Source organism: Dermacentor albipictus, unplaced genomic scaffold (assembly GCF_038994185.2).
Source record: "Dermacentor albipictus isolate Rhodes 1998 colony unplaced genomic scaffold, USDA_Dalb.pri_finalv2 scaffold_74, whole genome shotgun sequence".
NCBI lineage: Eukaryota > Metazoa > Arthropoda > Arachnida > Ixodida > Ixodidae > Dermacentor > Dermacentor albipictus.
The window spans coordinates 46,790-190,968 of NW_027225628.1; the positions used below are offsets into that span (position 1 = coordinate 46,790).

Consider the following 144,179-nt stretch of genomic DNA (forward strand, 5'->3'; position numbering starts at 1 on the left):
TACTGAGCGAGCCGTCGCTGAAAGTTTGTGATGTAAACGTCATACCATTGCTTCACACCGCTATTAGAAGAGTGCTCACAAGTGCACTTATGCATGACTTCAGGCAGATTTGCCACACATTATTGCGATACTTGGGAGCTTTCAGAATGCTTAGACCATCCAGGTTTAATTTGAGATATTATAGCCAGTCTCATGCTTGGCAGCTCTTTTGCCAGAATGGGGCACCGCTTCAAACCTAAAGCATTTAGTAGCTCAAACGGCAATTTGAACGGATACCTCGATCTCTAACCTCACGCACAACGTTGTGCAGTTTAGGGGGAGCATCTTACTGATATAGTGCCTCACTGTTGCCTGCATTAGTGTAGCTGGCATTTGTGTTTGCTTGATCACATTAGTGGCTTCGATGGCAATTTTAATCCAGGCCTTAAGCTCCAACCAGTTTTAGAGTGGGTTCCCCAACATAGCAGCACTGCCAAATCCAATACCTGGACTAGAATGAACTTTTAGTCAACAGCAAATTTCCTTTTCAAGGCGTCTTTTCAGCTTTCTGCAACTACCCGAGTGGACCTCAGCTTTTCCTTTCATATTGTAGGTACACCAGAATTGCAGCGAAAGGTGCACATGCTTTAATTGAACTCGCAAAAAAACATGTGAAATCTTGGTTCAGAACATTGTTACGTAACAAAAATTCTTGAACTCTCCAAAAGTTTCAAAGGTAGTGGCTGACTGGCACTCAGTATTGCCCAGTCACAGTTTGGGAAAGAAGCAGCAAGACTTATCCTAATGCGAGGGTTGTGGGGCTAGTTGGTGCATAGCTTTCAAAGGATGAAGCGCCAACAGTGACGGCACACTAGGAAGGAACAAAGACCAGGACAAGGCGCTACTTGCAACTTATTGAAGTCAAAGGTGGCCGATTATATAGCCATGGGGAGAGGGGGACGAAAAAAGAGGAACACTGATTATGTGAATGCACACATGCGAGAACACTGGAGATATACATGTATGAAGGAAATCACAATTATTCAAAATTTAAAACTTGTCTAAAAACATGCTTTCGTTCAGAGACATGGTGCTGACACAGGCGTCCACTCTTTTCTTAATCTCGTTGACCTCCAACAACTCGCGCACCACAGATATTTACTTTTAAATATGATTGTTGTATCATGAAGGCTTGCTTCACATACTTGTTTATTCTCATTCCCACAGGCCTTGCAATAAAGTGGCAAGTTTGAACCACAACCATTTTTCAATGAAAGCTTATGCTCGTGCAGGCGTTCATTAATACGTCGGCCAGTTTGGCCGATGTACTCTTTCCCACACTTCAGCGGTATGCAGTACACAACACCTTTTTCACACTTAACAAAAGGGTTCATATGTTTAATAGAACGGCCTACTTTCTTAGTCATCAGAACCAATCAGGCGGAACAAAGTAGCAAGTTTTCGGGGCGCAGAAAAAAACCACAGAAATTTTATATTTCACGGCGACCTGTTTAAGATTATGCGCCACTTTATGAGAATACGATATTACCACTCGCTTAGCTTTCTTTTCAAATGCTTGACCTTCACTGCTTATTTTTCTTTTTTCACCTTTTGCAATAACCCTTCCGAAACTGCTCTTAAAACTAAACAAGGAAAGCCAGCCTTCCTTAACTTCAATATCTGTTCATCAAAGCTTGCTTGTGCCTTACGACAGCACGATTTTTCAAGGGCAGATTCAAAGCACATAGTGGTAATCTCACGTTTTACAGTCTTGGAGTGTGTAGACTCTCACGACAACAATTCCTTGTGGGCATGAGGTTGGTACATCCAGGAGGAACCTTTGTCAGTAAGGGCTATGTCAAGATCTTAAAACTGCAAGCTGTTATCCTTGGCTAGTTCAAAAGTAAAATCTAAGCCTTTGCCTTGCTGTTTAAAACCGGACAAAATGCCCTGCACAGTATGCGAGTAAGTCATGGGAGATTGTTCCGTCAATAAAAAAAAATCAACATACCCAAAAACCTTGAGCGCCTTGCCTCCGTCAAACACCTTGGATAGCACTGTATGTCCACAAGGAAAATATTGCAAAGTACGGGAGCCACGCACGAGCCAATACGAATTCTTTTATTTTGCACACAAAACTGGCCTCAGGTTTAGTGTCAGGTTTAAATGTGTCCGGTTTAAAAAAATAAGCGATTCTTGCAAAAGTTGCCCTCTATGTTGTTCTTCATAGAAGCATGTTTCTCAGAACAACAATCCACAGGCATGCATTTTCTTGCAATTACAGTCATTGAGGAGGTCGACATATCTGTGGCTACTAACTGCATGCAACGAGCAATGAAGGAACACATGGCTAAAAAACTGCATTGAAATGTTAAATAAAAATATGGCATGTTAAAGCAATTACATGGACTATATACAATGAACACAATGCAAGAACATAATATGGCAAACAGCGAAAAAATTAGAAAAGATTTAAGGGGCAGCACCCGTGTCATCTGTCCCCTTAATAGTGTCCACTTTTCACGCTGTTTGCTACATGTTAAACCAACAAGCCCGGCTAACATTTTACATTGCAAGGGCTGACCCAACTGGTTGGTGCCCCCAGGTTCAGCTCAGACTCTGCCCTGCTGGTGTGGGATGACTCTGCCCTGCTGGTGCATGCATTATACTGTGTGAACTATATTAACATGCATGCCAATCACTAAAATTTATTTAAAATGCTTTTAGAAGCAGCTGTTTCTTCTTTTGAGTCATTGCTTGGCCTGCCTCCGTGCATTTGTCCTCCGTGTAGCGGATGGCTGCTGTTCATCACACTCCACAAAGTCGGCATCCGTGGAGAGTAGCTGGCGTCGATTGCGTGTGCTTGTGGTCACACTGCACATACCAAGCAAGCAGTTTCTTGTTGCTTATTCACAAAAAGAGTAACAATGAAGAGTCGTAACGCTATCCAAAGCATTAGGGTCTCCAAATACACAATTTTGCTTCATACAACAAATGGCGAGTTGGTAAATAAATTGTCTGCATAGTGCTCAGTCAAGCACTGCCCAAATTAACAGTGCAGACCGAGTGCATATACAGTAGCTATTAAAAGCTGGCAAGTGGTCTAGCTGATGTGCACTCACCAAATGCACTATGCAAAATATAGCGGAAAAAATAGAAAGAACTGACAAGGATAACCAGCGACTTACATATGGCTACTCCAAAATTCAGTACACATCTGGCATAACAAAAGTACAAGTTCTTGGATTTTCACTTTCAGCCCACACATGCGTTAGTGTAGATGGCTCATTTCTGTTTTGGTTTCGCACAGTCACCGAGATCATCACAGGTAGCCCACCAATAAATTTATTGCCGTTTACTTCTATTCCTTTTTTACCATGTTCACTCTGGCAGCAAATTTTTGGAGTCTCAATTCCCTTGCGTGATGACTCACTAAAGGGTCACTTGTTATATCTCTGGTGCGTTGTGACCCACTGGCGAGAAACCAGGAAAATAACCTTTTAATAAAATTTCCACTTTTGAAACAAGGGTGGACAAGCAACAGTGGCAATGCTCAATGAAGTGCCCACTCCATGCCAACATTTGCACTGAAGAAGTAGCAATAAATATACATCTAAGCAGTCAGTGTCGATTTGCATGAATGGCGCAACTACCATAATTACCCCATTTTCCCCCCAACTAGATTCTCTAACCTATCATGCCGTCATGAGTCACAGGCAAAGCACGCGCGAACATGTGAAGAAGACAACGATGCACGTAAAGGCAGATGTGCTCTGGAGACTGCTTTGAGGACCACAGACCAGAGAGGGGATGTTCGAGTTGGCTGGCGATAGCTCCAGCTCCTGAGCCCCGACTACATCGCCGTGACTGTGCTCCATGGCCCCAGTCCAACCCCATGCAGCCGTAACTGGCCCCTACCCAGTGCCACAGAGGCAATCACGTGGCCATATCAGCAGCCCAACGCCTGACTGGCCCGCACTACGTCCTGTGCCACGCTGGTCTTGGCAGAGGACAACAACCCCGTCACCCGTAACAAAGGTCGACACCTACACCGCGTCGGAACCACGCAGGCCGACGAATTACGCAATGCCACACCAACATCTGCCACTATTGATGATGTTCAGAACAGGCAATTCTTATGGACGAGGTGTCACTTCGCCAGTCAAAGTAGAAACAATATACAGCTATCGTTTTTTTATGTACGTACATACAGTCAAATCTCGATATAATGACTCACGTGGGAGTGCCGAAAATTATTCGTTATTTTGAAATATCATTGTAATGAAAAACTTGCAGTTATAAGCAAGTGGACAAACCTAGCAATAAAAATGATGTGCCCGACTGTCCCAACGTGGGAGCGACCCGCAGCGCGCCGAGTCGCGTACCTCAGTACCTTTATTAAAGTTTTGCATCCATCCATCCATCCAACCTTGAGAGTAGATGCGAGACAAGCATATTCTCAAAATAAGAATGTCCCGGACCCAGACGAATTCTCCCTCAACTGTGAAGCTTTTCTTTCGAGGAACCCGCATAGGTTTCTTTTGTAGCACTTAGCTACGTTTGGGTGGATGTCTCACTTTCCCTTTATTAATTACTTCTCTCTACCTTGGGGGTTTCCACAGAAATAATACATACAAAATGTTTCACTCCCTTCAAAGCTGCTTTATTTGAAGAAATCAGTGATTCTCTTCTGGTGTGTGCAGCATGCATGACCAATTAGGAATGCGTCTACATCTTCCACTTTACACAATACCTCATCGGGTACATTATTGCACTTTGCGATGAAAGTGCAGACTTTGTTCATGTGCACTAAAACATCAATGTTCGATGCGATCTCACCTTCTGTGTTTAGTGACCCACAGTCGTCTTCCTTCGGGTCGTCATCATCACTGGAGACGTCGTGAATGCAGTTAACTATCCCTTGGGTTGTCAGGTTTGCCGCTGTTAGTGCTGCACTGTCCCTCTCCACGTAGTCATCGAAGGAAGAGAAGGCAGGTAGCAGTTCTACAACCTCAGACTACAGGTCTCCTGTGTTGTTGTCGGTCACCTCCAGGTCACTTTCAAGCTGCACAGGCACTTTGACAAGCCTTGCTTTTCGCCAGCAGTTGCTAATGATGGATGCCTTCAAGTTCCACCAAGCTACTGTGAGCATTTTCGCAGCCTGACGAATACTGATTGCAGTTGGCTGCTTTAGGTGGAGGTTGATAATCACCGCTGCACAAGGCACTTACGAAATTCGGCTTTCACACTCTTTATAATACCCTGGTCTAGGGGTTGCAGCAAGAACGTGTTGTTTGGTAGCAGAAACTCCAAGCGAACGTGTGTCAAGCGAACATTCACAATGTGAGCAGAGCAGTTGTCGACCAGTAGAATTCTTCGGTCATCCCTCCTCATTTGGTCGTCGCATTTGATGAGCCACTCGGAAAAGAATTCTCTGGTCATCCAGGCTCGTTTATTGGCATGATAGTCATATGGTAAGAACACATTTTTCGGGCAGCGAGGCTTTGCGTACTTGCCGATGACGAGTGGTTTAATTTTCTTCATGCCAGTTGCATTACAGCAGAGCAGGACTGTTACGCAAAGATGTGAATTTTTTCCCTCATTTGCACTGCTTCCCTTTGAAGTGCATCCCGTCTGGCAGGAGCTGATAAAAACATGTGGTCTCATCCGTGTTGAAAACATTGTTTTCAGAGTACGATCCAGCTACCTCTAGGAAACGATTATTGCGCCAGGAATCTGCACCTTCTTTGTCAGCAGCCTTTTCCTCCCCTGAGACTAGCTACTAAGTTATTCTGTTCCTCTGGTGGAAACGAAAAAGCCAACCAGCACTGGCGTCGAACCCGGTTATTTCAAGTGCATCGGCAAATTCACAGGCTTTTTTTTTGACGCATTGGGCCAGATACGGGAACGTTTTGCAGTCTGGCATCTTTGAACCATGTGAGAACAGCTTGGTTCACATTTTGAAAGTTTCCCAGTTGCAGCCGTTTCCTTGTAGGAGCGAGTTGCGATTCCCGGTGAAGCTTGACAATCTTGTCTCGGGCTTTCAAAACGGTCCAAAAGTCAATGGAGCAATGCCACGCTTTCTGCACACAATGCTTTGTTTTTTCCCTGCGTCGATTTCCTGCAATATGTCCAATTTGTCCTGCAGCGAAAACTGCGTTTGCTTGTTCTTGGCACCGTCGCTAGCTGCATTCATCGTTGTATCTCGCCATACATCGCCAAACCTTTGTCGTGAAGTTCTCGGTGAAGTTTGTGGTGAAGCAGTTGGCACTCGACATGGCGATGGTAGCTACTGCACTCTCGGTTTCTGTTTCACGCAAGAGTTGCGGCGCTGTTATTTTTAGCCGAATTCATAATACTGATGTTCCTCGGTTAAAAGGGGAAAATAAACTATATGCGTTATTCTGAAATATGCGCTGTATTGAAATTCGTAGTTCTGAAATATTTATACATTGAAAATACAGGCAATCTGGTAGAGATTCTTAAAATAATCGTAAATTTGAGAAATTCGTTAATGTGGGGTTCGTAGTAACGAGATTTGACCGTAGATAGTTTTCTGAATGCCTCAGATTCGGGTTTATTGATTAAAAAAAATAAAAGTGCTTAAACTTTTCGGGGTTTATTTTGCGCGAGCCTAATTTGCTGGTCATCTGTGTTTTGGGCTTAAATTGTTCCTTGAGATAAATGTTCTTTAGTGCATTTGCACTGTGTCTCTATCAATTTTTAGAATGCTGAAATTCGTGACACATGCAAGTGCTGCTAAGTGGGCAAAGTGTTTTAAGTTAGTTGACCACCACAGTGGCTATGGAATTTTGCAGCTGAGCACAACGTAGTAAGTGCTATTTACAGTTGTGAACATGCAAGCTAAATATTACTGCACTGCATGCCGCAGGGAATTTGCAATCTCATGTCAAACACAGCGAAAAATCACTTGCTCTGGCTTCCAAAATATCGCTATGCCGCGTCATTGCAAGCAGCTGGATACGCCAACCCAATTCGCCGATTTCATAATTGTGAGGCCATTCTCAGTAATATATAACTGTTAATATTTAGTTAAATAAATTGAACATATATACGTACCTGCCAGCCTTGGGACTTCAAAATTTGGGGGGGTGGGAGTAAACTGACTTGACTAAAGCCGTCATTATGCAATGCATATTAGACCTCTCTGGCTCTTCCACACTCCTCAATGCATGTCTCAATCTGCAGCGAACTGAGTTAGGCCAACACTGGCTACTCACAAATGGCTGGGATATTATAATGACTTCAGGTAGCTACCTGGTTCAATGGCAATTATGATGAGCATGAAAAAAAATTGGTCAAGCAAAGACTGGCCTGCATTGTGGCTTAATTAGCAACAAGTGAAATAAGCCACTGCACACCGTCAATTTATTAGGAGTCGTGTTGCATGATGCATTCTTTTCCTTGGTTGCGGCGGGGCTGGAGTTCATTGGAAGATTTATGGCCTTGGCAGTGCCCAAACAACTGGGAGTCTCCCAGGCTAACTGGGAGAGTTGGCAGGTATGTATATATGTATGCGATCTCAAAATGACAAAAAAAAATCGCTTGATCTTTGTACTTCCGGTCCACACATGGCAACTGCACCTGCTGCGTTTAGCCTACGATATATCAGCTGCATGCTGCATAGCTTTGTCTAGCGCGGCTGCCATGGGGTGCCACGACAAGCGCTTTTGTTGTTAAGACAATTTTATGGCGGGGCTTTATCGCCTCTGCTTCTCCCCTGTGTAGCTTCCAGAGTGCTAGTGGACACAAAAAAATGTTTGCGAAAAAATTTTTAAAAACCCACGGGAGCTCATACTTCAATGTGTTGTTATCACTGGCTTTACTCAACAATAAAATATAACAAAAACAGACGTTTCGCCACCTATGTAGGTGGCATCGTCAGTACGCAAATGGCTACAAATGAGAAAATACATCCTATGATACTGATACTGCCATAAACATCCGGCAAGGGGCCACAGTTAAAATTGCATGCAGATTGAATAGTGGCCCCCTGCTGGATGTTTACGGCAGTATCATACATAAATAGGATGTATTTTCTAATTTGTTGCCATTTGTGTACTGACGATGCCACTTGCATAGGTGGCGGTACATCTATGTTTTTGTTCTATTTTATTGTTGAGTAAAGCCAGTGATAACATGTTGAAAAAAAGCTGCTTGCGGCACGAGATTTGCGAGACGATGGCCTTGAATAGCGAGGCCATTCTACGATTAGAAAAGTGTCTCGGGGCCTCTTTAATGGACAGGACAGCCTATAACAAGGCTAAGATGATAATGGATGCGAACACCTCAGGCTGCTTTATCTGTAATGTATTCAGACCATGTTTACAATTTATGGTAAAGAAAAAAAAATATATGTGAAACACCCTTAAAAAAAAGGGGGGGGGGGGTCTTTAGCAAAATAAAAAGTCAAGTGAAGTGCACCATTCCTCACCTGCTAGTCGGGCCACGGGAAAGCATGCCAGCTACAAAGTTGCCAAGACGTTTCAGTGGCGATGATTCTGCATTGTCATCAGCCAGGACAGCACGATCCTTTGAGTCCTCCTCCTCCTGAGTCAGCAAGAAGCGAATGCACATGCGCATAGTCACTAAACATGTGGTCACCAAAAAGTTCGAAGATAGGCATCCCAGTGTGCTATGATGTGCGTTTGGGATGTGCGTAGCACATCCCAAACACTGGGATGTGTCCCAGTGTTTGCTATGTATGTAGTAGTCACATAATGGTTTTTGTTTTTGAGGGCAATGACTTAAATGAAGCCAATTTCTGAAGTAGCTCTGTGCTTTCCATGTATTCTGCATGTGAAATGCAACCGACTCGGCAGCAACAAAGCAATGCAACCGTCTAAAAGTTGTTCTCGCCGTTCGGCAGGAATTGCTCCCGGCTTATATTGGTGTAAGGAACGAGTCGTCGCTATCACAAATTCCCAAAGGCCGACTGCCTGCTGAAATCAACTTGACGGCCATGTTACACTATGTTATCTTGTTTGTAGTGTGGTAGCTACGTATGTATTCTGCCTTGTATCGTCCTCCAAGCGGCAGTAGCATTACAGCATTTTTTTCCATTTGTTTATACCTTCTTATTTTATATAATTTTACATAACAGAAAACAAGCTTTCGTTAGTCTTAGGTGGCAATATAAACATAGATTTTTTTTTTCATCATCATCTGAACAATGTGAAATGCAGAGCGTACTGAAATGCAATAGTTTTCATAACTTCATATGAGAGCCTACACGACCACTTACATAGATGTCGCACTTCATGTTTTTATTACTAACGTATGTTAAAAATTTTTATCATATGCATGCCAATATCATGTTGAGATCAATGGCACAGAGAAAAGCTTGTGATAATTTCATTGCCACTATTAAACCAATATACGAGGAATCCTTCCGATACACATACTTTAAAAGCCCAAAAAGGCATGCAAACTATCAATAAACAAAGTGTTTGCAACTCGTACAGAGAAAGGACTTCATAAGTGTTTCCTTCAAAGCAAAAATTTACACGATCTTGTTCTATTTAAGGCATACTTCAGTAAGCTTATGTTGCATCTGAGATGAGTAAAGAACAATTACATGCACGGGTTGTTTACAGCAATATCTTAAAAAGAAGCAATTTAACATGGAATACATAAAGATGAAAGGCTGACATGAGTACATAAAGATGAAAGGCTTTCTGGTATAAGACTTGCAAATTGTTTCAATAATCACTTTGCATCCTTGGTACACAGTACACACGATCCTGCTTGTCTGAACCAACTAAGTCCTCAAAACACTCAAACTGCATTTTCTGTTCCCTACAAATTCCAATGAAATTCAAATACTTTTTCTTGCTATATGAAACAGCAGGTCACGAGAAGTACGCGATTGTACGCGATAGATTGTATATTTAGCTCTTGTTTCAAGGACGGTATTTTCCCCAAGCGCATCCAAAATGCTACAGTGACAGTAATTCACAAAAGTGGAGATAGAAATGATTTATTGAATCATTGCACATATTGATACTTCTGATATTCTCAATGTGATTGGAAAAGGTAATACATCTGTGAATGTCCATCTTTTGTGAGAAGCATAAGCAGCCAGCATGGTTTTTGAAAATGACACTTCACCAAAACAGTGCTTATCCTAAATTTATTTGAACAAAAAGAATTTGCATTTTGTATTTATGTGGACTTTTCTAAAGCATTCAACAGGATTAACCACTATATATTACTTGCCAAGCTTTGTGTACATGGTTTCCGGGGTGCATTTATTAGCCTCATAAGGTCCTATTCAAGATTTCGTCATCGACAGGTAGTAGTCGAACAATTATTGGTTACTAAAGCTATTCCTGCAGGTGTTCCTCAGGGTAGCAAATTAGGACCACTGCTTTTTCATTTATACATTAACAAGAATGTCAACATTAGTGGTAAACCCACCTTTGTTGGTATATGCAGATGACACTAGCCTATTTTTAGAGGAACATGCGTGTTGGAGATTCGAACCCAAATTGATCCTTGCCTACAGTTCTTACACCATTGGTCCCTCTAATTCCCTCCAAATTAACACTGACAAAACGAAAGCTTAGTTTTTTTTTTTTAGATCCGGAATCTCGTGCTACTGTTCTTAAAGTAGGATCTGCCTTTATAGAAACTGTACCTCGTGTTAAGCACTTGGATGTTCTCTTTGAGGGACACCTACAGTGGAATGATCATGTTGGTTCTGTTGCAGTAAAAATTTCAAGAATAGGGATTCTTTTCAAAGTGCAGAAATTTATTTCCTTAGTGTATCAAAAAACTATTATTCATTGTTTAAATCTTATGAACTATTGTTTCTAGGGTGGGGCACAACTTTTTTTCCAACCCCAGAAAGCTATGTACTATCCAAGAACATGCTGCACACAATATTGTCCTCCGAACCTATTTTTGAGGCGTTTAACATAATACCCATAAACAGAATAGTGTGATAATGTGTTACTTAAGAGATACAAATTTAGCATTAAAAAGAATTCCTTTCTTGTTGCGCTAGCCAAGATAAAACATAAAACTATGTGACATGATATGATAGATATACACAAAACTATATGTATATATATATATATGTATGTGTGTGTGTGTGTATGTGTGTGTGTGCGATTCCTGAGCAGCTGGAGATTGGTTTATACAAAAATATGTACAAATCATGGTCGATAAATGCTTTTTATCGATTACCCTTTCTATTGAATTCATACAATTATTCTGTCTGTTAGGAGACCGATTTCTGTTTCTTTTGTCTGTATTCAACCTTAGAAAGCAAGTTGTAGAATGCTTTAATTTTAAAAGCCTGTAGGAGGCTTTTTGTCTACGTCCCCTTCATTATCTGAATGATGTAAGTAAATATTCCTGTCTGTGGTTTTTCTTCCTGTACCTGAAATACCAGTACTGTCAAGCATCCCGGGTAAAGGGTCCATATTAAACAGCAAAATTCAATGAATAATTTGCAATTTGTAGTATGCTCTGCTGGTGTATGCTCTTATGATGCCTGAACGCCAAACTATTAAAAAATTTTGGATGGCGTAAGACGTTGCATTTCAGATATGTAAATATAAAGCAGGCTTCATGCAAAATTTCATTTTGAATAGAAGTGGATGCACTACACAAAGTTAAAAAAAAATAGATGTTTTGGTTCTGAAACTAGGAAAGAAAGAAAAGCACACGCTACCACTACTGCTTACCAGAAAAAATTTAGAACCCAGAATGTTGACAACAAGTGCTACTCCTTCCCATGACCTAAAAGCTTTGGCGACACCCGCAGAGTACTGAAAATCTCAGAAGCCATGGTCCGAGATTTGCACTATATCCGCTAGTCACAATGTGTACACTTTGTCTGCTTAGGTTTCACTGGAGGAAGGCATTCCAGGGCAGTATTCTCACTAATTTTGGGGGATGTGATCGCTTTTGCATGACTCGGCACCAAACATGCTGGCGTCTGTAAGCGACAGTGTTCTTGGCACAGTGCCAAGATAGCATGATTGCCACTGTGCAAGAAGCATATTGCCTAGAGATGCCAACGCTTCCAATACAGAGTCACGCAAAGTCTCACGAAAGTGGTAGTATTGCTGACTGACGTGCACTGCATCTATAGCATTTGTTGCATGAAGTGGTACTTAAAGTGGCAGTGTTGCCATCGCATACTTCTTCAAAAGGAATAGAAAGGATTATTTGCACTACTCTAAAAAAGTTTTACACACAAGCGCAATTTGTCTAATGCCCAATTCGGCTTTTGCACAGGAAAGTCAACAGAAACAGCTCTGGTAATGCTAACGGAATGCATACATATAAAAAAAATTCTAAAAAAAAAACGCTAGGCCTCCTGTAAACTTGAACAAAGCATTTGACTGCCCTAGTCACAATATCCTTGCAATGAAACTTCATGTATAGCATTCGCGGAAAATCTCGTGCTGATAATGTCCCATGTTCAAGCTCACTGCCAATGTTTAGGTGGCTATAAAGTTCTGTCACAAGAGGTGTGCCCCAAGGGAGCAGTCTTGGCCCTCTCTTAGTCAATGCTTATGTTAACAGCCTTGAACGTGTTGACAGGGCAGTAAGGTTTATTATGTATGCTGGCAGAAGTACTATTCTTTTTGGTCATGACGTGAAAGCATTAACACAATTTAATGATGTTCTATCACAGCTTTTGCCTAGATCCCAATTTAACGAAAAAGATTAGCTCAGCAAAAACAAAACAATTTTTCATGCAAATAATAAGCCATGTAATATGAAAACTACCTATTATAGCTTTAGCAAAGTCACTGGCCTTGTTGGTGGTTTGCATCGCTGACAGTCTCGGCAAGTCTTGTAGCGAGCGATGTCAGTGGTTAGGTGCAACAAGTAATACTTCTGTACTTCTATGTGCACTAGTTGAGGTGTTTGTAATCGTGACTGAAGTTCGTCAGCAGCACCTTCGCTTTCCCTCCATGCAATCGAGTTATTCCCCTAGTGATGGAAGTTTTACGGTCAAGCAGCAGATGTTCATTGCCCTTGACAACGCCTATGTCTGGAAGCTATGTAGGGCAGAAGCCCCGCTGAAAAGTTCAGCATCTCGGCGGCCACAGTAGACTATGCTATGCAGTGCGCTACTGTTATCTTGGAGGCCACACACAGCAGATGCAGCTACATGCAATTGTCGCTGAGAAGCCTATTCGGTGTTATTGCTTGGTCCATGAACAGCATTGTCGACATTGATTTTTAAAGGGACCTTGAACCACCCTTCCGGCTTGGTGAAGTAACATAGTCCACGGGTAGCATACATTGTTGTGAACATCTCGGCCAAAGTTCTGCTGTCGTACGCGGTCCGTGGAGCTCGCAAGCGGAGCGCAAAGTTACCTTTCTCTCAAACACTTTCGTTTCAGAAACCCCATGATCCTCGCTCCCTTCCATGTGCTTTATTTCGTCATAAAGCACACTCCAATACGCGGCTGCTATTGGCTGCTGCGCTCGGCTACACCACGCCCGCCGCTAGGTGCGTCCACGAGTCCAGTGGCTAAGCACACTGCGGCTCTCTGAGGACAGCCGCGTTTGGCTTACGTTTAGTGCGGCATAGGCACCAAATTGGAAATTTGAATTGCGCACCACGGTGACGTCTCCGTCGTAGCCTTCACAGTGCAAGGCATTGGAGAAGAAAGGGGAGCACAGCTGAGGCAGTGTTTGATTGCCGATAACTTCGCTTCTGCTGAACGCATTGAAATACTTTTTGCGGCAAAGTGGTTCTAAAATAGCCTATCTTTACTTCAGATGTCTTTCTCCACTTCGATAAAAAGTGGTTCAGGGCCCCTTTAAGTTTATGACTACGCCATATTGGCCCAAGAAGTCCATGCCGAGGATTACATTCTGTGAACAACACTGCAGGATTACGAAGCTCGGACGGTAAGTATGGTTATCAACAGCGACTCTTGCTGTACAGATTCCACCCAGTCAGCATCAAATTTCAGGGACTTCCCAAGCAGTCATTACTTTCCTCAACTTGGTAGCGAATGGTCCACTGACGACAGTAGCATGTTCCTATGTCGATTAGAGTGGTGTCGTGGCCATCGATAAGCTTGTCGAGGTTGGTGGTTTTCGGTTTAACTTGCAGTCAGGCTGTGGCATTGGATTACAGCTACATTGCATTCTTCAATTACCATTGAATTGTACCAACAGGTCTTTAGGTAGCGTATTCTTGAATTCAAGGCCTAGTCTTGGAGTTGGCATGTCGTTGCTACATCGTTGGGATGTTTCTTGCATAGTCTGACTTTTCAATGAAACAACAGCACCTCCATTGGTTACTGCTTTCAGTTTTCCGGTTAAGGGTTGATAGATGGGCATGGGTTAGGCCAGTTTATGGTCAGCGCTGCGTCAAGAGATAGCGACCTTGTGATGGCAAATCTAAAGGTCACCAAGGTTTCCACTGAGTCACTGCCACATAGAGCTGTAACGTGATCTTGTGGCCTGCAGTGGATGCGGCACACCGACGGCAAAGCCTTGTAGTCCCATCTTGTGTTATGGGCATTGGTGCATGGTTTATACAGAACATTTGACTCAGTATTCAAGGACAATTCAAGGATGCCAAAGGTCAGAATTCAAGCAGGGCAAACAAACCTTATTTGTACACATACACTGAAAAGTAGTGAAATCGTCTTGGCTGCAATTTCTTGCAGCTGCTAAGTTGGACACGCACTTCAAGCTCTACAGGCCACTTTTCCAAGTAGACTTTCCTACTGTAATGATTGCAACTGCCTTCTGGCATGATTTTAGTAGTGTCTGACTCCAGCCAAAGATACTATGCCAAATGGCAGGCTTACTTTCCTTACTTCCTTATGCCAAATGGCAGGCTTACTACCTTACTTTCTGCCAGGCATTTATAGAGCCCATGGCTCTAAAATAGAGCCATGATGTCTGCGGTGTGATCAAACTAGCTAAACAACAAAACGGTGGCACAGCTTGGTCACTTTAGGTGTCTTTGTTTAGCTCCACGATGGCAACAGTGATTTAAACAAGCCCATCATTGGTGACTGCGGACACATCACATGGCATTCATTTAGCCACACTCTATAAAAATATAAACTGTATCTACTTGATTCTAACGAGCACCGATTTTCCATGACAAAAAATTTAAAAAATGAGAACCTCGATTGTAATGCACACCCATTTTCCATGACCAAAAAAAGAAAAAAAAAAGAGTACAATAGTGCGCACCTCGTGTTTTTACACAGAAATACTATTTTCTCTCATTTGGAAAAAACAGATTTAGTCCCAATACACTAAAGTTGCGATGAATAAAGCCGCAAATGGAAGCAGCGTACCTTGCCGCCAAGGTCAGACGTCGCTATCAGGCAACTCCTTATTGCTATCAACAGACCAAAACATTTTATTCTCGGTGCCATCCATGGCATTTGAAATCCCGCACTATTTAAAGGCCTTGTTGACCATGGGAGACGGGATCATGCACCATGGATCTTTCACCCATCCAGCAAAGTCCTGCAGTGAGGCACGCTTCATTTTATTGGCGAGCATGAATTTATGGCAGCCACTGACAAGCCATTCGGTGTAGAGTGCCCGAATTCTATCATTCACTGGCTTGTTCAAACAAACATCGAGCGGCTGGAGCTGCGATGTCATGCTGCCGGGTATCATGACAAGGTCGGTGTTGCATGCAGCCAGCTTTTCCTTGATGCGCTGGTCAAGGTGGCGCCTGAACACTCGAGCACAAGCATCCCACACAGACCCAAACTGCCGCCGGGTCACTGCCGCCGGGTCTCTTCCACCAAACGTTATCAATCCAGTCAGCGACCAAGTCTGCAGTCATCCAACCTTTTTCATTTGCGCACAATCATGCCACTCAGAAACACGATTCCTTTTGGGAGGGTCTTCCGCCTGAAGATAAGATACGGGGCAGCTTGTGCCCATCCTCAGTGCAACAAAGCATTGCGGTGACTAGTTTTTTCGTGGCTGGAAGACAAAACGTGCACTTGCTTCACCCCCTTCATTTCAACGGTTGTGATGGCAGGCATGTCAAAGTAGAGTGACATCTGATCGGCATTTCCAATCTGTCCGAAGTGGTAGCTGTTTCTATGGCGCAACTTCAAAACGTACCGCTGAAAATTGCAATTTCTCTTCATATTCTTCAGGCAATTTTTGGCATACCCCTGTCTGCCTTCGAAGAGAAAAGCCTTTTCTTTTCATAAAATTTGATAGCCAGCACCTGCTCTCTCTGAAGTCACTCCGCATCAGCCCTTTCCGTAGGGCTAAACATCGTCCGTACTTTGAGCAGATCGGTCGTCACAGGCCGCTGTGCCGCTTGCTGCTTTTGCACGTATTCTGCGAGCAGCTCTTCTATTTCAGCGAAGTGGCCCTGCTTTGGTCTACTAAAACTCTTCCTTGTTGCTTTGCTGGCAAAATATATTCTACTTCTCTTTGCGCCAGTCCCACACGCAAGTTTCGGGAACTTCGAACGCCCGTGATGCGGCCCGATTTCCGTCCGTCTCCGCGCACATGATAACTTTCCTTTGAACCCTTTGAGGGTCTATGATGTAAATGTACGGCACCGCGAACAAGTCCAATGTGGTCGATGCCATATATTTACAGCGCTGTCTGTACGTATAAAAAGTACTCAAATTTCCTGACTTATTCTATTCTGTCATGTGCTGCCACTATGAGGGAATACAAGGAATTTTTTTCGCCCGCCTCCCTCTCTCAATTTTCATTGCATGGTTTATTTTAGCACTAGTTTGCTCCCGCACATCTTGATTGAGGGCGAGGACCAACGGAGTCGCCATTTGTCAGAAGTGCCTCCCTTGCGTAGGATGAGGGATCACGCGGCGCACTCCTTGTAGATTTCACTTACGGCGCTCAATAAAAACATAACGCGGCAGCCCTCCTGGACATTTATGTAAGTACTCTCAAAACGACGGAAGTTGTTGACTGTCGATATAATAATCTTGGGCAAACTGAAAGCAGAGTCATTTACAGACACTATCGCTTTTCCGAACGCGTACAGTGAACGCCACTGCGCGCGGTCGCCACGATGGAGTCTCCCGAATCGGCTTCTTGCATGAAAGGTAGGCAAATGCTAAGAGTAAACTAAGTGAAATATGTTCTTATAGTGGGCTGTCTGTATAACCAAATGGAGCACAACAGAATGAAGCCTCAATGCAGCGATCGCACGAGTTCGCAGTGACCGAATGCGCGTCTGCACGCATGTCTGCACACAATGTTTTGCTTTCGCTGTGAGTGCGTTTACGTACTGTGCCGTGAGCTTTAGGCCACAGCATATGAGCATTTGACAATACACTAGCGAACCATTGTTGTGTGGACGCTATCAGAACTGTTCAAAAACAATTTCATTATAGAGACTTCAATATCTACAGCGACTGATGTGCCGTCGTGACGATTCAATCTTTTTTTTTTTCTAAATTCTTGGACATTTCAATATTTCTGAAGTTACGTCGCACTGTATGTTTATTGGTCTTCTCAGTGTACGATTTCCCTCTGCTTCTTTTTCATATTCCAGTGCATTAATTCATAACATAAACATGACCATATGCCATGCCTTTTCTTTAATGTGCGTCTTACCATTCCCGTTCCGTTCCAGTGAACTTGCCAGTGTCTAATAACAAGTTCATAGACTAAACCGTCATGACAGCCAGGCAGCGGGTGCGGGCGGGCGTCTCAGTGCACATTTTCTGCTATTCACCGAACATCGTAGTCCTGGCACCGTGGCAGAAATTTCGCGTTTGTGCTTGCTGCACACCCAAGTTGTAGCCGATAGCTGTCTGCGGGTTCTAAGTTTCGCGCGCCAAGCTTCATGCAGCTCCTTGCCCTGCGGCTATGTGTGAATAAGGCTGACAGCGGGCTCCGTTGCGTACGTCCGGCACTGCAGCACTGAGCAGTAGCCTACCATGCTGCATGCCTCCAAAGGCAGCCACTACCTATTATAGTACTTTCAAATGTTGTCAAGGAGACACCGACGGCGGTAAAGCCTCACTACTTAATCAGAACCGCAGTGCAAATGGGACTTTAAAGTTTCATTTTCAGCTTGCTTCGAAGCTTCTGAAGCAGCCGAAGCAGCCAACGTGACCACTGTGTCCATGTGATCCCTCCAGCCAAGTCACGTCGACAGTGGTGCAGCTTTTCCAGTGGTGGAGCTCGCCCCCAATAGTACCACTTGTGCATTGGCGTGTGGGCGGCCGCGCTGTTTTGGCTTCTTGCGCTTGCAAAACTGATGGCTATCTGGTTACTAATTGCTCAAAGGGTGACCGCTTGTTTCTTGCTTGTTTAGTGCTCACTGGGGCGCACGTAGGAAGGATGCCATCAAGCATGCGTTTCCTATGGTTTTCTTTTTTTTTGAGACTCATGAAAACTAATTGCCTTTGGTTGGCGATAAGATGAAGATTAGCGGAAGTTTGTCACACGTTTTGCTTTTTTGACGGACACACAACCACACAGTTTTCTTGAGTGCGTGCACCTACGCAGTTCTATTACGCTATGGATTAAGATTACGCTATTAGTGTAAGAGCAGGAACATTTGAGCCTTGCGAAAGATCCTAGTGTGTGCATTTTCAAAGCCTTAAACTATAACAATGCATCAAATTTTTAATTCTTATGAATTTATTTCCTTTTTTATTGTTATTCATGAATGAAGAGTACATATATACCAACGCAAAATATTTTTGTCACACTTTACGGTCACCCTAGAAAAATGAAGGTAAATTTTCTCAAAATAAGTCCCTAAGAAGAATTGGAATCCAATGAAGAAATCAACCCTCAAAGGGTTAAATGCGGCATCACGATGGACTCTGTCTTCCCAGTCGGCGCTTCCATGCTGATTGAATAAACGCAGAAAACAGGAAGACAGGTGGTACACTAGATTACACCAGCGCCTCGTTACACGTGCAACATGGAGGTATGCACATGGAGGAAGCTACGGCAGCTAGGCTAGAAGAGCGTATGAGGTTACCATTTTTCTAATGCCGATGGCGATATGGTAACGTGGATTTAGAGTTGTACTCGATTCTAATGCACATTGAATTTTTGGACCTGTTTATCGAAAAAAATTGCATGTTCGATTCGAGTAAATACGGTATATACTTATAACTAAGGTTGTTTCCTGTTGGGCAGTGTCCATGCTATAGCCTCTATACAGAGTTTGTTACTTATCCAGGTGGTGCAAATGAACAGGTTGCCTATATAAAGGCTTTCTGTTGTTTCAAAAAATAAAGTTGTTCTGTGTTGTCCTGTCCTTTCTTTTCTTGTGCATCTTGCGCAGCGCAGTTATAGTTCAAGTGCAAATCAACCAGTCCAAGAAAATATTAGTGCCAAATAATCTGAACCCCTAAAATCTGGATCACCAGAAATGTGCCGTTGCTGCCACCATATCAAAACAGTAGCTGAATCTGTCAGCCTCACATCTGGCATGGGCCCTTTGTTTCAGATATAAGGTCGGAGAAGGTGACTTCAAGACCAAGCATTCTGTAAGGAAACCTCGCCTCATAGTATTTGAATAAATATGTGAACAGATTTGGCCAAAGCAAAATGTCATTATAGATAGCCTTTAAAGGTACACAGCACATGATGAAATTAAACACAGATTTCACTAGCACATATGAGCAGGAGTCATGCAAGCCTGTTTCCCTTGCCCTGAAGCGATGGAAAGCCAGTAATGAATAGAAAGAGAACAGCTGCTCACCAGTAGGTCCTCCGGAGGCACCGCAGACTTCTTTGTGCGACATGCACGTGGGGTGGGGACTGGAGTCTTGAAGTCCGCTTCACTGTCCGATGGCTCTGATGGTGCAACTGACCGAGCCTTTGCCCGAGTGGCTCGAGTTGTACGCCGGGTGTTTCGCGTTGTGCGACGAGTGCGACGCGGGCAGTTTTCATTGGCCTCCTCTTCCTCTACATTCTTCTCAGTGGCAGTGGCCGACTTGAGAGCCTGGCGCAAGCTAGAGAGCTCTTCCTCCTTTGCTTCCATGGATGCCATGGCAGCTTGGTGCGACTGCTCACTGTCAAGGAATCATGCAGAGCAAGCAGAGTCATGAAAGAGTGTCACAGTTTAGACAAATAATTGGGGTATTTCTCTACCATTGACAGATATAGCTATGACGAAGCAGTGTGAACCGACAACTGTATCGGTCAGCTTGCTTCTAGTAGTTGCAGAAGCAAGCAGCTTTAACACTAGAAGGTGGTGCTTCTCAATATTAATGACATTGTGTATAGTCCATTATGAGCTTTTCTAACACTTGCACTGAAAACACGGATGTCTACATGCTGCATTTCTGGGAAATGCGGTACCACTTGTGTCATTTCCTGCGGTACAGGAACAATTAATGCCCAAGCAACACATGCGTTATGCAAGGTACTGTGAAAAGATGCTTCGAGTCAACTTCAACCCCGTAGGCTTCTTTAATGTGCACCGAAAGTGTGGTACACGAGAGCTTTTCATTCTTTCCCAGTTAAAATGCGGCTGATGTGACACCGAGTCTCCTGGTGGGACCATAGTGTCCCACCATGGGACACTATTCATGAATCTTGTGTAGTGCAAACAGACAGACAGTCAGACAAATCAGGTGCTGCGCATTAGAGACCCCTGGAGACAAGAAAAACATACTAAATAATGTGCATGTGTACTGCAACAAATTAGTTGCAGGTGTAGCACACAGGGAGTCTGATGCCATTGTAGTGCAAAGAAAACAGACAACCTGCTTGCAAATCCAGCTTCACAAAGGATGTCAACCAACTTGCCATAGAACAAGTTATTTTGAGTTACCTCACAAATACACAGCAGACATGACCTAGGTGTGTGTGCTTGTCACTTTTACATATGAAGCGCAGCTGTTAAAAGAACCTTCTCCAAACTCCGTTGCAATAATATAGATACACACTAAAAGTAGTTTAGACTGCTGTCCAGGAAGCTATCTACCCCAATAAATTTTTTTTAAAAAAGAAGGATTTAGCAATTAGTAGAGACAGGAGCCAATGAAATGCTGAAAGATGATAGTGCCAGAAGGTGGGTTACTCGCAGCAACACAAACTAACATTTTTTTTAAAACATCCTGCAAATGACATTCCTCCCTTGCCTCCTTTCATACCCAAGCTAAGGGCCACGATGATTTTTTTTTTTTTTTTCAGAGGAGATAGCTGTTAAGGTTCACATCCCTAGTTGCTTTGATATCTGCCAGTGTCTTTTGCTGGAATCTCTGAAGGCATGGGTAAAATATTAAAGAAACAAGAAAAATTCACAGTGCACAGCTGGGATCACCCACAGATTGCAAGTAAAATATTCTAACTCCAGGCCACTCCACCTATGCTATAGCCAAGAATGCTGTGCTTGGACAATACTGTCCCTGACCTCTCAAGTGCTTGATGAAACCATTGGCTGATACCATGCTCTGCTGCTTATCCAAGAATGAGCGCCGAGGCTCAAATGATGCCAGTGGCAAGGACCAATAGGCTGGATGTGAAAAACAAAGCCACCCACACAAACGAATAAAGCAACACTGAAAAATTATTTTTATTCCCAAAAGGAGACTGCTCACGCACATCTGCAAATGCACTCAGTTTATTCTGCCTGATTTATTTATTTTTTTTAACGCTTTCGGAGTCCACCTAGGGGCTCCGACAATATACACTACTTCAGTCAACCATCAGATTTTACGAAGGATACACGTATAAATAACTGACAATCTTGGCCCGGAGATCAGATTTAACAATCGATCATTGTGCTTGCCACTTCGTTGTGCTTCGAGTGCTGTTTTCCTAGGCATAGGCGAGCCAAATAAAGGATTGAGTTTAAGTCATGGCTTTGGCAGTGTCCCATTCTTCACTGTTATGACAATGTGACACTATGTTGGAGACTCAATCATCCCCACAGGATCTGCACACCATGCTTGCTTGTTTGCAATGCTCAAACCTGGTGAAGGGTGCTTTATATTGGCTTTTCCATGTGGGCAGGCTACTACAGCTTAACGAAAACAATTTTCTCCTCCCACTAGGGACTTTGTTGTTTGCCAATTCCTGCGTATACAGTGTTGCATTTGCACATAATGTAACCACGAATACGGTCAAACCTCAATATAACAAACACAGATACAACAAATTATTGGATATAACAACGAAAACAAATTTTGAAGCCAATATCAGCATGTCGCAAATGCATATGCTTATAATGAATATAGAATATAATGAAGGTATTTTCGTGTCAGATCCGACTATTAAAACAAGGTTCAACTGTACTAATGTGAAGGGAAACTTTCAGTCTCTCGAAAAACTTAATAACGTAACACGAGGTGATGCTCCAAAGAAATAGAAAATGTCGCATAAAAACGGATGCCCATAGGACATTATTCATTGTTGCTGTGAACTGCCATCACAAAATGAAGTGAAGGGACAAGTATGGATGTCGTCTTGTCACCGAGAACGGCGTTGTCTCCATGACACCACCAATGTTATGGGCAAACAGCATTTCTGAAACGCCCGCGACATAAACGAACACGGCAAAGCCTTTCATGGATTGTGCAATGATGCACTGTGAGACTTCGAAGATTACTCGTGTGACGCACCTGCACAACAGTGCTGATCATCTTGCTCAAGGTGGCAATTTACGTGCCATAACTACGGGGACACGGGTCTTAACCCTTTAACCACCAATTTAACTTCCAAGAAAAGTACCAAAATTTCAAATTTTTTAAAAGTAGTCATAATTTTTTTCATGCAATTCTGATTCTGAAAATATATTACATCATTGATTTCTGCTTAGAATTATCACAGAAATTAAAAAAGAAATAAAACTGCTGTTTAGGGCTGCTTTCCCTCAATGCATGCCGTGGTAATGGTTCAGAACGTACTGAAAGTCTAAGTATTCATTTGATGCAATACACGGTAACACATTGAAAATTGCACAGATATTGCTTCATCGTAACAAAAGCTTTCATAATTAATAGTCGCTCTTTGTGTGGTAGATTTGGTTCGAATGGTTTGTGTGGATTTGGTAGAATGGTTCCTCTCCGTGACGATTATGTCAATGATGCCCCAGTCAACAAATGAAAGCAGCCAAGAATGTCATTCTCATTAGTAGGCTGCCGCAAGATTCGGGGCACTGAAGAGAAGGGAAACCGCGGAGGCGCAAGTGGCGGGTTATCGGTATTCACGCACTGCTTTACATGTGCACTGCTCAGTGCATCACCGTCGTCGTCATCGCTGTCCTCATCGCCGTCGCTCTCATCGTCATATGAAGCAATATCCAGGGTAAAGACAACGTCTGAATCGCTGTCGGACACAAATTCCATGTCGTCACTAACGCTGCTTTCTGTACTGCTCCAAGAAGCACTTCTTTTTCTTGGAGCATCGCCGCCACTGGCATTCCTGGGAAGCGCCATTATGAAATGACTGTTGCCAGGCTTAAAACACATGCGAAAGGACACGAAATGCGTTTTTTTCTTAGACAACTAACACAAGAGTCCAACACAAGAGTGGTGAGATGATGTTGAACATTACCTCGCGTGCACCACTGCTGTTTGTCTGCGTAGTAGACAAAACACAAAGGGAGAGGTGTTTGCTTGGTGCGTTGTGCGCCACATTTCATAACCTCTGGGAGGGTTCAGCATTGTCACTGCCTCACATGGCACATCGCATTGTGGAAGAAAAATTAAACTTTTATCGGATTATGAGGCAGGCCGTAGTTGGCACCATGGTGTTTTTTAATGCGTCTCTAAACCAAGGTGTACGGGCGTTTTTTATTTCACCCCTGTCGAAATGCGGCTGTCTCGGTTTCATGCTTTTCGTGTAGCTACTGCACCCCTGCTGCACATTATACAATGAACATACGAGTTCATGATGTAAATTTCACCTAAAAGCCAATCAGGCTCATAGCTCCTAAAGCCCCTGCATCTACGCGCCACCGCCGGCCAAGCTAAGTACCGCCAACCTACCCTCCTCCTCCACGCTCCTCTCCTCTCACCCCCTTAGCGTCCGGCGTGAAGCGGAACTTACGTAGCTTCAACTTCCTGTTCCCAGCGGAAGTGACGCTATGTTTTTTAGCGTTGTTTACTTTCGCGTCGATAGAGAGGCTTTAATTGCACCAGCTGCGGTTGAAACTGTGAATGCGATTTCATCCAAGAACCACCGCCTATTGCAATCGGCGATCTGGTCGTATTCGCTGCTTCGCGTCAACCTGCGACGGGTTGTGCCACGAGAGACAACGTACAGTGGAATGTAGGGCCTGGGCGCTTGGAGACCGCTCCCGTTTTTCGTGCATTTGGAAAACAGCGGCCGCAAACTACTACTTCAGCGGAATACAACAGCTTGTCCCCTTTGAATTCTTGTTTTGAAGCATACATCCCCTCCAGCCAGCACGTATGGAGGGACTTTAGTGAAGGAGTTCGCGACGCCAATTTGTATGGCAGACGCATAGAGTTTATGCTGTTGATTCTGAGGTTGAACTTGTCTCGTGCGATCGAAGGTAGCGAATGTCCCAAGTGCGTGCACTACGTGAAGGACTGCAATGACGTGAAGCTATGAAATATAACAAGTTCAAATTTGCGTGGAGGGCATTCAGTGACATGGTGAAAACAAGTGTGCTTTTCTTGTGCGATATGAGCGGAGGTGTGCAGTGAATTCCTGCGTGTGCGCGTGTTGTAACGCGTGCAAAGGTGGACGGCGAATTGTGTGGATGACGCGAGCAGATGCGCACTGCGAATTGTGTTAGTGTTGTGACGTGAGCATCTGCTCGCGTGTACGGCGAATTATGTTCGTGTGTTGTGGCGTGAGCAAAGGTGTACGGCGAATTGTGTGTTGGAACGTGAAATTACGATGACTATTTTTTTATTGCGAGAGTTCAGGAGGCGAACACGGCAGTATTTCGGGCGGTAGGTGTGTCATACTTCTGTTGTCGCGCTTGTATCCGTCCCTGGCCTAAGCGCTAAAGCACTTCCATCTACGCGCCACCGAAGTTTTATGCCGGCAGAAGCGAGGATGGAGGGGCTGATTTCCAACATGCCGGGCACATGCAGCAGCCGATGATGCAGCCACAGTCCATGGCACTCCGCACTTTGTCAGCGAAAGAGGACGACAGGCAAAGCGTGTGGGCGCAGCGTACGCAAACAAGCGCGTAGATGCACGCGAATGACGCTTGGTGGAATGGCTAGTGCGAGCAACTCAGATTTGCACCGGTTGCTTAGCACGGGCGCCTCACCATCGTCTGCAATGGGAGCGAAAATTCTCGCAGCGCAACTCCAGGAAGCGGAAACGCCGGAACCGGAAATACCGGAAGCGGAAATGCCGGAACCGGATTTGGTGTGAGGGAAAAAGGCGGCGCACACAAAGGTTGGCGCTACTTAAGAGAGCGGCCGTGGCGCGTAGATGCAGGGGCTTTAATAGCTCCTTGCAAAGTAAGCTTTGGTGGCAAAACTTGCTAACAGTGAATAATGTGCTATATTGTTGTGCCCATTACTTCATTATACAGTTTTACATCAGTATAATGAAGTCGCATCAGACACAAAAATACATTAACTGTATCCAATATTTATTACAGTTAAAACTCGGCCTAACGAAACCCAATTTTAAGAAGTTCCCGCTTGAACAAAGAAATTTCAATTCCCCGGCAAGTACCCATAAAGTTCAATGTTATCATCCACCCGAATTAACATAACTAGCTTGCATTACACCTGATTTAACAAAGACTTTTTAGAAATAAATCAGTTAAATAAAGCTGCGATTTATTTCTACTTTTGACACACAGGTTTTTCTTTGAGCGCGCGCTCTAACGGTAATGCGTTAAAACATCTAGGAACCCTGCTCACAGCCCTAGTTTTATTTTGACGAGGCTGCACGCCACGCCCATGCACGGGACAACGGACTCTGCAGTTGCTAGATTTTTTACGTACCAAATGATGCTAGGGGTGGCAGTAGTTGGGCTGCCCTTGCAGGCCTTTTACACGCGCAAGCATGGGTAAGCGGCAAATACAATGCTGTGGTACGCATTGGGTGTTGCTACGTTACAATTTTAGATTTCGAAGGACCGAAAAATCCTTACTCGATTTTCCAAACTTCCCGATTTAACTAAATGATTCGAGGGTGGTAATCACTTTAAATCGAGCTTCAACTGTATATCAATGTTTAACTGCATCCTAGGTTGAACTGTACACACTATTCTGTAAGAAAAATAAAGGTGTTGGTATGAATGGCTAGTGCCCACTCACCTGGCCAGCAGCTCCTTGCGACAGCTTTGGAGGTCATCTTGCACTGCCTTTAAGCACAACTCAGCCTCTTGCCGAGATTCTGCCATGCTCTGAGCCAACCTGCGGGCCTTCTCAAGTTCCTTGGCAATGGCACTGCTTTGCTTTTCTGCAGATGCTCTCAGCGCAGCCTCCTTTTTGGCTTCATCTTCGCTGGCACGTGCTCTCTGCTCAGCAACACTCAAGGCCTCGGTCCTGTCGTCAAGCTGCTCTCTCAGCACATCCAAGGCAAGTTCACGCTCTTGGATGTCGCGAAGCATCTGCTCAATCTTGCAGTTAGACTCTGCAGCCATCTGCTGCATGTGGTCATTGGCATGTTGTAGCTCTTCCAGATGCCGTGCTAAGCCCTCCTGCTCAGCCTCCTGCATTGCGAGCTGAGCGTCGTTCAGCTGTTCGAGAGCTCGTTCGGCCGAAACCTCAGCATCCTTGCAGGCATGCATCTCATCGACCAAGCGAGACTGTGTCTCTTCGAGGTGGCTGCGAAGGTCACGCAGCTCGCTTTCTACTTCAGAGAGTCGAGCCTGTGCTTTCAGTGTGGCAGCTGCTGGAGGTACATCGCCAAATTCCTCAGTCTGTGTTTCCACCTCAACTGTTGTGGGTGCAGGAGGGCTGTAAGCAAGAAAGGCACAGCACATGTTAGAATATCCAAGAAATCGTGCGTTGCTGGTTACAGCCCGAGCCACATCCTGTGATTTGCATCAACACTAGGAGCGTAAACTCCACTGGCTGCTCTGCGAACAAGGTGGCAGCTAATGCCATAATTGTGAAGGGACCTGTATGATCAAGGGTTTCGGAAGTCCGAAGAGCTTTATAAAGTCATTTTTATCAGTAACACTTTAGCAACAGTCAAGCACTGAATTTTGTTCCGTCATGCCCATTCTGCCAATTTCAAATGCTCCGTGTCATTTGCCCAAATGGCAATCAATGGCAGCTGCACAGATTAGAAGGAACACCTGTACTTTGCAAACACAAAGTGCTCAGAAGTTCTTGAGATATTTTTACTGAATAGTTCTGCCAAGTTACTAAAACTTTATTTGAACAATGCCAGCATGGTGCTATCTTCCCTCAAAATACTTGGCATGGCAGCCGAATTCCACTGCAATATCAGTTGTCACCTGCAGGCGATGTCAGAAGTGCCATCGATTTCGGAGCACTACAGCATGCTGTCTAGAACCATGCTAAAGTAACATAACCACAGATGCAATGAACAGGTTAGAACAGGTGGTCATTCAGTGGCAGAAAAAAAATGGTAACTGACGCTGAATGCTCATGCTTTCTTATCAGTCAGGGAAAAAACTTTTGCTGTGAAGGTCAGCTTAATGAACCAGCAGTGAGTCCTTTCCACTGAACAATCAGCAAAGGATCACATGCATAAATTAGCAAGAAGTGCACACTCACTGGCGCTCTTCAGCCACTGAGACATCGTGCACAGCCTGTGCGTTCAGCTCCTTCTCAAGTTTAGCAATTCGGCACTGCGCTTCTTCGAGCTTCCCCAGTAGGTCCATGGTTGAGCCTCGCGCAGCCTAGGAAAGGATGAAAGGAGCACGGGAGAATGAGACTCAGTAAACATGTTAGTGGTTCAGTTAAAAAAACCTGTGCGGAATACGACTGAATTATGCCCTTTAGGGCAGTGAGGGGCTGAAAGGTCACATATCAAATCGACATGCCAAGTCCAGTAAAATTTGGCAGGATGCTTTGTATTGTTATCAGCACATGTAAATTTCATTACCTTATTACAAAAGAGAAAAAAATTACGCATGTCCCACTGAGTGAATGAGTGCGCCACCTTAGGAAAACCATCTTTCTAAAACCTTTTCCGAATAAGTATCTTCTGGATGCCCTATAGTACAGGATAGTAACAGCCAGTAGTAATTTTATTCCTTTCTCTGCAGTAACTGCATCACTTGAAAACTAAGTTTTGTTTTTGTTAATGTGATCCAGAAATGTAATTTCAAAGTTGCTCCATCAAGAAAATGTTAGACATCTATGGTCTTGTCCCTCACAAATCTTTAGCCTAAAAATAATTTTGAAAACAGTTTTTATAACTTTCGTTCCAAAACGATAGTTCGAAAGTGCAAATTGGAAGAAAAGTGCAAGATGAGAAAGAATGATTAAAACATGTCAAAACGTGCCATCTTATTCAGGAAATAGTGCTATTTCACCTGCTGCATAGGTTTCACCTGCTGCATTTAGCATGAAACTTCAGGATGGCCAACCACACATGGCAACTGGGTCGTTCATTGTGCCAGTTACGAGGGACACTCAAAGTTTGTTGAAAATTTATGGTACTAATACAGACAAACCTGGCAGGTATTAAATGAGTGCATGTTTCTAGTTTCAAACTGAATATAAAGATTGTGATTTACTACATAGTACAGCGAAACAACCCTAGGACATCATACTGACAAAAATGGCTGCATGCACCGGTAAAGTTGATTGAAGCATTAGCACTGGGTTATGCAAACAAACGAAATCACTTAATCGAATTGAATAGCGAGCATTCAAATAATTTCATTCATAAGAGACCTACGCAGTGCCACATGTGTATGCTGTCAAGCCCACTGTGATCGACACTGTCCAAGCAAGCATTTCACTTCATTTTCAGCGCAAAATAAGTGCCAAGCACGCTACGGATAGGTCGCCCTGACTGATGCCACAGCAGATTTCATCACTGCGAGTGCTTCCCTACTTCAACCCGATGCAGGGATTGCCCACACGGCGCCCAAACGCCACTATTTCCAGAATGGCACCATGTCAGCTGGGCCCGCCTCTGTCGGTACAAGGTTCGTCCGGGTCGACAGAACTGACAGAAATGATAATGCAACGCTGACAGAGGTCACGACAACAACAACAACAACAACAACAATAATAATCAGCCTGGTTACGCCCACTGCAGGGCGTAACCATACTCCCACTTCGTAACCACTCCCATACTTCTCCAACTACCCCGGTCATGTACTAATTGTGGCCATGTCGTCCCTGCAAACTTCTTAATCTCATCCGCCCACCTAACTTTCTGCTGCCCCCTGTTACACTTTCCTTCCCTTGGAATCCAGTTCGTAACCCTTAAAGACCATCGGTTATCTTCCCTCCTCATTACATGTCCTGCCCATGCCCATTTCTTTTCCTTGATTTCAACTAAGATGTCATTAACTCACGTTTGTTCCCTCACCCAATCTGTTCTTTTCTTATCCCTTAATATTACACCCATCATTCTTCATTCCATAGCTCGTCGCGTCATCCTCAATTTAAGTAGAACCCTTTTCGTAAGCCTCCAGGTTTCTGCCCTGTACGTGGGTACTGGTAATACACAGCTGTTATGCACTTTTCTCTTGAGGGATAATGGTAAGCTGCTGTTCATGATCTGAGAATGCCTGCCAAACACACCCCAGCCCATTCTTATTCTTCTGATTATTTCAGTCTCATGATCCGGATCTGCAGTCACTACCTGCCCTAAGCAGATGTATTCCCTTACCACTTCTAGTGCTTCGCTACTTATTGTAAACTGCTGTTCTCTTCCGAGACTGTTATACATTACTTTAGTTTTCCGCAGATTAATTTTTAGACCCACCCTTCTGCTTTGCCTCTCCAGGTCAGTGAGCATGCCTTGCAATTCATCCCCTGAGTTACTTAGCAACGCAATATCATCAGCGAATCTCAAGTTACTCAAGTTACTCCATTAACTCTTATTCCCAATTCTTCCCAATCCAGGTCTCTGAATACCTCCTGTAAACATGCTGTGAATAGCATTGGAGAGATTATATCTCCCTGCCTCACGCCCTTTATTGGAATTTTGTTGCTTTCTTTATGGACTACGGTGGCTGCAGAGCCGCTATAGATATTTTTCAGTGTTTTATGCGAAGCATATTACGAGAGCTCAACCCAGCTCCTCGGGCGCGGCAGTGTCGCCTTCAATACCACGTGACACTGTGACGTCACGACAGAGGAGAAACGGGGCTCCAACTCGCGCCGTCGCTCGCGGCGTCGCAGCGGTATATAAGCAGCTGCGCTTGCCTCTGCTAGACACTCACGAGGCGAGATGCCTCCTGGAGACGGAGCTGCTCGTTGGAGTGAAAAGCAAAGGTTGCGGCGTGCTACAGAGACTGATTTTCTAGGTGGCTTTGGCTCAACTCTTGCAAGATGGGCTGGGTGGGAATCGAACAAGGGTCTCCGGAGTGTGAGACGGAGACGCTACCACTGAGCCACCAGTACGATGCTTCAAAGCGGTACAAAAGCGCCTCTAGCGAATGCGGTGTTGCCTTAGAAACGAGCCGTTTCTAAGGCTCAGGCGTGCGTCGCTTGCTCAGGCGCACATTTCGTTGCCGCGCCGAACGCTGCGTTGCTCGACGCTCACCGCGTCCAATGCCGGGCGCGTAGTCGCTGCGCCGTAGCCCATTGTCTTACACCCCTAGGCGGGTCGACGGGAACGCTGTCGCGTTCCACTCTTGAAGGTGAAGCAGAGTAACGCACGAGTTGTTTCTTCGTCTAGCCGAACCAAATATAGCCAAGAAACAGCAGTTCACCAGGCTAAACTGTGGTTCAACAACTAAAATAAAGGCTAGTATGCTTCGCATCCTGGGCTTAACCTTAGCTAAGCCACAGCCATTTTTTTTACGTACGGCTCGTCTACACCCTGATTGCGTAATGCGTCCATGACTGCCGAGGTTTCGACTGAATCAAATGCTGTCTCGTGATCAATGAGAGCTATATATAACGGTTGGTTAAATTCCGCGCATTTCTCTATCACCTGAGTGATAGTCTGGATATGGTCTATTGTTGAGTAGCCCTTACAGAATCCTGCCTGGTCCTTTGGTTGACAGAAGTCTAAGGTGTTCCCGATTCTATTTGCGATTACCTTAGTAAATACCTTATAGGCAACGTTCAGTAAGCTGATCGGTCTATAATTCTTTCAAGTCTTTGGCGTCCCCTTTTTCATGGATTAGGATTATGTTAGCGTTCTTCCAAGATTCCGGTATGCTCGAGGTCATGAGGCACTGCATATACAGGGCGGCCAGTTTTTTCTAGAACAATCTGCCCGCCATACTTCAACAAATCTGCTGTTACCTGATCCTCCCCAGCTGCCTTCCCCATTTGCATAGCTCCCAAGGCTTTCTTTACTTCTTCAGGCATTACTTGTGGGATTTCCAATTCGTCTAGACTATTCTCACTTTCATTATCGTCATGGGTGCCACTGGTACTGTATAAATCGCTATAGAACTCCTCTGCCACTTGAACCATCTCATCCATATTAGTAATGATATTGCCGGATTTGTCTCTTAATGCATATATCTGATTCTTGCCAATTCCTAGTTTCTTAATCACTGCTTTTTAGGCTTCCTCCGTTCCTGAGAGCATGTTCAATTCTATCCATATTATACTTCCTTATGTCAGCTGTCTTACGCTTGTAGATTAACTTGGAAAGTTCTGCCAGTTCTATCCTAGCTGTAGGGTTAGAGGCTTGCTCACATTGGCGTTTCTTGACGAGATCTTTCGTCTCCTGCGATAGCTTACTGGTATCCTGTCTAACGGAGTTACCACCGACTTCTATTGCACACTCCTTAATGATGCCCGTAAGATTGGCGTTCATTGTTTCAACACTAAGGTTCTCTTCCCGAGTTAAAGCTGAATACCTGTTCTGAAGCTTGATCCGAAATTCATCTATTTTCCCTCTTACCGCTAACTCATTGATCGGCTTCTTATGTACCAGTTTCTTCCGTTCCCTCCTTAAGTCTAGGCTAATTTGAGTTCTTACCATCCTATGGTCACTGCAGCGCATGACAATAATAGCAGTGCGTATTTCGTAAAGTTTGAAAGCAAGCGCGAAGATCAGGCCGATGAGCCACTGATAGGTATGTGGATTGCGTTGAATACCCTGAGACGAACTTCAAACCTCTTCAATAGCCGTCTAACTGGACACATGGTCTCGAGACCGAGTACTGACGAGCCACCTGACCGAACATATTAGCAGCAAGCATTCCATGGCTGCTTGCAGCCCGTTACCACATTGACCAGTGGCATCGCATGAACGTGCTGACCCTTTAGATTTCAGAATCTTTGACAGGTGGCAAATCACACATGCACTGACGGCACCTGCTCTTTACCGTCAGCATTGGCTACACGTAGAGCAGTGATCAAGTTACGTAACATGCAGTCACTTTGCCTCTTGCACAGACTGACCTTATAACCCACGGTGTAAAGTTGGACAGCCCCTCTGCATTGTGCAGAAGGGCTTGAGAGCAAAACTTCTTATGGAGCAAGTAGACTGCTGAAAAACAGGTCCACTATATAGCTGAGAACCTTATTGGTATTCAGTTGAACAGAACAATACTAATTCATTAGGTTGTGAGAAAAAAAGAACTTGATTCTGTTCAACAGAAATTCCAATCATAATATAAAATTTAGAGACCTCCATATAAGCAGAACCTTGTTGACATGTTCCCGCTACATACGTTTTCCTGCTGCCAATGTTCGCAATTGAGAACACAAAAAATGACCCAATAGAGTTACGGTTATTTTTACCAGTTCATATGTTCCCAGAAAAGACGATTTTTCGGCACCAACGTTCACTACGTCGCCAAACTGCCATCGTGTGATACATTTTCTGGCCGCTATATTCCACATAAACAAGAAAATGCACAAGGCCCGGGCGACTAAGAACAATATGCAGCTGCTTGCCGTGGCAGCATCACCGCAATACTTGCCTTTGGTACCAGCAAATCTCCGCTCGGGTCGTCGCACACCGCATTCACAGCTATCACCGCCAATTCAACTGTGATAAGCATCTTCATCTCTGTTCTACAGTGCATGGCGCATAGTGCCATTGGTAGTATACTGCAGGCTTTTAGTATGTGATAATCCAAACGCGCTGCCGTTCCCTTCTGCAGGAGGTGCAATGTGGGCATCACGTTTTGCTTCAGTAGCATCTAGTGTTGCCCACCAGGTCGATTTCATTTCGGTGTCCTGTCGCCCTCCTAAAACACACAATAGGAAAACAACAAAGCGCATCTTGGGCCACTAGAGCACCACCAGGTCGATGCACGTCGGCGTCTCGTGATGCAATGATCCGCGCAACGCTTCGCTTTTTTAGTTACTTCAGATCGTACATTTTCTTAGTACCTTTCTCTCGCAGGTTTTTTTTCACAACGTATGAACAAGGTTCTACTGTATTAGAACTGAGCTGTAACCAGTGCTGGCACACTAATTTGATGTTGCCTTTAATAAGAGTAGACTGTACTGAATATATTGATTGCGATGTCCCTAAGTTACTGATAGCTTGCTACATTCTTGTTATGCAATGCTAGGAGACTACCAAGCATGTGCAGGAGTGTTTTCTTGCCTTAAATTTGTAAGCATTAAATCTTGTGAAAAAATTATATTCAATACAAAATTTACTATTTGGCGTTTGCATACCCCTAATTAGCAGTGATCCACTTCCACGTTTGAAGAGACAATGCCAAGATTATGCTGAGATGGTGGCGGTCTATGGTGACAATGCCCCGAATTGCAATACTGTTGGGCGATGGCACAGATGATTTCATTGCAGTTGAACAAGCCTCGACGACAAAGAATGGGGTGGCCGGACATCGCTCAATCACGAACCTAAAATTGAGGCACAAGTGGAGGCTCCAGTGCTTGCAGCTGAGCGGACAATGATAAGTACAGGCTCAAGTTTACGCATTTACTCGCATAATAATCACCGATTTTTTCCCGAACCCTATAAAGATCACTGAAATGATTTGGACAAATTTTGTAGACGCATAGGGTACAGCTACAGTAAAACCTTCGCGAAAAATATAAGTAAGGCGCCTAATATTAAGAAATCTACGAACGATTACAAGTTACTCTCCTCTACAGCCATGCTTTTTCTCAAGTCAATCGTCGAGTGATTGGGGATAAGCTCCGCCTCCAGCATCATGATAAGACGTGTCACCTACTTCCAGTTTCTTCGGAGCCAGTGCGCAAAGCCTCTCCAACCTCTTCGCTAGCCGCCTGGCCGCAGGTCCCCATCGAGAACTATCCAAGCAGCACCGAGAGTGTTCGTATTCCAGTAACCACAGACGAGCAGGGCATTTTGATGGATGGACGGAGGCTTAAACTAGAGTCCCTCCACATCATTACTGTGACGGAAGAGCCTTAATGTAGACGTACGGGATCGGCCTGATCAGCCCGCATGGTCCAGCCATGTGGCGGCACAGAGCTTCACCAGCCAAACAGAGCTAATATTGCCTTAAATAAGTGTAAAACATTTTAAACAATTAACATATTCATGATAATGCTACTACCCAAAATTTACGCAAGCAGCAAAGTAGAATCCACTTGGTTATTGCTCTATCAGCTCTAGCTGTGTTTGGCTGAGCTCTGTGCTGCCAAGTGGCTACACCGTGCAGGCTTTTCATGTCTGCACCACCGCTCATTCCATAAAATGCCCTGTCCACTTGCACTTGCATTTACTCAAATACTAGACACGCGATATTATTGTAGTAGCAATCGTACGGCATGAAGTGACCACCGCAAATTCGCAGATGCTGGTGCCAATCGGAAACTAACAGCCCGATGCGTTGCAGGCACTTCACTCACATGTTGCGTTGCAGAGGGATATGACGTCTCAGCTTGACATGTCACTGATTGCTAGATTTGCAGCCCACAATGTAACAAGGGTGTTCCATGATGCTCACGAAAAGAAAGCTCGAGTCTAACAATGTTTGCGCAGCTCACATCAACACTGAGCACGTTGTAACACACGCACACAACACTCGCTGTGTGCGGGAAGTGCTTTAGTGTAGTGATAAATTGTGTATTCTCTCTCTGCTACTTTTTGTTTTATAGAAACAAATTAACCAACATTCCAATTATTATGAACAACATTTATCCACCATAAAGTTGGAGAAATTATTGATGCCACGACCTCAGTAGCCAACTGGACAGGTCGTCTAACTTAAAGACCCTCCATGCACGCTTTTTCAGACCAGTTTAAGTACCGCCAACCTACCCTCTGCCTTTGCACATCACCCTTGCTCACCCCTTCGGTTTCCGGCGTCAAGCAGAACTTGCATAGTTCCAGTTTCTGACTTTAGGCAGAAGCAACGCGACTGCTGCATACAGGTTCGAGCATGCAACAAACGAAAATTCAGGAACTGAAAATCACGAAAGCGGAACTTGTATGACCAATGGATCGGGGCACAGTGGTGTACATCAAAGGTTGGTACTACTTAGCAAAAGAAGCGCTAGCACGTGGATGGAAGGCTTTAGTCCGGCTGACATCAGATGGGCAACACGTGTCAAATGGGGTGGGGCAGCACCATTGCACTCTGTAGCAACGCACATTTTTGAAACCTTATAATAAATTACATGCTTTATACAGAGTGCTTAAATGCGCCACTTAATGATCAGGAGGCCATACCCTAACGACTCAGTACATTTGTACAAAATTGTCATAACCGTTTCAGTCCTTTTAACTGTAATGGAGAAGAGAAAAATAATTGATTAGAGCACACAACCATGAGGAGAAATGAAAAACAGTTTGTAGGAGGCGAAGGAAAAACATCACAGTGCCAACACTTGAATGACAGCAAATTCGTCAGTGCGCTAGAGCTGCCTTGGACATTTGGACAATGCAAAGAGCTGTGCAGTGTACAAGGTATGATTACCCGGCAGTAGAGATCAAGCCGTGTGATCTCGCAGGCATTGCGGACGCGAATTGCCATCTCCCGGTCAGCACTATCGCGCTGCTTTCGCAGCTCCTGCTCCAACTGTTTCACCAGGTCCTTGTAGTCATTGACTTGGGCTTCGTTTGCAGCAGCCATCTTCTGTGCCCACCTGGAAGGCATTGGTGTACTGCTCACACGAGACGTTGCATATTGATGTGCTAAAGCTACAGGTCATGTGAATGCAAAATGTCTTCTGACATGGTGTCTCATTCTTGCTTAAGGGGCTCACAAGTGAATTGGCAGGGTTAAAATGCCACCACATGAACTTGCAATATGCAGACACTGGGCTTGGGTTAAAGTCTCGCTGCAAACGGTATAAGGTATACGTTTACATGCATAGGAGCTCCAAATACATAAAAATCTCGTGCAGTTGAAATGCACATGCACAGGACGTAAAGAATACTTGCATCTCAGCTACACATGCTAAAACTATACGCTTGCATTGCATGCTACCTACCGAGAAGGACTCCGACTAATTTTGTCACAGGAGCTGCGCTAACTCTTCAGTCCAGATAGCATCAAGCTTATCCCATAAGAGCACCAATAGAAAACCATGAAAACACATGGTGCAAGGGAATTTGTAGATTGAAATAATGCCTCAACCACACCATGAGGTAGTACATATCTTATGTTCGTGCACTTGGCAAAAGCAGAGCTTTGATTCTGGATCATGAACAAACTTGGTTGAGGCAGTGCCATATACTGCTAACAGAGGGTGTGAATGGGCATGGATTATGGTGATTGCTTCCGTATGTCTTGTGGAGGCACTTCCCCATGTTGACAAGTTGTTAATGCATAAAATTTTGCACACATGGAAGCATTGTGCACACAAACACGAACTTTTAAGCACATGGAACTAACTACCTTACTCTGTTGATTACTGAACAGATAACCACCATGGCCTTCACACAACTTCCCACGACTATTGTACGACGGGGTGCTGATAAGTTCCAGGCTTTGCCGTCTTCCATATGAAAGAGTAAAATGTGTGGGGGCATGTAACAGCCTAATATTTGATGTTTGCACAGTTACTTATGTTTATGATTCTTGAAACAAGTTTCCAGTGAGAAAGTGTGATGGTGACCTTTATGAATTTGTTTTGCCAAGAAAAATCGGCAAAGGACATTCCCACTGAGATGTCATGAACACTGGAGTGAAGCGTCCTTCCTACCAGCACTGTCAAAACCTGGTTATCTCATTTCAAGATTGGGCATTTCACCATTGAAGACGAGCCCTGCATTGGCTGGCCCCCCAACTTCAACTGACCTGGCAATCTGCAATGCTGTCCGCAAGCTGATTAATAAAGACTGGCAAATATCTGCAAAAAGGATAGCCCAGATACTGAAGATCTTATGGGATCGTGTTGGATTTGTTATCTCCAGCATTAAAAACCATTTTCACCCATTTTCAAGCCACACAACATTTTAGCTAGTTTGGTGACCGAGGATGAATCGTGCCTCTACACCTACCTACGATTCTGAAGCCAAGGAACAGGCGAAGGAATAGCGCCAGAGTTGGTCCCTGCACCCAAACACTTTCCACACCCAGAAATTGGCCCCAAAAGTCATGGCATTCATTTTCTGGGGCAAGGTATATACAGTCGACTCCCGTTAATACGAAGTTCACGGGGACCGCAAAAAACTTCGAATTAAACAAACTTCCAATTAAGCACAAAACACAAAAAACAGCACTTTATTTGTGGCAAAATCGAGTATTTTCTCTAAGAAAAATAGTCGGTCATCTTGCTTTGCTTCTTGCCGAATCGCGCTGCTGAAAGCAAGTTCTGCAGGCTGTAGATGTGGCGGAACGCTTCGTCCGCGTTACCTTCAGCGGCAAAGAAGCGCTCCGCGAGAGCAAGGCCCACAGCTACATCGGCAGCCTTAGGTTGCGGCTCGCCTTCAACGTCATCGTCGCTTTCCTGGGTCGCTTCCTGGGCCTAATAATCTACAATTTCGCTATCCGTCAGCGCACCGCACGTTTCGACCGCCTTGTCTACGGCGACGTAATCGTCAAAATTGACGTCCCCGAGAGCATCACCAAATTGACGCTTCCTCCACTGAAATTTCAGAGGCATCCTCCGAAGAAGCTGCCACAAAACCGCATGCCCTGAAGCAGTTTGCGATTGTTTCTTGCTTCACACCATCCCATGCTCACGCCAACATGTGGATGGCACTAAGCAGGCTCACCTTGTACTTTGTGGAGCTATCCATACACAAAATCATGCGCTCGAGGAGGTGTCGCCTGTACAGGACTTTAACATTCTTGATGATGCCTTGGTCCATTGGCTGCAAAACAGCCGTTGTATTTGCAGGCAAAAATGCGAGGCGTAGTGCACTCAAGGCTGGCACATTCACGTGAGCACTGCAGTAATCGACAAGGAACAACACCTTGCGGTTCGAAGCAGCAAACTTGCGGTCCAATTTGCTTATCCAGCTCTTGAAGATTTCGGCCGTCATCCACGCTTTTTTGTTCGCCTCATAGTCCACAGGCAGCGTCTTCACGCCTTTAAAACATCTCGGCTTCGCGGCTTTCCCGATCACAAGTAACCGACATCGTTCCGTGCCAGTCATGTTGCCGCGATCAGCACCGACACTCTCTCCTTGCTGCGTTTGCCCCCATCACAGTCGTCATCCTTGAATGTCAGGGTCTTCTCTGGTAGAAGCCGATAGAAGAGTGCAGTCTCATCTGCATTGAAGATGTCTTCCGGTCTGTATTCGGCGATATTCACGCAGCTTTCCGTCCTTCCACGTGGCGCATGTTTCCTGGTTAAAGGACGCCTTTTCACCACACACACTCTTGAAAACCAGGTCATGGCGATCTTTAAAGCGCGTCAGCCATCCATCTGACGAAACGAAGTCATCGATCCCCAACATTGCTGCAAGCGTTCGGGCTTTCATCGCAACGATGTCTCCGCTGAGAGGAAGTTTGTTGCTCCTGGCCTCCCTAATCCAAACCAGCAGAGCCTTCTCCAACTCTGGGTAAGCGCCGGTGCGCATTTGCTTCCGAGAAGTCTTGAACTTGTCGTTCTCAAATGCATCCATTATTGTGCGCTTGTTCTTGATGTAGTTTGAGAGCGTGTTCGGCTTGATCCCGTACTTCCGCGCTATGTCTTGTTTGGCAGCACCTCCCTTCTCAACTTCCTTGAAAACCTCGACTTTCGTTGCCAGGTCGAGCGTGCGATAAGAGCCACGGTTTGCCATGGCTATAAACTGCGTGACTAGGTACAGTCAATTCCGAATCACCCGTGAAACAACCTAGCCTACAAGCTTCCCGCACAAAGGCGCTCGACCAACACACGCCTCGACATACGCTGCGCACGCTGCAAGACTGATCTCGCACAATCTCGCCACTGCCAGTATGCAGCGCTGCGTGCACCTATGGCACCCGCGTGGCCTCTGCGATCGGCTCCGGCCACGCGCGGCAGCCGCGCGTGGCCTCCGTCGCCTCCTGCCGGAGTTGATCGTGGAGGCCACGGCAGCCGTAGCAATGAATAATCGCGCCGCTCCAAGAAGGATGGCGTTGCGGGCGGCTGCGGTGGCGATGACACCAACGCGGAGCACGGAACTGTTGCAACACTTGAAAAATTGCACATTCTACCAAAGAATGACGGTCACCTCGAGGATCCCGGCTGAAAATTAACTTCCAATTAAACAATATTACTGGATGAGGACTTCGAATTATCGAGCGATTTCTTCTATAGGAAGACATGTAAAACTGATGGGACCAGCACTTCACTTCTAATTAACCGAAAATTCCAATTGGGCGGCTTCGAATTATCGGGAGTCAACTGTAGTCTGTTGGTTGACCTCAGGGCACTACTATTACTGGATAGTATCATGCTAACCTCCTGGAGCAGCTGAAGGAGACAATACAGATGAAATGTCGTAGAGTTGTTGATCAAAGAAACTCTTCCCTTTTTCTTTGCATGAAAATGCACCTGTGCAAACTTCCAACAATGCCGCTTTCAGACTGAACACCCTTGTTTTCCAATTGGTCTGCCATCACCCTTACTCACCTGATCGGGCCCCTTCAGACTATTATCTGTTCTCGAACTTGAAGAAACACCTAAAGGGGCAACGTGTTGCGGACATTTCCAATGTCAAACATGCCGCGGAGAAGTGGTTTGAAACCCAACCAAAGGACTTTATTGGGAAGGTTTAAAAAAGCTGCTACTGCACTTTACCAAGCGCATCAGTCTCACGGGAGATTATGCCAAATAAATATGTTGTTTCATAACTCTGGCTCTCTCCATTCTGGTCAGTCAGGAACTTATCAGCACCCCCTCCTATTTGTGGATGTGCCACTAAAACCACAAGGGTGAAGAGACATGTCGTTCTCTTAACCCTTGAGGGTCAAACTTTTCTTATAAAAAAAACATGCACCTGTCGTCAATTTTTTAAATTGCTGTTCCAGTAGTAAAAGACTACTGAAAACTCACGAATACAGTAAAAAATTTTTGCAAACAATTTGGCAACGTTTACCTGGCAACGTTAAACGCTAGAACGTTATCTAGTGAGGCGAGTCTAGCAGTGCTATTGGAGGAATTAGAGGGCAGTAAATGGGATATAATAGGGCTCAGTGAGGTTAGGAGGACAAAAGAAGCATATACAGTGCTAAAAAGCGGGCACGTACTGTGCTACCGAGGCTTAGCAGAGAGACGAGAACAAGGAGTCGGATTCCTGATTAATAAGAATATAGCTGGTAACATACAGGAATTTTATAGCATTAACGAGAGGGTGGCAGGTCTTGTGAAACTTAATAAAAGGTACAAAATGAAGGTTGTACGAACTACGCCTGTACATCCAGTCATGATGACCAGGAAGTCGAAAGCTTCTATGAAGAAGTGGAATCGGCGATGGGTAGAGTGACAACAAAATACACCATACTGATGGGCGACTTCAACGCCAAGGTAGGCAAGAAGCAGGGTGGAGACAAGGCAGTGGGGGAATATGGCATAGGCTCTAGGAATAGCAGGGGAGAGTTATTAGTAGACTTTGCGGAACAGAATAATATGCGAATAATGAATACCTTCTTCCGCAAGCGGGATAGATGAAAGTGGACGTGAAGGAGCCCGAACGGCGAGACTAGAAATGAAATAGACTTCATACTCTGAGCTAACCCTGGCATCATACAAGATGTGGACGTGCTCAGCAAGGTGCGCTGCAGTGACCATAGGATGGTAAGAACTCGAATTAGACTAGACCTGAGGAGTGAACGGAAGAAACTGGTACATAAGAAGCCGATAAATGAGTTAGCGTTAAGAGGGAAAATAGAGGAATTCCAGATCAAGCTACAGAACAGGTATTCGGCTTTAAATCAGCAAGAGGACCTTAGTGTTGAAGGAATGAACGACAATTTTGTGGGCATCATCAAGGAGTGTGCAATAGAGGTCAGTGGTAACTCCGTTAAACAGGATACCAGTAAGCTATCGCAGGAGACGAAAGATCTGATCAAGAAATGCCAATGTATGGAAGCCTCTAACCCTACAGCTAGAATAGTACTGACAGAACTTTTGAAGTTACTCAACAAGCGCAAGACAGCTGATATAAGGAAGTATAATATGGATAGGACTGAACATGCTCTCAGGAACGGAGGAAGCCTAAAAGCAGTGATTAAGAAACTAGGAATTGGCAAGAAACAGATGTATGCGTTAAGAGACAAAGCCGGCAATATCATTACTAATATGAATGAGATAGTTCAAGTGGCTGAGGAGTTCTATAGAGATTTATACAGTACCAGTGGCACCCACGACGATAATGGATGAGAGAATAGTCTAGAGAAATTCGAAATCCCACAGGTAACGCCGGAAGAAGTAAAGAAAGCCTTGGGAGCTACGCAAAGGGGGAAGGCAGCTGGGGAGGATCAGGTAACAACAGATTTGTTGAAGTATGGCGGGCAGATTGTTCTAGAAAAATCTGGCCGCCCTGTATACGCAATGCCTCATGACCTCGAGCATACCGGAATCTTGGAAGAACGCTAACATAATCCTAATCCATAAAAAAGGGGACGCCAACGACTTGAAAAAATTATAGACCGATCAGCTTACTGAATGTTGCCTACAAAGTATTTACTAAGGTAATCGCAAATAGAATCAGGAACACCTTAGACTTCTGTCAACCAAAGGACCAGGCAGGATTCTGTAAGGGCTACTCAACAATACACCATTATCCGGACTATCAATCAGGTGATGGAAAAATGTGCGGAATTTAACCAACCGTTATATATAGCTTTCATTGATTACGAGAAAGCGTTTGATTCAGTCGAAACCTCAGCAGTCATGGAGGCATTGCGGAATCAGGGTGTAGACAAGCCGTATGTAAAAATACTGAAAGATATCTATAGCGGCTCCACAGCCACCGTAGTCCTCCACAAAGAAAGCAACAAAATCCCAATAAAGAAAGGCGTCAGGCAGGGAGATATGATCTCTCCAATGCTATTCACAGCGTGCTTACAGGAGGTATTCAGAGACCTGGATTGGGAAGAATTGGGGATAAAAGTTAATGGAGAATACCTTAATAACTTGCGATTTGCTGATGATATTGCCTTGTTTAGTAACTCAGGGGACCAATTGCAATGCATGCTCACTGACCTTGAGAGGCAAAGCAGAAGAATGGGGAAAATTAAAGTAATGTTTAACAGTCTCGGAAGAGAACAGCAGTTTACGATAGGTAGTGAGGCACTGGAAATGATAAGGGAATACATCTACTTAGGACAGGTAGTGACTGCTTCCCTTCCCTTGGAATCCATTCCGTAAGTCTTAATGACCATCGGTTATCTTCCCTCCTCATTACGTGTCCTGCACATGCCCATGTTTTTTTCTTGATTTCAACTAAGATATCATTAACTTGTGTTTGTCAGTAGGCTCAAGACCTACTACACTGCTTCAGACTCTGGCCTTTAGTCGCTCCGGGACGGCGCTTTTGCCGCCGGGGGTAGTGCTACGGGATAGTATTTCCAATAACGAAGAGCCGAGCAGTAAGAAGACGAAAGACGACGATTAGAAGCTAGCGCGGGCTGTTGCCTCTTGGCCAAGCGCAGCGTATTTTCTTGCAAATATACTTGTACATAGCTTTTCGTCTGCGTCTTCCTACGTAACAATATTTTGGTGTTTGGTCACAATCGAGAAGAGTATGACGGAAGACTTTGCAAGGTGTTGGACCAGTTACACCAGGCAGGGTTTACCCTAAATAAGGTAAAGTGCAAGTTCGGTGTGTCAAGCGTCAAATTCCTGGGTGTTGTGGTCTCTGCAGATGGCATCCCACCAGACAGCTAAAATTGAAGCTGTTCAGAAGATAGAACCACCCGTGGATGTTGGAGGCGTTCTAAGATTCATGGAAATGGTAAATCATGTCGCAAGATTCCTGCCACATCTGTCGGACATGTCGGCCCCGATTCGAGAACTGATCAAGAGGACAGCCTGAATGTAGGGACCACCTAAGCAAGCAGCCTTCGAAAAAGTAAAAGGTATGCTTTCTTCGAAAACCTGCATGGCCTACTATCACCCAACTGACCCAACAGTGGTCTCTGCCGATGCATGATCAACCAAGGGGCGAAAGACGAGCTGTGGCCTTTACTTCATGCTAGCTCACTAAGCCTGAGCAGAGATACAGCCGGACTGAAAAGGAGGCCTTAGCTGTCACGTGGGCCGTACAGCATTTTGACAAATTTCTTTGGGGCCTCCTATTCATTGTTGAAACCGACCATCAGACGCTAACTACTTCTGGGCGAGATGGAGGTAGATTTGCTGCCACCCAGGATACAACACCTGCAGATTCAAGTTGAAGCGCTATCAGTTCAAGGTACTGTACGTTTTGGGCAAGCTGCTAGCTACTGCCAACACATTGTCAAGAGCTCCGTTCCCCTCTTCAGACGCTGCAATTGATGAAATTGCTTCTCTTGAAAGCTACATGCAAGTGGTCGTGGAAACCGTTGGCGAGAGCGTGCCCGTTAACTTGGAAACCATGTGAAGGCATCAAGTATCTGATGGCGTCTGCTCTGCCTTGGTCAAGTTCTGCAACTACTGTTTGCCATCTAAGACAAGACCAACAGTAAGCTTGTCAGTGCACTAGAAATACCGCAGTGAACTGTCGGTTGCCGACTCACTTTTGTTGAAAGGAGGTAGACTGGTTGTTCCTGGAGCTCTTAAGGCGGAGGTCTTAGGAATGGTACACGAAAGTCATCTCGGAATGGCTCAGTCTAAGGAGAGAGCCCGCAAGTCGGTATGGTGGCCTGGAATAAGCCACAGGATTAAGGAAGTGGTCGAAAAGTGTGAGCAATGGGCAACTGTGGGACAGAAGAGGGCAGAACCCATGATACGGACAGATACCCCAGAGCTCCCATGGCAACAAGTGGGGGCAGACATCTTCCATATTGAAGGTCAGTACTTCCTGTTAGTAGTCGACGACTATTCAAGGTTTCCAGAAGTACTACTGACTGTGCGGAATGTCAAGTAGATCAGTGATTATGGCCCGATTTGGCATGCCTGAAAGTCTTCGATGCAACAACGGACCACAGTTTTCGTCACGCGTTGACATACAGCTTTACTCATTGCACGAGTAGCCCAGATTTTCCACAGTCAAATGGGGAAGTGGAATGTGCAGTGCAAATGGTGAAGGAACTGTGGAGGAAGAATGTCGACGATCCCATGGCTCTGCTGGTGTATCGAACACTCCCGGTTCAACAGGCTTCAGTCTTGCTCAGCTTTTGATGGGTCGGCACCTGCGCACCCTTTTACCAAAACTTTGTGATCATCTAACTCCAAAACAACCCGACCATAGAACCTTCACAGAGCACGACAAAGCTGCTAGGCACAGGCAGACCACAGACTGCAACCTTCACCATGGTGCTCAACCACTACTAGGTCTACAACCTGGCCACAGCGTCTGGGTGACAGATGCCAGGTGCACTGCTCGAGTGCTTAGTCATAGTCAGCGTCAGTGATGCTACGTGGTGGAAAATAAAACGGTGTGATTCAGCAGAACTGTTGTCCGCTTGCTCCCTTTGCTGGTCATAGCGAGTCACCTGGCTCGAGGGTACTGTCACCAGTGCCGGAGACAGCGGAGGTGCAAGAAAACTGTCACCAGTGCCGGAGACAGCGAAGACAACTGACAGTGCAAGAAAACTGTCGCCAGTGCCAGACACAGTGGAGACAACTGACAGTGTGGGAGAACTGCTGCTGAGCCTGGCGGTGTGGTTTCTCCAGAGGCTCAGCTGGAAAATGTGCCTTCCTTACCAGATGCAGACTGCCCGGGGACGGTGCACACCCGGACTCGAAGTCGCTGTTTGCGGTACACTCGATTGGGTCAACATGCTTTTACACCAAAAAGATTGAACCTGTAATTAGTCCACCTTTGTAACAAGGCGGGATGTAGTGTAGAGGGCACTTCCAAACATAACGCCACTAACGACTGATGTTACTGATCATCTGGCCATTCTGTTCTGTTGGCCAGTATAAAATATGCAGAAAAATTGCCTGTGGTTTAGCTCTGGTTAACCCTAGTTGAATTGCGAAAGCAAGAGCTGCAAAAGCAGTCTCTTCCACAGTTGAGCCACTCCGGGACGTGGCACGACTTCTAGCCGCAAGTTCGTTACGACGCTTCTCGAGTCGTGCGGTGCGTTCTTCTAGCGTCTGTTGAGCGCGTTGTCTCTTCCTCGCTTCATTCTGCAGTTGTGAGTCTCTTTCGTGCTCTCCATAATGACTAAATACAGTGAGGCGAAGCGCATATATACCCCGCGCAAGGCGGCACCTCCTTTCCCTCTACCCCAGCGGCACATCTGGTGGAGCAAGCGGCGACGGCGTCGCCATCTGTTGGAGCGCGGCTGCGGCGTTGCCAGGCAACGGCAGCTCAAGGTCGTTGGTCGGCCACAGCATATGGCATACGACTGCCTGCATACGGCATACGGCGCGACGAGCCGAAATGGTTCGCTGGTTGGCGTAGTACAGCTTTCCCTTTAATATAGCGAGCAGACATTCCTGTCTGCAGGCATGTGACATGTGATGCTGCTTTGTTTACTACAGGTGCGAAAGTGTAACGACCCTGTTAAGTGCATTTGCGCGGACGGTGGATGAATGAGGGCAGAGATGGGGGGAGTGAGAGCCAAGAACTTGTCGTGACCGTCCTGATTTCAGAACTTGATGGGTGACAAATCGCGCCAAATCTGGCAAGGAAATGGCGTGGACGGCGCCTGCCATTTGCTGTCGGCACCGACTACACACCGAGCAGTGATCGTGTCACGTGGTGCATGCTCTTTTCTGTCGTGCAGATTGGCCCTACAATACTCCACCTACCGTAAAGTTGGGTAACCCTCATGTATTTTGGAGAAAAACTAAAAACAAGACATTCCTTGCAATAAATGAGATTGCCGCAAAACATAGGTCCACCACTGTGTGGCGCCAGTACTGTCAATTGTGTCCTTCAGTGCTGGTCTTTTGTGCCTTGCCTTTACTCATTCAAGCATAAACCAACTAGCCCAAACAAGAGTTTTACTTTACTACCATTAAAACAGGAACCTCATTGGTATTCAGTACAACGGAATATCACTAATTCATTAGTTTTAGAGAAAAAGAAAAGTGCTTGATTCTCTTCCACAAATCTTCCTACTGATAAAAAAAATATTTTCCAGACTTTCATATTGTAGAAGTGATTCATAATCGCAGCTGGCATACTAATTTAATGCTACCTTTAAATAGCAACTGAACCATCCTTCGGGCTTGGTGAAAAAAACAGTCCACGGATAGCATACACTGCTGTGAACATCTCAGCCAGATTTTGCAGTCGTGCATGGCCCGTGGAGTGCTAAGTCTTTTTTTCTCAAACTCTCCCTTTTCAACAGAACTATGTTCCTCACTCTTTTCTGGATGCTTTATTTTGCAATATAACAGATTCCCATATGCGGCTACTATTGGCCAATAGCTGTCACCAAACAAGAAGGATGTTATGATCATTGCGCTTCTTACTGTTACTATGTATATTTATTGAGTTTAGTAAAGTTTAATAAGCAGGCTGAAGTAAGTGAAAATCTGTTTTTTGATTTCAATAATAATTACGTACTTCTGGAAGAAGCCAATCATCGTCTGTTTACACTCGGCCGCCTATGTAGGAAATAAACTTTGGCCACCCTGCTTATTGGTGTTGTAGCTGATTCAGATTCCGAGTACTTTTGAACACTCAATTAGCCTCAAACCATGTTAAACTTGAGGTCAGAGCACACACACGCATGCCAGTGCGCGCTCACTCCTGGCCGCTCCTGGTTAGATGCCTTGGCAGACTTCACTTCATATTGAGCTATTGATAGTGCTTCAAAATGCGCAAAGTGGATGTGGCTAATATCTGTCGGTCAAGCTGGTGCAGGACAAAGCTAGTCTGCAGCATGCAGCACGGTCGGGCTGGAGCATACGAGTGCAAGTAGGCACTCAAGCTCCGTCGTGCACAAAGCAAGTGCTGTGCATACGCACCACACTTGCACGTGGATGTGGTCTGCTAAATAGCATAGACACCATGACCCCTGCAAAGTGCTGCGATGAGAACATGGCGATGAGCACATTGCTGCTTGCTGAAGACAAGCGTGTGTCTCGTCATAGGTACCAAAATCAGAAATGATAGCATCTATGTCAACATCCAAAACGTGCAGTTCAAATGTGTTGAGCTACGCGCCACGGTCAGTAGGTGGAGAATTGTGGGCACCCCTGCTCTGCCTTAACCTACACAGTGCAAGTCACTGAAGGAGCGGAAACACCGTGTAAGGGACATTGACTAGGCTTCAGCTGAATGCATTGAAGTAATTTTTGTGGCAAAGTATTTCTGAAATAGTCCAATTTAACTTCAAACACATTTCTCGGCTTCAATAAAATGTCGTACAGGGCCCCTTTAGTAAGAGTAGACTGTACTGTATATTGACATGTGCACTTATCTTTCTCAAGTGATCGTTTTTCATCAGCTAATAAATGTTAAACATTATCGCTCAGCACAGGAACGCCTGCATGTATTGGAAGTTTCTTGAATGTCATCGATGGTTCTATGCGTTGTATGTTATCACCGAAGCTTGTGTAATCTGATTATATGCACGACTCGAATTGTGTAGTGCTTACTAGAAGACAAGCGGGCACCAGCAATTACTCTGGAACCTTCGATGACTCATGTATAAGAGCCGAAATGCTTGACCCACTGATCAGAGTTTGACGATGGCCAACTGTGCTCACCACTATCATGCTTTGAGTGTCACTTCCTTTGTGGGCATCGTGATTCACAGTTTTACTACCGCGTTCTTCACCGTCACCATAACGTAACAATATCACAGTCTTGATTTCTATATATCCAAGTTACTGATAGCTTGCTACATCCTTGTTTTGCAATGCTACGAGACTCCCAAGCTTGTTCAGTACCGTATTTTCTTGCCCAAAATGTTAAGCATTAAATTTTGTTAGAAATTTTCTGACATTCAGCTTTCTTGACTGGATTCAGTATTCAATTCAAACTATACTATTTGGTATTTGCACACCCCTAATTAAAAGTATACAGGCGTGACATGCATTACCAGTACTTTTTGGTCCAAATGCAACTGCATCTGGAGAAATGCACAGGGCTTATAACAGGTGCTGTCTCCTAGAAAGATCTCAGATACAAGATTGGAGCTCTGGAAACTGTAAATACAAGGGCTGTTTGTCATGAGTGACTGATGAAACACATGCAAAAGCAGGGTGAATGTGTGAAGATGACGACGATGCCAGTCGGTGAAACGAAGTTGGGGGCACCTTTTGGACACTTGATGTGTGAAGCACGTGAAACGCTTGAAGCACGAGAGAAGAGGAAAAAATAAAAAAAAAAGGCAAAGATAGATGAGCGGGCAGTGCTGACACGGACATGGACTGGTGCAACGCATTGCCAACTGTGCTCTGGCGACGTGATTGGGATTCATTGGAGACCTAGAATGGAGAGGGGACCTAAGAGTTTGCCAGCGACAGTTCCAGCTCCTGCGCCCTGGCTACGGTACCATGGCAGTGCTCCAAGGCCTCAGTCCAGCCTTGTGAAGCCATCACCTGCCACCATTCAGTGCCACAGAGGCAACCGCCTAGCCCCGTCATCGACCAGGCGCACTACAGAGTACGACCATGTCCTGCACCACATAAGCCATAGGTGCCCTGCCACCATTGTGGAAACCAGCCCCGTCAAGCAACATCGATGAAGGCTGAGGTCTGTGCCTCGTAAGCCTCGGGTGCACTGCCACCAATGCAGAAACCAGCCCAGTCAAGCGAAATCGATGAAGGCTAACGTCTGCACCACGTCTGAGCTACAATGACAGCGTCTTGTGCACGTCGTAATTGTCAGACTGCTTGTTCTTTACCTTATCAGGAACTGAGAGACTGTAGCTTAAGTGTTGGAGTGTTGTGTATTACTAATAGCTAGGACATAGATTTAGCACATGTTTACAAAGTTATTGTTTGTAGTATTTGTCGTCTTTTTTTACTCGTATTTGTTATATAAGTGTTTTTTTTTTCTATCATGTACACGCTGTCTCCTGTCAGTTTCTAGAGTGCCCAAATTCGTGACACTACTTGACAACAGCAAGCAATAACACTGGCTGAAGCAACAAGACCACAGCAGGATGAATCAAATGAACACGCACTTGAGCTGGCCTCGGGTGTCCTCCAGGTCCCGCTCGAGTGCCTCGATGGTCTCGAAGAGCTCCTCAGCATCATCTGCATCCAAGGCCGCAGGTGCTGCTACGTCCTCGGCCATATTTGGTGCAAGGGAACCAACATGAAGCCCTTCACCTCCACTTGCATGGTGCCACCGCTCAGTGAGCCGACGAACAGCCTCTTTGCAGCGAACATGGCGCGATTCCAGCTGCAATGGCACCACTTCAATGGCAACAGCCGAGAACTTAAGCGCATTCAGCGACTCCTCAAGCATGGACATGGCTGGGCAGATGTTGACTACCAGAGAGACTTGCCCACGTGTAGTGAAGTAGGCCTGCATCACCTACAAAAATCCAGAGAAAAAATATGCATATCCAAGGCACACCTTGGAATCATATCTGAAGCAACACCTATGTGGAACAGTTCATTGAATGCTACACAACTAAATAACGCATCCAATTGTACATTTTCATCCTATGCAACATGTAATGTCAAGCAATCTTTAAAATTAAATTATGGGGTTTAACGTGCCAAAACCACTTTCTGATTATGAGGCATGCCGTAGTGGAGGACTGCGGAAATTTCGACCACCTGGGGTTCTTTAACATGCACCTAAATCTAAGTACACGGGTGTTTTCGCATTTCGCCCCCATTGAAATCAACGTTACTAGATTACTTTCAGTTGTCAAACTCCACCGCGGAACCTGACCCCTTTCTGTCGCGCCCGCGGTGTGGCGCGCGCGACACTGTCGGCCCGAAGGCGGGTGGTGCGAACAACGTTTGTGCATGTGGACAGACACCCCGATGCATGCAGAAGCGTGCCACGTTTTGCTCGTGTTTCTTATTTGTGTGCCAGGAAAATGCTGCTCGCCTTGTGAGCAAACATACCTGCGGTGGAATAATTAAGCGGCAATGAAACAAGAAAAAACATGAGAAAGACACAAAGTGATAGAAGGAGGGTGCAGCGCTCTTCCTATCACTTTGTCTGTTCTCACTCCTGTTCTTTTTGTGTTATTAAATATTATTTATTTATTTATTTATTTATTTATACAATACTGCAGGCCCAAATGAGGGCCCAAGCAGGAGGGGCAGAATACATAAATATTTGCGTATGCACGTACTTATATATACATACAGAAATGAAAAGAAAATACAAAAGCAATGCAACATATGTAAATATTATAAGAAAACAAAAAATGAAAGCGACGACTAATAAGAGTAAGAGAAGGTACACTGAAGGAAGGCAACTTGACAAACATTAGAACAGTATCACACGCATATATGAGCACTGGCAACCACTATCGAGAGAGGGAAAAAAAGTACCAGAAGTTGAACGACCGCTCATTGCAAAATACTGAATAGAATAAGGATGATGTGGAAAGTATTATACAATATTCACGTGTAAAAAAAGAAGAAACAGTAACAAGGTTTGCCCATATGGCAATACCCCCAGTATCAAAGATACAAGCGGTCAATAGAATCGGTGTTTATCAATTGTGATAATGGCAGGCTGTTCCAATCTGTTACAGTGCGAGGGAAGAATGAAAACTTGAAAAGGTTAGTTCGGGTGTTATAAGGCGTCAAAGAATCAGCGTGACGATGCCGTGTTCGGCGCGCTGTAAGTGGTTTAACATAAGCCTGTGGCTGGAGGGACAAACAGTTGTTTTTAAGCAAGAAAAGAAATTTCAGTCGTTGTATTTTCCTGCGTAGTTGTAGCGTTTGGATATTATGTTGAATCATTAGGCTAGTAGGAGAGTCACTCAGTCTATATTTATAAAAAATAAACCTGACAGCTTTACGTTGGACCATCTCTAAAGTGTTAATGTTAATTTTCTTATAGGGATCCCACACAATGCATGCATATTCCAGTTTCAGTCGGATGAGTGAAGTGTAAGCCAGTAATCTAGTACTAGCATTCTACGTCAAAATAGTGTACCAGACCACCACCTTTGAACTTCGTGCGCATTTCCTAAGGGATATAAAATTGTTATACTAATCATGTCAGGTCATCAAAGATTTTTTGGAACTGCTGAACTTGACAGAACAGAATGCAATTAAAAAGAACCTGAAGCTTTTTGCATCACAACAAACGACAAAGTCGCTGCGAGTAACTCTGATGTCGATGTTAGACATTGTCGATGATCTGCCGCGTCCAGGTGCGCTCTATGTTTCGACAGCCAAGGTACATCAAGATCCACTGGAGGTAAGGCACACTGTTCACATTTGTTGTGCTACATTCACATTGCACTGTTTTGCTAGGAAATTCCCTCACATGTTTTTTTCAGAAATACATTAGACTAGTGCGTTCCTTCGGTTGAGATGAGTCCCATCCTACTATAACCAACTTCACGCAGATATTCCGCCTTCTAAGCCTGTATACACCTGTTAAAACAGCGCTACGTGGTAGCGTGGACGGTGTGCCAGGACCTGTGCTCGTCGGCATCAACGACACATTCAAGCAGACGAGAGAAGCCTGCAAGTAAAAAAAGTAGTCTTCGCAATGCCATTGAGGCGACGTTGATAAGTTGCCTGGAGCGAAGCAGCTAACCAGAATGTGCTTGCAATGAGCATAGCAATGAGCAATGAACATAGGGGACAATGTTGTTTATTACCTGTGCGGATATGTTATTCGTAAAGTCACAAAGGGCGCCCCATGTGATCTATTCATAGCGGACATAAGCTTTGAAACCCCAGCAGTAGGCTGCGACAGTTACTTGAGTGCAGAAGTCTCAAGCAAGGTTCCTTAAAGCACCCGACGCCAAAGATGCTGGGCTTTATGAAGACTGCTAACAAAAGTGTGTCGGCTTCCCTGGATGCGGCAGGCCTTTGCGGAGAGATATTTTGAAGGTTTTAGATTATCTAGAGGGGTGCTGCCTCCCTCTTCTCGGTTGTGCAGCGCATATGTTCGCGTTCACGTGCGAAGTACTGAATTTCTTCATTGTTATGCGGATGCAGTTTTACTCCGGGGATACAAACTGTCAACTAGAAAGCAGTCACAAGGTAGCTGTAGCAACCAAGAAAGCGCGTCTTTTGTGAATATCGATGCATAATGCTTAGATTCATCAATCCGGCGTTGTACTGGTCCTATTCTTTTTTTCATGTGTACATAAAACATGCCACTAACGAAAAGCCTCACTCTCCTCTTCATTCACCTATTAGCTGCTTTTTACAGAGTGCACAATGTAAAAAGGCTATTCTTTGGATATTTAGCGCCACGAAGTGCAGCAAACAAAAAAAAATTGTGGCATTTGAGTCGGCGGCGCGCTGCTGCTTTGGGAAGCTTCCGCACCCAACCGGGCCAACCATGGCGGCAGCGCCACCTCGCGAGAGGAGACGGCAGAGGGTCACCTTCTCGCGCCGCTCCCAGGCGGAGTTTTACAACTGAAAAGTATCTAGTAGCGATGCATTGAAATGTGGCCGCCACGGCCGGGATTCGATCCCGCGACCTCATGCTCAGCAGATAGCCACTGAGCTACCACGGCAGGTATCAAGCAATGTTTGAAGCTGTGAGCCGTGTGGTGCATGACCATAATCTCACGGACTGGTTATGCACTACCATCATGCATAACTAATGCTGAAATGCAAATACGAATTCAGGTGGATGCGCAGTGCAATGCGCAAGCAATGTTGGATGCTTGTAAAAGGAGGAAATGGCGAAACAGTGAGACCTCATTAAACTGTAGTTAGCCGGAAAAAGTATACGCTAAACGGTAGTACTGCTTAACCGAAATAGGGCAAGATTGCCCACTTACTTATCAAAAATGGAACTATGAGAGATTGTGATGAAAAGGCAGAAATTATGCAGTATTTATGCACTTCGCGTGACAAAAGCATGTTATTTTCATCTGATGCTGCGGTGGGCTAGCAGCAACGACGACGGCCTCAAACTCACTCAAGCCACGAGCCAGCTTTTTCACCAGCCCCCTCTTTTCGTCGAACACCCTGGCTGACGGTAACGCGCAACATGTGCCACTGCCAAGCCTGAATCACCCGTGCTGTCGCTTTTCGTGTCGTTAGGCGACACTTCGGCGATAACAGAGGCAACGATGGCGAAAAGTCGAACCTCATAGCCGACATATTTCCAGTTGCAGCAGCATTGCCTACCAACTTCTTCGTGTTTCCAAATGCTACACACCATAGTCAACGGTAGATCCCTCTCGCATGCAAGCTCGACTTCTTCATGCCATGTTCGATAGTACGAACAATGTCTAATTTTTCTTCCATGCTGAGCGTCCCATTTCTGTCCTAGCTTGCCCAACACCACAACACGGGCCACAACGCTCCGACTCTGGCAAGGCACCAAAGTGATGATGTGGCTTCACCCTTACAAGCGCCCTCTGCGTTTACGCTTGGAGGCCATTCTGACCTCTCAGAATCGTTCTGCTGGGCCGACATACTGCCATGATTTTGTGACGAAAAGTGGAAACACTATGTGCTAGCCAATACATATGCAATAAGCTGGTACGGTTTACGCAGATACAAAATGCATTATGTTCAATAGTCGCCGAATTGATAAGTTCACTTTAACACTTTTGAAACGAAACTACTGTTTAAGCGGGTACAGTTTAACGAGGTTTTACTGCAATAGGTGTGCGCACAAAAGCATGACATATATTTGGCTGCATTAAACAATTTATATACCTCTTGGATTACAATAGCATGTACCCATTCTGGACGACTGGCCAAGAATGGGCACATAGCCAGTGGCACATATCCAATGGCTAGATTAAATAAAATCAGGTAAATCAAATAAGCCATTGAATATTACGCGCCACTCAAAGAGGCAACCACATGCATGCAATAATCAAGCGAGGGCAAAAGGTGACTTGACAGGTGGACCGTAATATTTTCTCGAATTCACTTTGTTAATGGAAACTCGTCAGGAAGTGATACATACTAGAAATCTTTGGTAACAAAGGAAACAGTTTACTATATTCAAAGCATCAATACAAAAACGTTTTTTCTCTGTCCCTTGGTCCTATCTGGCCATCAGTCTGGGCCACTGTCCCTCCGTTCAAGTTGGGGAGACGGTTTCCTCCTCGCTTGCGATTTTTTCTTTCTTTGGACCCCTCTTCATTCCCAAGGTTGTTTTTCAGTTTTTTTCCCGAAGACAGCCCCGTTTCATTTCTTTTCTGCATTTTTCTGCAGACCCTGTCACATCGAGGTGTGGGACAACTTCGTGGACGCAACATCGCAAAAAGTAGCAATTCATTCTTCTCTGAATATGTGCAATCATACTACCCTTGTTAGAAAGAACCGCAAATGTTCACAAGGTCAACATTTTAGACGGAAAGTACTAGATCTAATTTTAACCCTTATAGGGTTAAATTTTTCCACAAAAGCTGTGCTCCTGTGGTGATTGTCTTAATGCAGATTCCAGTATTAGGAAGCTATTGAAAACTCATGAATACAGCAAAAATGTATTGCAAGCAACATTTTGTCTGTTTACTCGCACCAACAGTATGCACACGACTCCACTACACGAAGAGATCGAGAAAAATGTCCACCGATATTCATGGCTACCAATTTGTTGTCCCAAAAGCACGTCTCACCAGAAGAAACGCTTGAGCAGTTGCTGACAGAAGAGGTAATGCATACGGCCATTTGAAATAACTACTGCACCCCAGTGTATGGGACAACGCATACAGCAACCGAAGGCAAAAAGAAAAAAGATTGGTACTTCAGAACTGATGCTACTGATGAACTGATGCTAAACGATAGCATCTCCTCACACTGCATGCCTTGAAGGTAGCAGACGCTCACGCAAGCATGCGATCGAGTGCTCAAGAGGTAAACACGTTGAGTCGTATGCACTGGTAAGTAGAAACAATTTCAAATAACTTTGGGTGACTCCATAGAGATGGCAGCCCCTTTTAACAACCAGTAGTGTAGAATATGAGTGCAAAATATCAAATATAAGATTGGCGCCACACATGTAGGTCAAGAACCATGTAGGATGAATCAGTGGCGCGTACATGCCCAGCAAAAACACCCAAAGGGTCAAGATACCTTCATCGCCAGCGAAAAAGCATTCCACATAGCCTATGTTACATGCTGCAGCGTCATCTGGCATACAGAAATTAAAACACTTTCGCAGCTCTCAGGTGTCTCATGATGAAACATCAGCTATTTTGTCCTCAGCATGAAATGAGACAAGTCAAAGCCTGAAGCTCATATGCGCAAGTTCCTAATGAAATGGTGATCAATTGATCTATTGCCTGAGGCAAAGCTGGTAGACCCCCGGGGTGGTGCCAGTCGGCTACAATAGTTCATGTTGAAACGAGCTTGGCTCCTGCGAATGTGACTTTCCCTCAAAAGACTTGTTTGCTTTGCATGCAAGTTCAATCACCTTTGCGTAACTCTGCTCTCATAGAGCATACAATATCTCGTCTCACATTAGGTCTGTATCTTTTAGAGAAGCCTCAAGCTAACAAATAATTGGGCAGACTTTATGGCACAATTATTTCATTAGTATGCATAACACAGGTGTGCTCATTGGCGCTACTTTAACAGTCAAAATTTCTTGGAGAGAATTTGAACCCAGCAGACATGCAACAGGCCAAGTGCAGGTGGTGGGGGTAGGCGAAAAAGGCCTTTGTTTAAAAGCACAGCAAAACCCCGTTAATTTGGGAGATTAGAACCGTCCCCTGGACCCTACAGGTGTAAGCATTATTTAATGCAATCAAACTCATTCATTCGGACTTACTTGGACAACTCTCAGATCTCGACAAGTGCCGCAAATGGGCAGCACAAGAGACGAGAAACTGCGCTAGCGCCCAACTGAAACGAAGCAGTGGAGTCTGCATCGCCTCAGTCATCAGTGGAATTCATATGTGAATGACAGCAACACTACAATGCTTTGTCCCTATTTGTGCCTTCAAAGCTTTTTCTTGCATTCACCACCGCGCATAACACAACGTCGGCCGCGTGCCTTCATAGCTGTGTAGTCGCCGTCTATGACTGCATCGATAGCGGCTGCTTCGTCCTCAGCAGTTGCAGCAAACGGTCGTTTCGTTTTGAATAAATGCAAAGTTGTCAAGGATAAAGAGCACTGGCTCTATCGCAATGGACAGATGGTCTTTTGACGACCAGCGCAATCGCTAAAAAATAATGAAAATGTGCGCGCGGTAGTGAAAAGAGCATCTCAGACGAACACGTGCACCGCAACCGTGCTGCGCAGGAAGTCGCAAGGCCTTTATCGCTGGGAGCACTTATCAGTTACTAGATGAGAATAGCAGCTTCCGCACTGCTTTTGAGCAAAATAATAACAGAATTTGCTGAGTCATTCAGTAAATAAAAGCGTGTCGATGTAAACACTTGTTCATTTTCTTGAAACCCTTGATAATTAGACATTCGCTTAATTCGGACACTTTTTCAGTCCCGTGAAATCCAAATTACCAAGGTTTCACTGTACTATGTACGTTTGCGTGAACGTAACTTACAGAAGCCTGTCAAACTGCAGCCATCTTCAAGAGATACACTCAGTTGAACTGGCAACTAAACCTGCCACTTATATATCTCTTCCACGGCATGTCCAAATCCCTTGGCTGTTGACTACACACTTGAAATTGGAATGCAATCAAAAAAAACTTTTCGACATTTTCACTTGCAATGTGCCTGCTGCAGGTATACATACTTTGCATAATGTTTCGATTGTGCAAGAAATAAATAAAGCAACAACCCCTCCTTCCCACTTGAAGACTAATCCATTGTTAGTCTTTTTCATGACCATAAAATGCCAGTGTAAAAGCATGTTACAAGTGGCTCAAAAAGAGCAAAACGGACAAAATTGCTTGATGTCAAGCAGCGTATTACTGAAATGGTGTGAACAAAATCTAGACACGTTACAATGCAATCATACCTGGGTGAGCTTGCTCTCTCGGAAGGGCACTGGAGCCTTCCTGGATGCATCCTTGTTGTTACGCAAGCCCTCCAGGCAGCGGCTGAGCACCATCAGAGAGGTGTTGATGCAGCCAGCTTCGCGAAGCCGTGACCCAGCAGTACCAGTTTTGGATGGCTTCTCCGAACCCGCCAGGTCGCAGAGCATTAACGTGCTGACATGCCAGTTCCGGCTACCATCCCGGCTGTCCACCCCAGAGGCTACGAGTCGCACAGTGAAGACGCAGTGGCTACGGCTCGAGCTGCGGTTCAGCTGCGTCTCGGCAAAGGTCTGGTTCTCGCGTGCCAGGCAGAGCAGCCGATGCGCTTCATCGGCCGAGTGCACAGGCACTTCGACAAGCCCACGCACAAATGCACGTTTGGCCCGGTCTTCACCCAACTTGAGAATGGTACGTCGCTGGCCCCCTTTTTTCTTTGAGGCTACCTCAGCTGATGGCAACAGCAGGTCATAGATGCCCTCATTGTAAATTTCATAGAAGGAAAGCCACAGCAGTGCCTGTTGACAGATGTGGTAACGACAACTATAGAGAGCAACCCTGTGAAGAGCAATAACTAACATACCTCAAACACTTCCCAGAATGTTTCCGCCATGAAAGCATTTAAACCTGTTATCCATGTAGCAATCATACTTTTTGAATTTCAGCACCTACCCACAAGCTTGATGTACACATGAAGTCTAGGATTTCATAGCAATTCCACTTATTTGGGCCACCTTTATGCAAGATAAGCGGCAAAAATGTTACTAATGTTTATCCCTTGCTCACTTTCGAAAGGAACACATGTTGGTTACCTGATGAAGTTTCTTAGCCTGGTGCACATACTGTCAAAAATTGTGAGAATTGCGCAAGAAACACAAACTAGGTGCTGTCTTTATGCCGCCTTTAGCTTCCTCCGCCCATGGCAGGTCATTTGGCACACAAGAAGCATAGCGCTTTCACCACTCTAGATTAATTGATAATAAAACCGGTTTTCATTAGACACAACAAGAAAAATAATTAGACTATCAAAATTACCCTTCTACAATACCAGACAAGCCACTTTTACCATGAGAAGAGGCATGGATAGCCAGAAAAGACAGGTGGTGACACTAATAGTCTTGTCCTGCACCAGCACACCATAATGTCATGAACTGACACTGTCTGCTCAGGCGTGGCTAGTCCACCCCACCCTGCCCACCCCCCTCTTTTTAATCAATGAAGTTTGCCTATACTGTATGAACCACTTCTTCAAAGCAATACTAAAGAGAAACATAATTTAAGCTGTATCAATAGAAAACTATTCTACAATACCAAAAAAACAACTCTTACCATAAATAGACTACAAGGGCCAAAGACTGAATCTAGCAAGCGTCAAGAACTTTATCGAGCCACAATGGGCCAAATAGGGGAATATAACTTAAAGATTCACGATTTCACACTGATATACCGGCGCAGGGGTTTTGGCCTGAAATTCAAACGATAGAAGACTGGTCTTCATTTTCTCTTCTAATAATTGACCTCTTACTGCGAAATTATTGAAAATGTTTTGAAAAAAATACCATAAAATACCAATCAACCCCCCCCCCCTCCCCTATGCAAGTGCCCCTTCCCATGATCCAATTTCGAGTTTTTGTTCACTGCCCCAACATTCCCTGTATTATCCTTATGTCCAGGGGGGTGAGAGGGCATTTGATTGGTATTTTACGGTAGTTATCAGCCTAAACTGATTTAGTATCCCTTTAAGAAATACATCTAAAAACGTGACATCACCCAAAGTTGTTCATCTGATTTATGCCAGTACAACTGCTCCAATTTCGGAATTTATGGCACCTCATCACATCCCAACTTTGGAAAAAGGAAAGCACTTACTGATTAAAATTCTTATATGCTTACTTCCCTCACAAAAACTTAAATTACCTACATGCTGTATCTGCAATTTCACTTAAGTCAAATGAGCCACCGCTATGATAGTAATCTTGTTCACTTCTTTTGCGCACTAATCTTTCGAAATGCTTGTTTAGTGCACAAAATTATGTAATTACGGACTGCCAGCCAATGCTGCACATTTTCAAATTTTGAAGAAAGTGTTTTAATGTGTAAGGTATTTGACAGATAGTATAACCAACTTTCACAATTTATTAATTGCATTCGGATACCTCTTATAAACCACTACTATACCTAAGATACACTGCACTGAATGTGGCTTTCCCATTGTAATTTTTGTAGACACTGTCAAATTATAGCAATTGCTACTTTTACTTTGAGTTCTGATCAGTCCTATAAAAGATTGCCCCGCTGCTTAGTCTTTAGACTGTTTTATGTTCTAAATACATAAAATAAGTATTCTAGAAGAGCCAAAGACTTTACTTGACAAGATTACAAAGCATACGTTGAGCCACAAGAGCTCAAATTTGGGAAAATACTTTGAAATCCACGACTTCAATATGATGAAGTGCAAAATTGATCAATGTGCGAAATTTTTTAAAGAGAAGCTGGCCCTCATTTCCATTTCTGGTGATTAACTTCTAACTGTAAAATTAATGAAAATATTCAGAGGATAATTTACCAGTCCAAATTGATTTATTGCCCACTGAATGTTGACACCACTGCAATAGCAAACTCACCTGTGCGTTCTCACCACAGCCACCGTCACTGCTACGTGACAGGAACAGTGACCCATCACTGTCATTAGCAGGCAGATGGAAGGTGCTGAAGTCTGCAGCACTGCGGGCTCCCTTCTCACCCAACAATTTAGCCTTCTGCAAGAGCACCGAGGCCTCCTCGTCTGCACTGAGCGAGACAATGTCGTCAAAGCAGTCCGGGCGGACTGGTGCACCCTTGCACACCTGAGTGGAGCAAAGGAGAATTCGGGAGACATTCAGAAGATTACAAGCAGATTGTTGGACTGTTGGGAGCTGGTGCCAAACAAGCAAGAGGCCTGCGAGACACAGTAGTGGAGGGCTCCAGATCGATTTTGACCACTTAGGCTTCTTTGCAACCAATGCTCGGCACAGAAGCATTTTTTGCATTCCACCCCAATTAGAATCTGGCTGGGTATGAAACCCAGAACCCTATGCTCAGCAGCACAAAATGTGAAAGCCACTGCAGTAGGTGGGAACACTGGCTCTATCTTATGCACAAGGGGTCCACCAGCCTTAACAGAAAACTTACAGACCCTTGTAGAAATGCGAAGGTTGTGGGTTCGGTTCCCACCTGCGGCAAGTTGTTTTTTTCATCCACTTTAATTTCCATTAATTTATCGTTTCTTTATTTCACTTATTAAGCACAAGTAATTTCCCCTATGTTGTCCTTGGTGTCAGTGTTTGTTGGCTTCTTATGATATGACTAATAAAAATCGGGACTCTCGGTTAACCCCCTCTCTTCTCGTTTAGAACCTTGTAGAGTAACAGCTTAGAGAATTAGCAAGACAGGGAAATGTTGAGGACAGTAGCCTTAAACAATGTAATGTTGTGCCACTACAAAAAATTGCTACAATCTTGGCTAGAGGCCCTGAAAAAAAATTAGCTTTTCCATTTTCTTTGTGTTTAATGTGAAGACTAGGCTAAGCGTGCACCAATTTTATGCATCAGTGATAATAAGCGAGTGTATAGCCTGGTGTTTACAAAATAAATGCAAAGACACCAGCTCTCTCCAAATCTGCCTCATGCGAGCTACAAACTGAATCGCGGATGCTGTGCGATAATTCAGTGGTTAGCATTCCAGCCACAAAAGTGCACATTGCCACGCGATCAATCCGCAACAGCAACAATTGGCGAATAAAGTCTTTCTTTGCCAAATGGTGCTGTGGCCTGCCATGAACAGGCGAAGCTCCAACATGCAATAAGTGGCTGATAGATGTCTGAGTGCTCCAACTTAAGTCCCCATCACAGACTTCACCAGTAAAGCAAACATTAAAATAAGACTGGCTGCAATTGAAACCAGGGGTGGAATTGCTGGAAGAGCTGTCGAAATAATTTTTGGCACAAGAAAAGCTTGGATTTTATTGAATATTTTCATTTTGAAGCAGAACATCCCAAATCTGAAGCACCATAATGGATTAAGTCATGGTCATTTTTACACTACTCCTAAATGCTTACAGGTAAAGCACATCGAGGGGGGTATTTCAGCAGAACCCAGCATCAAAGGGCACGAAGTGTGGCTACTGCAGATGAAGTTTCTCTCGTGCACTCCTTGGCATGAAGGCAACAAGGAGAAAAGGAGGCCAGTAGCTGCTTTAACTGGTAATTCACATGACATGAATGATAACCTTATGTGCAGGCTGCTCTACTGACTGAGAACTTAAGGCCAAGGTAGGGCAGAAATGATTAACAGTGGTTTAACAAGGGATGTCATGGGAGCAAATGTTTTGACCAGGGGACTTCAACAAGGTTTCGGCAAGTCCCCCTAGAGTAATTTTACAAGCGAGCAAACATGCATGTCTGCTTGATATTTTTTTGTCTGGCGTATTTATCTGTTCTGCAGACAAATTCAAAGTGCATGGCACTGACAAGTTGATTCTTCCCAAGAAGCGTTCTTTGCAAGCAAAATAAAAAAAAAAAAACCTGAAGGTGGGCTGTGGGCATCTGGCAAGCTACTCTGAAATAGGTGGGCGTTTTCTTGCTTCATGGTTGAATCCAACGCAGTTGTGTCGAAAACCTCTTATTCGTTTTGATATGCTTGAATGCAAATAACTTCCATGTGGTTTTTATGCTGTTCACAAAAGAAAAAAATGTTTAAATATTCCGATCATAACCCAAATGTGAAAAGTTTTGTACCATTGATGTGCTTTCACACATTTTTTTCATACAGGAACTTGAAGAGTGTCAACTATAAAGTGTTGCCTTACAACATTTCTGCAAAAGATTGTGTCCCTACAAAAAATACAAGGTAAAAAAGGAAGCTAAATAAACAAGTTTTTCCCAAAAAGATCATTTCAGAGAAAAACCTCCAGTCCCAATTTAAAGATTCTTTTGGATGGAAGTCTGCTTATGTCTGGCAAAACATGGGTGAGATAATTTCCTCATTCGCTTTGTTCACAAAATATAATGGACCAAAGTGGCTCATGTTGAGCATGCTACCTTCAGTGCCTTTGCTGGTTGTCTATCAGTTTGAACTGTACATATATCTACAGTGCTGATTTCTTTGCTGCAAAAGAATGTCGCTCTGGTAACTCGTTTTCAATGAAAATGTATTCTCCAAATTTATTTGTGTTGTGTGCATGCTGCCACAGGGCATCAAAACCAGCACCTGCAACGTCTGCCAATTTGGCTTATTGCATTTTGTGAAAAAAGCAAATGAGGAAATATTTTACCCATGTTGTGCATGGCACAAGCAGACTTCCATCAAATTTTTTTTTATTGCGACCAGAGCTTTCTTTTCTTTTATTTTTTGAAAATGAGTTTTTTGGAAAAACTTGTTTATTCAACTATTTTTCTCATCTTGTATATTTTGTAGGAACACTCTTTTGCAGGAATGTTGCAATGGAAATGGTCTATATTTGACATTGCGTTCAAGTTTCAGTGAGAAAAAAGCGTACTAAAATGAGCAGGAAAGCTTTCAACTGAGCTTTTTTTTAATATGCACTGAATTCGACCATGAAGTAGTAAAATATTGCAGTAAGCAGTAGCAGGATACTCACTACCACCTTCAAATTGTGTGTGTGTGTGTGTGTGTGCGTGCTTGCTAGGAATGCTTTGTGGGAATAAAATTATTGGTTCCATGCTGTTTGAATATGCCTATATAACACATAAATAAACCAGACAAAATAAGAATATAAAGTGGACATGCATGTCCGATCTCTTGTGGAATCCCCTGCTTGTCAGAACATTAGCTCCAGCAATATCCATTGTTTGAACACCGATCACTTCAAGCCTTCATATTTTTCCGATCCTCTGTATAGTGTGGGACAGTGCAAGGAAAGAGATAGAAAGCGAACAGTCCCTGACCTGAGGTCCAAGCAGCTTGAATAGTCTGTCAAGAGTGCGAGGCACCACTCCTGGGTCAGTGGGCGGACCCTGCATAGTGTACGTTTTGCCCCCAGCAGTGGGACCATATACAAAGAGCAGCACATTGGCTCCATTCACAAAGGCATCCACTGGATCTCGTACAGCCTCCATAAACAGCTGCTCCTGACTGCTGCCCTCTGGAAACACCTGAGCACATGAATGGGGAGAACATAAAGACGGAGCATGAGGAAACAAGGCCAAGAGTGGAGGCTTGTTTTTGAGGAATAACTGAATGAAAGCTTTAAAACGCTGCACATAATGTTTCCCAAATGAAAAAGCTGACAATGGAGAGGAAAGACAAGCAAGCAGAATGCTGCTCTCTGTGCCATGTCTAACTCATCAGTTTTCACATTGGTAAATCCCCACCAAACAATCCACACTGCTGGGATAAAGGGTGCATGCTTGCACATTAAGTGTACAAACAGACATGACAGCAAAGAATACAAGACAAGGTGAAACCTGTCTGCCTTGCTGTCATGTTTTCTTTTGGACTTAGACAACAAAGTGGTACCTCACCAATTCAGCTTGGCCAGAGAAAGCCTGGCCAAGCTGAACATTGAACTGCTCCTAGAGCAATCAAAAGAGTCACGCAGCTTGAATTCTGCCAGGTCTAAGTTACGTTCCCAGGTCAAGCACAAGAGTACTGTCGAGCGCTCGATATTGACCAGCCAAATGTATAATATGCTGCCAGAGAATTCAAAAGCTATCACTCAGGCTTACCAACAGGAAAGCCCAGTTAGCATAGTGGAGCTCATCACAAAGCATTGCCCAAGTTACGCTCGAAAGATAAAAATAGCTTATGCTTGAAAATGCACAGTGGCAGCAACAGAAGCACTTCTAGCCCATTGAGCCCCCAACTCATGACAAACAAATGTCCTATGACATCGACAACACTCAATACAGAAAATTTTGTGCAAGGTGCTAACAGTGGGAGACAGCAAAATCCTTGTGCTGGTTCGAATCAACCGATAGGCAACACATTCTACTGATATCAGTAAAACCTCAATTATGGAATTTTTCCCAAAATTAGAATAAATGAACCAGACTGATTATTTTTAAGCAGCTTCATGCCTACATTCTGCCATTTGCAAACTTATTGTTCACTCGGTAGACACTGGTTGTGAAACCCACCTTTGTAAAAGTAAAGCGTTTTTGATGCTGATGTTCCAGAGTCGCAGTTGTGGATTGAACAGTTGTATCATCACATGGCTGAAATGCAGGATTTGAGAATGACCTGCCTCCAATTCTAGGTCGAATGCGTAGATAGACCTTCAATGCTGAGCCTGCAAATAAAAGCAGTGTTCCCATTGCATGCGCCAACTCACAGTGGACAACTTAGTTCAACACTTCATTTGCCTTGAAAACAATGCCCTTTCCCAGCTTGATTATTTATTTATTTATTGAACATACCTTACATGCCCCTTGACAGGGCATTGAGTAAGGGGGGTAATAAAAAGTACAAAGTAACTTGTCGGTGTACAACGTATGGCTCAAATTTGCAATTTAACACAAAGGAGAGGAATAGACGATAATGTGGTATGACGGCAAACACAAGGTTAGGCGGGAAAAAGGATAACACGAAGAGAAAAAAAAATATTGGCTGGCATTATATATGGCAAAACTGCACACAAGAACTATAAAGTATACCAATTACAATGACAACAGTAACAAGAAAAGAAACTACAACCAAAGGTAGACTGACAAATATACGGAATCTAGGCGCATGAACAGTTGGCAGGGTTTAAAGGACGCACACTGGTAGGGCATGATAAAAACGCAGGAAATAATGACGTGCACAGTAAAAACATTTATCAATTTAAGAAATGCAGTTGGGCACAAAGTGGGATTCTGGAAAAAAAAAAAGAAAACACGTGCAGTGGTACAAAAAATGACGTAATCTTTGGTTTTAAAGCTGTCAAAATAACAAATAAATATATGGGTGGTATACAGAACATGGCACCGGACGTAAAACAAAATTGGAAAAACTAGTGGCAAGTTTTTATTGCGAAAAGAAAGAGTGCAGGAGTTGACGGAAATTATTGTAAATTATTATTTACGGCCCTGGATTAGAAGCAAGCATCTTGAATTTAGCTGCCCTTTCTGAACCAGCTCTTAAGAGTACTATGCACACTGCTGCACAATTTCATGACGAGCAAGTCCAGAGCAACTCCCACATGCCTCGTAACCCTGTTGCAAACTGAGGAGAAAAGTTCAGCCACAAAGGAGCTCCGTCAATCTCTGTGGCCAATTAAGGCTTTTTTGGCAAAGTAGCATGTAACAAAGGGTAAGGTATTGCCTTTTATTTATTTAAATAATCGTGGCAGTTCTACAAATGTCAACGAAATAATGGCTGTGGGTGGCGTCTTTTCATCACAACATGCATCTTAAGAGAAAGCTGTTGAATTGAAAGCTAGTGAGTGCATTAGAAGCCTTTTCAAATCAAACCCAGGCATATAAATACTGGCATCTAACTTGTACCTTGCCTAATTATGCAAACAAGAGTAATTGTTGAATCTAAAACGGGTAATATACAAATCTGCATGCCACAAATCAAGTAGTGCTGCACCATGTATGCTACCAAGAGCTTGCATGTCACCTGCACTGGCCTCACATCAAGTTGAAGAGCACAATGCAAGGCACACTCGCTGCACTGTCAAAATGAGGGCAAAAGTGTTGCACTGTCTGAACTAGCGTAGAGAACACAGCCAAATCGAAGAGACTACGTGTGATACTGGGCTCAATACAAAATGGGCAACTACACAACATAACGATTAAGGGAGCCCTGAAAAACTTAACCTAAGAAAAATTTGATGATTTGCAGACTAGGCTCGTGTGAACGCGAGCTAAATATGATTGCACTGCATGCAGCGGCACAGGGATATCACAATCTCATGTCAAAAACAGTGCAAAATTGCTTAATCTCTCGTTTGCAGTGTAGTGAACAGCTACATTACGATCAGTCAAGCAGGCGCAACAGGTATTGGCGGATTTTGCAACTGCGAGTAAATTCTCAGTAATACTGTAATAGTTCATATTGAGTTAAATGAAGAATACACGTTTGCGATCTCAAAGAGACTAGAAAAATATCTGCAGTTCTGGTCCATATACATCCGTTGTATGTAGGTGCCTCTGTAAAGCATGCCCTCCATGATTGCATTGGCGTGCTGTGTTGCATGGATACCGTGGCCAAAATGATGCAACAAGCCCTCTCATCGGCGAGATGATCCGACAACTGCATACGCTGACTGGTCTCTAAGCGACATAGCTTCAGGAAACCAAGCACCCATCTCATCTCGCTAGAGTGTCTTACACATCTGAACCTCAAGTAGCATCAAAAATAATAAAACGTAAGTGTTCAACTTTCGCTCACGGCCTTGCCCCCCTGTGAGCTTCCAGTGCGCCAGTGGAGACAGAAAGAGAGAAAGCCATGCATCGGTGTGATAACTATCTTCACTTATACTTGAAGGATTCAAAAACATTTTTTCAGCAGGCGATTTGTGAGGTGATGTTCTTTAATAGTAAAGCCATTCTTCTAATAGTAAAGCCTTTTCTAGGTAAAGCACCTAGAAAAGCTTTTCAGGGCCCTTTTAAGGCCTGCAGAACGAAAAAGTCCAAAGTGCAGAGCAAGCAAAAACAAAGAACTGAACACTCCCATTCAGTAAGCATAACGTTCTTAGACAAAAGCACTCTTAAAGGGACACTACAGAGAAATAATTTGAGCTGTGTTAGTAAATTATCCTCCCACAATACCAAAACAGCCACTCTTAGAGGGACAAGATGCATGGCAAGCCTGAAAAGACAAGAATGAAATGGGTGACATCGCCACCTTGAAACTTCCCAGCCCTGCTAGCTGCAACATCTCCTCAGGCATAGTTAAAATTTTATCAGTAATGTGTTGCTTTGTTTTCTAAATGAGCCACTACTGAACTCAAGCTTCAAGAACTATTTCTGAAGCACAATGGCCAAAAAGTCAAAAAAATAATTTGTAATCCATGATGTCGCACTGATTTACCGGCCCTGGCGTTTCGGCACGAAACTCGGAAATCAAAGTTTGACCATCATTTTTTCTTGTAATATTCAGCCTATTACCGTGAAATCAGAAAAACTAGAGCAAGAATACTTGATCAATCTAAACTGATTCAGTGTTTCTCTTTAGTATCCCTTCAATAGCTGATGCTGTAAGATGAACAGTATAAAGCAATCAACTATTCACTTTGGTACAGTTGCGCAGAGTTGATAATCTAATAAGGCTGATTTTGTCCTCTTTTGACCAGGAATCTCATTAACCCTTTCTGTACTGCAGAAAGTGACACAAGTGCTACATTTCTGAGCAATATACACGAATGTGGCTTCATGATGACTGCATTAAGGGTTAAAGGCAAGTATGAAGTAGAAATGCAACTGTGGGTTGCTATTTGCAAATGTTTTCCACTGCTAGTGCTGCTACATGAGAAAGTTCAAATTTTAGCCAGCAGAAAGGACCCACACATAGGGCATAATTAAAAGCTCACACCAGTTTGGCGAAGTGCACTTGGAATGCTTGAAAGTATGCAAATGTTTTCTGCACTAATTAACATTTAGTTTGGCTACTGCAGTCAACACAGGGAATACGACATGCATATATTTTCTAACTTTAAGGGCCCATACCTGAAGGAGAAAGTGTGGGCACACAAAATACAAGAACAGAATGCCAGGTGCTTCATAACTGCTCTCCTAGTGCAAGATGGAATATCACACTTTTCTCCAAGTCTTTCAAGCTGCATCCATTTTGAATAAAAAGTAATGTTTTAGATACATCGACCATATCAGCCAAGGGTGCACAGTGTATCTTGGGTTGCATTTACATGTGTGCAACTATATGCTGCAAGCATTTTGCTGCAACATGGCACGCACAGGGCAACTCAAGAAATGGCAGGGCTTTCCTGGGAAACTATAAGGCCTTGAAAGGGATTGCACTACAACTAAACTTTAACATGATAGCATTAAGGGTCCCATGGAGGAAATCCAGTGTTGGCGTTGTCCATCAGAAAAAATCATCCCAAGTCATAACCAAGCAGGCCGTCCATGTGGTGAATGGGCATTACTAAACTAATAGAATTGCTCCGAGTAAAATGCATCAGAAAATTTGTAAAGTCCGACTTACACACAACCTCCAAACATGATAGCATGACACTGTTATTTTAATATATGAGAAGATAATTTGAATATACGAGAAAACAGTTTTGTTATGCGGAAACTCAAGCACAAACCCCCTTTTCCTTGCTTATGGGGGTACGAGCCATTGCTCTGCCCTGCATTGCTGCCAGGATCAGCTCATCATTGTTTTCCATCGCCGTGTCACAGAATATCCAGTGTCAGTGTCAACAGGGCCTGGAAGCTTAAGCGCCCTCCAAGCTTTTTCCTGTTGTACTGGAGAAACATACTACTAGTGGTGCTGAAATAACACGTCTAAACATGCGGCCTGTAGAACCACTGAGAAGTTTCAAGCTTGTGACAAGAACCACCAAAATGATAGGATGTGCATGAGATAAAATTAAATCAAAGTGGTGCTCCAATTTATCTCCAATTAACATCTCAACAACCTGCTTTCTCACAACTCAGCTTTTCTAACCTGAGTACATATACTGCCCCATCTGCTAGAAAGCACGTATATGTGCTGCATGGCTGCCATGAACACTGTACATGACCAGCCTGTCACAAGTTGTCAAATAGCAAGCATTAAATCTTCCACACACACTTATGACAAAAGGTCACACTGCTTAGTGCTGGAATATTGCACTGATATGCCAGCCTTACCATTGTGAAACAGTGTGCAGAACGAGCTCACAGTGTCATTTTTCACTCAACAATATTCAGCGCTGAATGTGTGGTCTTTTTTCCATCTTATGTTATACCACTAAGTACCTACCTACAGACTGATAGGAGCACCGTTTCCGCCCAAGCTGCCACTTACACCTGCCGTTATGCTCCGAATAAGGTACCAGTGCGAGATGCACATTTATGAAGCTGAATCAAGCGCCACATTAAACAGTCAAAATGAAATTTCAGGAGCAAAAGAGAAGACTCACTTGCAGCAAGGTTGGCATCAAGTTGTTTACACACTGTCTCAACTGGTGGCCAAAGTTCCGCGCTTGCCGACTGAGCAGACTCCGCCGAACCCGTGTAGGGTCTTCGCGGCCTTTCCATGGCTGTGCAAGTCCACACAAGCTGCAAGAAAACATCTCAATTATGTCAGCATTACGTTGTCGCTGCGCTTGCCAGTATTGCAGTCCTTGTGTATGGGACGAAAAAGAAAGAAGCATATTTTGCAAGCAAGCGGCGTGTGCAAGCAATGTGTATTGGAGGGCTAATTTGAAGCGAAGGCTTTTTCCCTGCACTGGGTGGCAGGCTTGCAGGTGCAAAGGTCCTGCCTAGCACACCACTGAACGCAGACTCGCTCTTGCGCAAAATTACAATTCTTTGCCTCATCCCCGAACATTGCGGGTGCGCGCTGTTTTGCACAGTGGGCTAGTCTCGGAGAATGCAGAGACCGAGGCGGAGCAGCCAAGTGTGGTTTAGAACGAAAGCGAATGCTGGTTTGTAAACGCGAAGTGTACCGGCGCCGATAAGCAGCGAAGAATAGCTTGGAACACGAGCAATTGAACCTGACCGTGTCATTTACAGGTTATAGAAATACCCTGAGAAAAATTTCGCGCAGGACGAGTTCGGTTCGGCGAGTAGTGCGTGCGACATACTCTGCTTCCTGCCGGTCGTGTCTGCGATGTCGGTCCGCCCAAAGTTTACGTTGAGCGAGGCGTATCTCGGTGAAAACGCGTCCGACTTCGCCGCGAGCTAAAGATGTTCAGGAATGGTGGCTGAACTAGAAACAGCGTTTCTCGCAAACACCACAGAAAGCTTCGCTTAAACGGCCTCCCACAGCGCATGGGTTCTGCTTAATTTTTCAGTACAAAGAAAAGTGGAAGTTGGGAACCGACAAGCACCACAACGGTTGCGCCTAGGGTTCGAGACCACTTACATTTATTAGGGCGACGGCAGTTTCAGCATGTTTCAGTATCACAGGCAACTTGTAAAAGGAACAACGACAGGAGAATTAGGAGTGGCGCCCTCTCGCGAGTGACGTCACGGCCAGGACGCCGCTCGCTCCGGCTCGCTTGGCTGCCGCGCGCGCTCGTTCCCTTCGTGTATGCTTTGGGCATGGGTGGCTCGAGCCGTACGTATTGAAGAATACGTCGGCTTCTTTCAGCTGCCATACCTTAACCACAGTTTCTTCTTCAAAAGCGTGTGAGTCGAGAAACTTTGCGGCTTGGATATCGCAAGCTAAGTAGCGTTAAAGGGGTCTACTAGGTTTTGCAATGCATATATGCGCCGTGTCTATCGGTAAATTTTGACTAAAAAAAGAATATCTGCAAATTCAACGCGCGAAGTTGTGTATGATGCTTCGCTAAACATTTAACATTCCTTTAGTATTTAGCTATGAGAGGCATTGCATTTTACGTGGAAGAAAAATTTGGTAACTGGCGTCAACATGTTATCTGATTTTAGAAAGACACTGCCCAGCGTTCGAAGCTCTCATCATGATTCCTATTACTCTGGTGTGTTGTTCTATTCAAATATGGTCATTCATTAATGCGCAAAAAAAATAGTTAGGCGCGCATTTCTTATGAAAAAGTTTGCTGCTACTTTCATCCCCCTCTGAAACAGGCCTCCAAAAAAACGAATTGCTCATGGCTGCTAACACGACGGCGCGTCATGTAGAGTATTTACATAGTTAATTCACAAACACCATAGTACCAATCACCTGAGAGAAAAGTTTCGTTGTTAAGATCGAGAGCTACTCAATTGAAAGTGATGAAATGTTTCATAGTGGCCCTCAGTAGCCTTTATCGACAATATGGCACACCCCTGATCACGTAACGGTAGCAATCGAATGTTCGTATGGCGAGGCACGCTATGTTCGCGAAACCCATCAGTTCACTACAACTTCGAATTAAACCATAAAGCATGTTTTTTACAGCGCCAACTGGAATGGCTAAAGTATTCTCGAGCTACTACACCGCAGCTTAGATTTCCTGTATACAAAAGGAAAATTCAAGCACCTTCTGTCTCACCATGTCTCGATCCAGCGTTATTCAATTATACAAACGGATAACTATTCGCTTCGTCGGTACATAAAAGAGAACCTTGCAGGCAAATTAAGTTTGCTCCAATTCAATCGCAAACATTAATAAAGAAAGCACCACAAGCCTTGCATATACTTTCACTTGATTTCTGACCCTCCACCGGGGGAATTTCGATATCTTCAATATGTCCCATACTACTAATCATTGACGCTTCGACTTCTTTCTGGCTGCAGCGATGCGGTCCAGCAGGCATACTTCACTAAAAAAATTGGGCCGAGCAGCCTGTGTCAGTTCGCCAAACAGATTCGTCATGTATGTTCCTCAAGCAGCAAGCACCAGTAAATTTCTCAAGTGAGTTTGATTTGATTTAATAATTTCCATTTACACACACACATGTACAGAGGAGTGGTAAGTGGAGGTGGATGAGGGAAAAAAGTCGCACAGACGCGGCTTGAGGTAACCTCACCCCCTTAGGTACAATATGGCTGCATGGGGTAACACATCAAGCGCCATATAAATTACATTTATATAGTGGCCACAAAACATTGCAGTTGTACAATATATGAAAGAACAGTGAAATATTTCCACAATAACAATGCAAAACACACGGCGGCATTGAAATAAATAAATGATATACACTAGGTAACATAGACAAAAAAAAAAGAGGAACATAACATACATTATTAATCATTAACAAACGCGCTCTAAAGAGGTGAGTTGAACGTGTAGCACGGAAAATTGAATATATATTGGTACATTCCTATTTGTGCTCTGTAATTAGCTGTAAGCCTTCATTAACTTTACTTCAAGTTTCCGCCGTTTAAAAAAAATGAACACGTGAAGAACCGCCTAATGTTGACAAGCAGTTACAGAAGCAAGTGAGGCGTGTAGAATCTAACCTCCAGTATTAGTTAAGTCCCCGTGCTACTGCCGAGCGTTTCTGTGAGGAAATGCGAAAATTCGATATTATACCATGAACTACTCGTCGTGAGCAAACCTGTTTTAGCGGAATAAAATCAACGTAACTGCTGTAGAAGTCATACATAGCCAGCTTTGTGACATACTTGTTGCACCGCGGCAGGTATGGTATCATAACTGGATTCCTATAGGCTATGCTCTTGCGATTGTCTATCCGCGTATGAAAAACCCGCAATGGGCTGGTCTGCGTAGCTTCGGCTGGCACTGTAGCGTTGCCTTCGAGAGCTGCATTGTTGTCTACGAAATGAGCTCTTTGAATAAATGTTCGCAAAGGAAGACGTCGTAATTATATATTTGAGACGACCACCATAAGTATACAAGCAGAGAGAACGAGGGCGAACAAACGAAAACACCGCAGAAAGCGCCCGGACAACGCCCGAACTGTAGCAGACGACAGGCGCGAGTCCGTACCCTGACGTCATGCGAGCGGCGCTCGCAGCGCTGCTCGTGTTCGTTCTCGGGGCTAATAGCATGTCGCAATAATAATGTCTGCAATGTCGGTTAAACAGCTTAAATCTCGTGCTTACCGTTTACGAAATGCCACGTGACCTGCAGAGCCAAGTTTGATTGGTCCCATTGGTCCCCTTTTTTTTTTTCTCCATGATTGGCCCCAGAGCTGTGTGAGATAACTCTGTCAAATATTAAAAAAAATATATGCTACAGGAACTGCAAGTCAACAGTTATCTAAAAGCCTCTAAATGAAAAGAAGTGGTGTCCAAATTCACCACCTAGCGACGAATCTCTCCGAGCAACAAAATTGTATCTCGAAGGCCATACTTTTTTTGACTGGGTTGACTGCATGCGGTGAAAGCGGTTGAGACTTCCTCGCTAAAGAAAGGAAAAGGATAGGGGGAGCATGGAGGAAAGAAATAAAATAGTAAAGGCTTTGACTATGCCTTGACGTAACGTTTTCGAAGCCGGAAATGCAGGCGCGTTGGTGTGCCATCTCCCTTAGCGCCTCCAATCAGCACGCCGGAGAAGTTAGGCGCGAGCTTTGAACTTACAGTGCTACGAGCTGACAGAACCGGCCGGAACTGCGCGCTGCTTACGCGCGTCAGAACAAAGCCTACGAAATTTCCGTAAGAGTTTTAGTGCAGCAGACGCACCCCTGGGCACGTTGAAGATGACGAAGACCCGCGCCGTGATTACTTGAGTGCGTCTGTTGCTGATTGACACTCGCTCTCACAGACCCAAAACATCTTTCAAGCTAGTACAAAACGCTCCGAAGCGAGCTCTTCTCGCGAACAACATGTTCTTCGAGAAAGACACGGGCCCAAAAAACTACGAAGGTGTGTTCCAGGGAGAGTGGCCGACTTCGTGCCCTCAACGCACGCCCACATTGCCACGGACACAACGGACAAGCTCCGCCGGTCTTGCACTGACGCTGTTGGCAACCGCCTGCTTTGCAGTGTTGCTGCCCTCCACTGTTCAAGCACAACATCTGCAGGCTTGGAGTGACGCCTGTCACCAGCAAAAGATAACGAGAGCGAGCGGGGCTATACTAATCCAGGTACAACCAAATTAGGAAGGCCCACAAAGCTTCAACAAGACACTCCCTCACCAGATCAGGAATTGGCCACCCTGGTGCAGTATTCGGCCACCCCCTCCCACATCATCATCATCATCATCATCAGCCTGGTTACGCCCACTGCAGGGCAAAGGCCTCTCCCATACTTCTCCAACAACCCCGGTCATGTACTAATTGTGGCCATGCCGTCCCTGCAAACTTCTTAATCTCATCCGCCCACCTAACTTTCTGCCGCCCCCTGCTACGCTTCCCTTCCCTTGGGATTCAGTCCGTAACCCTTAATGACCATCGGTTATCCTCCCTCCTCATTACATGTCCTGCCCATGCCCATTTCTTTTTCTTGATTTCAACTAAGATGTCTTTAACTCGCGTTTGTTCCCTCACCCAATCTGCTCTTTTCTTATCCCACATGGCTCACTCAATTACCCAATAGCCCTCAGTCCCCAGCAGCTGCGGAGCACCTGACCAAGGCGGCGGTCAGACGTGTAACGCAGCAGAGGGTGCTAAGAATCTCTGGGTCCGGACAGGCCGCCACTGGAAACTGACCCTTAATTGCAACTTTTAACACCCGAACTCTCCCAAGTGAGACCAGCTTAGCAGGACTCTTTGAGGAATTATCAGACATTGTTTGGGATATCATCGGCCTTAGCGAGATTAGAACTGGTGAGGCTTATACATTGCTGAATAACGGACATGTCCTCTGCTATAGAGGTCGCCTAGATAAGAAGCAATACGGGGTAGGATTCCTAATCCATAAGAACAAAGCGGGCAACATTGACGAATTCTACAGCAATAATGAGAGGGTAGCTGTAGTCGTAATCAAACTTAATAAAAGGTATAGATTAAAGGTAGTACGAGCCTGCGTTTAAACATGCAATCACGATGATGAGGAAGTAGATCAGTTTTATAAAGATGTTGAATTAACGATTAGAAAAGTGCAAACTCAGTATACTGTAGTAATGGGCGACTTCAATGCAAAAGTGGGGGAAAAGCAGGCTGGTGAACAAGCACTTGGCAACCATGGCGTCGAATTTAAGAACGCTAGAGCAGAGATGCTGGTAGAATTCGCAGAAAGGAATAAGCTTCGAATAATGAACACCTTTTTCAGGAAGTGTAGCAACAGAAAGTGGACCTGGAAAAGCCTTAATGGTGAAACAAGAAATGAAATTGACTTCGTACTTTCTGCCTGTCCCAGCAGAGTGCAGGATGTAGAAGTGATATGTAGGGTAAAGTGCAGTGATCATAGGTTAGTGAGGGCTAGAATTCACCTAAATTCGAAGAGAGAAAGAGCAAAATTGGTCACGAAGAAACAGGTCAACCTAGAGGTAGTAAGGGTAAAAGCAGACAAAGTCAGGCTGGTACTTGCAAACAAATATGCAGCCTTAGAACAGAGAGATGATGAAGACATAGATCTAATGAATGAAACAGTAACTAGGTAGGCGTCAGAGGCAGTAATTGAAATGGGAGGCAAGGCACCAAGGCAACCAGTAGGCAAGCTCACCCAAGTAACAAAGGACCTAATAAAGAAACGACAAAAATGATAGTGTCCAACTCAAGAGATAGGATAGAATTCGCAGAACTGTCAAAACTGATCGATAAGGCGAGAATAAGGGATATTAGAAACTATAACGTGAAAAAGACTGAAGGAGCCGTAAAAAATGGAGCAGCCTGAAATCAGTGAGAAAGAAAGTTGGCATAGGACAAACCAAGGTGTATGCACTGAAAGCTAAGCAGGGTAATACCATAAGCAATCTCGAAGATATAGTAAAAGCAGCGGAAGAATTCTATACTGACCTGTACAGTACCCAGAGGAATCAGGATACCTTAATTAGAAACAGTAATGAACAGGAGAAAGGAACTCCTCCAATAACTAGCGATGAGGTCAGAAGGGCGTTGCAAGACATGAAACGAGGAAGAGCGGCAGGAGAAGATGGAATAACAGTCGATTTAATCAAAGATGGAGGAGACATAATGCTTGAAAAACTGGCGGCTCCTTATACGAAGTGTCTATCGAGTGCAAAGGTCCAAGAAAACTGGAAGAATGCAAACATTATACTAATCCACAAAAAGGGAGGCGTTAAAGAATTGAAAAATTATAGGCCCATTAGATTACTACCAGCATTATATAAAATATTTACCAAAATATTCTCCAATAGAATAAGTGAAACACTAAACTTTAGTCAACCAAGGGAACAGGCGGGCTTCAGGAAGGGATACTCTACAATGGATCCCATCAATCTCATTAATCAGGTTACCGAGAAATCCGCAGAGTATAAGAAGCATTTCTATATGGTTTTCATAGATTACGAAAAGGCATTTGATTCAGTAGATATACCAACAGTCATAGCGGCATTACGTAATCAAGGAGTACAGAACGCTTACGTAAATACCTTGGAAAATATCTACAGAGGTTCTACAGCTACCTTAGTTCTACACAAGAAAAGCAGGAAGATACCTATAAATAAAGGGGTCAGACAGGGAGACACAGTCTCTCCAATGGTACTCGTTGCGTGCTTAGAAGAAGTATTCAAGCCATTAAACTGGGAAGGCTTAGGAGTAAAGATCGACGGCGAATATCTCAGCAACTTTCGGTTTGCCAATGACATTATTCTATTCAGCAACAATGCAGACGAGTTACAACAAATGATTGAGGACCTTAACAGAGAGAGTGTAAGAGTGGGGTTGAAGATGGAAACAAAACGAGAATTCTGTAACGTTTACAACTTCACTGGGAACTAACTAATTACGATAAGTAAACGTAACTCGGCGTAATCATAGAGTAGTTTTAGCGGCCATTATAAGTATAATTATTTCTGAGATATCTACACTAGGTTGAGAGCTATAGAGCATTCTGGAGAAAGACGAACATTTTTTCGTGTCGACGCGACACGCGTAGACGGATGGTCATCGACCACCGCCGGAGGGCAGCTCTATACAGCATGGCTGTAAAAAAACATCACCGACAATTCCTATACTCCTTAACGCTAAATGTGAGCGCAGCTCTATAAGTGTTTTCGTTTCGCGATATACAGGCTGGCGCCGACAATCTATCTCGTGCGGCACGTTGCTGTTTACTTTACTGTTTTTAATTTATATAAATGACATCGTTAAAACCATAACTCCTGGTGTGCAAATTAGACTGTTTGCCGATGATTGTATTTTGTACAGTGACATAACTTGTCAGAATTATCAGACTGTCCTCGAAAAGAAATTAAATAACATATTAAAGTGGTGTAATGAATGGGGTATGTTTATTAACGCTGATAAATCCGTATTTCTTCGTGTTACTCGTAAAAAAAGCCCACTAACTTTTTCTTATACGCTAGGTTCTTCAGCTCTGCGTGAAACACACAATTACAATTACTTAGGTGTTACTTTGACTTCCACATTGTCATGGAACATGCACATTAATGATATTTGTTGTTCTGCTTTCCGCAAACTCTGTTTCCTAAGACACAAACTGAAAAATGCCCCTCCTAATGTGAAATTACTGTGTGATTTTACATTTATTAGACGAATCATGCATGTATATCATGCATGTATATCATGCATGCATATCATGTATGTATGTATGTATGTATGCATGCATGCATGCATGCATGCATGCATGCATGTATGTATGTATGTATGTATGTATGTATGTATGTATGTATGTATGTATGTATGTATGTATGTATGTATGTATGTATGTATGTATGTATGCATGTATGCATGCATGTATGCATGCATGTATGTATGTATGCATGTATGCATGTATGTATGCATGCATGCATGTATGTATGTATGTATGTATGTATGTATGTATGTATGTATGTATGTATGTATGTATGTATGTATGTATGTATGTATGTATGTATGTATGTATGTATGTATGTATATCATGGGATCCTTGCACTAAATCAAATATCGTGCGTCTTGAACGAATACAAAGAAAGGCAGTCAGGTTTATATTTAATAAATTCGCAAGACTGGACTCTCCCTCTAAAATTATGACAGAAAACTCCATACCTACTCCTGAATCGCGCCGAAAGCTGCTCAGACTTGGATTCCTTTCCCTTCTTCTCAACAACAGGCTTGAAATTAAACCTTTGACTTATATAACGCCTGCAATAACATGGCAAACAAGACAGCATCATCCGGATTCACTAACACCCTATTATGCTCGAACTGACACGTTTAAATTTTCTTTTTTTCCCAGAACAGTATCAGACTGGAACGACAGTTTACAGACACAGTGTGACAAAAATTTGTATAAATTTGTATTTGTTTGTTCTTAATTTGTTCTCTTTTGTTTGTATACGTTCTATTGCCCCTCTGCTTGGACCGAAAGGTCTGCAGTGTGTACTAAATAAATAAATAAAATAAACAGAGTCACGACTCACCCGACATAAACATTCACTATCATTAAACGAACACCCATTTCATACGGAAAGCCATAAGCACTCGTTTTTCCCTTTAATGACGCGTGAATGGAATAAGCTGGGCCCTAGTATTACAAACAGCCCATCGTTAATTACTTTTTTTGAAATTAGCCGAAAATGAATTGAGTGCTTGACAATTATGACGTACCTGTGTCACCATTTATTTTTGTGCCATTTTATTTGATTATATTGTGTACATAATCACTATTTCTTTAACGACACCTTAAACGTATCTTATGGATTACTACCTCTTGTGTATACCTCAGTGTTATAACTTGTATTACTTGCCATTACTGAGTACTATTGTTTATTTATGCAAATTGTTTACTTCTTTTCCTGTTGTAATTATTGCTTACCACCACTGGTATTTCACAGACTACCTCATTACCCCTTGTTACTCTTAAATTTAATGCTATGTGTTATTGTGTAATTTATGCCTACCATTTTGTTCACCTTTGTAAATTTTCTACCTTTTTGATTACCTCTTGTTTTTTTTTCGTAACATTATCACAGTGTACTACGTCACTTTTCTGCCTATTACATTGTCTGCCTCTGCTAAATGCATGTCTAGTATGTGTAATCTTAATATTGCGCTATTATTGTTACATTGCAAGGTAACTATGTATGCCCTTCCCGTTATGATCCCCGATGGGATCGACAGTATGAATAAATAAAGTGCGGCACGACCGCTTCGCTACGCGCCACACTTGTTCACATGCAAGCGACAGCGCGACGGTTGTCGCGGCGGCTGAGCGGCACCACGGCGCAGCTTCGCTTCACATGCTTCGTTTTGGCGCGACGCTTTACACGACGCTAAGAAAGGAATCCTCGGGTATCTTTCAACTTGTGTACTCTTTGGGGTATATCGCTGCATACGCACCGGTAAAAGCGGGTATAGGTAGCAAGCAGCGCCAAAATTTGCTTGGATTTGCTTGTTTTTTTTTCTATCTGCAAGCGAAGATTCCAAGTAGATATATTCCAAGATTCTGCTGTGCGAAATTCGATTACACCACCAAAGGTGGGAAGATGACTGCCGCTGCTCTTTGACCCCACCATGCACGAAAACGGTATTTACATCATTTGAAAGCTAGAATAAGGCAATACGCTAAAGCTCAAACATGTGGTGCCTGAGATGGCTATTTGAATAGAGACCTTGAATTAACACAGGAATCTGACACTATATAACGTTTCTCTAGAGAGCACACAGGGATGGCAGAGATGCCAAATTCAACACCTGAAACTGAACGAATTTTACTCTATGGCACAGTTACCTTCAACAGAGTCTGTAGGGGCGCGGGACTATCAGATCATTGACTATGATATGATATGACCTATGATAGGCTTGAATTCCACTCGCGCACGAATACAAACCAGTTGGGTCCCTTCGAATATTATTTGGCAGACATTCCTCTTCCACCTTCAAAAGCTCTTTGAGTCGCTCCATTCGAGTGACAGTGAAGAAACAAAACACTGCGAAAAATTGAAGAATCTGACTTTATTGGTGAAATTGTGCCCAGGAAGACAGGCAAAACTCGCAGCAGCGTGCACAATGAGCGACACTAATTCTGCGAGTGAAGTCTCAACTATTTACACACGTATCTTGGTACATGGCAGAGTAATCACACGGTGTTCGTGTACTCGGAAATGTAGAACAGGTTCCGCGTAGCACTAGTAATATGATTAGACAAGACTCGCTATAAAATAGACCAGTAAAAATTTTCTGATGCTGTAGACGTGTCATTCGCTGAGCAACCAGTCATAACAGTGATAACACGGTGAATGACAGTACATAAGATAAAAGACGACTAAAACAATGTATGTTCAACGGTAAATTGAAGGGTGTTAAAAAAGGTACACGTGGTTTAATCATGCTCATGAGGAGCAAGGCACATGGTCTCATCTTCTCTTAACATCATGTGCAGTATCAGAGCTATAATGTTTTTGGTAGTATGCAAGGAATGTTCTTGAACTAACTGAAACTCCGGCGAGGTAACCGACTCACCACCACCCTTCTGTCGCAATATGCACCAGTCCTGCTGTAATGTAATGTATTCCCATGATCTAGCGTTTGAAATGTCTTTCTAAGGACAAGTCCAGCAGCAGTGAGGGAAAATGACTACAACCATTACGATACAGATTCCAACATGTTTTTCGAAATTATACACGTGCGGGAACACCATGTGCAAGTCGTACAGTTCCAGGACAAGGCTAATAAGGCAGTAGCACTGTACACGGCATGGGAAAACTGATAAAACAGCATGGGCTGGTGTATCAAGATGCAGCAGTAGCGAGTGAAAATTGCTTACGAGTTCGCACATCGTAAGAGCATGTATTTCCCAGATGCCGTCAGTATGCATACGTGCAATTAGCAAACACCGATTTCCTCAATTGCAGTAACTTAATGTAGCAAGCATCAAGAAACACGTGTGGCTATGAAATTAGAATTGTTGAATAATGCACGTAGATGCTGATCATCAGTGTACTTTGTATGTTCGCTTCTATTTTGTATAAGCAAGCCTACTTGACCGGCGCATGAGGCCACGTGTACACGGTCGTCGTCTAACATGCCTTTTATGCATGTTATATTTTTAAGCAAAGCTGCCCAAATATATGACAAACGCCAAATAAATGGAGGCTCTATCTACAATGATCACAGAAAGTAAGAGCAGATTTGAGTGGTACACGGCCCCAGGTCTAGCTCCGATAGTGATCGTCTGCATGGTGCGGAGCCAGTGCACCGGCAGGCGTCATTGATAAACGTATTAAAAACATGTCTAGGTATTTAAAATAGTTAAAATCGTCTTAAAATCGTTTTAAGCTGCCCGCAGGCAGGGCAAGCATTAAATAGTGGCAATCCATTGTTGAAGAACATTTATGCAACGTCGCCTTCAGCTGGAATTAGCTCCTGACGAAGTCTCTTGCACGTGCCAGCACCCACACTGCACAGAGAAGGCAAACTTGCAATTCAAAAACAGAATAAAAACGAAATGTCCATAACACTAATATTTTAAGTATCCGGATCTCAATGTTGACGTCAAATGCCAGAAAACAAAATCGACCTACAGTTTATTGCATGTAATGATAAAGACGAATAAAAAATTACTTGTGGAACTTTTCTGCGCGCAACAAAGGACGAGTTGGTGAACGAAGCACCGAGATAATACCTAGTCTACACTTGATGCAAGATTACACTGTTGTGTTCGGCGATGTTATATTTTTTGTTAATTCCATTCTTAGCTTCACACCACTTGATACCACCGAGTGAAATTAGTGGGCCTATACAAAAACTGCTGAAACGGGGATATAAACACATTCTATTGAACTAAACGCCGAAGTTCTCAGGGTATATCCTTTGTTATTGAATATAAACAACTACCATCTTGTGGCAGCCTGTTAAACAAGTACGTGTAAGGGACTATATTCCTTGCTGTAACACCAACTGTTTATCTTTTCCTGGTGACCGCTTTTTACCGGCTAACAAATGTTAAACGTTATCACTCGGTGCAAGATGCGCCTGCATGCATCAGAACATTTGATTCTTGTAGTCGAGAATATCTTGTCTGTGTTGTCACCGAGCTTTTTGCAATATTGTGTGCGTGGCAGGAGGAGTGCTGTACATTCTAGAACGTGTGCGGGCACTAGCGATTACAATAGCGATTACAATAGCGATTACACTAGAACGTTCAATTACAAATGTATAAATAGCCGACCAACGCGTCTGACCTGAACATCAGATTTCGCCCATCCCCGACGGTGCTCGCCGCTATCATGGTGCTTTGAGTGTCACTTGCTTTTTCTGGGCACAGGTTCGCCCTACAAAGAAGTGCTTTTGTTACTCAGTTTTCATTACAGTGTTTCTCACCGTACCGATAATGTGACAATATTTCTGCACTTGACCGAGCGAGTTTCTGAAATGTTCAGCCTCGGAAGCTGATTGCACAAAACGTTTGCCAAGTGGGAGGTAGACAATATTTTTGCTGGATGTATTCTGTCGGAATACATATTTCTCTCGCTTGAGCATCTCATTCCGCGACAACCGGCTAGTAGGTTGAAGATGAGCGATGAGCACATACGTGAACAGGAAAAAATTTGTGGGGCAGGAAAATGAAGGAACCATGGGGTGGGAAAATATTAGAAATATGAAATAGGAATATACATAATTCGATAATTCGCATTCCGAAATTGTTGAGGACTGATGGACAACAACAGTTTCAGTCAACCGGGAGAAAGGCCAACGCAAACGGAGTTTCATCCTAGTAGAACCATCGCAGCAGAAAACAGTGATACGCAGACGCACATGTTCCGGAGTGGAAGGCTTGAGTGGATCACTTCTGCACAATACTTGCAGTCGTTGATAACCGCGTCCCAGCTTAGGAAGCCAGCTAATTTGTCACACTTTAGGCAAATTTATTATTTGGCCAATCTCAATATGTTTATTATCCTTAACTAGTATTAATAGTAACATTGGAGATGGTTTTTTAATAAGGAACTGTACTGTCTGCGCGTGGCGACGCGCTGTAATATTCGAATTGCTGTCATTCATAGTGCATCAAGTACGTTTTTTACTTTGTTATTTACAAGCGTCTGAGTTCACCTGACATCCGTTACTTAATGGTATTAGATATATCGAATAACGCTAATTAGACTTTCGTTGCCAATGGACTATATAAAAATGTATATTTCGTTATGTTTAGAAGTTATGCATATACATTATTTCATCCAATAATGAAAGTTCGCTTTTATAAAATATTCGTATTTGATAAGAAGATTTCACTGTTCTAACACCGATAACAGCGAAGCCGAAGACAGTGTTTCAATGACATCCTTATTAGGAATGCCACAACCTTGTCTAATGCTACCACTTCACTCCTGTTAGTGAGAACATGCAGAATAGGTATGGCACTCCAGCCAAAATTTGAGTAGCTTCACTACTGTACTGTGTATCCCGCCCCCATCCCATGCCCATGACTGTCAGAATAGTCACTGTTAAGCATTGCCTTGTATTCCATAGCTCATATTCTGTCACCCAAGCACAGACAGTGTCATTTGCCAAAATTGTAGCCATCTGCAGCTGCAGGGACACAGACGAAAGTTATGAGAGGCACCTATACTGTGTGTAAAGCGCAGGTTCGAATTACTGAGAACCTCTACAGCTATTTTACTACATAGAACTTGTTTAGAACTTACCGCTTAGTGTCTGAAATCATTGAAATTTCGGACGAAAAGAAGTAGGAACTCTACTGCTATAAATATTGACCTACTGAACGAACGCTGAGCCCATACTGCTGAGCAACCAGCAAAGAGTGCAGGGCAGAGGAGCCTTAACACATGCAGAAGTCGATGCGAAGCGCACACTGACCATGTGTTCAGTCACATTTTGTGCAACCGCCTGTTTGCGCAGCTCTTCCTTGAGTTCAGCGACTTCTCGCTCCGCTGCCTCGAGGCGCCTCCGCAGGTCCATGGTGGAGTCTCGCTCGGCCTAAGGAAGGACAACAGGAACAGTAGATGGCAAAGTAACATTGTAGTATCCTGTACAGCCGCTACTTACGAGCTGAACCGAACTCTTTATCCTTGTCAGGCACCAAGTAATACTGTCCATGAAAATTTTAGTGATCACAGTTATTGAACCTTCATAGTCATGGGAAGCGTACAGCTTCAAAGTGGAATAATTTGTTATTCATCACCGAGTTGTCAGGTGCACAGAATATGGACTCCATGAAAGAACTCAACAAAGGAACGTCAGATATGAGAACATCAACTATTTCATACTTATAATACATGAAAAGCACCTATCAACCAATTTGAAAGGCATGCTTGGCTTGAAAAAAAAAAAAAACTAATGGAACGCATGAAACTCATGAGTCCGAACAGCCAGATGTCTATCTGCCAGCTCGTTTTACTGAAACACTACACATATTAGAACTTGCAGTACGTACAAGTTTCATCAGATGTGGTTCAAAATGTATGCGAGACAGTTTAGATGTTTTCATCGGTCTTTTTGCCCATCTTAGCTTGCACAACTCGCACAGAATGCCTGGAAGAGAAACTAATACCCCTGTTACACGGACGCGGCTAAAGTCCTTTTAACTCCCTTCAACCAAGGACGTCTTTACCTCGAGGGAGATGCATGCCCTGTCACACGGCAGTCCTTTAGCAAAGGAAGTTTGCCATTAACAACACTTTAATAGCTCCTGTGTAAGCCATTAACAAAGATTTTTGGGAGCCATTAATAGCAACTTCCGGAGTTGCGTAATTATGATCATCCAGTCATATTCCTAATGATAGTCGATACATGTGGTGTTGCTGGAGTTTTCAACAGTCACTCAGCACAGCTAAGCCCTTTGCCTTAACATAGGAAGGATGGGAGGGCGACTCCCCTCCACAAACCTGGTAACAAACTTTCCCTTAGACACGTGTTGCAAACTGCTGGAGTACATTTTATTCAAAAGCCTCGTTGACTTTCTTGGAGGTAACATTTTCCGCCTGCACATCATGGCATTAGGAAATTCTACCCATGCAAAACGCAACTCGTATGTTTCACTGATCAGTTGCATATAATTCTTTATCGTTATTAATGCACTGACTGCATTTCTTTATATTTCTCACAATCATTCCATAAACGTTACAACATTCTCATCGACAAACTAAGCTAATGAATAATGATGCTAATCTTTTAAAAATGGACCAAATGTATGATTATTCGCTCAGAATACGTAACTGCTAATGGCTACCATTCCCCGATGTGATCTTTTGCCTCCGGAGTGCTCCAAAAATCGGTTCTGGGTACTTTTCTGAAATAAATGTCAGCAAGTGTAAAAATATGCATGAATCTAGGACACCTAACTCCTCTGAAGTATGCTATTCGAAGAACCTTTCTTTACAACAGGTAAATTTGTAAATACTTGGGAATTCATGTCACGTTCAACCTCACCTGGGCAACCTACATTAATAGTAGGCCATGCTAACCGTGCTCTTGGTTGCTTCAGCCGAAACAGTCTTAATACTCCAGACTCCTTAATTTTGTTTTATAAAACGTTTGCACGCCCGAAATAGGATATGCTGCATCAGTCTGGCACCCTAATTACATAAAGTTACATATTTTCATTAGTTCAGAAAAGTCGCAGTTTTGCCCGAAAGGCGAAGCAGCGATTGCGACAGCAAATCAGTAAACAACTACGCGACGTAAGGGTAGTTTTATCGGTGGTAAAAACTTCGAAACGTTCACTTACTATTTGAATTAATAAGCACGGTGTCAGCGCGCTCAAGGACGAGCCATGCAATGTATGCACTTGTTGGGGGAGTCGAAGTGCCAACATTTGTATGACACCAGATTCGTCAGTGCGCTAGAGCTACCTTGGACATTTAAACAATGCAAAGAGCTGTGCAGAATACAAGGTATGATTACCTGGCGGTAGAGCTCAAGCCGTGTGATCTCGCAGGCATTGCGGACGCGAATTGCCATCTCCTGGTCAGCGCTATCGCGCTGCTTGCACAGCTCCTGCTCCAACTGTTTCACCAGGCCCTTGTAGTCATTGACTTGGGCTTCGTTTGCGGCAGCCATCTTCTGCGCCCACCTGCAAAGCGTTTGTACAATGGCAGATCAGTAAGCGACATCTCGTGTGAGCAAACTTCATTATATCAAAATCAGACAGTAACCACTTGCTGCATGGTGTATCGCATAATACACGGAGCTGCTGCAAACTTAATAAAACCCAAAAGAAAGAGTATTGCAATTATCGCTAATATGTACCATGTATATATACAGGGAAAATAATTTCAGGTAATTTTTATTCTTTATTAATGTACAGCTCGAGCTCATTGCACAACAAGGGACACGTTCCCTAGTAAACACTATATTTTTACGATCTTTATATTAAATCAACACGCGAAAAATACCAGCGAGTTAGCCTTTTGTCAGCCTACTGTATTGTTGTGAACAATAAAAGGTGGTCGGGTTGTTTTGTATGGTAGACATTAATTGCTGTAACATACAGGACACAGCATGTACTTGTAACTTACTTTATGAAGGGGAACACCCATTTGCGATATCGCAAGAGAACGAATTCTGCGGCATAATGTTTTTTTTTACAATTAAAACGTTTATTAGCACTGTTATTGTCATAGATTTGTATGGAAATGAAAATCCTGGCAATGTAACGATAAAAAAAATTAAGCCTGCTTTGTTACAAGAGATAATGAAAACAGCAGCCCAAGAAGTCAGAGGAAAAGAGACTTCTCTGGCTTGCGCTGGTCTCCTAAGGGCTAAGCAAAAAGCAAGGGATAGCATGAAGCGTTCTAAAGGTGCCGGTCCAGATATTTGGGCTGCTAATGTTCTTTTCTTGAAAATGGCGGATATATTCTTGCAGGTTTTCTGCAATTCCAACACCTTTCGGCATGGTGCCAAAATATAGTCGAAAATGTATGCCGTATTAAGTACTATACATGACACTTCTGTATGAAGTCACAACTAAGCGCTTATCTCGAAAATTTAAGTTTGGGCATATCGGCCCAAATAAAAGCTTGTCTTGTTTTGTTTCACAAGGAAATACAAGATATGCTGTAGAGGATTAAGTGAGAAGACTTCAGATTGAAGGGGCTGTATTTAGCTAGATAGAGTTAAAATTGAGGGTGTGCGAATACTCAACATTTCGGATACGAATTCTATAGTCATTCGCTGTGGGCTTCATATTCAATTCGAAATTTCCAAATTTGCAGTTGTCTAATACGCATAAATGCAAGTGGAGACACTGCCCAGTGATTTGCAGGAGAACCACGTTTGTGCAAGCCAACTGTTTCTTTATCAAATCGTGGAGATTTCTGCACCATCTCTGCACGTGAAGTGCCAGTTAATAAATTACCGTGCTTCCCCTTGAACTACCTATAACTTTGTTGTCTTGATTATGACAAAGCGATTATTTGGCCCATCTAGCCAAATGTTATAAGATTTCAATGAATGTGCGTTGCTGTAATATTGCGCTTAGCACTTTCGACGAGCACTACATGTTGATACATGCACCTGGTCACGTGCTGTTCCTTTAATGACTGCCATTGGCATGACGCAGCAGAAACAATCACCTTTATTCCCGATTAACAAGCTTCTTATTTGAAATTGGTAATGGCATTAGTGGTATCAAATAACGTAAAAAACCGCTTTGTTGCTAGCGCAGTCAACGCAATACTTGCAGTTCTATTTTTTTAGGAAGCCCAAATATTTACACAAGACTCCACAATTTCACTATTCACACACCCTCGGTTAAAATACTACCACATGAACTTATAAGAAGCCAACAAACACTGACACCAAGGACAACATAGGGGAAATTACTTGTGCTTAATAAATGTAATAAAGAAACGATAAAGCAATGGAAATTAAAGTGGATGAAAAAACTTGCAGGTGGGAACCGAACCCACAACCTTCGCATTTCGCATGCGATGCTCTACCAATTGAGCTACCGCGGCGTCGTTTTCCCATTCACTTTCTTGGATATTTATGTGTCCTAGTAGAACCCTGGGAGTGTTAGCCAGCGCCACCACTCACAGACCTTGGCGGCGGACGTGGAACGTCTTTTTTGCCGCAGGCGTCACGAGAACGTGATCTTTTTAGGGTGAAGGCAACTGGTCAATAAACCCACATATGCTAACTGAAGGCATCAATGTTGCCGGATTCGAGACCCTCGTTATGTAATGAACGAGAAGAAAGGGGGTTAACCGAGGGGCCCGATTTTTATTAGTCATATCATAAGAAGCCAACAAACACTGACACCAAGGACAACATAGAGGAAATTACTTGTGCTTACCGCGTACCACTAAGAAGCAACCACCATACTTGCACGCAAGAAGGTCCACGTACGTGAAAGCAACTGTTCTGTTCACGTAGTACATAATGCACATAGAATTACGTGTGTAGGTGCGAATCCGTTACGCACGTGAAATAGTCTGTCTTACTCAGATGTGTGAGCGAATCACTACCGTGGGCTTCACATAGCTTCTAGTGACTGTTGCATGTGTGGATGTTACCCTCATGATGTCCCCCATTGAGAAAGTAAGCGTGTAACTCTTTTAAATAGTTCGTGGGAAGTGGCGTTTCTGAACATCGGCATACGTGACGACCACTAAACTTAATTGGTATAATCCCGTGGAAACGATACCAAGGAGTGGCAGAGTACAATTTTTTAAAGTTTGCTGCAACGCCTTTTGAGACATACATATGCACTTCATTGACGCCGATTTACATAGAAATAAATGAGCAGCAGCTACCTTGGAAGAGTTAAGACTGACAAGCAGCAGATGGTTGTTAGATTACCGGCAACATTCCTTTAGATCGAAGGCTTGGCTAATTTTGTGTGCTTCAAGAACTTGCTCGTAGAAAGTTGCTTAGAAAGAGTTCTCTTCATGCATTCTTTCGCCATCATGACTTCCAAGAGGAGGTTCGGAGACTGAAAAAGCGAAAGGTTTATGCTAACAAACTTTTTTCATCAATACTGATGCAACATTAAAGGGACTGCAGATTCGTAAACGTATTTGAAAATTTGGAAAGTTGGCAAGTATTTCATCAGGAATACGAATTCCCTACGTTATCCAACACCGATAAGTTTAAGTGCCACTGCATCTGGAGAAATAGGAGTGGGCTTAGAACAGGTGCTGCCTCCTAGAAAGACGTAGGATGCAACGCTAGAGCTCTGGAGACTAAATACAAGGACTGCTTCGTATGAGTGAGCGGCAACACTGGCTGAAGCACAGACCACCGAAGGATGAATAAAATCAACACGCACGTGAGCTGGCCCCGGGTATCCTCCAGATCCCGCTCGAGGGCCTCGATGGTCTCGAAGAGCTCTGCAGCATCATCTGCATCCAAGGCTGCTGGTGCTGCCCCTTCATCAGCAAGGGAACCATCACGAAGCCCTTCACCTCCACTTGCACGGTGCCACCGCTCAGTGAGCCGACGAACAGCCTTTTTGCAGCGAACATGGCGCGATTCGAGCTGCTGTGGCACCACTTCAATGGCAACAGCCGAGAACTTCAGCGCATTGAGTGACTCCTCGAGCATCGACATGGCTGGGCAGATGTTTACTACCAGAGAGACTTGCGCACCCGTAGTGAAGTAGGCCTGCATCACCTACAAAATCCAGAGATGAAAAAAATTACGCAGACCCAATGCACATGTTGGAATTAGCGTGAAGCAAAGCTATCGGGAAGCAGGTAATATGCATCTCATTTGTACTTAACTATGTTTATTTTCAATCTATACGCAATGTTATGAATTGTGTATGCACAGCGAGCCACTGATTGAAGCTCACGGAGTGTTTATGGTTACATGCCTGCCAGCCTGTGAACATTGAAATCGTCGTGATTCAGCGGAGAGCTCTCAAAAAGAAAAAAAGAAAGAAAGGAAAGTGGGGACTGGTGGGTGCGGAGGTTAATAGTTGTGAGCACGATCATTTTGAGGGATGCCTACTCATTTTATTTGTTCATTAACGATGATGTACTTTTAAACGCAGCATACAAATAGCCGCAAACTATGAGCAGTAAAAACTGGCTAGCAAGACATGTGTTTTAAGATTAACGTCTATTTCAGCGCACTAGATGGGGATTTTGCTTTCAAATACTTTTACGAATAAATTTGCTCGAAGCTGGTGTCCTTTCATTATCAGAACAATTACAACGGTATTTTCAAAGGCCATTTGAGGCTAGCATGCAGTAAGAAATATGAATTTGCATTCAGCAGTATTGCGTGGTTATGGCAGGATCCGAAGCATATTATCGGTGCAGTATTGTGGAACAGTTTATTCAGTTACATTTCGAATGTTTCGTGCTTGTGCATATTTTACGTCGCATTATGTTTCGCTCAGTTGCCAAACATTACCTAAAATTCAGGAACGTTGGGAGGCAAGTATTTGAAGACTACACCGTTGACAAACTACATCGAAGTGCAAGGACCAAATCAGGCAGATGTACAATGCAAGACTGATTCAGCGTTGTTACGAAGACAGGAGATATTTGATGCCTTATATACCCTTCTATACGTGATGTATACATCTTGCGTCACATTGCAGATACCCAGCGGCGTATACATATTACAATGCAAGACAATTTTGAAAATCAGAGAAACAATTTAACATCAAGTGTTATGTGCTTTATAAAGTGCAAGCATATTTAATACCAAGTGCTCTAGATATTTATTTGCCACATTGTTGGCCGAGCTCTGTCCCAACTTGTTTCTTCATTACGCAAAGCAGAGGTGCGATCAATGGCACTACATTGTGAATCGAGATTCCGTACTCGACAGTAAACTCGAACGAAAATTGCCTAAACGGAATTGCCGCTTAAACAGGACAGTCTAAATTGCTTTATTTTCTATTTGGGCGGTACACAAAAATGTGTCCTTTACCAGTACCGAAATTTTCGCGGCCTTCAATACGGAACCTGAGAAGCACGCTCTAAAGCACTTTTGCAGAGAAAGGCAGGATCTGAAAGATTTTTTGGAGCCTGTCTTCTATCCAGAAAGCCATCCTTACAAAGCGGTGGCAAAGACTCAAGCAAGTAAAAATCTGATTGATATTTAACGCACAGCATGTCAAGACAACAGCTTCACGCCAATGCCACTCGCCAAGGAGGCCATCAAAATAAGGTGAACCGACATTACGGGCGCCGTACAGCGTGTCGTTCATTGATTTGGACTCTCCTGCCGGATCGCTTGTTATCGCGCACCTACCGCAGCAGTAAGATCTACGTTTTCATACTTCGCCGCAGTGCGTCCTCGATACTAAAACTAGTGAATCTTAGTCAATCCAATGTCTGTTGACACCACACAAACCACGGGACAAACTAGGCGCTGTTCCTGCCTAATTCAAGCAGCAACTAAGACGATCAGAAGTGGGGAGAACGACACAGGATGGCGCTTGTCCTGTGTCGTTCTCGCCAGTTGTGATCGTCCTAGTTGGCGCTGTTCCTTCCGAACTCAAGTATGCACCATCTAGCCCAAATGAATGTTGTCCGAAACTAGCTGCCATACTCATTTTAAGCTTCACATATCTAGTAGCGTTGAGAGGCATGTCACAGTGCTGCACATCTATTAGCAGGAGTTTCTTTTGCTTAGAAAAAGCTGCAGAACATATTCCTCCGGTGCCTGGAGGGTCCGTTTGAGTAGATTTTACTTAATCAGTAGCATACAGGATACTGACCACGTGGGCATGCAGAATGCCGAGGGGAAGGCAAGTAATCATTCGGTTTGAAATAGGCATGTTATATTTGTGTGAATACGTTAGCCTCAAAGCAATTTAGCGGAGCCTGTCGCAGACGGCATAGATTCTTGAAGGACACAATCGCTATTTTTTGTGTGTGGCTGAACATGGATTTCTTTCATGTTTCTCACTTTACACATCATGCACGCTGCAGACATCATTAGGCTGTTGACATTCATGTGCTTTTCAAGACTTGCAAGATATGAACTATGTGGAAGTTATGTTAACTTGAACTTCAATGTGCCTACTGCAGGTCTACACTGTGCATAGGCTTTAGATTAGGCACAAGAAAACAATCCTTGAAAGACTATAGTTTGCTACTTTACTGCCGGTATTTTTGATGTTCAGAAAATGCGAGCGCAAAAGCATGTCATAAGTGGTTTAGAGTAAAAAGTACGGTTTCTCAACACTTGGAAAAAAAGTTTGTGCCCAATGCGAGGGCGCCCCCACTTATTGGTGCTCTGGGACGCCACGTGGGAAATCGCAGCAATGAGAGCGGCACAAACCATTTTTTCTGTGTGTTCACAAGAGTTTCGACGGGATTTTAAGGGCACAGGCTCCTTTCCCAACGAGTCACCCTTGAAGAAAGCCAAGCGCGAGGCTGGGGTACGCGTATGCCCATTTAAAACGACCCGGTGGGTGCTCCGTGGCGGAACAAATCTAATCCACGACTTCCCCCAGCGCAGGCAGGCGCTCTAACGCCAGGCCGCGGCTGTAAAATTGTGTATATGAGGTACAATGTCGGCCCATAAACAAAAAAAAAACGCAATCGTACCTGGGTGAGCTTGCTCTCTCGGAAGGGCACCGGAGCCTTTTTGGACGCATCCTGGTTGCTACGTAGGCCCTCCAAGCAGCGGCTGAGCACCACCAAAGAGTTGTTAATGCGGCCAGATTCGCGTAGCCGTGACCCATCAGTGCCCGCTTTGGATGGCCTCTCCGAACCCGCCAGGTCGCAGAGCATCATTGTGTTGACGTGCCAGTTTTGGATGTCCAACCTAGAGCTCACCAGCCGCACCGTGAAGACGCAGTGGCTGCGGCTCGAGCTGCGGTTGAGTTCAGTCTCGGCAAGCGTCTGGTTGTTGCGTGCCAGGCAGAACAGCCGATACGCTTCATCAGCCGAGTGCACAGGCACTTCGGCGAGACCGCGCACAAATGCGCGTTTAGCCCGGTCTTCACCCAACTTTAGAATGGTGCGCCGCTGGCCGCCTTTCTTCTTTGTGGCTGCCTCAGCTGATGGGAGGAGCAGGTCGTAAATACCCTCGCTGTAAATTTCATAAAAGGAGAGCCACAGCGATACCTGTTGAAGATGTGATAAAAAGGACGGAAGGACAAAATTGAATCCATTATGCTTGCGTTAAGTACGACAGCTGATATAATACAGTGTTATTTGGAAGGGCTTTGTTTAATGATGACCAGCCTATAGTTAGACTCCCGAGCATCAGTGCAACCAATTTTCGTTCATAACTTCTTGGCACGTTTTACTCTTAAAGCTCGTTGCCCGTTCAACCAACATGCTGTGCCAAAGTTATGGTCATTTTACCATTGATGAACATCCATAAGGTTAAAATAACCGAGTCTGGCTAGCAGCGCTATGTGTGCTTATTGGTCGACCATGTCATTTCATGTGCTGAAAAAGATGTCCGAAGATGAATCAAAAAGGTTCTCAGTGCTGCTTGAAGACACTCATATCGCTTCCCTACACAATTACCACGCTGTTCTTGTGCAGCCTTTTTTCATGATTCCCTGTCACAAGTACGTTTTTTTTTCAAAAGCGAGTATTAACAAAAGAAACTTGCTATCAGGTTTGGAAAAGGCAGTTTTGCACAACACCCTAAACGTGCTCATGCCATAGGTAAGTATATAGCTAAAAAGTGATCAAATAATGAAAGTTTGGTGAAGTGTGAAGGGCACATCGTGTCCAGATCTCATGAAAGAGCAGGAAGCTATGGCAGTTGTAACACGACGAGATCGTGACGTTTAAAACAAATGAAGTGCTTCAGTTTCTTGAATAGTAATCGACGCACTTGCGTAACAAATGAACCACCCACAATATAGTTCGTAAACGAGTGTATTTGAACTCATCAGCTGTACACTGATGTTGCCCATTTTGAATTTAACACTGACAAACAGACTTGCAGGCATTAAAATACCGTGTGGAATATTATTATAATTGCATTGATTGGGCCACTTTAATGCAGCAAAAGTACCATAGGGTGAACGTTTATTCCTTGCCAAACTTTGAAAGGAATACAACTTAACCTTTCTGAGCCCTGAGAAAACGCTGTCAAAAAGCACGACATCCTGTGCACCAACTTAATTTAGCCGCGCTAGCTCTCTTTTCTGTCCCATCAAGCCTTCCCTGACGGCGACACTATCCTGTTTGCTCTCTAGATGTGCAAGTAGTTACTGGATTACTGTATATTACACATGGTGTGGAACACTCAAGAGGTAGGTAGTTTGAGTTGTATTTCGTAGTCTGTGGTGTTCCAGTGCAATAGCCGTATGTTCCGTCCACGAGTCACTTTCAATATATTAATACCACCACTCTTACATTGCAAGAAAAAGCTTGGTTACCCAGAAAAAAAAATGCGAAAATCAAAGACTATCGCGAGGCTGCCTTGAAGTCATTTCAAGCGTAGTTATACTTGAGCTAAGTGGACTATAGTTCAATCTATTAGCCAAAAACTGAATTTGGAAATTCTCAGGAAATTTCGTGAAGCCAACGGGCTGAGCACAAAAAAGAAAACTTAAGTCTATGAAGTCACACAACATACCGGTGCTGTAGTTGCCAAGCGAGTTTGTTTTAATGGAATTTTACGTTTTGATTTGTTAACCTCTTACTGAGAAAGCAAAGAATTGTTGTAAAAGAACACTGTCAGTCTAAACCGAATTAGTCTCTAGTGTTCCTTCAAAGCCGAGACTACTTCAATAGCTAAGCATACCTGTGCTTTGTCATAGTTCCTGTCACAGCTGTCAATTAGGGACTCATCGCTGCTATTCGATGGCATACGGAAGGCGCTGAAGTCGACAGCGCTGCGGGCAGCCTTATCGTCCAATAATTTGCCTTTCCGCAAGAGCGCAGAGGCCTCCTCTTCTGCGCTGAGCGGGACGACGTCGTCAAAGCAGTCGGGGCGCGCTGGTGCCCCCTTGCACACCTGAGTGGCGAGAAGCAGAAAGGGGAATACATTTATAAGGTCACCGACAGATTGACTATTGAGAGTTCGCACCAAATCATTAACCAGTCGGCGAGACAATAGAGGTGACTTCCGAATTGACGGATGACCTAAGGTTCTTTGTAGCCAATGCTTGATATAGCCAAGTGTATTCAATGACTGGTAGACAAGCATATCTGCCTAATGTTTCTCGCTTGAATTCTGCAAAAGTACCTCAAAATATTTTCCGTTTTTCCTTGAATACGCCAATTTTCGATGTGACTGGCAGATTTAGAGAGAAAAGCATTTTTCTGGAATTTATACATATCGTCCTTAAGGAGTTAAACATAAGTTAGAAAGGAACAGCTGCTCTTCTCTAGCTCTAAATGGTGAGCGAGGTGTTACGTACACCAAGGTATTTAACAGGCCGCTTATGGACAATCACATTAACAGCTTCAAGAATTCAACAGAGATGGCAATGTCGACAATTGTAGCTTTGAACACCACTGTCACATTGTTGCGGTACTGCGCAGTGGAACGGTCTTGGAAGAAACCCTGGAAGAAAACTCATTTCCTTCAAATTCAGTCTGAACATCATGGCTATGGATGCATTATTTTCCCCACCAGTGAGGGAGAAAGAAATGTGTAGCCTAGTGCAAGTTTATGTCGTGCAAGCCCCAAAGCCTCGTTCGACACATATTCGTATATCATAAGCAAATATTCGCTACCATTTGCGATATTAGCGAGAAGCATTCAAGATTTGCTTCATATTATATGTAAGTCATTCTATCAGTATTATTTACATCAAGGTTTGACTGTACATAAACCACGCAACAATTGTCGCGCGTCTGCACTTCGAGCTCAGTGGTTAGCATGGCTGTCTACAAAGTGCGTACGGCCATGGCGAGGCACAAGCTCAACGCAGAGCGGCAGCTGAGGGTCAGCAAAGTTATTTTTTCTTTGCCAAATGTCATGATGTGCTGCCGTGAACAGGTGAAGCTCCAACTTCCAAAGGGTCGCGGATCAATACAACAAGAGTTGTAACTATGAGTAGCTGTCACAAGTATTACAAGCTTGACAACAGTAATCTGTAAGTTACACCGAGGGCAGTGCCAGCCGGGCCAGGTTGTTCTATACATAGAATTTATTGCTTTCCAGTAATTCCTAAATTACTTTTGTGGGGCAGTGACTGGTCAGTAATCGAATACATTATGAAATTATCAGCTACTTTTGTCTGCAACGTGCATAAGTTTGGTCTAGCACAAGGCAGAGCGCAAGAAGAGATGGAAAGTGAACAGTGCCTGACCCGAGACCCAAGCAGCTTGAATATTCTTTCAAGGGTGCGTGGCACGACTCCAGGGTCAGTCGGTGGACCCTGCATGGTGTAGGTCTTGCCCCCAGCAGCAGGACCATATGCAAAGAGCAACACATTGGCTCCTAGCACGAAGGCATCAACTGGATCCCGCACCACCTCGTGAAACAACTGCGTCTGGCTGGAGCCCTCTGGAAAAACCTGGGCACCGAGGAGGACGATGTGAAGTGAGAACAAAGCGAGGAAACTTGGGAGTTTTATGATGAGACAGTGAGGAATAACTAAAATCCTTGAAAACACTGCCCATGTTTTTCTTGTAGAAAAAGATGGAGGGTGAAGAGATTCGCAAGAACAATGCCGTTCTCTACACATCTCACCTCTGAATTTTCCATTTAGTACTGGTAAAACCTCGGCATACAATGAACACTGCTGGGATAAAAGGTATATGCGTAAACATTTTATGTGCCCCAACAGAGATATTGCAATGAAGACAGGGCAAAGGGAAATTTGTCCTTGTCATGTCACCACTTGCTCAATATTTATGTTTAAGCACAACCTCAAATTTCAGTGGATAATTTGTCTGCTAAGAAACTGCTGTTGTATTTGCCTCTGGTGCTGTGACGTATGATGGGAACTCATGAGGGCTCCTTTAGAACACGGATGGTAGATTCATCTTGTTCTTACCATGCTCCAACTAAGTTTGCAATTATGTGGAGCCTTTTGGAAATTGCATCCCAAGGAAAGAAGGCTGACCCGAGCCATACATTCAGCTGCTTCCAGACCAATCGGGGAAGCCATCGCCATAGCTTCGAGACATCAGTCGCACACCTTGCTTGAAGGCGAGAAAGCCTTTAAGCGCTCTGAATAAACCTGGTGAATACATTCAGAGTACTCCCTTTTGTGTGCTGCTAGAGCACTCGAAAACGCCTAGTCAAACGTACCATTAGAAATGCCTCGGCGCACTGGAACTCAACATAATGCATTGTTCAAGTGACTCCAACAAGACAAAATATCTTTTTTGAAAATTCACATTGCCACCGTTGGAAACATTTAAAGTAATATAGATTTTACAGCGACGCTTCCCAGGCCGCGGCCATTCCATGATCTCGTCTAGGTCGGTTGGTCGTGTTCTCGCCAAGTAGATTTTGTTCACTTAAAGAAACAAGCGCGGCCGCCAGCATGATCTGAACGTCAGCCCCCATCGCAGCAACCCGACGCTCTAATCGTCTAATCGTTAGGCCACAACCGCTTTTTTATTCTTTCATGGTATGTATAACAAATACGAGGGTGAATCAGAAAGTCATTGATACTATATTTTATTAGCCAAAATAAGATACGTAATGGTAGTTACAAATATACGTATTATTCGACGTACATTACACAATTTTCCACATAGTCCCTACACCGGTTCAGACACTAGTCCCTACACCGGTTCAGACACTAGTCCCTAAACCGGTTCAGACACTAGTCCCTAAACCGGTTCAGACACTAGTCCCTACACCGGTTCAGACACTAGTCCCTACACCGGTTCAGACACTAGTCCCTACACCGGTTCAGACAATAGTCCCTACACCGGTTCAGACACTAGTCCCTACACCGGTTCAGACACTAGTCCCTACACCGGTTCAGACACTAGTCCCTACACCGGTTCAGACACTAGTCCATACACCGGTTCAGACACTAGTCCCTACACCGGTTCAGACACTAGTCCCTACACCGGTTCAGACACCAGTCCCTACACCGGTTCAGACACTACCCCCTACACCGGTTCAGACACTAGTCCCGTCGCAGGACTAAATTTGTCGTGTCGCAGGACTAAATTCCACCACCACCACCATCATCATCAGCCTGGTCACGCCCACTGCAGGGCAAAGGCCTCTCCCATACTTCTCCAACAACCCCGGTCATGTACTAATTGCGGCCATGCCGTCCCTGCAAACTCCTTAACCTCATCCGCCCACCTAACTTTCTGCCGACCCCGGCTACGCTTCCCTTCCCTTGGGATCCAATCCGTAACCCTTAATGACCATCGGTTATCTTCCCTCCTCATTACATGTCCTGCCGACGCCCATTTCTTTTTCTTGATTTCAACTAAGATGTCATTAATTCGCGTTTGTTGCCTCACCCAATCTGCTCTTTTCTTATCCCTTAACGTCACACCTATCATTCTTCATTCCATAGCTCGTTGCGTCGTCCTCAATTTGAGTAGAACCTTTTTCGTAAGCCTCCAGGTTTCCGCCCCTTAGGTGAGTACTGGTAAGACACAGCTATTATATACTTTTCTCTTGAGGGATAATGGCAACCTGCTGTTCATGATCTGAGAATGCCTGCCAAACGCACCCCAGCCCATTCTTATTCTTCTGATTATTTCCGTCTCATGATCCGGATCTGCCGTCACTACCTGCCCTAAGTAGATGTATTCCCTTACCACTTCCAGTGTCTCGCTACCTATCGTAAACTGGTGTTCTCTTCCCGAGAATGTTAAACATTACTTTAGTTTTCTGCAGATTAATTTTTAGACCCACTCTTCTGCTTTGCCTCTCCAGGTCAGTGAGCATGCATTGCAATTGGTCCCCTGAGTTACTAAGCAAGGCAATATCATCAGTGAATCGCAAGTTACTAAGGTATTCTCCATTAACTTTTATCCCCGATTCTTCCCAATCCAGGTCTCTGAATACCTCCTGTAAACACGCTGTGAATAGCATTGGAGAGATCGTATCTCCCTGCCTGACGCCTTTCTTGATTGGGATTTTGTTGCTTGCTTTATGGAGCACTACGGTGGCTGTGGAGCCGCTATGTATATCTTTCAGTATTTTACATACGGCTCGTCTACACCCTGATTCCGTAATGCCTCCATGACTGCTGAGGTTTCGACAGAATCAAACGCTTTCTCGTAATCAATGAAAGCTATATATAAGGGTTGGTTATATTCCGCACATTTCTCTATCACCTGATTGATAGTGCGAATATGGTCTATTTTTGAGTAGCCTTTAGGGAATCCTGCCTGGTCCTTTGGTTGACAGAAGTCTAAGGTCTATTTGCGATTACCTTAATAAATACTTTGTAGGCAACGTATAGTAAGCTGATCGGTCTGTAATTTTTCAAGTCTTTGGCGTCCCCTTTCTTATGGATTAGGATTATGTCAGGGTTCTTCCAAGATTCCGGTACGCTCGAGGTCATGAGGCATTGCGTATACAGGGTGGCCAGTTTCTCTAGAACAATCTGTCCACCATTCTTCAACAAATCTGCTGTTACCTGATCCTCCCCAGCTGCCTTCCCCCTTTGCATATCTGCCAAGGCTTTCTTTACTTCTTCCGGTGTTACTTTTGGGATATCGAATTCCTCTAGACTATTTTCTCTTCCATTATCATCGTGGGTGCCACTAGTACTGTATAAATCTCTATAGAACTCATCAGCCACTTGAACTATCTCATCCATATTAGTAATGATATTGCCGGCTTTGTCTCTTAACGCATACATCTGATTCTTGCCAATTCCTAGTTTCTTCTTCACTGTGTTTAGGCTTCCTCCGTTCCTGAGAGCACGTTCAATTCTATCCATATTACACTTCCTTCTGTTAGCTGTCTTACGCTTGTTGATTAACTTCGAAAGTTCTGCCAGTTCTAGTCTAGCTGTGGGGTCAGAAGCTTTCATACATTGGCGTTTCTTGATCAGATCTTTCGTCTCCTGCGATAGTTTGCTGGAAATTTGTCCCATCGCAGGACTAAATTTGTCCCATCGCAGGACTAAATTTGTCCCATCGCAGTCGTCAGGCAGCGACGCACACGCCCTCCCCGAACGCTCATTGTCATGCAAGTCTTCACGGGCTTTTGCAAACTTGCAACACAACTACCTCCCATTTCGCAAAGCGAGACACCTTTCCTCTTACGTGGGCTGCATTTCCCTTGTGGATTTTGATGGGCGTTCATCCCTTGCTTTATAGAAGACGAATTACACTTCGTCGCTCGTAAGCAATGGACATGTGAGGCAAAACCGCCTTCTCCGACGGATGGATGGATGTTATGAGCGTCCCCTCTGGAACGGGGCGGTGTGTTGCGCTACCGAGGCCTTGCTAATATGGTGCCTAATGTCCTACCTAGGTTAAGAAAAAGAAGGAAGAAAAAAACCGACAGCAGCGCCACGCCGCGGGGCTACCGGTAAATAAGCCCGGGCCGGTTCAAGAAAGGTCAACTGCTGGGAATGGATGTTGACTTCGTATTTACAGCAGTGGCTTGGCTAAAAAAAAAAGGGGGGGGGGCAAAGACTGATTCGCCCTCGTACAGTATAAGCTTCCGGAAGGTATTTACATAGCGACGAAAACAACCACGCGTACACTTTAATGCCAACACCAACAAGCTTTGAGAATTATATTCATCAGCACACAGTGATCATCGCATACTATGGCGCAATCCATAAAACGGCTTGGCCAAGAAGTGGGTGGTGCATATTGTACCAATGAAGATCTTTCAGATGATTGCTGCGTGTTTAAGATTTCCATACAATGGCACATACCCACAACGAGGGACTGGCCGAGAAGCGGCCAATACTTTTAAAATAATTAAATAATAAAGAAATGAAGAGACAAGCATGTAAACGATTCGTCACATTACGCAGCATGTATAAGCGAGAACAGATGCGTGCCCCCGTTTTCTTTACTCTGAAGACTCAGGATGAATTGGGCAAATTTATAACATTGCATTTACCGCTTCACAGATTCAGATTCCAACATCTGCATAATTTTTTCTGTTACGGCTAGCTCTACAAGCGAAATCGTGATTATTTTTGGCAAATGCAGGCCTGCAGTGCCATACGGGATCTGCCATGTGTTCACGTTATAACAATTTCATAGAAAAAACAGACTTGTGGAGTGCGAGCAGCGGCCAACGTTTATTGTGGTTTCAATTAAATGGGAGGCAAGATATTGATACCTGACTTCACACCTCAGTAGGTGACTGTACGTCTAAATTGTGCAACTATAGTGACCGCACCATACTGACTTGCTTAGCTTCAGGTACAGTCAGCAGCAAAAGTTTGCGGGATGCGTGAGCGCGTTGCAAAGCGACCCTTCTCCCCTTCTAAATTAAATGAATTAAGTTATGGGGTTTTACGGGCCAAAACCACTTTGATTATGAGGCACGCCGTAGTGGAGGACTCCGGAAATTTCGACCACCTGGGGTTCTTTAACGTCCACCTAAATCTAAGCACACGGGTGTTTTCGCATTCCGCCCCCATCGGAAGGCGGCCGCCTTTTCCGGGATTCGATCCCGTGACCTCGTGCTCAGCAGCCCAACCCCATAGCCGCTGAGCAACCACGGCGGGTCCTCCTCCCGTTCTAGCGGTGACCCCTGGTGCCGAGACCGACGCCTACACGCATGCGCGTCGCTTCCAGATTGCAAGCGTGCATGTTCCCGCGCTTCCTCCTTGCACGTCGGCGATATCCGAATGTAGCCGTGAGGTAGCGCTCTTGCGATATGCGCTGTCAGAAACACGTGAGAAAAGGAAGGCCGCACCTAGAATATTTTGGAACCACAGAAAATTAGGCAGGAAGTCAACAACAATACCACAACATATCCTAGACGAAGATGAAAACAGACCGAAAGAAGCAGCAATTACATCCGAAAAATAACAGCCGAATCTTTCCAAGGCAATGACGAGGTTGTACTTGAAGAAAAAAAGAGCATGAAAGAGACCCAAGTGGAAAAGGAGCTTGTGCTGACAAATTTCAAGTGGAAGAGAAAATTTCTAAGCGCACAGCCACAGGGCTAGACGAGGTTCCCGTTAGGCTGATGAATGAACTAGGACCAAAAAGTAAGGAAGCTCTAGTGAAAGCAGTGGAAAAAATTTTAAAAGATAGACGAATACCAGACAGTTGGCGACAAAGTAGAATGAATTTATTTATAAAGGCAAGGGGGAGAAAGAAAGAATTCACCCGTATAGACCGTTGACCATTACATCGGTAATATACAGGCTAGCAATGCAGGCAATCAAATTAAAGCGTCAAGCTCGGGCAAAGATAATGGCATTTCGGGAGAACTTCAGAATGGCTTCAGAATAGGTAGGCGTTTAGATCATAACTTATTTGTTCTTACTCAGTGTATGGAAATATCAAAAGTAAAAGGCAGACCGTTATATGTGGCCTTTTTAGACATTACAGGAGCCTATGACAACGTAAACCGCAACATTTTGTGGGATATTCTGAAAGGGGAAGGCTTAGGTGACGATTGTCTACAGCTTTTGAGAGAGATTTACCTAGAAAAATACCGTTTGCGTTGAATGAAAAGGGGTGAGAACGAGGAGAAAGTTCATATCAACAAGGGATTGAGACAGGGGTGCCCTTTATCCCCGCTGCTGTTTATGATGTACATGGTGAGGATGCATGGAGAGGGCGCTAAAAGTAAGTAATATCTGGTTTAATCTCTCATAAAAGCAGGCGGGTACAGTAGTAGAGCAGCAGCTCCCAGGTTTATTTTACGCGGATGACATTGTGTTGCTAGCTAACAAGCAAAGCGATTTGCAACGTCTGGCTAATATTTGTGGACAGGAAGGCAACAATTTAGGTTTTAAATTTTGTGTTAGAAAAGCAGGTGTTATGGTATTCAATGAAAACAGTGAACAGACAGTGGAGGTACGGAGTCAGGAAATACCTCGGGCAAGAGACCATAAATACTTTGGTATATGGATAAACGAAACCAATAGATATATGGAAATACAGGAAAAAGCAATAGCAGTGAAGGGGAAGAGAAATGCAGCCATAATGAAGCACAGAGCGCTATGGGGATACAATAGGTACGAGGTCCTCCGAGGCATGGGGAAAGCACTCTAAGAACAGTTTACACCCTTTGGCGTGCCCCTTCTGCCACAACGATAATCGTCATCTGCGTTGATGCGTTTCCTTGCTGTAACGCTGCGAGCCCGCAACTTTCCAGTAACGAACGGCACGCGCGTTATCAGAAGGGACACTCCAAAGGGTGGAAGCTGTTCCATGCTGATAACGCGCGTGCCGTTCGTTACTGGAAAGTTCCGGGCTCGCAGCGTTACAGCAAGGAAACGCATCAACGCAGATGACGATTATCGTTGTGTGGCAGAAGGGGCACGCCAAAGGGGTGTAAACTGTCGTTAGAGTGAGGTGTAATTGTTCCAGGACTTGCTTTTGGAAATGCGGTTGTTTGCTTTAAATCAGAGGTAAAATCAGGACTTGACGGGAACCAAAGGTCAATGGGTGGCCTCGAATTGGGAGCTCACGGGAATACTACAAATGAAGCTGTGCAGGTTGATATGGGCTCGACTAGTTTTGAAGTGAGGGAAGCTGCCAGTAAAATTGAGTATGAAGAACGGCTGAGGAATATGGACGAAAGTAAATGGGCTGGGCGAGTGTTCTGGTATCTGTACAGGCAAAACATTGATTCACAGTGGAGGAAAAGAACTAGGAAGATTACCAGCAAGTATGCGGCCTGTGGGGTGGGCAACACAGCAACAAAGAAGGTCAAGCGGAAAGTTGGAGAGGCTGAATTAATCTCATGGGTGGCGGCAATGGAAAAGAAACCTGCCATGATTAACTACTTAAGAGGAAAAAACGAAATCAGGAAAGAAACCATTTATGATAACTCAAAGGGAAGCTCATTACTTTTCGAAGCGAGATCGGGATGCCTTAGAACACGCGCTTATAAAGCGATATATAAGAAGGAAGAAGAAGCATGTGCTTGCTGCGGTAAAGCTAGGGAAACGACGGAGCATATTTTACTAGAATGTGAAGACGTCTACCCAGCGGTCGATTTAGGCACCACTGGCTTCCTTGAAGCCCTTGGGTTCAGCGGGAGCAGTGGTAAAGCAAACAGGTCCGCAATAGACATTAGTAAGAGGCGATCGGAGGATTGGTGGAAACGACAAAAGACGGAGACGTACCAAAAAGGACATTTAGCAATAGGGGATCAGAAAATTTGGGTGTGGGAGTTCATAGTGTTTTTTTATTGTTTAACTTAGGTAGGACATTAAGCAGTATAATAGCAAGGGCTTGGTGGCGCAACCCACCACCCCGTTCCAAAGGGGACGCTCATAACATCCATGCATCCATCCATCCATCTTGTGGCGGCTTCGACGGGCGAAGCTGTGGGAAACGTGTTTAGAAGCGTGAACTTGCGGCCGCCACTGCGGCCGCTTTTTGTGGAGTCACGGGCGCTGACGCATGGGGCCGGCCAGGTGGCAAACGCAACAAGTCTTTTCTGGGGCCGGACCTTCTCGTGGCCAATCTTCGTTGTTTCTTTTTAAGAACTGTGCGTTCTATCGCAGAATAGCATGGCAGAAGACGCGCTCTATAGAAGACCGGCAAGACGAAAATGGACAATTGATTTCCGTTGTATAAACGAAGTTTCGCCCGTCGAAGCCGCCACGGCGCATATCGCAAGAGGGCTACCTCGCGGCTACATTCGGATATCGCCGGCGCGCAAAGAGCAAGCGCGGAAGCATGCACGCTTGCAGTCTCGGAGGGATGCGCATGCGTGCAGGCGTCGGTCTCGACACCAGGGGTTCACCGCTAGAGGGGGAGGAGGGTCGCTTTGCCGCGCGCATCCCGCAAACTTACTGTTGACTGTACATGTTTTGTCCCACGCAAACATATATATATATATATATATATATATATATATATATATATATATATATATATATATATATATATATATATATATATATATATATATAGTAAAAGCAATGAAAAAAAAAATAACGGCAACGCTAGACAAAAGTACGCAGTATCGGCGCTGAAGTCAGCGCCTGTCCTGTGCACTTCTGTGTTGAGCTGCTTTTATGATAAATATATACCAATTCGCCCAGTTGTACACTTCAAAACAGATACTGTACGCTGCAGACACTGGCTGTAAAACTCACCTTCGTGAAACTAAAACGTTTTTGATGTTGATGTTCCAGAGTAGCGGTGGTGGACTCTACAGTTGTTTCATCACATGCACGGAACGCAGGATTTGTGAACGCCCTGCCCCCAACTCTCGGTCGAATACGCAGGTACACCCTCAGCGCTGAGCCTGCAAATAAAAGCCCTGTTCTCAGTGCGCGCACCAACTCGGAGCACACAACTTAGTACAACACTTCGTTTGCCGAGAAAGCAATGCTCATTTCTGACTTTGAACATCTGCGATTTCGCAGCCCATGTCGCAGAAATTTTGGTGTCAGCGTCGAATGTCGTTTCGGCAAAAGTATTTACGAACCACGTATACCTAGGCCTTCCATATGACGCAATGAATTGGCTGAACTAATTGAATTTCTCGAGCTAGAATACGTAGCAAAATCGTAAATTGCGACTTGCACACAGCCTACAGACATGAGAGCTCCTGGACTGTAATTTGACTATACAAAAAAGAAAGCATAATTATGTTACGCGAAAACAAAGAAACCCATTCAGACACACAAACCGGCCGCGGGCGTTCACAGACCGACGCGGCGTCCGCCATATCGCGCTCGCCTGCGCGATGGGTGTCTTGGGGACCACGGAGCGACGCGCCCAGTTCCTTGCGTAACTCCTGCTGGCACTCGCCTCCACCGCATCGCGGCCCGCGCAAGGAACCGTGATTCCACCACAAAGCTCGCCATCGTGCATAGCGTTCGCGGCAAGCGTTTCCCGGTAAACATTATGGTTACATACGCTCCAGCTGCCAGGAAACGCCAGAAGCAGCCAGAGATCTTTGTATGCTATCGCGTTCCATGCTTAAAGGCTAAGCTTAAGCGTCCCCTAAAGTTTTTGAAGAGTGCCGTACGCGGTGCTTCACTCTTCAAAGTGCACATCGCGCAAGTGCAGAGCAACCCCTGCATGCCGTGTAACCCTTTCGCAAATTTAGAAGCACAGCGCCAAAGGAGCTTTGTCTTCTGCAGGCAATAAGGAACGTATTGCCCTTCTTTATTGAAGTAAGTGTGGGTAGTTGTACAAATGTCAACGGAACAATGGCTGTGGGGACTGTCTTTTCATCATAAAATGCATCTTGAGAGGAAGCTGCCCAATCAAAAGCCGTTTAGCACATTAGAAGCATTTATCACTGTATACCGACAACAATACAGACATCAAACTCCGTTTCCTTATGACAGCCACTGCAACTGACGTGGCTAAAGCAGAAAATTTTCACGTCCGCATACCATGAATCATCTAGTAGTGCACCATGTTGTATACTATTAGGAACTCGCATGTCACCTGCGCTTCCGAAGTAGCCAGTGAACCGGTGACGTGCTGGCCTGAAGTAAAATTGAAGAGCACGGTGCAGGCCACGCTCGCTGCATCGTGAAAATGATGACATGTGTGCTACATTGACTGAACTAGTGTAGAGAACACAACCAAATGGAAGAGTCTACACGTAAGGTACGCTGGGCTCAGTATAAAATGGGCAAATGCATAACGAAAACAGATTAAGGCGTGTTATATATACGCAACCAAAAAAGCCCGAAGTGAAAAAGGGAAACACTCCAAGGAGCTCCAAGCAAATTATTGAACCATCAAGTAAGCATATACAATGGAGCTCTTAAGCAGCCTTTCCACCAATGTTCCCCAACCTCTAACGTTCCCCTAGCCGCTGCTTTACTGTCACACCAATTTTATACCTTGTATAGATTGACACTGCGCCATTACTCGAGCACCCAAACATAGCAAACACGCCTGGCAGGAGTGACAAATGCAAGGAAAGAAAGAGAAAGACATTATACGAAGAGACAAGAAGACATTGGAAAGAGGATGAAGTGAAGAGAGCGCGGGGAGACGCCGTCTTGGAGAAGGGGCGCGCGCATGGAAGGACGTGGCGGCCGGGCCCTAGCTGATCGCCGGCTCCGGAACTAATCTGGCCCGGATGTCCTCGCTGAGATACGCCAGCATTCACGCCGCTGAACGTGGATGCGTGAAGGCTGACTGCAGCCAGCCACTGTCCAGTTTACGGACCACCTGCGCTGGGTGGGTGCGTAACAGCGCCAGCCGGCACGAGTCCCGCTCAGTTGGAGCGCGACAGCTCCCGAGCGATTGCGCCTTCGTCACGTCAGCCGGGGCACTGGCGGCGCCGGACACCAACGACATCTGATCATCACCAGGTTGCGATGACGCACCACAGAATGGGTGGCGACGACATCCACGACAGACATAACAGGTATTGTACGCGCTCCGACGCCAGCGTAACGATCGCACCCTCAGACGTTTGTTAACGCGGAGGGTGTGAACACAAAACCTAGTTAGGGAGGCATGCATGCCGTATGCAATCAGTAGTGTTCTTAACGTGTGTGCAACATAAACGACTCAAGTAATGAATGTTGTCTTGGCATCGTACCTTGCGTTCATATGTCTGCCCAAGCGAACGTACCAGGCGCTGACGTACGCGTGACAGTGCCCCATTTCCCCAGTCTTGTCTGGGTCATCCCATAGCAAGCATTTATGTTTACACTGGATACCCGACTTTAACATGGTATGTCAGACTGGCGATTACCAGACACTATATCTGGGTGAAATGTGAACAGCTGAAGCTGTAGTGTGAACAGTGCCACGTAAGAGTGGCAATCGAACGATCTACTTTGGTGCACGTGCACCAAGTTGTGGCAAATTAGGCAAATTCTTCGTAAAAATGCGACTGCGAGCTGTTGTTTACAAATGTTTTCCGCTGAAAGTGATGCAGCAGGTAAGTTCTTATGTTAAGCCAGCAGCAGAATCTCCACAAGCTGCGTAATTAGTGCCATACTGGTTTGCTCAAGTCCACTTATGCTCAGAAGTAGGCAAAACATTTCTGTGCTGTGTATCTAGCATTTGATTCGTTAACTGCATTGAATGCAGAGCATACGTGTAATTTTTTTTTATTTTAGGAGCGAATAACACTTGCAACAAGCTATCTTGTACAGAGAAACTGGACACCGTTAGGGTAAAAAAGTAAATGCATAAAATGAAACCAACGGTATGGCAGGTGCCTTAATATGCTCGCAGTACAAAATAATTGAGTACTGGTTTCCTATATCGTCACGGTGCATAAGCGTTGCTTTAAAAGTGAAAGTTTTAAAGGATGAACCATAGCTGAGGATTAACTTTAGATATTGAATACAATTTACCAACACCTTTGCATTAGTGTCCACCAATTTTAAGTTGGCAAATGGAGGTCTCATAAAGGAATGGCAGGGTTAATCACGCCGACACTAAGGGTGCTAAAATACACCTAAACATATGCTTTCTAGAAATTAGAAAGAAAGGGTTCAAGTTGATCAAAACAAAATGATGGGAAGGGAATGATAAAGAGCCAAGGGAGAGAAGTGCACCCAAAAATCGAGGTTGATTCTGTTCAACTCATTCTTTCTCAACTACATATACAAACTTCCTGGCCAGTATGGTAAACAGGAGACGTGTTGCCTGCTGGAAGGGAACACTGCCCATGTTGTATCCGCCGGCTGCAAGTTTTGCAATAGTAAGCATCGAATGTTGGCTTATACCTTTCACAGCGCACTGTACATAGCGAGCGCACAGAGTGCTATTTGTCAATGTTGACCATTAAGTGGCTAGCGCTCCGTCTCGGAGTGAGATTCGTAACGGCAGCATGGCGCCGCGCCTAAGACAGCTGTGGACCCTGAACAAGAGCAACGCAAGCATGCCGAGGTTGAACGCGTTCAACGGGTCAATGAGAGTGCTGACGCGCCCATAGAGTTTCCTACAAAAATGACTAGAGGGAACTCGGGCGCTAGTGTTTAAGGGAGCTGCAATAGGAGCGGTTGTCGCAGCATAGGAATTAAGGTAAGTACATGGATTTGCCTAAACTTTACTCTTTTGGCTTCAAACGGCTTTGCGACTGTAAACTCATCATTTTCAACAGTGTATTGCGTCATAAATAAATAAAGATCATTAAAATTGCCCTGCGGCAGGATTCGAATACAGTGACTCTAGCACAGAAGCCTGATATTGAAATCATTAAGCACGTAATGGACGCATGTATCGACAAGTGAAAGAAACGCCTTTATGAATTTATCGCGGGCATGCCAGTGCGTTGAGACGCTTGGCGCGTTTCGATTTGGCCACCTCGACAAGCTCAATCGTTGCAATTAATAGCAATTGTACGCGTTCCCGGCGTCTTCTGCACTTCGAGGAATATAGATTGCGCTGAAGTAAACGACAATAAGATTTATATAGCGTAATGTACAAAGCCACAAGGATGTCTGAATCCACAAGCACGAAGATCAGACAAATCCATGTATGTCCCATCATTCCCATGGTAGGACAACGACTGCAGCGCCAGAGTTTCCTCTACTAATTTTCGTAGGAAACTATGGACGCACCTCACCCAAACGCGTGATTCGTATCGTGCTCGCCAGGAGCCGCAGGACGTTGAGCAGCGTTCGGGAGCCCCAACTATGCAGTGCACTGTACCCTAACGGAAGAGAGCCGGCCCCACACTGATGCGTGGATGCCGAATAATACGAACGTCTCCTACGTTACAGGACGGAGAAGGCATGGGCCAAGGTGACCCGGTGGACATCATCGTAATACGCCGCATTCATTTTCCTGTGCTGCTCTCTGCCGCACACTGCTGGAAACGTTTTGGGAGGGCGCCGAGGGTTTCGCTGGTTGGCGTACCTGCGCCATGCATGTTGAGCGTGCGTCATTTGTGCGTTTAGTGGATCGCGAATAATTAATGGTTTCTCCGTGGCAGCATGTAGTTTCTGGAAGCCATGTAGCACTCACCGACTATACCGGGTGAGCACGCCTGTGGAGGCCTATGTAATTTCAAAATTAGAGGAAAAGTTCGTGAGCAAGCCATCAGTCTCGCTATCTGAATAACATACCATTCCTCAATTTATCGTTGCACTATTACAGTGGATGTTTTGATCGTGCCTTGGAAACATGTGCGGTTCATCGACATGCACCACTGAATGTTCTTTTATGCGAAGCATATTACGAGAGCTCAACCCAGCTCCTCAGGCGCGGCGGTGTCGCCTTCAATGACCTTTGACCCCATGCCATACCACGTGACACCGTGACGTCACGACAGAGGAGAAACGGGGCTCCAACTCGCGCCGTCGCTCGCGGCGTCGCGGCGGTATATAAGCAGCTGCGCTTGTTTCTAGGTGGCTTTGGCTCAACTCTTGCAAGATGGGCTGGGTGGGAATCGAACCAGGGTCTCCGGAGTGTGAGACGGAGGCGCTACCACTGAGCCACGAGTACGATGCTTCAAAGCGGTACAAAAGCGCCTCTAGTGAATGCGGTGTTGCCTTAGAAACGAGCTGCGTCGCTTGCTCAGGCGCACATTTCGTTGCCGCGCCGAACGCTGCGTTGCTCGACGCTCACCGCGTCCAATGCGGGGCGCGTAGTCGCTGCGCCGTAGCCCATTGTCTTACACCCCTTGGCGGGTCGACGGGAACGCTGTCGCGTTCCACACTTGAAGGCGAAGCAGAGTAACGCATGAGTTGTTTCTTCGTCTAGCCGAACCAAATATAGCCAAGCAACAGCAGTTCACCAGGCTAAACAGTGGTTCAACAAATATAAAATAAAGGCTAGTATGCTTCGCATCCTAGGCTTAACCTTAGCTAAGCCACAGCCAATACTTCTACTGTGTCGTTTGTTTCCTCTCGTTCGGATTTATCGATGAGCGCGAAAATAAAATCTATAGTCGAGAGTTAGCGCCACGGTGCCACGGTTAGCGCTGTCTGTGTACCGGTTTCTTTCTACGTCCTCGTTCAGTCGCTCTTACACATTCTATCATGGATGACATCCCCGACACCGTTGTTGCAAACATATCAGCGAGGCGGTTGTGCATGCTGCTGTACCGAACGCACCGTGCGTCTATTGTCCCCGTTTGACGCAGAGGTAAAGAGCGCAGCTCTGGTATTAAGACATGTGTCAGCATAAGTACACGTACAGAACCACCCACCTACTAAGCGAACGCGACCGGCAGCTTACGGGAATGGTGACGTACGGATGTCGGCACAGCGCTGTGGCGCCACTTGCCGCTGTGAAGAGTAGTAGATTCATCTTTCGCGATGAAAACATTCCCAGATAGCAGTTGATTTCAAATCACCGAGGCCATAACTGAAGTAGAAAAGCCGTTTCCTTCGTCCTACCAGCTTAATTTTTTAGTTCAGGTCCACCGTTAGCGGGTGCACGAACTCGATGGCGCCAGGCGTCCTTCGCTGAACAGTATCAAGATTCGCTCAAACTTCATGAATACGGCTTGAGATGGTCTAAGCTTATGCATTTCAGCTTAGCTACGTTTTGCCTGATTTTGAGCGTGATTAATGATGTATACAAGGCGGTGCGGCTATCGCGCTATCGGTTTGACGGCCGATCGCGCGGTGGTCAGCACGCCGATTCTATCGGTGCGGTCGGCAAGAATTACTATCGCAGTACAGTAACTCGCGTTCGTCCGCTGCATCGTTGTTGGCCTGGTATGAGAGTCGGCCAATCGCTGGCGTGAGCGTGTCGTCGGTCTCATGTCGAGCTAGTGTTACCGCGACTTAAACGAGTACGTAAAGTCAGGCACGCACTGCCACCACTAACAAGCGAGTGCCGATGCTGCAAGAAAAACGTGTCTGCAACGCGACGCTTTTAAGTGTCGCCCAACAGTAACCGCAGGGGTTTTCTGTTACATTTACTAGCCATCAATGAAACGCGGCAAGTGACTCACGGTGCAGTCCGGAGGAAGCCCTGGCCCCTATATGTTGAAATGGAGTTGTAGTCTCATATGCTACCTATAAACGCACGTTTTCGGCACCGCACCGACGTCGTGCCACCAGTGGAGTTTCAACACAGTACACGGCATGAGTGTGGGCAGCAGCTAGCGTCTGAGAGCCTTTTTTTTTCATATAGATTTTCATTTTCGGAGGACTTTTCCCCGATGACGGGCAGTGCGGCCGCACCCGTGACACTTGAAAAACGTTGCGCGACTAAACCGCTACGGCATGGCGCATGCGCCGTCCCGCCGTGGGGAAAGCCGATTGCATGTTAAATAAGATGGGATTAAGATGCAAATTAAGTTAAACAAAAAGAAAACAGGATGGAGACATAATCAACACTTATTCACCGAATAATTTTAACAGCCATGTCTGTTGACCTTGCCTTCGTACCTTTGTACGTGTCGCCGCATGCTTGTCATGAAATTTAAAAGAATAAAACTGCCTATACTCGCGGACAACTACCTGGGGCAATGAAAGGAAAGCTACGGAGGCAAAGCGCGCAAAAGTGAGAGCGCTTCTGGAAAGAGTACCGTGTCTTCATCCACGTTAGCTTAAGCGGGGGAAGAGAAAACATAAGCACCTTATTAGCAGCAGCTAAACAAGATAAAACACGCCACTGTATCTGAAAGTTCACTTATTTTGCGCCTGTTTCCTTCCGCGTCTGGGCAAACGCGATACGGTCGCACGTGAAGCTGCGTCGATTCAGCGGCTGTTCCGAGCAACCTAAAGCACTTGTAAACGCTGGCGGACTACTTGGCGCCGTTACATATATGTGCAGCAGCCACGCGCACACTACTTTCCGTTCATTACATGCAGGAAGTTGTCTGCGAGTATAGTCGTGCCCGAAGCCATGTGGTGACCGCGTTACGTTTAGGAATGACACGAGCGTCCAAACAATTGTAGATGCTGCACTGCATAGCACGTGCTTGGACACACACAACCGAGATGCAACACTTGCTACCGCTATGGTCGGGAATATCACGGTTGCGAAATATTCATAAGACTGAAACACTACCGCGCGACTTTGTTCGCCTGCTCCAATATCTGCGGGCTTTTTGTGCAGAAAGGAAAAGTTCTTGCAGTTCTGGCCTAGTTACGATGTGCATTAGGTGCATCGAACATGCAAATACATTTTTTAAACAGACCCCGTACGAAAGCACTTTATCCGAAATTGTGTGAAATGTGAAAATATTCGTTATTCGATTCTAGGTTTGAAGGTCGTTTCTCTCGAGCACTCGTAATCCATTGGAAATGTTCGCAATTCGAACTCCACTGATAAAAAAACGAGGGCTCACTTCGAGCAAGGTCGGCGTCCAGTTGTCGACGTACTGCCTCGAGTGGTGGCAGAAGCTCTTCGTTTTCCGACTGAGACGATTCCTCCGAACCTGTGTAGGGTCTTGCTGGCCTTTCCATGCCCGCGCGAGCTGCGATAGCATTTAAAGTGACAGCATTAGGTTCTCGTCATGGCGCCTTCCGATTTGGCATTCCATGCATACGGGACGAGAAACACCATATCTACCATATTTATCAGCGTATATAAAGCGAGGCTTTGTCTTCTTGCAGGATGGAGCGGTCCCAGCGAAAACACAGGAGTGGGAAAAACCAATGCCATTACATACCAAGCTCAGACGCGAGCTTTACGCGAACAAAATGGGGCCGAGGCATGTACAGAGTGTTGAGAGGGAATCTCGTGAGAAGCGTCGAGCGGAGTAGGAAGCGTGGCTTACTGTTCATGCTGGCTTGTAAATGCCAAGTGAACCGGCGTTCATAAGCAGCAAGGAATGGCTTAGAACGCGAGTGTACAATTTCCTCGCAAGCGCGAAGCTGGACGCTGCCAACACGCATATTATGGCAGCAGTTGAACCTGGTCGTGTCGTTTACTGGCCGGAACCAAGTAGTTCAAGAAACACTTCGCGTAGGACAAGCTCAGTTCAGTGGGTAGAGTGTGTGACAGACTGATTTCCGCCGGGTGCGTCTGTGGTGAAAATTCGACCGACTTGGACGCGTACTCAAGAGCTTAAAAAAGGTTGTTGAACAAGAGCAGCGCTGCCGGCAAACACCGCAAAAAGCTTCGCTTAAAGCGTTGCCCACAGCGCATGGCATCCGCTGTGGGTGTTCACGGTAGCCGGCCAAGGACAAAGGATCAGTAAGGACCGAAGCGCAACGAAGGTGGTGTTAAATCAAAACCACTTACTTCGATTCGAAGTGTGTTGGCAGCTGCTCCAGTGTAGCGGACAGCCTGTAGAAGTAACGCCTCACTTGCGCCTCACAAATGCGAAACGCAATCGCAGAAGACCTACAAAATGCCAACGCAGTAAGAACAGTGTGATATCACAGGAACGTTCCAACGGTTTTAATCTCGTGCGTCTCGTTGCGCCACAGCGCCACCTGAGCCGCAGGATTGCGGCTGATTGGTCAGGTTTCTTTGCGCCACCTCTGAATGATGATTGGTCCCAAGGGCTGGTCAAATGACGCAGCGTAACAAGAAAAGGTGTGCCCGGTGTCCCGACAAGCGCCGCAAGAGGCAGCACATATCTTGGTCGCATGCTGCTCCCGCGGTGGTTTGCGCTGAGGCTTCAGCGGCGACATTTTGAAGCAAGCTGTTTATGGCTAGGGTTCCGTGAAATTTTAAGACGACAGCCTTTCTAGGCTCATGGTGAAGTTTGTGTCGGCAGACCTGATCGCCGGAGTGTGATCACGCAATATGAAAACAGATTAAAGAATGAAAAATGATTGATTGTGACAGTTCGTGTATGATAACGTTATAATAGAGATTGGTAGAGGTTAATAATGACTTGTAATGACTACTAATTACTCCGAAATGACCAGTATGTCTAACGACGTCTTGTAATGACCGTAATTGATTAGAAATGACTAGAAATGTCTAGTAATAGGTAGTAATGACTAAAATGGCAAATGACTTGTAATGACTAGTAATGACTATGAAATGACCAATATATCTCACGACGAATTGTAACGACCACAATTGATTACAAATGACTAAAGATGCTTAGTAGTGAGCAGTGATGATTAAAAGAAAGAAGAGAAAGAGCAGGCTTTCGCCGTTCACCTCTTAATTTTGCATATGCGCGAGCAAAATTATTATCGTCAGCAATGGCTCGTGCTCGCGCGTTCGCCGCCGTCGTCGTCGTCTTCCACAGCTGGCTCCGTTGCCGCCCATCGTGCCAGCGTTCCCATATACCCCTCCTCCCTCTGCGCTCACGGCCCAGTCATTTGGGAGAGGGAATATGGGCCGCAGAACTGAGCGTATTTCCCCTCTCCCAAATCTCGAAGAAGAAGTGTCAGTCAATGCTCGGTCTCAAATTCTTCGCCTCATTGTACCGCGAAATGGAAGCACGAATGTATACAACGAATGTGTAACACGAATGAACGCGAATGTACAAAAACAAATGTGTGTGCGTACCTTTCGTCACGATGACCACCGATCAAGACAATAATTGTGTCCATACCTTGGTTCGATATTATATGTCACCTCTTTGTCGTGTGCTACACAGCATCGCTGGTAATTCACTTTTACAGAGTGGAATGGCTCATGATTTTTTTCTCGAACACTTCGTTATTGCGTTTATTCGAGAATTTCTCGCTGGAAATTAATTTCTGCGGCCACAGAAGCATCTTGCTTATCTATTGTTAATACAGTGAGTGCCGCCATAGACATGCTTCGAATAGCCCTGTTTTGGCCATAGGTGTGCAAATGCCCTCATTTCTTGTTTTCCTCTGCGGGGCGGTTCCCCGACTTCTGCTCCTGGCTAGAGTGCTGTACGTGTGCACACACATAAGGCGTTAGCCGTGTGGATACCACATCGTGGTGGAAACACTGGTCTGAGCCTAACTTAAACATCAAGCTAACCCTGTCTAATCTTTTTATTGACCGCGGACAAACGCCTATGATTTTCAATCGGTTCTTAATAACGACCGCAACGCTGACTCCCTCCCATTGGCGTCAGATGTTCCGCAAGGATGCGCCCTCGAGCCCCTTATGATCTTGATATATCTTAAGGATTTGCTTTTAGACGTGTCCTCTCACGTCCGCATGTTTTCTGACGATTGCGTAATCCATCGACACTTCCCTAACACTTCTGACCAACAAGCTCTACGTACTAACCTTAACCACGTTATAAATTGGTGCAGACAATAGTTAATGGCAGACATGCCAAATAATTATAAATCTGTAACCATTTCCAGCGGTCCTAACCCACTTAACTTTTCGCATTCAGTTTCGGACGTTTCTGTCGAAGCCATACTCATTCAAATGCATTAAATCAGCTTATGAAGTGACTTGTCCTGGCGTAATCATGTACCTAACTTCACCTCATCTGCCAATAACATACTGGGTTTGTTATAACGGAACACCATGCCCCGAGCATGCCTTTTCTGCAGCTTGGAGCCCCAACCATTCATAAATCATTCACGCTGTGGAAGCAGTTCTGAATCGCGGTGCTCGATTAATCTATTCCACTTAGCAATACCATGTTAGCGTAATAGCATTAAAGGCAGAATCAGGTTTATCAAGTTTTCCTCTTCGCCGTCGTATTGCCACGCTGTCTTAGTTCTGCAAATTTTTCGCAGCTCTATCGCATCTCCCACAGCCTTTTATATCTCTCCCTCGGCACATATCACAGATCAGACCGGCTACGAAATGTGTTATTATTATTATTATTATTATTATTATTATTATTATTATTATTATTATTATTATTATTATTATTATTATTATTCGCATTTTTGGCGGGTACCTACTAAGGGGGATGGGCCAGGAACCGGATAGTAGAAAGTAGCATAAAAGAAATCCTTACTTTAAAATGAAAAAAAAAATGAGCAGAAAAACAAGAATAGTGCGTGGGTGAGCCATCAGACTAGCTGAAACAAAATTATGAAAAAGGTATTCGCGTAGGGGAGCTTAAGTACCGCAATAATAAAAAAATTGGAAAATTAGTATAGTGAAATGAATAGCGAACGGAGAATAGTAAAACAAAAAATAGCATGGTAATTAATCTTTTTATCTCACTGAAAAAATCAAACGCCGCGCAGCAAACATCCCTGTTGCTACAGCCTATAGTGTCGAGGACACAAGCGATAGTATTACCAGCATATTCAATCCTAGTCCTAGTTCAATTCGGCGAAGTGGAGTCAACTAGTGCTGTTATGCGGGCTTGTTGGCGTAGCATCAAGGAGTACTATCGTAGCGCATACAGACGAGGATGCAAGAAGGCACATGAACGATATATGCGCCACAATCGCACTCTAAGGCAAAACGGAGCTTCGAGTGACCGCTTTCTCTTGGTTAAATATCATCGGCAGGATAAAAAGATGTGACTTGTTTCCATTACAAGCATGGAACAGTGGGGACGTCATCAGACCCTTTCATATAAGTACATTAATGATTTCATTGTGGGATACGGCAGCGTAATCTGGTATATGACACTTCCTATTGCAGAGGACCACCGTTTATTCTAGCAGAAACGGAGATATCGCAAGTCTGAAGATGATGCCAGCAGTAATTTGTTTAAATCATTTTGTAAGCAGGGTTTTCTGCATCTCGATTCAGTCACGTAAGCCGTACTGGTGGTATAGAGGCGGTAGGTCCACTTAGAGACAGTAAAACTTCTTGAGTTGGTCGATCCTGAAAAAGGTAAAGGGCTGCAGACGTACAACGAGCAATGACCAAAAAGAGACGAGGGCCGACGTAGTCCTCTACGTGTGTGGGATGTCCCGCAGCATCAAGGAGGTCGCTAGCATAGGTACCGTGTACCAGTGATTTTTCCGGCCCTGAGCAAACTTTGCAAACAAAGAAAGCTTGATTGCCAGAAGAAACCCGCTAGGTCGTTTCCTAAATGCGCAACTATGGTGTCGTTTGTATGATACCGATGTCGTATGATACCACAGGAGCACGAACTGCCAATAATAAATACATCCAATGCGCATCTGCCTGCGCATTGCCTGGCCTACAAGTGTGAACCACGGTTTCCTCTGCTAAAGATTCTGGGCAGAAGTAAGGATGCTACTGCTCGTGAACTTTTTGAAGCTTTTCATACCAGAAAAAGAGGCATGGATTGCGCCAGCGACACGCCGATCTGCTTATTTGGTAGCGATATATACACGCCTTCCTGAATTTTATTTTCCTTTGCCACGAAGAACATGTACGCATGCGCTATGCTATATATACCTATTCTTTCTTGTTTCTTTGGGACGACCCAATAAACCACTTCTGAGCTGCGCTGCAATGGCTCCACTTAGAGACATTATGGCTAATAAATCTGCCATTTACTTTATATATAGTTAGCGGTGGCGTGGTACCCATAGTAAACGTATTTTTCGTAAGTGGGTGGGGGATTTTGGAACACATTTAACATAGTTGTTGGCTAGTTAGTAGCAGATTTTTTGAAGGAGCGCCAGACGCAAGGTTGGTGGTCGACTCAGGTTAATAACTTTAACAGAGTTGTATTCGTTGTCGTGGGAAGTGAAGAACACACCGAAAGAGAGTCTGTAACTATGCCAGGTGATGATTAGATCCTTCGTGGGAAGTTTGCCTACTGCTAAAACAATCACCAGTAGCTGTGCTGTGAAAATATGCCCATAATCCGGAAGACAAATGAAAAAGGCCAACGAAGATAAGCAGAGAAGATGCCTACACCAGCCTTCTCGTCATATGGCCAAGCATCAGTAGTTATTATACAGCTTGTTTCCAGCTGAGCAAGGTAATCTTGCTGCTTATCATACAAATTTAGAAATTACATTAATATATCATTATGGGGGAATACATCGCGAATTCAATCAAATGCTTGAATTGGATTGACTCGTCGAATCGAATCTGCGTATTCAATGGCTCTAGTTTTGCATCTACAAATACTATGAGAGTTTGGTGTATTCGCAACCAATGAGCACATCAAAACATGCACTTGATTCCTAAATGAAAACATACATACGTGTACCACCGAGCGATGACCATACGAGGTGTTGAATTGTTTTAGGTCGTACAGAATGTTTAAATATCATGTGTGGCAGAAGGCGTAAATATAGTCCTTGAGCTGTACTACTCGACCCGGTGGACATTGTTCACACGACATTAGTCCCATCACGCATGCGCCTTTTGAACTCGCCGATTACAATTCGTAAGTTCCAATATGTGCCGTAAAGCAATTAAAAAGCGAATGAGTGCCTTTTTTGTTAATTATTCGAATATGTGTTGCGATTTCTCGTGCAAGTAATGCTCGCCTCTTCGCGTAGTCCAGCTCAATGATTAAAATTATGTTATCTGCGACAGGCGAGTTTTAAAAACTGTGTATGGTCTAGAAAAAAAAAACATCCGGTATATTTTGTATATGATAATTTAGGTACTTTTTCCATCGCAATCCAGAGCGCCGGTTACTGAGCTTGCGCCACCATTCAATGGCACGTGCTGCGTAACACACGACTCGCTCAATGTGTATTCGCCGATTTGGAGTCCCCTCATATGCATAATCAAATGACTATATCCGGGGAATGAACTCGTGATGGTATACATAGTGAAATGTAAACAGGAACATTTTGAGAAAACATGAGAAGTGCACTTTGGCGGACATTCGACGAAGTATGTATATGTAGTCTCAAGTGTGGTTTCGAGAGTGCACGAGTAACTTTGTAATGATTAATAAAGTAAATGAAGGTGCTTATCAGACATCAAGAAAGCGAAGTTATCTGCATAAACGTATAAATGAATACCCTGCCAAGTGTCACACCAACGTTTTTGCTGCGGCCAGTATCACAACGGAACGGCCTTCCCCAACAAATCGCTTCAATCACCTGTCCGCTAAAAGCTTTTCCGAATAGTGTAGGCAAGGAAAGAACGACTGTCTGTTCGATTGCAGTGCGGCTCTGCAAGGAGTATCCTGCAAAGCCGGCCAAGGGACGAAGTGGTTGCCGCTGCAAGGACAACTCACGCGATCACGTGGCGCGAACAGCGTCGTGCGCACTCACCCCCGTAGTGTCGGCGCAGAGGCCGCGTGCTTTGTAATTAGAGGAGTGCGAGCCGCGGGCTGCCTCAAAGGAAGCGCAAGCCCGCCCTCCTCCTCATATCCTCCTCACGCGCGATGTGCGGCTCAGGAAAACGGCAGCCCCGCCACCACCGGAAGAACGACAGTTGCTCTGGGACGATGCGCCCACTCGTCTATTTTCTTTCAGTCTTTTGCGCCTCGTTAGAAGGAGCACGCGGTTTTGTAAGACGCTTGCCTTAAAGGAAGTCGTTTGTGTCAGTTCGAGCTACTTTAGGAGAGAGCGGGCAGAAATCAATCTTCTTTTGATCCGCACCGATGGCTTCTTGTGTGGCCGACAAATGCATGCACGCCAGAGGCACAGCGGTGGCGAAGGCCGTATATAGACGCGAACAGACGCTGTCGTATTGTGGGACACTATACACAGTATTGAGCTTTCCTTGGACAGTGTGTCTAGACGGTGTGTACGCGCACATGCACACACACACACATGCAAAAACATGCACTGATGCGCACGCTCACACAAACGCGCACGCACTCGCACTGACGCTCAGGCGCGCGCACATGCACACATACATACATATATATATATATAGATATACATAAGTATACTTCAATGAAAGCTGCGTAGACCTTCAGGGCCTGCTATGAAGGAAAAGTTGCATTCTCAGTGCGTAACTGTACGAATAGAGTTATCGGCTGATTTCGACCCACTGGGGTGCGACATTACAATTGCTAGTAAGTATAGCGGGGCGTGGCACTTGCAGAGGCGCCGGATGTTTGCGCGCATGCGCGAGTAAGAGCAGGTGCGAGAGAGAAAATGTGGGTGCTTTTGCTCCCTGAATATATTGCCTAGGCATGACGGAGAAGTTTCTTAGCGCGTGTTCGGTGCATTTGTCCCTATAGGCGTGCTGGCATGGCGGAGTGGAGTCGAGTTTACGCTCTGACGCTGGATGTCGGCGCGGTGAAACAGGTGATAATATTGCAGATATTTCCGTGGGAGCAGTAGGGACCGTTGCAGAGGCCGGTCCGCATATATTGAAAATCTAGAAGGCAGAGCGCCTTAGCAGCCGCGGTTGAACGCGAGTGTCTGAAAGGGCGCCGATGATGCTCGACGCCCCTGCAACCGCTATGAGAATACGTCGCGCCCATCTAACGCGTTTTACGCTAATCTAAACTAACGTTAACCTAAGCTAACGAGGCCGACACGAAAAGACAATAATGCTCACGACGTAACTGTAGTGAGAATACACCGCGCCACCCTGACGGCTTTTACGTTAACCTAGCCTAACGTAACGTTAACCTAACCTAGCCCAAGGTAAGCTAACGCTAACCAAACATAACAGAACATATCGTGGCCTAGACACAAAGACAATAATCCGCATTGCGTAACCCCTGTGAAAATACGCCGCGCCACCCTAACACATTTTACGCTAACCTAACGTAAACCTATCCTAACGTAGGCTATCCTAACGTGGACCAGACGCAAAGTCAATAATCCTCATGGCGTGACATAAGGCAATTTCGTTTAACCATCGTTGCTACGGTACTGTGCGTTTATCACTCAAAGGGGACCACTCAGAAATGCTCCTGAAAAGTCCAGGAGAGCAGGCCCTGCCTATACTACGGCCCTATTGCTCCTCCCGGGAAAATCAGTGATGTTTTCTTTTTTTTTACTTATTTTTTAAGGTGGAGTGTTGTAAGGCGTCACAAGGTTATAATCCTGCATGGCTGACTCAGAACCAGCGCCGCACAGGCGAGAAAGTCTCTCCGACGTACCTTTAGACACAGTGATGACCAAATGGGGCGTCAGTGAGCGCTGGTTCTCCTGTTTCACCGCGCCGGCAGCCAGCGTCCGAGCGTAAACAAACTCTACCCCGCTACGCAATGCCGGCACGCCTAGAGACAAACGCGTACAACATGCGCAAAGAAACTTCTCCACTGTAGTGCCTAGGCAGAGACAGATATTCAAGGAGCAAAGGCCCCCAGATTTTCTCTCTCGCAACCGCTATTACTCGCGCCTGCGCAGAAACGTCGAGCGCTTCGAGAAACGCAACGCCCCACTGTACCTACTAGCAATTGTAAAGATGCAACCGGGGTGGTGTATAGTGGCTTTGGTGTAGCGCTGCTAAGCCCAAAGGCGCGTGGTTTAATGCCGGCCGTGGCGGCCCTATTTCAATGGGAGCGTAATGCAAAAAAATGCCCATGAAAGGAAAAAGTGTCACACTCGATTGTAGCACGGAGCTACAAAGGAAACAAATACGGGTTTCTCAGAAGGAAAGCTTTGCAGCTGAGGGTAAACTTGTCTTGGTCTGAAATGCGAACCCTGCACCCGGCACCAGCGCCATTTCGGGGTACTCGCTCTACCAACTGAGCTAACCAGGAGGCTAGCAGATGGCAGCGCGAGACGAATTAATCGACCACTCGAAGCAAAGGGACACTGCATATGGAAAATCAGTTCTGTGGAATCCGGAAGACCGGTGGAGGAGCATTCACAAAATGAAGTATTGTCATCATCTACCCGATTGCCGCATGAAGCTACAAGGAAAGCCCATACGAGTTTTTTAGAAAACTTGGCAGTTGAGGAAAAAATTCATCCTGGTCCAGGCTGAAATTCTTCCCGAGGACAATTTTTTCCTTAGCTGCGAAGCTTCCTTACCCATATGCTTTTCCTTTCTAGTTTCGTACTACACTCGGGTGGATGTCAATATTTTTCATTTCATGTACCTTCCTCCACCTTGTGATAAATTCCGTTGAACTGTCTTGCCAAGAACGCCCGTGTACCGTGCATTGGGGACACAGTACAGAACCACAGGTGGTCAAAAATAATCCGGAGTCCGCCACCACGACGTGCCTCATAATAATATCGTGGTTCTGGCACGTAAAACCTCAGAATGTTTTGTTGTTTTGGGGAGCTAAATTATTTCCACTGCAGTGCTGTGGACCAGACATCAGTTTTCACCGCGAACACCATTCTTGACCCTGTCAGACCAGTTTTCTTTCCGGCTATATAGTTATTCACCTATTCCACCAAAAATAAGGGCCGTTCACGTGGGTATGTGCTGCTCTTCAAAAGGAAGTCATTAGAAAACAAGGAGAGTCCTCAGTGATTGACATAGAAGAAAGACAACGCCTTCCTGAGTGCATCAGATCACTATGTGGTTTGTTGCTTAGATAGCACTACCTTCAGGATTGACCTGCTTTTGTAGAGCGCGCTATCCAGGATCGGTCCATATTTTTCTTTGATTGAGTAAAGAAACACTTCCGGTTCCGGTAATCGGCGCGCATAGTTTGAATGTGCGCTCCTGGGTTTTATTTCGACCTTTTTGCACTAATTACGCATTATTACAGCTGCTGTCACAGTTATACGCCAACTTTGTGCGTCTTTCTTGTTCCTAGTTTCATTGTGACGCCTTTTGGGTTGGACTACGTACTCTAAAATGCCTCAACTCATCAAATTTGTTGAGACAAAAGTGGCCAGATACCTATTTTTGACGAACCTTAAGTCAATCTGAAGTCTCCAAAGAAAACCATGTCTTCTAAAGTGGATCAAAATCTTTTGGACTACATTACAGCCTGCGGTGAAAACAAGCTCTCGAAGAAGGAATGGCTGCTGTATGAATTGCGTCGATTAATAAATGGCTGCCGAAAAAAGACCAGAACCTGGTGGAAGAAGAAGAATGGCTGAAAAACTTGTATGCCATAGATATATATGAAAGGGACAGCTATAAAGAACATCGCATGGCTGTAGCCTAATATATAAAATTTTGGCATTGCAAGACTGCCAAAAACACTAAATGACAACCTACAAGCCAACATCACAGGTTGCCATGTAGGCTTTCGTTGCGAAACAAAAAACAAAGGTGGCATTATTTTGTTTCCCATTTTGTTCCTGCATTGCTTCGTAAACTTTTGTCGTGGTCACACTTTTGATAATAAACAATACTTTGCTTAGCATACCTAAACAGTTAGTTGTTGCGAATTATTGGGTTAGTTTAGAGTATTCACGGATACCATGCAGTTCCTTTTCCAATACCATTTGAATACTACGCACTCACTATTAGTATTCGAAACTTCGAATATTCGGCCACCCATAGTAAAAGGCGAACTATGGATAACCCCTGGCCTAGTCTCTATATATTGTATATTTATGTAAGCAGTTTCCCCCTATCTATCGATCATCTACACTATCGTATGTTCCTGTTTTCTTTTGCTCCCTAGACCCGGAAACCCCCCCCTGCTGACCGGCGTTCAGGCGCCAGCAATTGTGCTAGATGGTTATAGCGCAGTCACCAGTCAGCATTAATTTAATTTCTTTCCCTAATAAAGTACGGGTTACACACATGCACATTTATTTATTTTGTAATATTGAAAATTAAGAAAAAAAAATTTGCTGGTTTTTCTACAAGACTTCATCGTGAAATGAATACAGAAATGGCAAGAGACACGAAAACAAAGAATAAGAAGGGATGCGGAGGAAAGGAGGAAAGATGCAAGAGGGCATCGTATCTATTCTAGTCTCTTGGGCGCATTAGCAGGCAAGGATGGTTGGGCAAATAATTGAATGAAGTTTCTGCGTAAAAAATCAGCCCGTTCTACAGCGTGTTTCAGCTGACTTATGATTAAAACAACCGCGAGTACGCTACGTTAGTTCCACCGACGCTTTATTATTGACTCTCTTCTTGTGCAACTCGAATAATATTTATTATGAGTAGATGACATTTCTTAACAAAAAATAATTAATTAACTTTTTAAAATAATGACTAAACGCAAAGTTTTCAATGAGGAATTTGTAAAGCATGTGCCAGCAAGCAAGCTTAAAGGTGGCTTGATAAACCTGAAGGATCCTCTCCCTCAGGCAAGTTTTCCAGGCATGGTATACAAGATTTCATACGCCGATTGCGAATCGGTGTATATTGGCAGAAGCTGGAATATCTGCATTCGAATTTGTCTCAAAGAGCACAAGCATGATGTCGCCAAAAGCCACACAGTGACAAATGACCTCTCAGAGAATGCCCAGAAAACGAGTCACGAGATAAATTGGGACAACGCGCGTATCGTAGCCACAGGGAAAAGCTTGACAGCGAGGTTCAATCTCGAATCAATAGTAATTTAAACGACAAATAACACAATCAATGGATCACCTCGCACTCTAAACCACGTGTACTGGCCAACTTTGCGTCATGTGCTGAACCCTATGTAAGAACCTTGCGCTTAGTCGGCATTCCATTGTGAACAAGGGATCCGTACGGATCCCGAAACGTCATTTTATTTTTATTTTGACCATATATGTCAATGAAAGTCGCCAAGGTTGACGACTGGGCATGTTGGTATAGCATATCAGAGGTTGTATTGCGCAACATTCTGAGGAAACACACAGACGAGAAACACACACCACAGAGCGCTTTCACTGCGAATGAAGCAGGTCAATGGCCTGCTTCATTTTCTAACAATGCTTGTGCCTGACCAGATGGTATTGCGTCGAACTCTTGGCTAGAGAGTATTGAGAAATGTCCAAATGAATTCTTGTCCTGAAAATAGCCTTTGTGGTTTTGTTTTAGGAGCTCCAAAGAAAGCGCCCGAAGCCTGAAGAAGTAGAATGTGACTAGCCTCTTGCGCTCGACAACGTTAGTGCCGGTTGTCTGACTCTTTAATCGTGGCCTCCGAGATCCCCAATGCAGCGCCGATATTATCGGAAATAGTGGTTTACGGAGTGCTTTGAACAATAAGTAAGTAAATAAATAAATAAATAAATAAAATAATGGTGATGATGGCCATGATGATGTACTGGCATCTCCTTCGAAACGGGCGGTGACAAATAGTCACCTAACCTGCTTCAGCTAATCAAGTAATGTATAGATATTTATCAGTATAGCATTGTATTGTGTATAGTATTGTCTGTGCCTCCTTAATGTTTTCACTCTTCCGTAAAGCCTCTACATCTACCTTGTTCAGTTACTAATGCCTATAACGGATTTGATCCTAACTGGCACTATAGTGCTTATAGCAATCAATACCTTGCGACATTTTGGTCGTGTATACAACGTTTTAGAAGCATCTTTTGGTGAATGCCCTCGCCGAAAATGGAGGGCGGCTTAAAGAAAATGGTATCTATGCGTCAATTATTGTTGCTTCTATGGCTATTGTAATATTTATTCTCTGTTTTAGTCTAGTTGAACGTGGCGTCTCAGGATGGCGCGACGAACGCGTTTAGTCATCGTGTCCCGGCTCTAGCAGCGGCGGAGGGCATCAGAGCCGGCAAATTTCTCACAATTCTGATTTTCAAGGCACCTGTCGTCATTTCCTGAACGGTAAAATAAGCCACCGTGTACTCCTCGAGACGACAGGCGGCGTAACACACCCCACAACACAACCACAGCCGATCCAGCACGAGATATTGTGGGTGAAGGGACATGTAGGGTGGAATAGCGGGGAACGAAGAGGCGGACAGTGGGTTTGCAATCCGAACCCACGAAGCATCCACACTCGAAAATCTACCGTCTGTTCCAAATGAATGCTCTGCTTTATTGACACACTACAGGGGAACCAGGATACGATATTCTCCCCGACATAAATCCCCTCATGAGAGCGGAGGCCACTGATTGGAGACAGCTCCAGACAGGAACTTTCCCCAATTTAAACCTACTGAATAATATGTACCCCACCAGATACACTGCTAAATACCCGAGGTGCGGTCAAAAGTCCACCTTTTATCACACCACATGTGAATTCCAACTTATAAAAGCAGTCTCCAAAATCATAAATCCAAGTGAGGAGCAATGGGAGGCACTGCTGGCCAGCGACCGCTGCGAGGACCAAATTGGCATCGTGCAGCGAGCACGCAGGGCAGCTGAGGCCATTGAAGCCTTGGACGAAGGGCCCCACCCACGCTAAACCCAGTCAAGAGCGTTCAAGGAGAGCCTGATGGACTACAACAAAACATCCTGCAGATACCAATATATATGTTTTGGTGACGATGCTGATGATGATGATCCTGACTCCAAACGTCCAAGCCGTGTTCATTCATCCATTGTCCACCGTGGCACCCTGCATTGCGTAAAGAAATTTGTTCATGGAAAGTCTAAAAGTTGTTCCTCTTAAATTGCTAGAGCTCTGTATTAGACCGCAGTCGCTTTATAGCATTGTCATCATGCATCGTCAAATGGATGCTCCTACGGAAATACTACGTTGTAAGTGTGGTTGCCGCCGCTTCTTACGCAATGTATCAACCATCCAAGTGCATCGATAAAAATGAAATCGGTATACTGCTAAAAAATTCGTTTGTGAAAAAAAATGTGAATCGGGTAAGGTATAGCAATTTTTGTAACATTTCTGTTCTCTTCTGTTTCCTGTTACCTTTCTTTCTATACTCTTACACAAAACAATTTTTAGATTGTTCATTCTATTAAGGTAATAACTTTTACTCCCCTCATTAGTGCAGCTTTCAAGTAGTACGAAAGAGTGAAATGCTGAGATGCAGTTGTAACAGATCATACATGGACAGATAAGCATGCTAACGTAGAACATATGAGAAGTGACCCAGAAACTAAGACCAATTGGCTGGCGCATACAAGGTCCATCAGCCTGTACTTGTGCGGCTGGTGAAGCTGCACACCAATGGTAATTTAAGACAGTAAAGAGACGAACAAATATCATTTCGTTCACACCACTGATGAGAAATGTTTCACGCTGTTGTATGGAGGCTAATTTTTGTAAAATTAAGGGAGAAAGTATGCATGTTAGCGCAAAATAGAAATAAAGTATTTTTGGCATAAAATAATATATTTCTTCCACCAAAGCAAATTTTCTGAAGTAAAAATACAAATTTCTCGTTCATTGTTTTTTCTTTTCGCTTCTTTTTTTACAGTTCTGATTATTATTTTTTATTATGGCGGTGGCGTGATTAAGCAGAGTCAGTTAAAGCAATATAAGTAGTTGACTTGTCAACATCGGGACCACTATGAACACCTGCATGTGAACTCTCAATGCTTGTCATAGTTATAAATACGTACGGAAAGTTTTGCATGCAATCGCCTTAAAAAAAGATCGAACCCATGTCCACGGGCCTAGTGCCAGAATACCAAGAAAAAAATTAGGCACTGCGCATTATGATAATTCAGTTAAGCCGAGACTGACCATCTTGGAATATCTTTGAGCCTGTGCACAGCTTGGACAGCACCTCTAAACGCGCAGGCGCTAACGGGTATAGATGAGGCAAGCGGCGGCACGAATGCCTTGGACGTTTTCCTTTCGCAAGCAACGAGTCCGAGCAGGTTTGTTCAAAGGTGCCGCGTTGTGAAATTGGGCGCGACCGCCAAAGTTGGGGAGATGACGGTCGCTGCTCTTTAGACCTACCGCGCAGGAAAACGGCACACGCACCGACCACCGCCTCACGCGGCTTGATGTCCGAAGGGAGAGCAACGACGCAAGCAGAAGAACAAAAGAGAGCGGCCGGCGGCGAGCCTGCGCTTGCCATTCGTCATCGACCACCGCGGAGTCGCGCGAGCGCCGTGGGTGAGGTGTCCGGCGGACCCTTCGTTCGCACAATGGCGACGGCGAAAGGATCTCCGCCGCTCGCTTTATCGGGGTGGTCTTCATCGCCCCTTTGGTGTCCGCGGCCTGATGGCGATGCCTGCTTGTCTCACCTCTCTCGCCAACACCACCCTCCCCCCTAAGAAAAAGAAATAAAAGGCACACAAAACACACATAAGGAGCGCAAACGCAAAGGAAACAGGCGGCGCACATCTGGGTGGTCTCGCACCACCTGTTGCCGCCTTTCAGAACCTAGTTTACTGTACTCCACGGGTTGTGAGCTTGTGCCCTTGCTAAGTTTCACGCGTTGGTCAAACAAGGTTGTTCAAGTCGAGAGGCATAGCGAGGCTAATTGGCATTCTCGGCTGCTGTTTGGTTCACGGGCTACACTGTCTGACGCAGTTTTCTTACGATTTCAATCTCGCGCTGTCTGCGTGGCACACCACGACAGTGTCGCGGGACCAGTGCATACTGCCAAGATGCACTGTAATTCAGTCATTTGCGAGAAATGGACTCGACGCCTATTCTCGCACTTCTGTAGGTGCTGAAAACAAGTAAAACAGCATGTTGAAGGTTCCCCCTGTTTTGTTGGGGCACAAGGTAAGCAGTCCGTTGCAGTCCGCTAACTTGGCATTTTTTAACAGTTCCAGTATTGCCGAAAGTAGAGTCAGGCACGAAGACCCTATACTAACGACGCTTCCTTCAAACATATTCGTAATTAATACAAATTAATTAGCAAACTTTTACAATATTGACCTGAACGTAAAACATTCAATAGAAAAGTTGTGGAGTGCATTGAGAAATATCTGTTTCAATTCTTCCCGCGGAGATAGCTGTAGGGGTCTAATTATTTTCGGGGTTCCAAAAAAAGCACGCGAAATCTGAAAATGTTTAATCTTACTAGATGCTTGCGCGCAACAACTTTAGTGCCCTTAAACGAGCGTCGAACGATTGATGAATGCGTCGTGTTTTCGGCTTCAAACGTTCTTGAATTGATTTATTACGCTTTATCTTTACGAATTTCCGGGCACTCAAATATTTGTAAACAAAGCAAGCCAATTAACCTCTGTGCTCATTCACAATGTTTGCTGATTATTGCATTTATAACGCACTATTTTGTTTAATATGGTCAGCCAATTGCAAAACCGCAAAACCACTCGAAGCCAAAAAGATTATCATTCACATGCTGGCTGAACCGCCATTTTTGAGGATCCTGTATACAACAGCGCCATAAAAAGACAAGTCCACTTGTTGAAACGTTGACTCCCACTTTTACCTTGTTCTTGTTTTGCTCATAGTTCCCTGTAGTAGTTTTTGTACGTAGTTCTATACCACGACCATGACCTCTGAGATTTCGGAGGCAATTTCACGACCGTCTTCTCGGAAGCATAGCCAGAATCACCATCCGCCTTCGTAACTTTCTGCCCAAGCAGTGCGTCACCAGCAAGAAAGCCGACCGGACATCACAAATTTCTATGCACTATTTATCGCTGTGTTAAATGGCTAATGTGTTCTATCGCTTGAGCCGACAACTTTCACAAAAGCGGAAGCCAGGACCATTGTCTTTGAAAGAGAGAGAGGTTGAAAACAAGGGGAAGACATATAGGGAGGTCAAGCGGACGAGCGTGCGGTTTGTTGCCCCACATTGGGGTAAAGTGAGTGGAGTCGAGAGAAGGGGGGAGCAAAAGAAGAAGGAGAGGATGAACACTATGCGTGCACGCTGCACTGTTTGCAGTGAAGCGCCATGACACCGAAGCCAAGTTCAAGCAGCTGCTATACGTCGTCCCCCGCATATACGATAGCCTGACGTCATTCCGCCGTCTGAAGTCAATCTTGGTGCCTCCCCATAGCTGGTGATACGCGTTAATCACATGGGATGACCACGGCACCAGTGGTATGTTGCAGTACCCCGCAGTATTTCATTATAGGTAAACCACGGACTTTTTTTTTTTACAGCGACGCAGTTAGCCTCTCGATGGTTCGAATTTTTCGTTTCCGTCCGTGAACAAAAATTAACGTCATCAGCAACAGCTCCTACCCCCCTAAGCAAGCAAAAATGCAATGGCTCATCCGTCTCGTAAAGCAGAGGCTACAAGCACTCAGCAAAGTAAAGCGAACAGTGCATACATTCTTTGGAATCACGCGTACAACGTACAGAACAGCGCATACGTTTCAATAAAACACGAGCTCAAAACAGCTAAGCGCCAACTTCCCGACTTATGTGCTTATTTATACTGAATCTGTCTTGACAACCCGATACTCCACATCATGTTGGAATGTCAGCTCAGTGCTCAATACTTTCTCAATACTAGCTGCTCAATAGTTCCTGTGAATGACTTTCGCAAACTAGAAGTAGAGTAGTACGACTCGAACAGCTTTGGAGAACAACGCTTGAGCCATGCCACCGACCTAAGAATAATGTGCATTGTTACGACACCGCATTCGAGAGCCTGAAGATGGTTTCATGGTTTCCTTTTATATGCCAGCAAAATGATGAGACACACGAGCAGCATGCACTAGCAATTTCGAAGAAATGGAGAATAAATGCTCAGGGCTTTTGTGCGGAGCTCTACGCTGCACCGATCAAAACACTTAAAAGTCGACAAGCGTCACTGAGAGCTCTGATAATGAGAGTAATTACTACCCTGCCGGCAGTCGCACAATTTAAATAACTACAGGAACAAATTTTGTTCGACAAAATAAAGGAAATCTCATGCAATATACGAAGGAGGCTGCTGCTATGCGACTGAATTATCAGTATGAAGTTGGGGTAGAATGCACTAAAGGACATACAGTGCCTACTTTTAAAAACAGGCCTGCAATACCACCTGTATGGTGCTACCACCCGCTCGAAGCGTTAAGTGGGCTGCAGAGAGAGAGAAAAAATAAAGGGAAAAGGCAAATATGGCAAGGGGGAACGGATAGGGGGAATAGAAATCAGGCAGAGAGAGAGAGAGAGGCTGTGAATGTGCGCACGTGTCTGGACAGCACCGCGCTATCAGAGGCCGTCGCACAAATAGGTTGTTTTCAAAAAACGCAAAAGTAACTTCACTGTCTTCTGTGCCGATGACAGGCGGTACCGGTGCCGCAGTAGTGCCTGCGCGCTCAGTGGACGATCATCTAGTTGCCTCAGTGCATTGGGCGGTGATTGTCTTTGTATGCCATGTTGCGGGCCGCGGCACAATAAGTGGTCTATATATGTTCTCCCTGCAGCCACAGACATCACATGTAGGACTCCAAGCCATTCCGATTAGTGATGACGCATACTGCCAAAAATGTCAAATAAGGGATACAAAAAATTATCAGTTGCCTGAATGCATTATGTTCAGCGACGAAATTACTCATGTCAAACGAGACTACTTAAAAGATGCATACATCGACGAGACCTTTCTTTTTTTTTATGACTGCTGTTTAGAGTGATCTGCGTTTTCATCGTTATAATTCCAAAAATATTAATTTGGAGGTTACCGTAAGATTTCTCTCCCTCTCTCGAGAGAGAGGGAAATGGTTAAATATGGTGGACTCAGTGTACGAATTTCAGGCATATATAGTATAGAGATTACCTCCGTTTTATCATTAATGCTGCGCTGAAGCAGGGGGCTCAGGCGTGCTTTTCAAGTCAATTAATGGGCGCTACAAGGACTTGATTTCGGTTTCATTCAGGTTGAAAATATTTGAGCAAAAGCAACTAAACTAACCGGAATATGCCACCTGCGGGAAATCCAACTTATGCAGCAGTTTTTCCGAAAAATATGTTCCAGTGCAAAATTGACCCCAAATTTTTATTTCCATTGAGTTTTCCAGGACGAGTTCGAACATCGTGCTATGTATGGAACGGAAATATCGGGCCATCGAGAACAGTGCCGCTGCACGTGCACTGTATGGCAAAAAGTGTACACGTTACCGGAAACCCCTGTTTTACCAGCTGTGCAAGCACCTCACAAGCACGAACGGTTTCTTCACCCATTTGTCTGTTGTTGGAGAAAAGGAAGGTCATTTTTTTGCTGCCGTGACCAATACAGTAAGCACTGATACCGAACGTGTACGCATAGGCGAGCATCGCAAAGAAAGTGAACGGCATGCGACGTAGGTAATGCGCTAAATATACGGTGCAGAATATTTTACTCGCAAGCAGCACAGGATACCGAAATTTGGTCCTTGTGACCGCGAGTGGCTGGAAGCGCCAGCGCAGGTCAAGGAGAATGCGCGGCAAAGACTCGGGGAGTGGCATTGTGCTCGCAAATATCTCGGAGACAAAAACAATCCGCACGCGATCACGTAGGCGTAACTGGCCCTGTCCTGAACAGCTGAAGTCGAAGAGAACGGTGTGCACGGCGTCTTCCGTGTATAAAAGAAAAAAAAATTCACCATAAATAATTATAGCAGCCAGACCCGCAGAAGCCGAAGGTTTCGCGAACGGAATAAATACCACCTCGATACCATTCGCCGTAACCTCTCCCTTGTCGGCTCGCTACCTGTGGGCGGGTACATCGCCTAGTTTGCGGCGTCCCATGTGATGGAGAACGCTTTAAGAGAAAGCATCTTGCTTTGTAACAGTGCACATCAAAAGCAGGATGGGCACATGTAGAACGACACAAACCGGGCGAAGGTTTTCCTTGCGGGCACCAACTCCGATTCCTAATAAAAATACCTGTAAAGCACAAATAGTCTCATTGGACAACCGGTGGACCGATTCGAGGAAAATTGACGCATTCGACAGAACAAGGTAACTTGTAACAACTGTGAGAAAAACAAGTTTAATGTAAGCCTTCATAATTTTTTTACTTGCTTGAAAATGCTAAGTTTCACACACAAAAAAACTTATGCACAAACTTTACAGATCCACAACTTTGCACCGAAACAAGGAAGCCTACATTGCGGTGCTGTCCACTGCATCTGGTAGAACATCTACGCGCAAAAATTCAACGTATGCATTTACAGCTTGAGTGAAATTTTGACAAAGCTCACGAAAGTTTTGCAAAAGCTCTAGTATATCTAGGACTTTCGCAGTATATATCTAGCATATTTAGTATATGGTAGCATACCTTACATTGGTGAACAATAAATCAGTTTTGTAAGGTTTACATTGTTTAATAGCTGCAATTCACGAAATTGCGACTGAGTTATAGAGTTCAACATTGGTACTTGAGTTCTTTGTTTTTTTCAGTTATGCAATAATCACCAATTTCTGAAAATTTTGCTACCTGAATAAGTCACTCCCCTGGCTATGCCACTAATCCCAGTACTTCGTAACCCTTGACGATTTATACACACTGTGCGACGCTCTACCGCCTCATGATCGCTCCCGCGGTCTTACACGTTGTTATGATTGGGGGTTCAATCGCATCGCTTGTGATCCGTTGTCAAGATTGGGGTCGGGCATGAATTAGAAGGTAGCTGGCCCTTGCCGTCGTCCAACTTATCCACACTGAGGATGTTGATGAAGGGAGGGACTCCTTCTCATCGAGAATGAGGAATATGGGTTTATTTACAGCATTTATATCTGTCTAACATGACTGTCTGAGAAAGCACATCAGTCTGACATGACTGCTTGAGAGAGAGGGTCAGTCTAACATGGCTGCTTAAGAAAGTGTGTCGAGCATCCGCACAACAGCGGCTTATAAGCACTCGGTCCCCCCTTGATTCCAAGGGGACGGAAAACGTTCGTCCAGTCATTTTAAACAAGCCGCCTCTCCACCGGGACGGGTTACACACACACACACACACACACACACAGGTGCAATGATCCGGAGCTGACGTCACAGGGGCTCCGTAGAACTCGCAGCCGTCCCGAGTAGCACGCCCGGGTAGCACATTGTCTTGCGTCTTGGTCGGCGCGTGGCAAGGAGTGTCAGTAGACGTTCTCGCGGCTCAGTAACAATAGTTGGTCCGCCGAGCCCGTTTAGTTACAATGGCGACTTTTTCGAACTCGGCTGCAGCGACGGAGAGTCGACGACGCACGTATTGTTGTTCACACCCAGTCGACTTAGTCACGCCGTGGCTAGAGGTGTGCGGCGACGTTCCGGCATGTTGCCTCCACAGTCGCAACTGGTTCGCAAAACTTGCACTGCAGCTGGCCGTTCTTAACAGCGCCTCCATGGCCCGGGGAATCTCAACTGTCTAGCGCTGACAACCGCTGGGCAGGAAGGGAACGGCTGGTGGCCAGGGGGTGATGCCTTGGCTCGCAGCGACAACTTGTGTAATGATGTCACCACCCCAAAACATCTAACAAGGACAGGCAACTGCAAAATGAACCCCACAACACGGCTCTGCGCCGAGATGACGTACCTGGCCTCTCAATATAGACCCGCTAGGCTTCAAAAAAAAAAAACCGCCGCGGTTGCTCAGTGGCTATGGTGTTAGGCTGCTGAGCACGAGGTCGCGGGATCGAATCCCGGCCACGGCGGCCGCATTTCGATTGGGGCGAAATGCGAACACACCCGTGTACTTAGATTTAGGTGCACGTTAAAGAACCCCAGGTGGCCGAAATTTCCGGAGTCCCCCACTACGGTGTGCCTCATAATCAGAAAGTGGTTTTGGCACGTAAAACCCCATATATTATTATTATTACTTCAAAAAAATAAGTGCAAAAAAAATCCTGCATTTCGCTATGCCAATTTCTGAAGCAATTTCGTGCTGACAAATTCAGCAATCATGGAAAGAATCCTGCTTAATGAGATGGGATCTTCTTGGCGAAATAAAATTTACACTAGTAACCCTAAAATTCAGGAGGGACCCTCAAACGTAGAATTCAAATTGGTCTGCTGAAACCATCCGCATTGCTATGCAACTTTCCCTTCTTATATCCAACGGAGAAGTTGTACTCTTGGAGAGCGAGACTCCATCGGAGAAAGCAGCCATTTTTGTCTGACATTTCATTGAGCCACGTCAGAGGACAGTGGTCGGTCTCGAAGATGAACTTCGCTCCGTACAAGTAACACGACAACTTCTGGGGGGCCCAAACTAAACAAGCGCATTCCTTCTCTGAAGCGCTGTAGGCTTCCTCTCTTACATTTAGTTTAGGCTGGCATAGAGGATAGGATGCTCCTCGTTATCGTCGCCGACCTAAGTACCACGCTCATACCTCTGTCGCTTGCGTCACATTGAACTATGAATTCCTTTGTGTAGTCTGGCGCGCGAAGTACAGGACGAGAAACCAATAGCGTTTTCAAACTTTGGAAAGCGTTCTCTTTGTCCTTATCCCAGTGTACGCTACTCGGTGCGCCCTTTCGAAGGGCGCCCGTTAATGGACTTGCCATTTGCGAGTAATTCGGAATGTACCGTTGATAGTACCCCACAAGTCCCAAAAATGAACGAAGGTCTGTTTTCGTGCGCGGCTGAGAAAATTGTCCAATCGTAGCTTTTTTCAGCTCGGCCGGCCGTCTCGTGCCTTGGCCGACAACATGGCCCAGATAAGTAACCTGTAAACAACCAAATCTACACTTTTCCGATTTCTTCGTTAAGCCGGCTTCCCTCAACCGTGAGAACACCTGTTTGAGGTGCGATACGTGTTGCTCCCAGCTGTCCGAAAAAAATTGCTACATCATCCAGATATGGCAAGGCAAACTCCTGCAAGTCTTTTAGGACAATAGCCATTAACTTAGAGAAGCTAAACGGGGCGTTCTTCAGCCCGAAGCTGAGCGCGAGAGGGCGAAATGTGCCTACAGGAGAGATGAATGCGGCATAGCGGCTGGCACTTTCTGAAAGGGGAACTTGCCAGTACCCCCACACGAGATCTATAGTTGAAATGTATTTAGCAGCGCTAACTCTTTCTATTCGTTCCTCAATGTTGGGTATCGGGTACAGCTGATCCCTAGTGATGGCATTTAACTTCCTGTAGTCAACACTCGGACGAGGGTCCTTGTTCGGGGCTTTCTACCAGTATTAGCGGTGGCGTGTAGTCACTCCCAGCAGGCTCAATAACGCCACACTCTAGCATGCGCTGTATCTCTGCCTCCATAATTTCTCTCTGTCTTGTAGACACCCTGCAAGGCTTTGATCTAACTGGTTCGATTGATGTCAGCTCTATTTCATGCGTTATTAGTTCGGTTCTACCTGGCCGATCGCTGAACCTGTCGATATATTCCCCTAACATCCCTTTTAGCTCATCTAGCTGCTCGGGTCTTAGAGCGTGCGAGCTTACCGAGTGTTCTACTACATCTTCTAGGCCGATTTCAGAGTTGGAGGTCGCCCTATACTCCTTAAACTTGGTACTAGTGCCATCCTGCTCTTTGATGGTATAGTTAACGACTCCGCTCCGCTCTATATACGGCTTCATCAAACTGCAGTGATATATCCTCACCTCCTTCCTACAACCGGGCGTTTTCAGAGCATAGTTAGTATCTGAAAGTTTGTGCAACACTTTAACGGGCCCGTCCCAGTGAACTTCACGCTTGTTATTTCTTGAAGGTTTGAGGATCGTTACCTGGTCTCCGGCGTTAAACGTACGAAGCCTCGTGTTCTTGTCGTAATAGAATTTGGCGCTCCTTTGAGCTACTCCCATGTTCTTTAATACTAGTTCTTGGGTTGCGCTTAGCCGTTCCAGCAAATTTAGCACATATTCAACCACTGTTGGACTCTCCCCTCTTTCCTCCCACATCTCTCTTAACATTCTCAGTGGAGAACGGAGTGTCGTCCTCCCATACACTAGTTCTTCTGGCGAGAACCCTGTCGCTTCATGTGGAACCGTTCGCAAAGCAAACAAAGTTGCCGGCAGACAGTTCTCCCAGTCCTCCTTGTGCTCGTAACAGAGCGCACGCACAACTCGCTTAAGCACCGAATGCCACCTCTCTACACTGTTTGACTGAGGGTGATAGACAGAACTGTGTATTAACTTTACGCCGCACTTTTGCAAGAATGTGGAAGTCAGTGCGCTCGTGAATACTTACCCTTGATCTGCCTGAATTTCCTCCTGTCTTCCTCCTTCTCAAGGAAGAGGTCCTCAACCCACAACCGGGCAGCAACAACAACATACTCCTAGCCCTCTACGTAGAAAAAGCATTTGATAATATAGCACACGAAACCATCCTAGATGGCCTCGCCGCCATAGGATGCGGAGAGCGAGTATACCATTATGTCGTGGCTTTTCTCAGCCACCGCAAAGCTCGCATCGGCATAGCAGGCGTACAATCGGACATATATGATCTACCGCAGAAGGGTACTCCGCAAGGGTCAATATTATCTGCTTTCCTCTTCAACATCGGACTTAGAAAACTTGCTTTACAACTGGAAAACATCCCCGAACTCGGATGTGCCTTCTATGCCGACGATATCACTCTATGGGCAACCAAGGGTTCATACGGCGACAGAGAAAACACGTTACTCACAGCTATCGGATACATCGAGTCATACCTAACCACAGCAGGAATGAGGTGTGCCCCACACAAGTCGGAGTACCTTGAAGTCCGGCCTAAGCAAACTAAGGAACATCGAGCCCCGCCAATACATCTCGAGATTGCCGGGCAACCTATAAAGCGCGTCCCGACCGCACGCATACTAGGTATCCACATCAGGGAGAACAACGGCATAAAGCTAGCCTCGGAGAAATTAAATCACGTTATAAGAAGCACCGCATCACTCATCGCCAGAGTAGCGCGCAGCAAAGATGGTTTCACAGAGGACGAAACCTTAAGACTGGTACAAGCCCTCATCATCAGCCGTGTCAGGTACGCGCTACCTTATCAAGTCAAGCGCAAAAGCGAGACAGAACGCATGGACACTCTTATAAAAACCGCGTACAAAACGGCCTTACAGCTACCGTCAAGCACAAGCACAAAGAAATTACTAGCGCTAGGCGTATACAACACCTTTGAGGAGCTAGCAAGTGCCACGCTCTTGGCGCAGAGGGAGCGCCTCAACAAGACTCAACAGGGAAGACACCTTCTTCAACGGCTAGGGTACCCGCTGACACCTCAGTACTGCAAAGAAGAAACACAACTCTTGCCTAACCACATTAGAGAGAACATTGTAGTAGACCCTATCCCCAAGAACATGTACCCCACCCACAATCAGGAGAGAAGAGCAGCGCGTGCCCGCATGTTGCACAAACGTTGTTTCAGAGACCTGGATACGTACTACACGGACGCTAGCCCGTATCCCTCGTCGCCACGTTGCGGGCTCAAATACACAATCGCCGTTGTCAATCAGGGGAACCTGGTAGCCTCAGCCTCCATCCGCGCCACATGCAGCGCAGCAGCAGAAGCAGCAGCAATCGCGCTCGCACTTCGCGACGCTGAGAGCAAGGGAAGGTCCGCCCGTGTCCTTACTGACTCACAAGCGGCTTGTCGTTTATACCTGAATGGAACACTCCCTATGCAAGCCATTCGAATCCTGGGTCGCAAACTACAATGGACCCATGGTATCGTCTGGTGCCACGGGCACGAAGGCCTGCGGGGCAACGAAGAGGCGGACTGCGCAGCTCGAGGTCTCACTAGCCGAGCGGCAGACCACACCGTTCTTCAGCCCCCGACAGACCGACGAGCGACCCACGAGTTATTAACGACAGGTCAACAAATACTACAGGACCAACGGCTCGAAAGAACGCAATACGCTCCCCCACACAAAGCTCTCAATAAACTCCAGGCAAGGGACTGGCGCCGCCTGCAAACTAACACATACCCACACTTGTCTCGTCTACACGCAATCTACCCAGACAGTTATACGTCCCGAACATGTCCCTGGTGTAGCAACCACACAGCGACACTCGCGCACATAACACACGAATGCACTGACCGTCCGGGCGACGCAATTTCGCCACGAGTCACAACACACACACTCACTACGTGGTCTTGGGAGGCGAGACTCTCTGAACTGGACCTGGGAAGCCAACTGGCGACCCTCGACCAGGCCCGGCGAGCCGCGATCACCAGTGGAGCCCTGTCAGAGGGAACCACCCAAGAATAAACCGCGCAACGGTTTCTGCAATAATAAAGTTTCTCCTCCTCCTCCTCATGGAGATTACTTCTGGAAACTTTGTAGCCGGACACAGCATGGTAAACAAGTACCTGTAGCCCGATTTTGTTTTTGGAAGAGGCCCTACCGTGTCTATTACAAGCCGTCTGAAGGCTCTGTTATTAAGGGCACTACCTTCAGGAAAGCTTTCCATGTCTCTCCTGGTTTACCAGAACGCTGGCAGGCGTCGCATGATCTTACAAAGTCTTCTACGTCTTTAAAACAGCCACGTCAGTAGTATTCCATAAGCAATCTTTCCTTTGATTTGTTTATGCCTAGGTGGCCGGACCATCCATTTCCATGACAGAGACTCAAACGGTCCTCCCTATACTTAGTAGGTACGACTAACTAATCTAAAATTCCACCTTTCGATCTCTGTAGTGCCGATACAACAATCCTCCTCTCTCATGTATCGTCACGTTTCGCCTACCAATGCCTTCTTTGGTTGTGTGATGTAATTTAGCTAAGCTATCGTCATTCTTTTTCTCGACTGCCAATGACTCTCTTCCACACGTAAGAGCTGATCAAAGTTCTTTGAGGCCGGTGATAAAACGACCCTGTCTCGCTTGTGAGTGCGTCGGCTTGCTCTTCCTGCAGCCTTGAACTTTGACACTCTAGTGCTACGCTCTCATTGAACTGGTCAGCTGGCAGGCTTTCCTCAACTGCTTTTTCATCACTCGAGCCTAGCTTGGATTCGGTTATTGCAGTTATCTCCTTTGCTACTTCCACTGGAGCAGCTTGTGCATTTTCGGCCGAAAGCGACGCGATTTTACGAGCTTGGCCTCGCGTCAATGCCTGTACGTACTACGCCCTCTCCCAGTTTAAGCCCTTTTTCACGCAGTAACTGATTTGAACGATTCGAAAAGATGTAAGGGTACTGCAGTGACAAAAATTTGGAAACTGCAGCCTTAGTCTCCAGCTCCCCGAATGGTCCACTGATTTTGACTTTGGCCATGGGCAGACACACGCTTTGTTCTTCTACAACCTGTTTGATCCATGCTACTTCTCCGGTGAAGTCATTTACCGTCACGTAAGACGGACGGACAATGTCCATCGCGGCGGCACTGTCTCTTAGCACTCGGCATGGTTTTCCATTAACTTGCAGGTCGTGAAGCTATAGGGGCTTAAAAGTTCCATGTTCTCGTCTTTTTCCTCTACGTAGGAAAAAACTACGCTAGGCTTCCCGCAGTTTAGAGCTATATGTCCCAGTTTCTGGCATTTTCAACAGCGGATTGGCCTAAAAGGTTCGAATTTTCCTTTCTGTTCTTTTTGTGCGGTTTCTCCGTTAAGTTTCTCCTCGCTCTTTTCAACGGGCTTTTCCTCCATGTCTACAGGCTCCGATCGTCTAGTCTGCGAACCCCTTTTGAACGAAAATGGTTTCGCGGTCCATTTCGACCATCCCAGTTTCCGTCCGCGGAGTTAAACTTTCTACGGGTTGCGTACTCTTCCGCTAATTCAGCCGCCCTTTCCACAGTGTTTACATTCCCTCTGTCTTGCACCCACAGTTTCACAGCTTGTGGGATGGTGTTGTAAAACTGCTCTAGACACATGCATTCTATGATTATGTCTCTGCTGTCGTACGCTTCCGCGCTTTTCAGCCACTCGACTAGGTTGGGCTTTAAGCCGTATGCAAACTGCGGATACCCCTCGCTATCTTTCTTGCCTGTGCTTCTAAACCTTTGCCGAAAAGCTTCGGCTTTTCGGCAAGGGAGACTAGCCTTAACTTTTGCATAATCATATGCATATAACTATAACACGGCTGATTGCCGTGTTATAGTTTGTTAACGAAGCTTTCCCCTCAAGTCTAAATATTTTAAGGCAGTTTGTCATGTGCGTATCATGGCCACGCACGCTTATATCGCCTATAACTGGCTCTTTTAACTACTACACGCAGAGACAAAGCAACAGCGCGCACATTAGATCCTATAGATGAGATGAATAATTACAATTATTATTAGGGCTATAATTATATTCGAGTGCTGATTGCTGTGCTATCGTTTGTTAACGAAGATTTCCCTCAAGTCTAACTATTTTGAGGCAGTTTTTCGTGTGCGTATCATAGCCACACACGCTTATATCGCCTTCCGTTCCTCTACCCCGGGTGCGCTTTAAAACAACGGCGCTGCAATTTTGCTTCCCCTTCCTTGATTCTTAGAGACAAAGCAACAACGCGCGCATCCGATCCCATAGATGAGTTGAATACATATATATATAGAAAATTATCAGTCATAGCTCTCGTAGTATAGCCCTCTGGGCCGTTTCCTTTATTTTTTTTTTGTTCTTTCGAAAGTAGTCCTATTAGGGTTATTATAATTACACGAAGGTATTTCGCCCTCGTCAGCAGCAGTCCTTGCGATAGCTATTCTGGCGGCTAGCTCCCCACGCTATGCGTGCCGCCCTCGCACCTTTTTAAGCTTTTCCTAGACGCTAGAGCTATGCTATTGTGTCCACGCAACCTTGAGCGATCGGAAAGCGCGTTTTCCACTCTTGGCAGGCGGAGAGGGGAGGCTTCGTTCCGGCCGCGAAGTTCTCCACATCCCTGCCAGCTGCCCGGTGGTGGTCTCGTGCCGACGACGCCTTCTCGGTGAGCGCGTATTTCCCCCCCCCCCTCATCTTTTAAGAGGTTCAATACATACAAGCATTTGTCTCGCAAACCAGATTTATTTCAAGGGAATTTTCCACGTCTCAATAATTTCTCTCGTCGTATTCGAGTGATGATTGCCGTGTTATAGTTTGTTAACGAAGCTTTCCCTCAAGTCAAAATATTTTAAGGCACTTTTCCTAGTCTCTAAAGCCTCTCCTCGAGTTCACGCTGCTCCTCTGGCGGCCATTTTTCCAAGAAATTGTGCCTTCCAACCACTCAGCAAAAAGCAAAAATCGAGTGTCGCGGACAGCATCAGTCCCTTTCCACGTAAGTATGAGGCTCGGAGCAGGAGCTATTGCGCTTAAAAGTAACCTGGGGCCTCACGAACCAACCGACTGAGCTATCTTTCCGGGCAACATCCAAGGGTCATCAGTTCAAATCAGCTGTCATGTTCCTTTTTTCCCCCTTTTTTCTATTTTTTTTCTTTCTTTGTAATGTCTTTCTCTTGATTTTATGACTGCACGGGAACCCTCTTAAATAAATAAATAAATAAATAAATAAATAAATAAATATATATATATATATATATATATATATATATATATATATATATATACATCCTCAATTAGGTACGACGACACATGTGCAAGTCATAAATACCAGGTTCTCTAGTCGAGTGCCATTCGTGCGGTATAACCGATCTCAGATTGGTCAACCTTGACTGATCAAATAGGGCACCACTGTAGGTTAAATGAGGCGTACAACTCCTGCGGTACCCGCCGTGGTTGCTCAGTGGCTATGGTGTTAGACTGCTGAGCACGAGGGCGCGGGATCGGATCCCGGCCACGGCGGCCGCATTTCGAGGGGGGTGAAATGCGAAAACACCCGTGTACTTAGAATTAGGTGCACGTTAAAGAACCCCAGGTGGTCGAAATTTCCGGAGTCCCCCACTACGACGTGCCGTATAATCAGAAAGTGGTTTTGTCACGTAAAACCCCATAATTTAATTTTTTTATTTAACTACTGCGGGGACGGTAGAGTATCTGTCTCCCGTCCAAGAGGACCGAGGTTCAAATCCCGGTGCCGCGCTATTCTCCACCGGAAAATACAAAAAAAAACCGTGTGTTGAGAAAATTGCACAAACAGGCCTGGAGTGCGGCCTGATCCCGGCGACCAGAACCGGTAACGCACTCTCTCACCAAAGCAGGATTGGCCACCCTGGTGCAGTACTTGGCCACAACCTCCCATATGAATACAACAATCAAACCCCGGCCCTCAGTCCCCAGCAGCTGCGAAGCAACTGACCACGGCGACGGTCAGATCTGTGACGCTGCAGAGGGTGCTAAGAATACCTAGCTCCGGACAGGCCACCATTGGAATCTGAACCTGGCAACGTTTAACGTTAGAACGTTATCTAGTGAGGCGAGTCTAGCAGTGTTATTGGAGGAATTAGAGGGTAGTAAATGGGATATAATAGGGCTCAGTGAGGTTAGGAGGACAAAAGAAGCATATACAGTGCTAAAAAGCGGGCACGTACTGTGCTACCGGGGCTTAGCTGAGAGACGAGAACTAGGAGTCGGATTCCTGATTAATAAGGAAATAGCTGGTAACATACAGGAATTCTATAGCATTAACGAGAGGGTAGCAGGTCTTATTGTGAAACTTAATAAGAGGTACAAATTGAAGGTGGTACAAGTCTATGCCCCTACATGCAGTCATGATGACCAGGAAGTCGAAAGCTTTTATGAAGACGTGGAATTGGCGATGGGTAAAGTTAAAACAAAATACACTATACTGATGGGCGACTTCAATGCCAGGGTAGGCAAGAAGCAGGCTGGAGACAAGTCAGTGGGGGAATATGGCATAGGCTCTAGGAATAGCAGAGGGGAATTATTAGTAGAGTTTGCAGAACAGAATAATATGCGGATAATGAATACCTTTTTCCGCAAGCGGGTTAGCCGAAAGTGGACGTGGAGGAGCCCGAATGTTGAGACTAGAAATGAAATCGACTTCATACTCTGCGCGAACCCTGGCATCATACAAGATGTAGACGTGCTCGGCAAGGTACGCTGCAGTGACCATAGGATGGTAAGAACTGGAATTAGCCTAGACTTGAGGAGGCAACGGAAGAAACTGGTACACAAGAAGCCAATCAATGAGTTAGCGGTAAGAGGAAAACTAGAGGAATTCCGCATCAAGCTACAGAACAGGTATTCGGCTTTAACTCAGGAAGAGGACCTTAGTG

The 144,179-nt window shown here is 44.9% G+C and overlaps 2 protein-coding genes across 3 annotated transcripts; both read right to left on the reverse strand.

The window, feature by feature from the left end:
* Positions 1–2,082: 2,082 nt before the first annotated feature.
* LOC139053117 (kinesin-like protein KIF20A) lies at positions 2,083–70,584 on the reverse strand. 2 transcript variants are annotated; one of them, XM_070530275.1, is made up of 13 exons: positions 70,463–70,584; positions 69,516–69,654; positions 64,579–64,730; positions 63,388–63,594; positions 60,067–60,288; positions 57,427–57,960; positions 49,553–49,908; positions 35,870–36,038; positions 27,621–27,745; positions 26,187–26,831; positions 19,682–19,994; positions 8,435–8,550; positions 2,083–2,853 (listed from the first exon to the last, which is right to left on the reverse strand). In XM_070530275.1, the coding sequence occupies exons 2-13, from the start codon at positions 69,631–69,633 to the stop codon at positions 2,730–2,732; spliced, it is 3,081 nt and encodes a 1,026-aa protein (XP_070386376.1). In that variant the 5' UTR covers positions 69,634–69,654; positions 70,463–70,584; the 3' UTR covers positions 2,083–2,729. The 2 variants fall into 2 exon arrangements, with proteins under 2 accessions (XP_070386376.1, XP_070386378.1); XM_070530277.1 differs by lacking the exon at positions 70,463–70,584 and adding an exon at positions 70,182–70,432.
* Positions 70,585–79,971: 9,387 nt separating this feature from the next.
* LOC135915206 (kinesin-like protein KIF20B) lies at positions 79,972–114,251 on the reverse strand. The gene is made up of 10 exons (XM_070530272.1): positions 114,072–114,251; positions 113,173–113,301; positions 105,083–105,234; positions 96,194–96,400; positions 94,678–94,890; positions 92,511–93,032; positions 89,267–89,610; positions 85,900–86,068; positions 83,854–83,973; positions 79,972–81,433 (listed from the first exon to the last, which is right to left on the reverse strand). Exons 2-10 carry the CDS (start codon positions 113,288–113,290, stop codon positions 81,383–81,385), a joined length of 1,896 nt encoding a protein of 631 aa, XP_070386373.1. The 5' UTR covers positions 113,291–113,301; positions 114,072–114,251; the 3' UTR covers positions 79,972–81,382.
* Positions 114,252–144,179: the final 29,928 nt, after the last annotated feature.

What these genes read in the sequence shown, in the direction of transcription:
- LOC139053117 (XM_070530275.1), bottom strand. Translation starts at nt 69,633, where the DNA reads ATGGAAAGGCCGCGAAGACCCTACACGGGTTCGGCGGAGTCTGCTCAG. An exon ending in GAGAGAGCAAGCTCACCCAG is followed by an intron (nt 49,909 to 57,426) that starts GTATGATTGCAT and finishes GGATTTTTGTAG; the next exon opens with GTGATGCAGGCCTACTTCAC. An exon ending in TCCCGTGGCCCGACTAGCAG is followed by an intron (nt 2,854 to 8,434) that starts GTGAGGAATGGT and finishes TGGTATGTGCAG; the next exon opens with TGTGACCACAAGCACACGCA.
- LOC135915206 (XM_070530272.1), bottom strand. Translation starts at nt 113,290, where the DNA reads ATGGAAAGGCCAGCAAGACCCTACACAGGTTCGGAGGAATCGTCTCAG. An exon ending in GGACGCCGACCTTGCTCGAA is followed by an intron (nt 105,235 to 113,172) that starts GTGAGCCCTCGT and finishes TTTTATTTGCAG; the next exon opens with GCTCAGCGCTGAGGGTGTAC. An exon ending in GAGAGAGCAAGCTCACCCAG is followed by an intron (nt 89,611 to 92,510) that starts GTACGATTGCGT and finishes TGGATTTTGTAG; the next exon opens with GTGATGCAGGCCTACTTCAC.